Below are 141020 nucleotides of genomic sequence, written 5' to 3'. Positions count from 1 at the left end.
GTCCCAGATAACCACTATTTAGCAGTTAAAAGTTCATTAAAAACAAGGCCAAACATAGACGAAATGCCAACAAAAACATGTCTGACAATACAGATGAATAAAAGGGCAGTGCCAATGGAAACAGGTTTTCTCACAGTATATTTTTAAACATATTTAATGAACATTTTATAAACTTTAAGTATACTCGATGAAATGAACTTTCTACAAAGCAATTCTCCTAAGGATGGGGAATTTAAAACTGTAAATAATACTCTGAAGCAGCCTCCAGTGAGGACACTTTCTGCAAATATCCACATGTATTTCTTTCATGACTGAGAGTTCAGACTTCTCTACTGTTTTGCACACTATGGAAATAAGTTTAAACTATGATGCATAATTAAAATGAAGAAGGGAAAAGCATGTTTGAGTTGCACTCCTTCACCTTTCCACAATTAGGAAGGCAACAGTTCCCCTGGGTTTTCCTTCTTTGGCTGTGAAGGAAAATGGCTGGTTAGTATTTCCAAAACATTTCTGTGTTATTTCACATCAGTTAGCCCAACAAAAGGAGGTCCCTTCTACCACTCTTTTAATCCAAACTCCAATTGAAAAACGCATCATTAGAAAGCATCATTTTAGAGTTTCCCCAATTTTTCTTTTTTCTTTCATTTGAAGTTTTCCACATTGAAAGGATGCCCAGATTATCCCTTCTCTCAGCTTGAACTTTACTAATGAGAAGGTACTCAACTTTTTTTTTTTCTTCCTTAGGGAGGGGTAGAGAAAAAAAACGGTGCTTTTCTTGCTAGCAGAAACACAGGATGGATGAACAGGGCACTAGAACCTCAGATTAGGACAGAGATTCATCACTGACAGATAGGACAAAGGTCAAATAATTTCTTACTAGAAAATATCTAATATAGTGAATCACAAAATCATAGAATAGATAGGGTTTGAAGGGACCTTTAGAGATCATCTAGTCCAACCCCCCTGCAGAAGCAGGGTCGCCTAGATCAGGTTGCTTAGGAACATGTCCAGGCGGGTCTTGAAGACCTCCAAGGAAGGAGACTCCGCCCTCTCCCTGGGCAGCCTGTGCCAGGGCTCCCTCACCTGAACAGTGAAATAGTTTTTTATTACATTTAAATGTAAGATTTTTGTGTTCCAGCTTCATCCCATTGCCCTTTGTCCTGTTGCTAGCTACTATAGAAAAAAAGGGATGTCACAACCTCCTGACACTCATCATTTAGATATTTGTAAATATTAATGAGATCCTCCCTCAGTCTCCTCTTTTCTAGACAAAGCACACTTGGAAGCACAAGTTGCAACCAGAATTCCTGGCCAGGTCATAGCAACAAAATATACCTTCCTTCATTTAAAACTCTAAAAATTTAGACAATTATTAGTAAGCTTTTTGTTTTGTGGCGCTGGTTGAAGAAGCCTTAGAAGCTGTCAGAGTCAGGGCAGGCAAAGAGGCAGCATGGCAGGAGGATAACCTGCACAGGGTAACAAAGGCATGCCTCTGTGTGGGCAGGCAAGCTCCACGGGCCAGGTGTTGGCGGAAACACATACTCACTGCAGCCTGAAATAATTGTTCAGAGTACAAAGTAGGGCAGTTCTAGAAGAGATATGGGCTAAGTGGCCACCACCTCTGCTAGGGTACTGGCTGTCAGGAAGAGGATACAGATAACCAGTGACATGATTATCTGTTATGATGGGAACAAATTTTTATTTGCCACAGGCAGCAAATATCTCCAGGAAAACTGTTGTTCACCCATTCCTAACACTTAACAACATTGTTTGCAGTGTATTCCAACGAGAACCTGATGGCCATTCAGAGAAACAAAATGAACCTCTTTGTTCATGTTATGCTATGGGCTGATAAAAAGAGACAAACATAAAGTTCTTGTTACAGATTAAAAGAAAATCACAATGTTTTCATTAACCCATCAGTGGAACCTGACATTGTACCAAGGACCACTGACTAAATTCACCTTTGTTTTATAGGAAAGTGCTTTGGTGAGAAAAATACCTGGACTTACACTGATTAGTCCTTGTTTATGTTAAAAATATTTTGTATAATAGGGATGGCTAAGAACTGCAGGAAGAAGCAAGCAGGGTACAATGCAAATCTTTAAGGACATGGAAAAATCACTCATACAGTAATTATTTATTATGAAGACGTTCAAAAGCATGCAATCTCTACTAAAAGTGCCAGGAGTCGAGTTTGTAAGTTCCCTGTACCTTCAAAGCTTTTTCTCTCTAGTGTAATGGAAATTTAAATTGTTTCTACATTTTCTTCTTAACTGCTGCTGGACTTGAGGAAAAATGATTCAACTCCAAACTGCTGTGCTCACATGAACCAAAACAGAAAAAGAGAAAAATCTGGGGAATGTGAAATGTCAAACAGAAGAGAAACAAATTCATACAAGTATATGAGGCAAAGAAAATTAGGCCAGAAATTATATCTGGCTATGCGGTCACCTTGATAAGTTAAACAAAGAGCCTTTCAGATTGGTTTTGAGCCAACCTAGTGCTTTTTTTCTTACCAAATAACCTCAGTGATTTGTAGTCCTGTTTGTATGCTATTTCCTCCTATTTTAATCTTCACAGGATCAGTGAAATGTTAGCTCAGGGATACTTTCTCTCTGAAGCACAAGAGGCTTAGTCAACCTGTTCTGCACAAACATCTGAAAATACACAGATCAATTGATTTACCAAAGGCAGTACAGTATCTAACTTGCCCATTCCTTCCTGTCCTGAGATAGTAAAGATTAGAGAGACAAGGTGCATTTATTATGTTTTCCCCATGCTTGAACAATTGTCATAAAAATGCAGTTCTGCTAAGCCTATAGGCTAAAACCCAGGGACACTTTGACTCCCTGTGCTTTGCCATCATGACAGGGCTTTAAGATATGAAAGCTAATTAGGTAAGAGTCAAATCCCACCGGGTTTTCTTCCTGTCATTTCTGAAAGATAGTTAGGTAGATGTGTAATGAAGGACTGAAATAAAAGGGATAGCTCCAAATTTGGTAAAGTGAGACAGTCCTATTCCTTTTCTTGGGCCTGAAATATGCAGAAATAGGAGAGGTAGCTCTTCTTGATATTTCTGTTTGGCACCTTCCACCCAAAAGAATCTTGGGGACAGGTGAATGCTTTCACTCACTGCTGAGACGTTGAAGCTCCCCAGGTAGAGTTCAGGGGTCATGATCTGAGCCAGCCATAAGGGCTAACACAGGCAACTGGAGCTGCAGGGAGCGGCAGCAGAAGTAGGCTGCTCTTAACAAGACTGGAGCTAGCCAAGTACCAAAGATCTATCTCTGATTTAAAACAAGGCCTGTGATGTCTTAAACAACCAGTTTGTTGGGATGACAGGCAAGCAAATGTTTCCAGTGACACTTGTCAATCTGATGCACTTCACGTACCAATTAAAGAACATTCTTTGGGCTCCAGCGTCACAAGCTCTGCGACCCTGATTGATAGTCTCAAAGCTCTACCTGGCTGGGCAAACTGCACATGAAGCACAACCCATTTGAACCCACCATTCAGAATGTGTGTCTTCATCCTCCTTGTGCCTGGTATCCCTGACACCTGATCACCACCATGACCAATACATTTGAACACTCACGGGTGAATCAGACTGAGCAAAGGTCTGATCTCCCACTGGCAGTTTTAATAGCTCTCATTGAAGGAAGAATATATGTCAACATTGATTTAAGCTTCTCTGAGTAACTGAAAAGAGATCTTCTGTCTTCCCATGGTATCTATCCCAAAGCTGAGACAAAACCACTGCAGGCCACAGACACATCTGAAACACACATCTGTATCTCTGCCTGAACGCGACACTGAGCCCCTATTTTTACCCACTGTTACAACTAAGATGGCTAAATTACAAGGTCACGTATTTTGCTGAAGGCCACCTCATGAATCATTTGATTAAAACTCTGCCCTTCCTGGCTCTCAGTCCTTTGCTCTACTCATTAGTACACACAATGTAATGAAATGTTGGAATATCCCCAGAAGGGAGTCTTGCTTAGACCACTTCCTCTGCAGTTCACTACCACAGACCTCAATTCTTGGCTTGGGCAGCTTTCCAGCTGAACTACATGATGCAAAATAACATTTTGAGTTAAATTTCAACCGGGATAATGAGCAGCTACAGAACTTCAACATTGTTCTAAATTTAAACAAAACAGCAAGAGGAATTTTAGAGAGTATTGAAGCAAGTAAACAGAATACAGGCTAAGCAAATACATAGCGGACACTCTTCTCCCTTCCTATTATCCATGCTGACAAGAGTTCTTTGATGCATTTAGTAACTTACGACCTCCCCTCTCTTGCCCTATTTTTTTTCAATTTTTAGCAAAAACCCTTTACCCAATTCTCTAACCCAGGATAATTGAAAATCAAAAAAATGGTAAAATTAACCTTCTCTGCTGGCTAATGAGAAATCATTGATAATTTGAGATACTTTATTACAGATGCATTGAAACTCTTCTATTTAATAACACAGATTAAGGAAGGGTTCATTTTTTAAACTCATAGGGTGTTGGAATGAAAGATGTGATAGTTCCCATGTAACCTCATAAATTCTCTTGCTAGTCAGTCTCGAGCCTATGAGCTCTAATAAAATTCTCATGAGAACACAGTATCCATCCATAAAAACTCCTGAACCTCCCCATGGGAATCAGCTGGTTTAGAAGGGTTCAGAGGTTCAAGCCTGTGGTTTATTTATTAAAATTTTCTCAGTAAATACATTATGGTATAAGAGATAACAACCACACTGTTCTGTGCTAGTAACATCCGTCTTCTATAAAATACATGAACAGTAAGCTTCAAAAATGGGAAGGAACAAGAAGTTACATTTAAATGTGGGTGCACTGAACCTTTTCTCAAAAAAGAGGCTGAAATCATAAACAACAGTAAGACTTTGCTTCCTTATTTTTTCCCCTCACAAAACCACTGTCATCAGAAGCAGCTAAAATGTTGTTCTATGCAGAGCTATAAAAAGGAGATTCAGATCACCTGAGCTTTTAATAGACTGGGCTGAGGCTAGACACTTAAGAGTCCCAAAAGACAATGGTGACTTAGGTGATAACATAGCTGTAGTATTAGAAGTGTGAATCTGATCAGCAACACCATGTCCATGCTGGAAATGTAAGTATTGTGTATAGTGTGTGGCTGAAGGCTCTGAACCAATTTTACCTCCTCCCTCTATAAAACCTTTGAACCAACCCTAAAATAGTGCAAACTCCTTCCCTTGGAGCCAGTGAACAGAAGGAGGAACAAGACAGAAAGTGGAAGCTTGTGTGAGGCAATATTGTACCCAAGAATTGCTCAGATAATCTAGTTGATGAGATTGATAACTAGTTGGTGTCAAACTAATTACTCTAATACAGGATCCACAGAGTCATTTGCACCATTAAAGGCTCCTCAGAAAGGCAAACTATCTTGAAAATTCAGACAGCTGGGTTTTTTTTTTTCTGTTGGAAAGCAAAACAAGTTGGTCTAAATCCTCTGCTGGTGTTTTCTTGAAGAACACTTCCACCCAAAGATGTGGGCCTAAAGTCTTTCATAGATGTTTTATGGCAGGTTATTTCAGGCCTTTAGAGAGAGGCCCTTGGAGTAGCAGGAAAAGGAAGGTGCCATGGATTTGACAGATGGACCACTCAGTGGATATAAAATTGGCTGCATGGTTGCACTCAAAGAGTTGTGGTCAATGGCTTGATGTCCAAGTACAAAGCAGCAATGAGTGACGTTCCTTGGGGTCAGTATTGGGACCAGCAGTGTTTAATATCTTTGTCAGAGACACAGACAGTGAGATTGTGGGTACTCTCAGCAAGTTTGCCAATGACACCAAAATGTGAGGTGCTGTCAACACGCTAGAGGGAGGAGATGCCATCCAAAAGGACCTTGAACGGCTTCAGAGGTGAGCCCACGAGAATCTCATGAAGCTCCATAAGGCCAAGTGTATAGTCCTACACATGGGTTGGGGCAATCCCAAACAAACACAAGCTGTGTGGAGAATGAATTGAGAGCAACCATGAGGAGGACTTGCGGAGTGTTGGTTCATGAGAAGCTCAACATGACTCAGCAATGTGCATTTGCAGCCCAGATCATCAACATGGACCTTGGGCTGCATCAAAAGAAGTGTTGCCAGCAGGTTGAGGGAGGTGATTCTCTCTCCCTCTACTCTGCTCTCGTGAGAACTTACCTGGAGTATAGTGTCCAGCTCTGGGGTCCTCAACACAATGATGACATGGAACTGTTAGAGAGAGTCCAGAGAAAGGACATGAAGATGATCAGAGCATCTCTGGAGCACCTCTTCTATGAAGACATGCTGAGAGAGTTGGGATGGTTCAACCTGGAGAAGAGAAGGCTCTGAGGAGACTTTATAGCAGCCTTCCAGTACCTAAAGAGGCCTACAAGAAAACTGGAGAGGGACTATTACAAAGACATGTAGTGATAGGACAAGGGGAAATAGCTTTAAGCTGAAAGAGAGTAGATTTGGATTAGATATAAGGAAAACATTGTTTACTGTGAGGCACACAAATGGGTTGCCCAGAGACATTGTGGATGCCCCATCCCTGGAAGTGTTCAAGACCAGGTTGGATGAGGCTTTGACCAACTTGGTCTAGTGGAAAGTGTCCCTGCCCATGGCACAGCAGCTGGAACCAGATGATCTTAAAGCTCCCTTCCAACCCAAAATATTCTATGATTCTATGATCATCCCCTTCCCCCCAGAACTACAGCCAGCTGCCAGCTTCCCACTCTGAAAATGAACAGGCAGAGGGTCACAGCCCTCCTGGTCCAAAAGGCATTGCTTCATGCAGGTGGGCACAGCACCATAGGCCAGAACACCGTGGGACCCAGGATTGTTTAAAAAAACACTGGTACTCTAAGGTGCTGGGTCTGAGTATGTCATGGGCAATGCAGTCCCCACTTTCTCTACTCAGCACCTGCCATAGCTCCACTCTTCTCCTCGTAATTTTGTAATAAGAGAAAATGGGAAAAGAAGGAGCTATGTGGAAAGGGTGGAATACCCCTCCATAATCCCTGCCTTTCCTGCCTGGGACACAAACACATAGCTCTCATACTCAGCTTCTCTGCACTCTATATTTCATCCCATACTCCTCTCTCCATTCCCTAACACTGATGTGGTGTTTGCCTATAAAGAGCACAAGGCTGGCCAGCAAACGAGCCATTAGCCTCATCTTTCTGTAGTCTGTGTGTATGTGTGCAGATCCTGCTCAGAAAAATGGACAATGTTCTGATTTCTGCTAACCATCTGCTGAAATGTAAATGTGGTTTACTTTCTATTCTCAGTTTCAAACAACTGCAAGTAACCTCACAGGCTTCCTTCACTTCCCATTACAACAGTATGTTCAAAAAATTTGCTTAAGCTTGGATAATAAAGTTCTGGCTTTGTATTTCAAAGCAGTGTACTTCAAATCCTACTGGGACTGCATTTTTATTAAAAATTCTCTGCATCTTTCCTCTCTCCATGTGAGCTCGGCACATGTACAGTATTCAAATGCCTGGATTAGACAGATAATTAATAAAAATGTTTAAACAATCTTTTTATATACATTTAAATACAAAGGTGTACGTAAAATCGAAATGTTCAACATGTAAAGTAACCATTACAAATCTCTCTTAATTTCTTAATGGAGTGAAGAGTTTGATCCTACAAATAGCATATACAATTACAAACTGTTAATCAGCTATAGCTGTGCTGCATATCCAGGAAGTCTGCAGGCACAGTACCTCTACACATCTATACATCTTTCCTCTGCAATAGAACTGGCATCTGCATTTGCCAAATGTTTTACACCATACAGATAAGAGAAAGCAAGGCAATACAGCATTCGTTGACATTTATAAAGTAAAAATCAGATCTAAATTCCATTTTAGCCCATCCTACAGCCTTAGGGAAAGCTTCTGCTCACATTTTGGCTCCAGGAATAACAGTGACCTCTAATTTACATAGCACATCTTTTGAAAAAACCTCAAACTTACAAAGACCCTTTAAGGTCATCTCAGCCATTAGTAAACTGCAGACATGGGAGCAAATGTTGTAGCTTTTGAATAGGAAGAAAGATGGTACCTAAGTCTGGCTCTGGCAGGGGGGTTCGACTAGATGATCTTTCGAGGTCCCTTCCAGCCCTTGAGATTCTGTGATTCTGTGAAATAAGCTTGTGACATAAAGAGATAGGCCATAGAAGCAAAAGAAAAAAGACCAAGAATACTGTATTCCCTTGAAAAATGTAGAGGATAATATGTAGACACAGTATAACTTATGACACCAGATTATCCTTCAGCTTGTAAAAAATGTCAGGAGGCCTTAAGTACCTACAGATGGCCAGTGCCTCCATTTTCACTTACCTCTTACAGATGGCCCTTTGCTATGGCCCAGCACTGACATGCCAAGAACAGTGATTAGAGGTTGACTCAGAAGCAAGAGTCGTGCCATACTTTTTGGCTGTATTTAGAGTCAGACACAGAGTTTTCCATCTGCAATTCAGAAACATCGTCTGAAGACATATTGAAGTAATAGTAGTCACATAGCTCTATCTCCCCGTCCTGATTTACCACTATAAATCATGCTGTGTTGAGAGAAAAGGCTATTCATCGGTTACATTATGACCCCAGAAGTTCTCTATATCCTTTATGGAATTTAACAGCTCTGCGTACACTTAATGCATTAAAATATCAATGCAACTCTCTTCCATTCCCAGAAGTTGAGGATTCCGTTATAGATTGAATCATCATAGTTAAACGATTGGCCAGTACTCACAGAACCCGAGCCAACTGCTGACAAACCAGATCCATAACTGGCATTTGTACTAAATTAATCATGTAACACGTGGCATTTGTTAGGGCTTTACCACACTCTACAGAGCCTGGTTATTTCCTCACTCCAGCTCCAGTTTCAATCATGGCCCTTCATTTTATGTAAAACATCCAAAAAATAAAATGATCCAAATGTCTTTATCACCTTGGAAGATGTAAACTGTGGGGGTGTGAAATGTAAGTTCTTCACCATTAAAGCACCAGGCCCAGATGGCCTCTCTGCAGAGTTTTCCCAATGATCCAATTTGCAGTTTCCATTGCATTTATGATCCCTTTACTGAGAATCATAATAGGTGTTCAAAAGATATTGAGTATAGCAGCCATTAATTTTTTTTTTTTTGATCTTGCAGCCTGAAGAGAGTCTGGAAATAGATTTGCTTGCCCACTTATCACTACCTTCAGCAGTGTGGGATGCCTCCAGAGGAGCAGTGCCAGCCACATGTCTGCAGGCACAGCTTGGCTGTGCGCTTTGCTCTCCCTACTGCAGTGGCCCACAGGCCTCCCAAGGATGGCTCTCCCTCAGTGCAGATCCAGCAGGGATGCACAGCCCCCCTGCTTGACAAATGGCAGAGATAAGGTCACCTGTGGAGATAAAGAGGTGTCCAAAGTGTTCATGTGTGTGAGCATCTCTGGATTGAATACACTAAACTGCCTGGTCAGCATTTGCCCAAACTGATCATGTTACAGAAGGTGACCACCAACCAGATTAAACAGTTACTGGGGAATTACAGAGAGGCTGGACACAAATCAGGAGTCAGACTGAAAAGAAATGTAAAAGACATAAAAACATAAAATCACAGAATCACAGAATGGTAGCGGTTGGAAGTGACCTCTAGTAATCATCTAGTCCAACCCCCCTGCTCAAGTAGGTGGACCTAAATCAGATCACACAGGAGCGTGTCCAGCCCAGGCCTGGAACCCTCAAGAGAGGGAGACTCCATACCCTCCCTGGGCAGCCTGTGCCAGGGCTCCCTCACCCTCACAGGAAAGAAGTTTTTCCTTATGTTTAAGTGGAACTTTTTGTGTTCCAGCTTTTGGCCATTACCCCTAGCCCTATCACTAGACTCTACAGAAAGAAGTGTTGCCCCATCCCCTTGACATCCATCTTTCAAATACTTGTAAGTATTAATGAGATCCCCCCTCAGTCTCCTTTTCTACAGGCTGAACAGTCCCAGATCCTGCAGCCTTTCTTCATAAGAAAGATGCCCTAGTCCCTGAAAACCCCATGTGAAAACGCTTAACAAGAGGGAGAGACCTTGGACGAGAAACAGCTTTCTCAACGGCTTGTAGTTCAGCCAACAACTTGTAAGGGAGCTGCAGCAGTCTGCATGGAAGTAGAGGACCCACATCTCCTGCAGGAAGCAGGTGTGAACAAGGAGACTTGCACTCTTTGGGAAGGAGGGGGTGTTTTTCTGTAACTCATATTGCCCACAATGCATGTGTTCACGAGTGTGTTCATCTGTTTCTCTGTGCGTACAGGCTTAGACTATTTAGAAATTTCTAATACGGTTTGCCTATCGTATTACTGATCGTGTGTGCATAGTTCACTGATTGCTGGTTAATTACATACTGCCAATAAACTGCTTTGATCCATGTTTACTTTAAACTATGTAAACTCCGCAGTTTTTTCCTATGTCTAACAAATTGCTGAAGTGACTAGAGATCTCTGTAGCACAAGGACTTTATGTTTTCTTCTAGAGCACTGACACTGAATAAATTCATGTAAAGAATAAACTCACATTTAGTGAATCACATCTAAATGCAGGTGAGATCCCTTAAGTGCATTGCAATATTTGTCTCAAAATAAATATTTTTAAGTGAGATATTACACATACAGTTACCTCAGATCTATTTCCCAGGAGTATATATGCAGATGTTATGCAGTTCTCATTTGAAGTTAAACATGCTGTTTTACTTTAATTTGGGGATCAGCGTGCACTGTTTGCACCGCATTTCCCCTTTGAGTTGTCTGTGAAAAGAACAAACCAGTCTGTGGTTAAACCATGACAATCTCAGTTACCAAAATCTGACAGAGAAGAGCCTTGGCTATGCCTCACTAAAGAATCAAAATCGTAACTGTACAAGTGTTTTTTGGATGTCACAGTGTCATTAATCCTATAGGTTTGGGTGGGGGGAGGTTGTAACATCAACTCAGAATTTCCTTTTTCTGTAAGATAGACAGATCTTTTCAATTGTTCCCATTTAATTGGCCTGGCTAGTTCTCCCTCCTCCCATAGCTGTAATAGCATACTCTAGTATTCCCTAAGCACGTTTTGCTGTGCGTGCCTGGATATGCTAGTCAGTGCTAATTTGTTATAACCCTGCTGCCCTGACTTTCCCAGACCACACTGATACAAATGCAGGCAGTTTGGTCCGAAGTGTGGACTTTGTGATGGCCTCACAGCCCTGGGTATTGCCCAGCATGGATGCACTACCAGCGACAGCAAATGTATGTACGGATAGGGCATAAGCAGCAATCAAGAAGGCTCTAACAGTTACCAAACAACCAACTATGAACAACTTGGTAAAAGGAATCAAATAAACAAAAAATCCGTTTCAGGGCTGAGATTGCAGTTGGATATCCCAGCCAAAGATAACTGTATTTCACAAAATTGCAAACCTCACATGAGGGTTTATAGTGGAAAAACACTGACAGGCCATTGTCTGTGGCATTGTATTCACAATGCAGCAATTATAGCTTTACCATAACGAGTGTAACTCTGTGGTCAGAAAAAAATGGCAAGAATATGATATTTTTTCCATGGAATACTTCTTCCTTAATAGATGTTTGGCTTCAAATCTGGAGTTTAAGTTGCTGTGTTATTGACATTATTTTTCTCACCTTTTCACTTTGGGGGTTTGATCTATGCAATCGCTTTAACTTGGCTTCTCCTTTTAGGTTTACAAATAAAAATTGCTTCACTTTTTCCAAGTTTAATTAATTGCACATAGAAGTAGACGTGTAAACACTTTCTATTGTTTGATGCTTATAAACCTCCCCTTGCACCCACAGTGGTACTCCTTCGGGTATTATCAACTACAACAAACAAATATAACTTCTTTCTCTTCTTTCAAATTAGGTCACTGTTGTTATTAGGCACGATCTCTAAGGTCTTACTGAGCCATGTTCCTCCAGGCTGGTTTGGCAGGAGACATATCCTAACCCACGCTGCCTGATGACAACCACCATGAGACATTGGTCTTACACCCTTTTAAGGTGTAAGCTCCAGGTGGGCTTCTTTACCACCTGGTTATGGAAGGTTTCTGGCTCATCTACACTGAAGGAGCAGCAAAAAAACCCTCAGCAGAGACCAACGGTCTGGCTCCATAATCAATCAAGCATGATTGTACTGTCTAATATACTCTAGTGTATCTAAGTATGGGATGAGCTTTGGAAGGGGAAGGAAAACAACATCCAAACTGTTAAAAACGTTACTTCTGATAGGTCTAAAAGATGGGTCTAAAATCATTACTGGAGGCTGCTGAGGAGTGGGTGGTTCTCCTTACGGGATGTTCCAACTCTAATGAGCTCTGAAGCGGAAACAAGGTCAGAATCTCACTGGGAAAGTGCTAGAATGAGAATACTGCTTTGAGGGCCCAAGTCTCTTCACCACTTTTTCTCAGTAGTACTTGTGTAAGCAATACTCCTGATGTTATTGTGATTATCTAAAGGCAGAAGAAATACAAATAAGGGCTGGGATTCATGCCTACTAATCTGTCTAATCTGGCACTCTCTCCTTCAGCTGCACTAGATGTTTTCCAGAAGAAAATTCAAATAATATATCCAAAATAGACTATAATATATCCTGGGGGAAATTTCTGTCATAGCTTACAAAACCTTTCTTGGGACATGAGTATTCATCAACTTCTGTGCAGGCAGAGCAGGAGGATCCCAAGGAAAAAGTGCAACATCAGGAAGACTACAGTTTCATCTAAAAGTCCTTTGCTAAGTGCTAATACTACGTGGCTTGTCCTAAAACTGCGTGTTTCCTCAGTAGGGTACAACACAGTGTTGGTGATAAAAACATCAGGTTTGACTAAGGTAAGAGAACCTTGAAATATCATGTTCAAAAAATAAAATACAAACTTCTACCAACATTACCTTTGTCCTCACATGCCTGTGGACACAAAACCAGGACCCTGAAAATGATGTGAGCGAGAGAACATGCAAGCCAAGCATTTACATTTCCTTTGTTCTCTTCCAGCATCCACAATCATTGTATTAGAGATGTTAGAGAGCACATCCCTATTCATTCCTTTTAGTGCCTCTGTATGAGCCTGTAGCCCATTTCATTGTTTAGTCTCCTTTACTTGACCTACCCAATTCCAAAACTCTGCTGGCAGAAAATTCTGCAAATTCACTATACCTGCTACCTAAAAAAGTATTCTCTTTGTCTCTTCCAAACCAAGTTCCTACTGGTCTCAGTGAGTGTCCCCTAGTTTTAGTGCTGCAGGCTTTGGAGAACCACAGTCTGCATTCACTCAACCCACTGCCTTCATTTCATAAATCCTGATTATATCCACTCTCTCCAAATTGGAGGTTGTGCTGTGGGCAGCCTCACTCTCTTCTATTTGTCTCCTGAGAGTATGGCATGTGGGTCTCAGCGGGACCGTCCCTTCTGCTTTTCACTCTCCTCTTCAATACTTGAGCAAGGATCAGCTCTTCAAGACCGCAGTTCTAGAACAGAAATGTCAACAGCGAGATAAATCTTCTGATGGTTTATCATCATGCATTGGCACAGAGTTCACTGAATACTAGAGGTGGTTCAAGGAAGGGACTGAGAATGAGGAAGTTATTGCAAAATCACAGCTTCAGCCCTTCTCCGTGCACCCCAAAAAAGCGAGGATCTCACAGGCCTACCCCTTCTGGGAGCAATATTGTGTCTTACTTTCTTTTCTGGTGTAAGAATAAGCCAAAGGATGTTTGTGATTTGGACACTCCTTTCCATACTGGATCTGAACAAAGGCCCAGCCAGCTTCTGCTCCCGTGTCAGTCAACGGCCATACATTAGAGACAAACAGAAAGGACAACCAGGTGATCAGGCCCAGTCAGCACGGGTTTATGAAGGGCAAGTCCTGTTTAACAAATCTGATCTCCTTCTACGACAGGGTGATCCACTTGCTGGATGAAGGAAAGGCTGTATATGTTCTACCTTGACTTTAGTAAAGCATTTGACACTGTTTCCCACAGGGTTCTCTTAAAGAAATTGGCTGTTCTGGGCAGACACTTTCCTGGGTGAAAAACTGGTTAGATGATCGAGTCCACTGAGTTGTGGTCAATGGAGTTAAACCCAGTTGGTGGCCGGTCACAAGTGGTGTCCCCCAGGGCTCAGTGCTGGCGTCACTCCTGTTTAACATCTTCATTAATGATCTGGGTGAGGGGATGGAGCGCAACCTTAGTAAGTTTGCAGATGACACCAAGTTGGGTGGAAGTGTCGATCTGCTTGAGGGTAGGAAAGCTCTACAGAGAGATCTACATAGGCTGGGTGGCTGGGCCAAGGCCAATGCCACGAGTTTCAATAAAGCCAAGTGCTGGGTCCAGTATTTGGGCCACAACAACCCCCAGCAGTGCTACAGGCTTGGGGAGGAGTGACTGGAAAGCTGCCAGGCAGAGAGGGACTTGGGAGTGCTGATTGACAGCATCTGAACAGGAGCCAGCAGTGTGCCCAGGTGGCCAAGAAGGCCAATGACATCCTGGCCTGGATCAGGAACAGTGTTGTCAGCAGGAGCAGGGAGGTGATCATTCCCCTGTACTCAGCTTTGGTGAGGCCTCAAGTTGTGCCATGGAAGGTTCAGGCTGGATATGAGGAGGAATTTCTTTCCTGAAAGGGTTGTCAGGCATTGGAACAGACTGCCCAGGGAGGTGGTGGAGTCACCGTCCCTGGAGGTGTCTAAGAGACGGGTGGATGTTGCAGTTTGGGAAATGGTCTAGTGCTTGATAGGGCTGGGACAAAGGCTGGACTTGATGATATTGAAAGTCTCTTCCAGTTGAAATTTTTCTATGATTCTATAACAGTGAGCATGAACTGGTGACCCGGAAAGAGTAAGGACAGAGCATACACATATGAATTTTCACCCTAAAACTTTCCTAGCTTCAAACTATTTTTCAGGCCAGGAAGCTGCCTTGAGGCACATATAAGTTTTAGATATGCTTCAGTGTATCTGCTAGAATTTGGAGAGGGTAAGGGATCTTGTGCCTCTGTCCTTGAGTGAGCTGTTGTCTCCAAATGTCTGGTCTCACAATGTGTGCAGCTGAAAACAGATCCACCTGTACCAAGCACATAGTGGTGAGAGGTTTCAGAGATCTGATGTCTATCATAGGATGACAAACACTAGGAAAAGAGTCTGAAAACATAAACATACACACAAAAACCCCTCCTCCATCCCAAGACACTTTCATCTTCATGAGTTGTTTTCAACCAGCTAAAAACATCACACAATGACAAACAAGCCCCTTCAAATGCCTCTGAAATCCCATGGGGTTTCACTCTGACTTCCTCAAGCACTTTAAACTCCACATACTTTTAAAGAAAGATGGGAAACTTGGGATATCTTAGAAGCAGAGCACAGCTAGTGGTTCTAATCTGCATTTATTTAGACTAAGGATTCCTGACATGCTGAAGAGAAAAATCTCAGTTTCTTCAGGAGATGGAGACTATCAGCTTTTGTGAACTCAGCTAGCATAACCAAATCACCATGCTGATGGGAACCCAAGGCAGTTTAATCACTCACACTTAACATCTGCCACAGCCTTCTGGTTATGTCTGGTGGGCAGAAACAGTTGTACATATGCCCTCCAAAATCACTGCATATCGAAACCACAGTTTTGCATCTTGTCCCCATTAATCTCTCCAATATTAAATGTAGGAAGAACCTAATTTCACTGGAGATCTTGCACTAAAACCATGGATACTGACAGCTTCCAGGGGAGGTTTCTGTGGGCATGTACCTTATTTCAATGTTTCCTAGTGTCCAGAATTACTAGCTTGTTGAATTCAGCATCTGGGAAGATTCCTGAGATACCACTGACCAAACCACAATTCTGTGTTGCATTTCACCGAATGCACCAAGAATTTCAGTCAGTGCCATACCACAATGCTTTCTCACAGGCAAAGTGCCCTGAAAAGTCAGAGGAAATGCGTGGCTTCAGGTTATCCCATCCTTTCTTGCCGATGCCTGCAGAGGATCTCCCCAGCCTCTCACCCAGTCACGCAACTGTTCTTCCTTTGTGCCCTGACATTTGTTAGACCCTCCTGACTTCACTAATTGAAACAAATGCCTGACTGAATTAATTCAGTGGAAAGCCATGTATTTTCCTGACTGATTATGTTTCTGCTGGGCTACTGAGTTGACTCAGCCATGGAGGACTGTGAGAGAAGGAGAAAAACTCATCAATTACTGCACAAAATAAGGGACTGGAAAACAGAATTGGAAATGAAGAGGCCCTTTTGGCAACAGTGAGCTGTTAAATTTGAGCACCATCTCCTGTAAAATCACTGCCCACTGACCCATCTATTTTTCCTTTTGATAGGACAAAAGGAAATGGCCTCAAGTTGTGCCAGGAAAGGTTTAGATTGGACATTAGGACAAACTTTTTCACCAAGAGGCTTGTTAAACACTGGAAGAGGCTGCCCAGGGAAGTGGTAGAGTTGCCATCCCTGGGGATACTTAAAAGACGCATAGATGAGGTGTCGAGGGACGTGGTTTAGTGATGGGCTTGGCAGTGTGAAGTTAGTGGTTGGACTCAATGAACTTAAAGGTCTTTTCCAACCAAAATGATTCTACGATCCTTTAGCCCATGTTCATATACATTTAGTTCATAGAAACAGCCACATTTAGCAACGTGTAGGCTCTGCCAGATTGTCGTGGTTGTTATAAAGAGCAGTATCTCTGCCTTTTACCAGTTGATTGAATTGCCAGGGGTGATTCTGGATCTGAGCTTCCACATCACATTTTCAAGGAAGTGACACCTCGGGACTGAAGGGTAGTGAACCATAAAGGCAGCCCAATAAGGCTGTAGGTCAGTCTCCTCAGCCTTTTAGAACAACTGTTAACACTACTGTCCTCATTGCTTATCTGCATACATGTTTGTATATGAAGGCTGACAGAACTTATTTCCAACACTCACCTTTTTGCACCAGGATGTGATACCTGACCATCCTTATTTAACTACAGATTATTAAACCCAAAGCCTCTGAATCTGTATTTGAAAAACTGTATTTTGCTCCTCTTCCTTTGACACGGTCTCACCCGATGAAGAATCTTTTGCATAAAAATCTTCCAGAACTGCAGCTGTCTCAGGGTGCTTCGCTGCTCCTTTTCTTCCCCACTCAAGACCTTTTCTTCTGCCTCTGGTATTTCAGAGGACATCTTCCATTCTACAGGTCCCTTCTGGCATCACAGTGTGTTCTGGGAAAGCAGTTAGCATTACATCTCACTTGGAGCTTACAACTATGAGTAGCCTTTAGTGTTCATAGAGGAAGATCAACAAAAACCACAAGTCTTTTATGTGATTCATCCTGCCAACAGCCTAACAACAGGTAGCCTGAGCAGAAATGTTCAAAGGCAGGGAAAAGGGCTGCCTTACACAAGCCCCTTAGAAGCATCTTGTTTTATACAGAACACTAGCAAAGCAAGGCAAAAGCTTGGTCTTTCAGATGTGAAAGCAGGTAACAAAAGGTCACGTATGATCAACATGAGTGGAACTTTCTGGGGATTTGTCTTTACAGTTTTAAGAAGCTTCCATTCGGCATTTTTAACCCTTTTACTCTTCAGGTCATATTTTTACAAAGATGGAAAAACAGATGCCTGAAACTAAAGCAATTTATTTGCAAATTTGAAAGCTGTTTTTCCAAAGCAGAGAGATGATAGGAGCTGTGCAGCAAAATGGTTTCTTATGGACAAAACTGTGTATTCTGCCATAAATTCATCCTTCTAGTTGGCTCGACTGTTGCAAATGGAACTTTCCAAAAACAAAGCAAACAAATCATGATACAAAACAAAACAGGCTAAAATAAAACAGCTGGAAGCAGCCACCCGACAGGGGAAACTTCATCTCAGATCAGCACTTAGGAACAATTGAAAACTAGAATAGAAAGTGCTTAGCAACAGCAACACTGGCTTTGCTGCTAGCTCTGTCATACCTGCACATTAGTACTGAGGAGGCTGATTTGTCATGCCACCAACAAACAAATTCAATGAATTCTCTTCCCATTAAAAACCTCCCATAGGAGATAACCCATGCTGTAAAATACAGTAACCATTTCACGCCAGGTAACGATTTAAGTAACACTTTAGGGAAAACAATGCCAAATTCAAAATGGAATGGAACATAACAAGCAGCATGTAATTACAAGAATTCAAAATTAGCCTGGACTTCAGGGTTATCCAGTCTACTCCAGTGAGAAGTATCATTGAATCAGTAACCTCAACTGGTCATTGTCCTAGAAGTGCCAAGACACTGTATTTATTCCACTTTGGAGCCCCCTCAAATGGAATTCCATGGTTTTGCTCTGTTTAATCTAGTGTCTATTTCACTGTGCTTTTCAAGAGCTGTGAGACGCAGAAAGCTTCAAAAAGACATCCAAGATTTCTGGATTTCAGTTTATGAATCTGCTGTTGGTTTCATTTTGAAGCTGTCCTGCCCTCAAGTGTCCTCTGTTTGTTTTCCAAATTTGCTGTACCTTCAGCCTTCCTTCCCACAGACACTGGTGAGATAAGGAAAACAGTTCTGTTTTCCACCGGGCAGACAGACTTGGACAGCTCACATGGAGTGGGTTTGTGTAGGAACTGTTAAACGCTAACAGAAAAAACAAAGACAATGTTAGGAGTGGAAATTAAATACTTTAACCTTAACGAGGATACTGATTTGTTTTCCAGCAAACTCTTTGGAGCGGAAAACTCCCACATCTTTAAGCAAAGAAATCTAAAGGAAAAACAAGATTTTGGCAGGGATTTTCAAATGACCCCTGAAGAAGGCAGGTATCCAAGTCCCATCACATGGCATTGTGTGTCTTTCCCTGTTGTGTCCATGTTAATGCTTCGCCTGTTCAAGGGAACAAGGGAAGCGTGGGGGATGTCACAGGCAGGCACTCCAAATTACCGTTGAAGGACACATCCTGCGCTGGTCAAGAATGGTTCACTTGAGAGAAAGGAAAAGAAATACTGCAGAGGGTGACAAAATATGAACAAAAATAGCTTGTAGTGGAATAGCTCCAGCAAACAGGGCTAGCAGAGAAGAAGCCAAGGTGTTAAAATAACCACATCAAACGGTTTCATAAACTATCTACATGTGTAGGATCCAAGTCTTGGGGTTTGCTCCTGTTCATTTCCCTTGACAAATGGATAACATCAGCATTCAGTCAACGTGTCTGCTCACCTGACTTCATGCAGGCAACCCTCAAAGTTTCAAAGGTGCAAGCAAGAAGGACAGAAAAGCAGAGGGGCAGCGGGTGCCAGATACAGTAATGAGGGCCTGTCCTGGGTCATGAGGTGTCTTTGGGGTGGTGCAGGCAGGAAACTCTCACCCCATCCCCAGTCCCTGCCCAGTTCTCCATGGGATGGGTGCCCTTTGGGGAAAAGACGCTCAGCAGACATGACCCTTTCTTGTCCATTGAATCATTTTGGTTGGAAAAGACCTTTAAGATCATCAAGACCAACCACCAACCTAATACGGCCAAGCCCATTACCAAATCATGTTCCTCAGCATCTCACCTATGCATCTTTTAAATATCTCCAGCGATGGCGACGCCACCACCTCCCTGGGCAGCCCATTCCAATGCTTAATAACACTGAAAATATTCTTCCCCATCTAAACCTCCCCTGGCACAACTTGAGTCAATTTCCTCATATCCTAACATTCATCACCGGAGAAAAGAGACTGACCCCCAACTCAGTACAACCCCCTTTCAAGTAGTTGTAGACAGTAATAACGTCTCCTCTCAGCCTCGTCTTTTCCAAGCTGAACAACCCCAATCTCAGCCGCTCCTATTAAGACTTGTTCTCCAGACTCTTCGTGAGTACTTCAGCCTCTAGCATGGCAGGGCAGGGGTTCTTAAGCTTATAAGGCTAAAACGACTGATCTTCCCGCTGCCTGTGGGACCCTGGCAGACCAGCGGGCAGGACGAGGGGTCTCAAGCGGTGGGAGGCGCTAAGGCCGGCGCTGGGCTGGGCCCCGCCCCGCCGTCGAAGGGCCCGGCAGATGGGCAGAGCCCGCCCGCCCGCCTCGCGTCTCGGCCCAGTGCAGTGCCGCAGCCGCTCCGCCCGCAGGGAGTCCCACACGCAGTGCTGCCGCCGCGCCGCCCTCATGGCGGCACACGCCCGCCTCTCGCCTCGCCTCGGCGCGGGCCGCCCGACGCGCATAAGCCTCGCAGAGGCTGTCGGCGCTGAGGCGGAGCCACGGTGTCCGGGAGGCGCGGCCGGTGGAGGTCGGAGGGCGGCGGGGCGGGCGCGGCGGCACGAGGTACGGCGCGGCGGCGGCGGGTGCAGCGGGGCTGAGCCGCGGCTAGGGGCGGCTGGGGGTGGTGGGCGGTCTGCCATGGCCCGCCCCGGCCACCTCTCTTCTGGCGGGGGCTCCGCCGCGGGGAAGCGAGCGCGGAGCTGCGCGGAGCGGGGTGGGGCAAGGGCGAGAAGGGGAAGCGTGGCGAGAGGCGAGCCGCGGGGTCGAGGCGCGGACTCGCTGAGCTGTCGGCTGGGAGATGGAAGGTCCCAGCCGAGCGGGAGCGGCCGAGCTCGGCCTCGGCCCCGGCCCGCCCGACCAGGCCGCGAAGGCCGGACGGATCAAAGGCCGGGCAGATTAAAGGCCAGGTTTAAGCGTGGCCCCTACCTTGTTTTCCGGGATGCCATGGTCCCCTTAAAGCCGCCTGTCTTCCCGAGGGGGTTACAGCTCACTGTGAGTTGCTCACTTTAATGTTAAAGGCTTGACACGAAATGAGCGTGTGGTCCTTCCTGACACCCCTTTAACGCTGTGATCAAGGATATACCCACCCAGGTAAAAAGAAGGATGTGCTTTATTCAGTATACACATATTGAGAGAAGGAGAGGAAAGATGTATCCCACCGGCTCTAGGAGAGATAGGTCGTAGTGCTGATGGGGCTGTCCCACTGCAAACCATCACCACCTGTGCCCTGGCAGAGTACAGCTGGAGGAGCAGAGAGTGGTGTTGCAAGTAAGTGCGTTTTAGAGGACCAAAGCCTAACCTTGGACAGTGCATCAAACTAAAGGTGAAATAAAAGGCACACAGGGATAGAATGAAGCTTCTGTGTGTATAACTTCCTGAAGATGGCCTAAGTTTCTGTCTGGTTTCAGTGAACTCTGAAAACTGCCAACTTTGGCTGGTGTTTCAGGGCCTGTGACATTTGACTGGAAGCACACCATGTCAGCATGGGTGAAAGGGCATTAAGCTGTGCCTTCAGAAGACTTGTATGTATCCACAGTATATGCCCAGATCAGCCAAATGGCACAAGTGCAACAAAGCTGATGCACTGAGTGGTGTCAAGCTTCTTTCTTACATATGTGTATTTTTGGCTGGGAAGAATGCATGCCACATACATCCCAAAAATACCCATTTCCCCTAATGGAAATATATTATACCTAGATACTGAGGTGTAAGGAAGGACAGCAGTTAGTGAAGACGTAATATGATACCCAATAGATTCAGCTTTACCTTTTGAACATTTTGATGCAATAGTCAAACACGATATAGGAGGCTGTAGAACACTTTTAAGTAACTATTATTTCTTTTTACTAGGAGGAAGGAACTTCTTTGACTTCACTTGCAATGTGTTTTCTTCCCCAGAGCTGGGACCATGGCTATTGACTGGATTGGTTTTGCGTATGCTGCAATGCTGGCTGTTGGAGGTGTGGTAGGATACACTCGTAAAGGTAAATACTGGGACAGTAGGTTTGGAAATGAAGCTATTGATTAATTCAATGAAATGCTGTTCTTTTTTGGGGAAAAAGAAGTGAACATGCCTGCATCTTAAATCCATCCTGCACTGCTGTAAATGAGCTAAGTCTCATGATATTTAGTTGGGTCAGCTTAAGCATTTAAGTGGTTACTTTTTTTCTGTTTGTCAAACTGATGAGTCTGGTTTTGGGGCAAAAAGGGTCTGTCATGTTATCTTTGAACTTCAGTGTATTTTGGGCCTTCTCATCTCCTTCAACCATTACAGAATCACAGAATCTTAAGGATTGGAAGGGACCTTGAAAGATCATCTAGTCCAACTCCCCTGCCAAAGCAGGACCTCCTAGAGTAGGTCACACAAGAACTCATCCAGGTGGATTTTGAAGGAGAAGGAGACTCCACAACCCATCTGGGCAGCCTGTGCCAGTGCTCCCTCACGCTCATACTGAACAATTTTTTCCATATGTTTCTTTGGAACCTCTTGTGTTCCAGCTTGTACCCACTGCCCCTTGTCCTGTCATTGGACATCATTGAGAACAGCCTGGCTGCATCCTCCTGACACCCGCCCTTTACAGATTTGTAAACATTAATGATGTCACTCCTCAGTCTCCTCCAAGCTGAAGAGCCCCAGCTCCCTCAGCCTTTCATCATAAGCAAGATGCTCCACTCCATCATCTTGGTGGCACTGAACTGAACCTCTCCAGAGCTCGCAGTCCTTGAACTGAGGGGCTCAAAACTGGACACAGTGTTCCAGATGAAGTCTCACGAGGGCAGAGTAGAGGAGGAGGAGAACTTCTCTCTACTTACTAACCACAGGCCTTCTAATCTACCCAGGATGCCATTGACCTTCCTGCCCATGAGGGCACATTGCTGGCTCATGGCCATCCTGCTTCCACCAGGACCCCCAGGCCCCTTTCCCGTACACTACTCTCTGAGAGTTCATTCCTCAACCTGTACTGGTACATGGGATTATTCTTTCCCAGATGCAACACTCTACACTTGCCCCTGTTTAATTTCATTAGATTTCTCCCAGCCCAACCCTCCAGCATGTCCTTCTTGTGTGTCAGCCACTCACTCCAGTTTAATATCATCAGAAAACTTGCTGACAGTGCCCTCTGTTCCCTCATTACGGTCATTAATGAGTAGGAAGAACAGTACCAGTCCCAGCACCAAACCCCTGAAGGACTCCACTATTCCTGCTTTGAGCATAGCTGTAGATGAACTTTGGGTAAAGCTTTTCTACAGAGGTGTGCAGGCTTGATTCTGAGATTTCCAGGTGCACATTGGAAAGAAAACCCTTAACTTAGGTATTCTGATTTTGTGATTATCCCATGCTGTTAAAACTCTGCATGTGCTCTGAGATAATCAATCAAGTTTTAGGTTCCCGTGTACTGTAGCTCCTTTTCCGTCTGTCAGTGTTTTTTGCAGCCCTGCCCGAGCCGAGGGGAGCATCCCGGCAGAGGTCGCAGTGGTACCGAGGACGGGCAGGCGGCGCCTCCGGGCTGCTCTCCCCTGACTCTCCCACAGAGCGCTCGGCCCTGTCATTCGCGGTCGCTGTTTCCCCGCCTAGCCTGCGCATGCTTTGCTCTGAGACACGGCTTTCGAAAACACACGCTGTATTTTCTTAGTTTGCATCAGCTGCACTCACTGGCTATCCCATTTGCTTGTTCTCCTCACACTAAGAGTCGGTCACTGCCAACTTCTTTTTTTAATTGGTGACTTCTGTTTTATTTAAAGTCTTGATTAAAGATATTCAGTATAACAGGACTGGGAGCTCAGTGACACCTGACTTTCTGGATTCTTTATTTGCAAACGTTTTTGGGATCAGCTTAATGCAGATAACACTCGATGAGCTGATCTTATGCTTTTACCATTCTGTAGCAAGACAAATGCTTATTCAGAAACTGAAGTATGTTGCTGAACCTACAAACCAGTTCTGTAATAAGCACTGAAAGAAGGTGACGAGTCACTTTTAAAAGCCTCATTTTCATCTTTACTGCATCTAATTGTTTTTTAATTAGTTATTAATTAAATGTGAAATTGGTAATACCATTTCTTTGTCCAGGACTGACATCAGTCAGACTGAAAGGCTTATGATTACATGTGTTGTCTGATTTACCCTTTAAATATATTGACACATTTCTACCATTTTTTGAGACTCCTAAGTACTGTGTGATACAGTTTAAATCAACAGACGGTCCAGAGAAATTATAGGAATGCTTTTTTTGTAGTTTCTGAAGATATGTATGGTAGAGAAAATAGCCAAATTTAGATTTCTGCTTCAGAGGTTGTTTTTCACAAATTGCAGGTCCTGCTCATCTCCCTCAAATTTAGTCAATGTTGCCCCTAATGCGATACAAGAGAATGGCCCAGTGACAGAAGTACTGCCTCTGTGTTCACACTGGCTGAGTTTAGCTGCACTGGAGCAAAATCAGTTCTATGTTTAAAATGTTCTGACAATACTGTGTAGAGAGAGAGCTGCTGAGTAAAGATGGAGCTTAAAGACATTATGTTGAGAAATAACTCTTGGATGGTTTCTTGCAGGTAGTAAAATCTCTTTAGCTGCTGGTCTCACCTTTGGTTCTGTGGCTGGTTACGGAGCTTACTGCATAACACGCGACCCGAAAAATGTGAAGATATCACTGTGTAAGTGTTTTACTGCAGTAATCAAACAAATGAACAACAAAAAACAACTCCCAAATAGCAGTTTCTTCAACTCCTCATAAAATTATCTTTTATTAAATTTGGAGTATTGCTTTGATTTAGTTTTTAAATAGAGTTCAACATTTCAGCTAGGCTTGCAAAATTCAGGAGCTTCACTGTGGAACCATTTGCAAGGTAAGGCAGATCATTTACACAAAGTGGGCATTTGAGTGTCACCACTTCCTTTTATTAGATGGTTCCCTAACATTGCAAATATTGTACAGAGAAACGGGGGAGAGTGCTGAAATAAAATCATTAAGGCTACAGATTAGAATGTATTTTGAGAGGTAAAGAAGGTGTGAGATCCAGTCTTGTGTAATAATGTAACATATCCTCAGCTGCCAACAAAATGTAACAGATTTGCTATTGCTCTCACTCTTGGCTTTTTGTCATCATGACCTTGCTCAAATTAAGTTATCCCATGGTTAAAAAAAAAATGTTTTTTGGAATGAAGACATAGCCTTAAGTATATGTCAATTTGTAATCATTCAGTGTGAGGTACTTTGAAGTAGCATACAGTATTGTACTTTTGTGGGTCAGTTAAATTACGAGTTTATATACAGCATCTGTGGAAGACTAATTAAAACTTAGTAAATGTTGCCTGTTTCCCAGGTCCCTGCTTTTGAAAGGACTAATACAAAAATGTCCCTAATCTGCTTGTGAACATCAGATGTACTAAAACATTGTCAGTGTTATGTATTCCGTGTAACTGTAGGCATATGAGGACATTCTCTCGACTCTCTCAACTGGAAAAATGTGTATTGTGGAGTCTCCTTCTATGGAGGTTTTCAAAACCTATCTGGATGTGTCCTTGTGCAACCTGATCTAGGTGGACCTGCACTGGCAAGGGGATTGGACTGGATTATCTCTAAAGATCCCTTCAAACCCTACCATTCTGTGATTCTATGATTACTCATTTAGTAGCAATTACAGCCATTCACTCACTACATCTGCCTCACTACTTCTTATGTAGGGTAAAAAGAACAAAGACTTTTTAGAGAAGTCTTAGTTTAGAATGTTTACAAAGTAGTGTTCTAATTAATTAAAATCTAAGCATGTGTTTAACTTTGGCTCTGAATGGTGGCCTCTTCGAGTTCCACTGTGCTGAACAAAACAGAGAAGGTAACCTGAACTAACTGTGGTCATTTTTGCCTGAAGCTAGCTAGAAAGTATTCCTACAAAGTACTCTGCCAGAGCCAACATTCAGGCTGGTTTTAATCTCTTCCAGGCTGATGTATCTCAGTCTGAAAGAAGATATCCTCTGCCATCTGTATGCAGAGAAATCCCAAATGAATAAAGAACTCAGTAGGAGGGCTTCAGAGAAAGGGAGAATTAGTCACACTCAGAATCATCTACAGGTCCACACCTTAAAAACATTTGGGGAGCTACTGTATCTGCTACTTTAAGAGTAAGGACTTTCCATGATAAATGTGTGTTGTTTTTGTAGAAAATAAGAACGTTTTGCCTTAGGCCTAGCCTCCCAAAGTACCAAAAACAACTAGAGCACAACAGAAAGAAAGAAATTGAGTGCATGGAAGAAAGTGACTGTTCCAAACTCAGAAACCAGTAAATTGCAATGTGAAATGAAGCAAGTACACAAACCTTTAAAAGGTTAGGATTTTTTGTTTTAGAAGCCCCTCCAAACCCATAATTATAGAATCGTAGAATCACAGAATGGTCAGAGTTGGAGGAAGATGATCTCTCTAGAGGTCATCTAGTCCAACTCACTTGCTCAAGCAGGTCTGCGTAGATCAGGTCACACAGGAACGTGTCCGGGTGGATTTGAAAACCTCCTGGGAAGGAGGCTCCACACCCTCCCTGGGCAGCCTGTGCCAGGGCTCCCTCCCCCTCACACTAAAGTAGTTTTTGCTTATGTTTAAGTCAAACCTTTTGTATTCCAGCTTATGCCCAAATACTATCTATAACATTTATCACCTACACAACAGTCTCTTACAATAATGCAGGTAATATTTTCCTGCAAGACATTGATAGTAGAGTTCTTGCATGCAGCATACAGATACCCTAGGCAAATTTCTTAGTTGTTTTATAAATCATTCTTTCAGGCATTTTCCCACTCCCCTTGAAGTTAGCTCTCCATGTTATATGTTTGGAGTACGTGCAGAAGTTCAGCCTTCAGTATGCAACAGTTAGTGCTATTCAGAGTGTGAGTAGATGCACCTAATTTGATTTTCTGACCTGAATCTGATTTACTGAATTGAATTTTTGCTTGACTTATTGAATTTCTTCAACTGATATAAGGTGAAACTGAGTATCAGGCACTTTTGAAAATCAGTTCTAAAAGCTGAATGTCTTAAAAACTCACTGGCACACGTGAAAAGCCGGATGATAGTAACTGGGGAAAAAAGAACATTACAGAATGAACGTGCTTTGTGGCTTGTAATTAATTGTAAATGTGCTCAGGGCTCTGGCAAGATGTACACTGTGGAACAGACTGTTATTCAGACACTCTTGAGAGGATCAAGGCTATGGGACCAGAAAATGAGAGCAATGGATAGTAGAGCAGAATAGGTTTTTTGCAGGGTGTCTATAATAAGTGTACGTGCATAGCTGGTAGAGATTTGTAAGATGCTTGTAACTGTCAGAACTTGTTTTATAATGCTGCAGTAAGTTCTTGATGCTTGTGAGCACAGGACTGTCCACAGGAGTAGAGAGTGGAGTTGGAAGAGAATTAACCAGATGGTTTAACTGCTCCATATAAAGGGAAGAGGTTTGAGTAACTGCCATTACTTTGGCTGCAAGAGTGATAAAGCCCAGCTGCCCGTGAGAAGTCCTGCCTCTGCCAGCTTCTAGGAAGCATTTTAGGTGACAGTTCTTTAACAAAGCTGTCTTTGCAGAGGTTTATGTGTTCTCATCTGTCTTGTATGTAGTGCCCTGCAGCTGTAGTTGAATATGGGATCTCCATGCCTAATCAGTTCATTGCCAACTCCATTGGTAGGTAAAACTGCTCCAGGAAGAAGATGCAATTCCTTTCATGGTGTTTGTTCTCTGCTTGCACTGCTGCTTGCACTGCACTTGTTGCCCTCTTGGGTTGCCCACCTCTTCTCACAGATTAGGATGATTGCCTTGTAGCAAAAGGAAAGAAGGGAACTTGTAGTCGTGGAGATGTTGATATCCAGATTCTGTAGCAAAAACAAGTGGCAAAGCTTCCAATCCAGTGTTTAAGGCTCAGCAATGAAGTGTTCTCAGAAGAAAATAGATAAAGCTGCACCATTGAGCACCTTGAATAGTTAGAAAACAGCTGCAATGACCAAGGCTGGTGGGAACTAAGAGACAATGTTCCTGTAACTCTTAGTACATGTTACTGTTAGGATAACTAGTCTCCCTACTTTATTTGTATCCCCACAAATGTAGGTACAGGGGAGTAGAATTCACTGTCTGACAAACTTCCTTAGTATCTGTGGAATACTGTTTAGCATTCTATTGCATGTAGAAACCATATTTGTAGCTAAAATAAGTCATAGCAGTATATTTTGGAAAAGCAAGAGTGTATTTATAGACCCCCATCTCTGATCGGATGTTTAATTCTGTTACAGTTCATAGCAAAACATAGCAATGACCTTGATAACTCTCCGTGATCCTGAACCGTCCACTGAGAGAAGTGAGAACATAAATACATTGAATTGTCTTTTACAGTTTCAGCTTTTCTTTTGACCATTATAATGGGAATGAGGTTCAAGAGGTCCAAGAAATTAATGCCAGCCGGACTGGTAGCGTGCCTGAGGTAAACATATATATTCAGGATCTTAATGTAAAGATTTCTGTGATTTCCAAATGGTTGCCATTTGCCATCTGAACCAAGACAGCATCAGTGGAAGTTGCTGTCAGGCAGCAACTGTCTCTTTTAAGTGACATTAGGTCAGAGTTTCCAGGGAACAACTTTTTCATCTCACTGGGCTGATAGGTCTGATAGGGACTGACTTTCTCAGCACAGAAAGGAGAGGCCTGCAATTAAATATTAACACGTGTTGATAAGGCCCTTGGAAGAACCTGAGGTAGGCCTCAGGGTTTTCAAACACATGAGTACAAAGTTGGTAATTTCATTTGATACAACTCAGTCACGTGTAAGAGTTAAAAAAGACCAACCCTTTGGCTTAGAAGTGTTGCATTCACAACTACTGCAAGCTCAGCACCTTGGAAAACCAGGACGTTTTTGACCTAAGAACTTTGGTCAGCGTTACTGCAAAGTAGGGTGTTTCTAATCATTCTGACTGGTTTATTGCTGCTGTTTATTTTGACATCCTGGAAGGGAAAAATCAGACACAAATGATCAAGGTGCAAAATTTAAGACTCAGGACTTAAGCTGTAAAGTGTTATTTTCCATGCTGGATCACTTTTTAGGCCTAGGTTGGACTATGTGGTTCAACAGACACTGAGGCTGTAGGAGTAGATATTTAAAAGATTGCTTACTAGAGGCTCTAGCGGCAGGTATTTATGAACAAGCTGTTATTTAATGATGACTTGAAAAGGTTTTGTTCATGCCCAGCCATATTCAGATTTTTTTGTTCTGTTGTTTGGGTTTTTTTGCAGCCTTTTGATGATTTTGAGGCTTGTTTTTATGATGCTGTAGGAGACTTTATTAAGGACCGAAGGACAACTGCCACAGCCACTGAACAAACAGGCAAGCTCTCCATACTTGATACTTTGAACACAAGTCTTACATTGCATTTCCCTTTTCTGTACAAGATCTGGACCTGTTATTTGATTCCTGACATTTGCTGGTATTTTGCAAGCCTTTTTCAAAAACTACAACAAGTATTTTCTTGATTATGTATTTTGATCTACTTAAACTGTCTGTTAACTCGAGGGATCTTTCTGTGTGTATCTGATCTTTCAGAAGTGCTGAGCCTCCCAAGGAACTGATTTAATCTTTCACGGTAGCCCAGAGGGAATATATATATATAAATACCTGTTAATGCTAAAAAGGTGCAGCCTGTACTGAACCATAATTTTGTAGTTTCTTAGATTAAGTAATCCTGCTGTCGATTACAAATCCATAAAGGCTCATGTATGGACTGTGCTGCACTGGAACTCCCCCTTCCTTTCAATCACATGTTCTTGTTCTGCTGCTTCTAAATGTAAAAAAAAACATTTTCAGTGTTCAAATAAAATGGAAATTATTCAAAGCTTCTCAGTTTTTTGTGCAGACCAGTGAGCCAGTTTGTCAGTGGAAGCGTCTGAGGATCTGCTTTCTACTCAGCACCAGTTTAAAACAGGCTCCATGCTGTAAACTCACACGGGTGTGAACCACAGCTGAGGGAGGTTCACCATCGTGCACAGATGGGCTGTAAGCCCTTATGAGGCCCTCCCCATAAGCCAAGGAGAGTTTGCAGACATGAACTATTCAAGGGCTGAAGTTGCTTTGGTTTGCATAGAAAATAATTAACTATTCCCTGGGTCTCAAAGCTTGGCTGAGTCCATCTGCTGGTACACGGGAATGTGCAGCCAGATCATTAGGAAACTGAATATAGGTGAGTGTGCTGTTGAAGATAAATTCTGCTTTTCCTTTTTTTCATATAGAGTTTGCTTAGAAAGATTATAGATTTTATTTATATATATATATATATATATAAAGACCACTTAAGCCAAGCCCATGATCAGTGTCCCAATACCTAAGAAAGCAGGAAAAGGAGGTAGGAGGCCTCCATGGATGAGCAAGGATCTGCTGGGACAACTCAGGCAGAAAGCAGCCATCTATGAGAGGTGGAAACAGGGGCTGGCTTCTTGGGAAGAGTGTAGGAACATTGCCAGGACATGCAGGGGTGCAACTAGAAGGCTAGAGCCCTTCTAGAATTACATTTAGCCAGGGATGTTAAGGACAGCAGTAAGGCATTTTTCAAGTACATCAGCAGCAGAAGGATGGTGAGGGGGAATGTGGGCCTGTTGCTAAACACTGAGGGTGTCCTGGTGTCTGAGGATGCAGAGAAGGCCGAAGTACTGAATGCCGCCTTTGCTTCAGTCTTTACAGCCAAGGCTGACCCTCGGGAAGCCCAGTCCGGCAAGGATAACAGGATGGGCAGGACAGCAGAGGACTTGCCCTGGGTGGAAGAGGAAGAAGTTAAAGACTTGTTGGCCAAGCTTAAGGCTCATAAGTCAATGGGTCCTGATGGGATGCATCCTAGAGTGCTGAGGGAGCTGGCTTATGTCATTGCTAAGCCTCTCTCTATCATTTTTGAACAATCATGGAGGACAGGTGAGGTGCCTGAGGACTGGAGAAAGGTCAATGTCATTGCAGTCTTCAAAAAGGGCAGGAAGGATGACCCAGGAAACTACAGGCCAATTAGCCTCACCTCCATCCCTGGAAAGGTGATGGAACAACTCATCCTGAATGTTATCACTGAACATATGAAGGATAAGATGGTTATCAGAGGGAGTCAGCATGGCTTCACCGAGGGGAAATCCTGTTTGACCAACCTGATATCCTTCTATGAGTGCATAACCGGCTGGCTGTATGAGGGGAGAGCAGCGGGTATCATCTACCTTGACTTCAGCAAGGCTTTTGACACTGTCTTCCATAACATCCTCATCAGAAAGCTCAGGCAGTGTGGCTTGGATGAGTGGATAGTGAGGTACGTCGAGAGCTGGCTGAATGACAGAGCCCAGAGGGTTGTGATCAATGGCACAGAGTCGAGTTGGAGGCCTGTGGCCAGGAGTTCCACAGGGATCGATTCAGGGGGCCACCAAGATGATCAGGGGACTGGAACATCTTTCATACGAGGAAAGGCTGCGGGAACTGGGGCTGTTTAGTCTGGAGAAGAGGAGATTGAGGGGTGATCTTATTAACATTTATAAATATCTAAATGGTGGGTGTCAGAAGGTTGGGACATCTCTTTTTTTCTATAGTAGCTAGTAACAGGACAAGGGGTAATGGCATGAAGCCGGAACACAAAAATTTAAATTTAAATGTAAGAAAAAACTATTTCACTGTTCAGGTGAGGGAGCCCTGGCACAGGCTGCCCAGAGGGGTTGTGGAGTCTCCTTCCTTGGAGGTCTTCAAGACCCGCCTGGACATGTTCCTATGTGACCTGATCTAGGTGAACCTGCTTCTGCAGGGGCGTTGGACTAGATGATCTCTAAAGGTCCCTTCCAACCCTACCATTCTATGATTATCAGATATCAGATCTCAATGCTGCACAAACGCAATACCAAGCTTATCATTCTTAGCAGAGGCTTTGGTGGTGACAAGATTTTGTGAGCAGCTCAGATTCCTATTGCACAGTTGACCAAAAAAAAAAACCAACCCAAATGCCCCAAAAAACCCACCAACTCCAAATGGTAGCCTCCAGCTCTGGATTCTTCAGAGAATCAAAGAATGGTAGGGGTGTTGGAAGGGACCTTTACAGATCATCTAGTCCAACCCCCCAGCTCAAGCAGGTCCACCTCCATCAGGTCACACAGGAACGTGTCCAGGCAGGTTTGGAAACTTCGAGAGAAAGAGACTCCACACCCTCCCTGGGCAGCCTGTGCCAGGGCTCTCTCACATGAACAGAATTATCTCCTCATGTTCCAGTGGAATTTCCTGTGTTTCAGCTCGTGCCTGTTACCCTTTGTCCTATCACTGGGCACTACAGAAAAAAAGAGTCGCTCCATCCTCTCAACACCCAGCCTTTTGGTATTTATTCAGTTTTGGTGAGGCCGCACCTCAAATACTGTGTCCAGTTTTGGGCACCTCTCTACAAGAAGGACATTGAGGTGCTGGAGAGGATCCAGAGGCAGGCTACCAAGCTAGTAAAGGGTTTGGAGCATGTCTTCTATGAGGAACAGCTGAGGGATCTGGGGCTGTTTAGCCTAGAGAAAAGAAGGCTCGGGAGACCTTATTGCTCTCTACAACTACCTCAAAGGAAGTTGTAGTGAGGTGTGGGTTGGTCTGTTATCCCTAGAGACAAGCAATAGAACAAGAGGAAACGGCCTCAAGTTGCTCCAGGGGAGGTTCAGTCTGGATCTGAGGAGGAATTTCTTTCCTGAAAGGGTTGTCAGGCATTGGAACAGGCTGCCCAGGTTGGTGGTGGAGTCACTGTCCCTGGAGGTGTTTGACACACGATTGGATGTTGCACTTAGGGAAATGGTCTAGTGGTTGATAGGGCTGGGACAAAGGCTGGACTTGATGATATTAAAGGTCTCTTCCAGCTGAAACGAGTCTATGAAATGAATCTATGATTCTGCAAGTGTTGACAAGGTCCCACTCAGTCTCCTCTTCTCCAAGACAAACAGTACCAGGTCTCACAGCCTTTCCTCATCAGTTGGATGTTCTAGTCCCTTGATCTTTTTGGTAGCTCTCCACTGGACTCTCTAGTTCCCTATAACTCTTGAGCTAGGGAACCCATAACTGAACACAGTACTCCAGATGTGGCCTCACTAGGTGTTGTGGTTTAAAACCTAGCTGACAACAACCAAACCACCCACTTGCTCACCACTCCCCACCTTGGCAGGATGGGGAGGAGAATCAGGTAAAGCTTTGTGTGTTGAGATACAGGCAATTTTGTAGAATGACACAAGGAGAGAACTAACAGCCGTAACAACAGCAAGGGAGAACAGACAGCGAGTGGAGCCAGGTGTTGCTGCTCAAGGCTCACACTGCTCACCACCCACAGCCTGACAGAACCACCACAGTTCCCACACACCAATGACTCTGATGGTTTAGCCCTGGCTGAGTGCCAGGTGCCTACCAAGTTGTTCTATCACTTCCCCATTTTCATGGAGTGACTGTTCTGTCCTGCAGTTTCTAAAGGCACTAGGGCTTCCTACAGCTATTGGGAAGCTACAGCTGAAACATTTTACCCTGCCAGGCCCACCCTGCAGTGAAACAAACACAAAGGATCAGCATCTTTTATTTTGTGCAACTCCTCCATGAAATGCTGCTTCCTCAACAGGTCCAAATTAGCCCAGTACTAATTTAAATGCGAGTTTTATTTCAACAGTTATCATGCCACTGGCTACACGGTGCAAGCTACCGAGGGCATCTTTGCGGTTTACGCTTGTAAGGCACAGCTCTGGTAGGAACGCTACAGTTGTCTTATCTTCAGCAGCCACATGACTAAATATTGAATATTTTTCTCACATTGGCAATATATTTCTCATCTGGTGGAGGCTTCCTCTGGCTGCCAGGCTGCAGGAATTTCTTGATTGTAGGAATGTTGCTTATTCTTCCTTTAAAAGCCTGTAAGAAGCGGCAGTAAAGCAAATGGCAGTGAGGAAATTCCAATTCCATCCTTTACACTTAAAAATCAGATGACTTGGATTTTTAATTCTCAGACTTAGGCAGAAAAAGGGAGCACCTGCTTATAGGCAGCTCAGCAAGAGGGGGAAGAGGCAAGGACAGGGAAATCTCAAAGCAAAGCACCATAGAAGACAAAACATAAGAAAGTCATCAGCTGGGAAAAGTACAGCAGGAGAAAGCTGAGCCCTCAGCAGCTCTGAGGCAAGGCAGTGCACCTATGCTCAGGTTGTTATCTACAGAAGGACACTAGAGAACTGTCAGGACTGCAGTAAAACAATTCAAAAGATTTAAACATCAATGAGCCTTTAAAACTGGGCAGTGAAACGTGTGTGTTACATTCCACATGAAGGTGAGATGGTTGCTCACCTGTAGCAGAGGGAATGCAGACAGTGTACCAGGCTTACATTCTTCTACCATTAAAATGGCTTCCAGCAGATGGATGTCTGCCCAGCTTAATTTGTTGCCAACAAGGTAGTCATGCCCCTGTGCTTTTAAGGCCTACAAAAAAAATCAGAGAAAAAAAAAAAAGTCTGATGGGATTTAACAATTTTATGTAGATATTTCATCACAGGCAGATTCCTACAGAAACACTCAGCACAGCAAATCCATGAACTCCCAAGGAGAAAGCTACACCTTGAAAAGCTGCTGTGACAACCTCTGGATAGTACAGCCATACAGTCACAAACAGAAGCAGGAGAGTGAGATGAGGATCACAGCTGGCTCAGTTCAAACAGGAAATGTTAACTCTGAAAAACATTAAATCCCCCAAAGGGAAACAGAAAACAAAACAAGTAAGGAGTTGGTAGAAAATGGGAACTCAGTAACACAGTAACACCCAGGCTATGCTCCAGGGACAACCAAAGAACAACCCGTCCCCTTCCTCCCAACCAATTCTTGCCCAGCCAAGAAAGGCTCTTCATGTGCTCTGTGGGGAGTGACAAGCACACCAATGCTTTACTTCATTAGAAGCCAACTAACTCTTTAGGGTGTGCTAACCAGAAAAGAATTCATTCATGCTTTTCAGCTAGATGCATCCTGTTTGCAGAGCCTCCTTGTGCACACAAGAGGATGCCCAAATAGCAATTCAAAAAGGCTGTAATAGTCTGTAAGTGCAATACATTTAAGCAATGGGTTTAGGAAAGGTCACAGAATTAGGTCCCTAATTTTAAAGAGCAATTGTATTTAAGTTTGAACAGCAAGAGTATATGGAACTCAGGCAATGAGGTCTGAAAGCTGGCACAGGTATTCAAATGGTGCATTTTTGCCAGATGTGAGGAGCCACCAGCCACTACACTAGGTTTAAAATGTAGCGCCTGCTCTTTGAGGAGTCTTAAAGAAGATGGTGAAGATACTCAGCACTGAAACCAGCTGAATATTGTTTTGGGGACTTCTTTTCACAATGTTCAATGGTGGCTCTGTCACACGGTTCCAGACTTGTTCTGTCCCTTGCCTTCTGGAAAGCAGGTGTGTGGGGCCATGGGAGTGGGGCTGGGGAAATCTGTACCCGACTTTACTGACTTTGGAGTGAAACAGTGATGGATCACTCACCTTTTCATAAACAGGAAAGTACCTGGTTGTAGCTCGTTCAATGATTAAGGCAAGATTCTTTTCCTTTGTGTCAGCTGGTTGCAAAGGGTGAGACATGATCATCCCCATCAGGTCTGTTGCTCCCTCCACGTACATATCAATCCTGAAACAAAAGTATTTCTTTCACATTTATCACTGGAACATTCCATTTTAGTTATTTGCTCTGAAATACGATGTTTATTAAGTAAAATGCTTATTAGTGACTGTCCCATAAGACACTGACTTGCTTTCTTGTTCTTCCACTTTGATTCCAGGTCAGATTGCTTCAAAGCACAGATCTTTATCAACAGGCTCACAGTCTCTACAAACAAACTAAGTATGAGTCTGCAACTAATGTATTTGGAGTTCACATAATTTTCCATTGACAACCCATTTGTCACTGAAGTGGGAGAAAAGACCACATGTGCAAAGCACTCTAGAGGAAAAAAATCAATTAAAGGTCTAATCATGAAACGATCCAGGCAACAAATGGCTGCCACTTGCCAGTCATTTTTTTTCAGGCAGCTGGATGTTTTCCTACTGTTTTCCAGTTTAAACAATAATTACAAAAACAAGGCATACGCAGCTTTATTTTTGTATTAAGGTCCTTCCTGCAGTTGTTAGAAACTTAACTGCACTTCTGGTCTCTGGGAAATCAAATAAACCAGGAGGTGGCCATTCTTACTGCATTGGCAATTAACAATCATTTCACAGAATCCCAGAATGGCAGGGGTTGGAAGGACCCTCTAGAGATCATAGCAGTCTGATCATCTGCTCAAGCAGGTCCATCTAGATCAGGTAACACAGAAATGTATCCAGGCAGGGTTTGAAGACCTCCAGAGAAGGAGACTCCACATCCTCTCTGGGCAGCCTGTGCCAGGGCTCCCTCACCCTCAACCTCATAGAGAAGGAAGCTTCTCCTAAGTGGAACTTCCTGTGTTCAATTTATCAGTCACAGAGTCCATTCATCCAGCCCCTGGATCTGAGGAAACAACGACTGACAGATGCATGTGCATCTTCACATGCAGATGTTTCACAGCAATATTCTTCTCATAAATATTATAAACCATGGAAGGCTATCAGGAAGGACAGCATGCAATACACTGTTCCCATACCAGGCTCTCTCCTTCAGGTCTTTCCCATAGAGGTTGTATTTCCCTGCTATGTAGCAGAGGATGGCTCTGGTCTGCACCATCTTCATCCCATCAATCTCCACCATGGGCACTTGCTGGAACAGCAGGACTCCATCTAGGGAAGAAAAAGAAGCAAACTACTCAGCCTGCTGCCACTACTACACTGACTCTGAGAAAGAGACCTGGGAACACATCCAGAGATCTCATTCTGAGTGACGAGAGCATTGGCAAACAAGCTTGTCTCCCAAATCTTCTCCTTCTGGGTTACATCATGTTGCAGGTCTTACAAATGTCCCACCGCTAGACACTTTGTTGTACTGGTGTGAATTAATGTGTAGTGTTTTACAGTTCACAGACTCACCATTGAGCAATTTGTCTAGGTCTCCCTTGGTTTCTATGAATTCTTCCTCAAACTGAAAAGCAAAACCAGGAAACAACACTGCATCACTCCAAAGGCAATGGGAAAGTGGAAAACAGTCTGGAAGCATGGAATCATTAAGATTGGAAAAGACCTTTAATGTCTATGAGTTCAACCACTAACTAACACTGCCAAGCTCATCACTAAACTGAACCTCAGCACCTCATCTGTGCATCTTTTGAATATCTCCAGGGATGGCAACTTCACTGCCTCCTTGGGCAGCCTGTCCCAGTGCTTTAGGCAAAAAAGTTCTCCCTAATGTCCAGGCTAAAACTTCCCTGGTGCAACTTGAGACCATTTCTTCTTGTCTTGTCGCTTGTTACTTGGGAGAAGAGCCTGACCCCCACCTCAGTATAACCTTCTTTCAGGTAGTCTTAGAGAGCAATCATGTCTCCTCTCAGCCTCCTCTTCTCCAGGCTAAACATCCCCAGCTCCCCTAGTCCCTTCTCACAAGACCTGTGCTCCAGGCCCTTCACCAGCTTTGTTGCCCATCTCTGGACATGCTCCAGCACCTCAATGTCCTTTTTGTAGTGAGGGGCCAAGAACTGAACACAATACTCAAGGTGCAGCCTCACCAGTGCCGAGAACAGTGGGACAATCATTTCCCTGGTCCTGCTGGCCACACTAGTTCTGATACAAGCCATTGGGCTTCTTGGTCACCTGGGCACACTGCTGGCTCACATTCAGACAGCTGTGGATTAGCACTCCCAGGCCCTTTTCTATAGAAAAGCTTTCCAAGTTAGTCTCCACCTTTCCACACTACTCCCTCTATTTCTCATTAATGTGTTTCCTACTCCTTCATCTCTTTTCCTGTAAACAACCCAAGACTGTGATGTCCCCATACAAATGTACTGTGCTTTACACTTCAAAAACAGCTTCTTTCATTATAAACACCAGCTTTCTTGCCTGCGCAAGACACCACATCATTCACTTACAAGCCCCTGATGCCATGTGAAATACTGAGAAATTTTTACTAAGTCATGCCCCTGTTACACAGTATTTATCTCCTGCTTTGCCCTTGATGGCTTTTTTGGTTTTGTTAATGAAAAGGGCATTTGAATGAGGGCAAGATCTGTTTCGCTAGCACTCGTGCTCTACAGCTTCTCTGTCATCAGCGTCACATGTGAGCACCATTTGAAAAGGCTTTTCTTTCCAAGGCAGTAGAAATAGTTTCTGAGGAAATAGTTTCAAAGTACCATATTCAAGCAAAAAATGCATGTGGAAATTCAGATGCCTCAGGATGGTTTTCACCTGATGTGAACCTAGACAGCTGCTTCACTGTCTCGGGGCATCTCTGCTGATTTACCCTACTTGGTTCTTGATCCAAAGAACAACAAGCACTTTGTTTGGAGATAATGTTCTATAGTTTTTCATGTGGCACACATAGTCTTTCAGAAGAGAACAATTACGAGACACAAACGGGCAAGGAGCATTCAGAAAAAGCCACAATACACAGTTTTGGTCTGTAGCAATGATCTCACATCTCTTCAGTTGGAGTAGCCTTCAAAATTACACTTAATTCTCTTGCTACTTTAAAATCCTTTTACTGGGCAACTGCTGCTCAAGGAATACATGAAGTTAATACAAGATGAGAGAGTGCATCGCTGAACCCAACTGTTGTGATCACAGCATATGAGGCTGGGCACGTATCTAAGTACAGATGTAATTAAGAAACCTTTCCAAAGAACACTACTTGTTTTCATCACAGATTAATCTGATCAACTTGTATTAAATAAAAAGAGATACAGACCTCAACTCCAGCTGCTGCTAACAGCCATCGGATTGACTCCATCCTCCCTCTTCCCCTGGTGTAGTGCAGCTTGGGTTTCCCTGCCATGATTTCAGAGTTCTCGTCTCCTGATGAATTAAAAAAGATGATCTTACAGGAAACATGCTTTGCATCAGCATTTAAAATGTTCCACCACAAATTATTCAATACAGTAGAAAGAAATTGCGAGTAGACAGGCAATCAGGCCCGAGAGACTCAGTTTTGATATAACCACCTCTCCTGTTCAGTACTGAAAGGAAAAAAAGTAGTACACACTATCCAGAGAACATGCAGCAATGCAAAATGAATCATGACAGAATGTAGGAAGCATTACTAATTGATACACATATCTTAAACAAATATTAGCTCTCATGAGTGTTACAACCCAAATAGTATTGGAAGATATTGCTGAACAAATACACTTGAACCCAACCTTCACTAGGTGTTGGGTCCTGTGAGAACACCCATGTCAAACCAGACCTGAAAATATAATAGGGATGGGGCATCTGCAGCCTCTCTGGGCAACCTGTGCCAGTATTTCACCACCCCCATATATCTACCCTATATATCGTCCTTATATCTACCCTAAATCTACCCTCTTTCAGTTTAAAGCCCTTACGCCTTGTCCTACCACTATGTGCCCTTGTAAAAGGTCCCTCTCCAGCTTTCTTGTAGGCCCCTTTAGGTACTGGAAAGCTGCTCTAAGATCTGCCCAGAGCCTGCTCTTCTCCAGGCTGAACAACCCCAACTCCTTCAGCCTGCTTCACAAGAGAGATGTTCCAGCCCTCCGATCATTAACAGTTTCTGCACAGCCTGTCATCCAGCCCATTCAGAACCAGAAGGGCATGCACAACAGCAGCAAACACAGAGGCAGTGCCTGTTTTAATAGAAAGGGAGAGGAAACATTCCACACTTCTGAGGTCTGTGTTTCTTTTTCTTAAATCTGTGCACCTAGAAGCAGATGATTAGGAATTTAACTTACTTTAGGCTTGGTTTCAAGTACACTCATTCCCTAGGCATGTCCAAAATCCCAAAACCTTACCTTGTACACAGAGTAGCTCACTCCCACCTCTCAGCACCTTTGCTGTGAGATATTAAGGTCTCTTGCCCCTCCTACAAAGAGATCTGCAAACACCAATGGGAAACTCCTATTGCTTATACAAACAAAGAAAAAAAACCAACCCAAACCAATTAGGTGTGTTTAGTCACCTACAGAAAATAAACTGCTGGCTAGTGATGACTGTGTACACAGATGAGTTTCAAGAGAACTCAGGATCAATGCAAATACCTTTGCCAGCAGAAAATTGCAGCCTTTTTCTTCTCATCATTTAGCAGCCTGCTAGTTAAAAAGAATCTGATGTCTGAAAAGCTCACACAGTTTAAAAAAATGCTGTGGCAGCAATCCACATTTTATTTTCATATTTTATGGTCTTTGGACTCTGTTAGTAGATTGACATAAGTCACATCAGCTACTTCAGCCTGAATCCTTCATAAGCTTCCTTCCCTTCCTTACTGATGGAGGTATTCTTTCAGGACATTTGGTTCTGATGACATTAATTCTTGGACATAGAAGGTGTTTTTCTCTTTCTGCCAAAAAAGTTTCTTTGAATCTGACCTGGGGAAAACTCTCAGCAAAGACAATTGTAGGAGACAGTGAATGAAGAGTGGCATCAGAAGACACGCTGCCCTCTGTGCTCCTGGCGGCTTTCTCCTGATAACTCAGTTGACTTTAGCAGTCCATAGAGCATAAACTGCCTTGCACCATCCTGCCTGTGTGATCAGATGGGTTAATGCTGTTGCAGAGTAACCCGCAGGCAAGGTCACTGTGCTGTATCAAAATCTGCTGAATCACTCTGAGGCAACTTACTCCGAGGGACGTTGAAACTTGAGCTGCAAACAAGAGTTCCTGTCCAGGCTCCCTGTTGATCTCTCCAGAACCAGACACAACCTCCCCCCGCCCCCCCGGCGCGGGTCCCTGCTGCGGGGAACGAGCGGCCACTGACGCCCCGACAAACGCTCTGGGGCTGCGCGGCGGGGCCCTGCCGCCCCTTGCTGAGGCGAAAGCCGCTACCACGGCGCTGGCCGCTCGCCGTCCCGCCTGGGCGCGGCGGCTGCGGGCCGCTCCTGCCCTGCCCGGGAGGGGAGGAGAAGGGGAGAGGGAAGGGAAAGGAGAGGGTCGCCCGCCCTGCGCACCTGCCCGCGGCGGGAATCGCGCTCCCGCGGCTCCGCCGGTGCTGGGCGGCAGTAGTGGGGGCCACAGGGCCCCGCGGCCGCGGCGCGGAGCTCCGCCCGGGGACCACCTTCCCGGCAAAAGCCGCACCTTCTCCCGAGCCGGGACCGGCCGACGTCTCCCCTCCCCACCTCCCATCCCCGCGGGGCCGCCGAACGCCGCGACGGCCGCCGGCCCTACCGACTGTACCCTGCGCACGGGCCGCGGCGCCGACAACTCCCGTGGCTCCCTGTGGCGCCCGCTCCTCGCCGCTGCGGCGTTGAGGCTGCCGGCCCCGGCCGCGCCGGACGGCCTGCCCCCTGCCCGCCCACCCTCGGGTCTCACTAGCACCTCATACCAAGCGCATCCCTTCCTCAGACTGGGATCTCCTCTTTACGCTTGGAGACAAGCGCTCATTTCTCGGCTGAGTCTGCAAAGTGCTTGAAGCTGTTACCGTAGAGCTTTTGTTACAAGAAATACTGGGGAAGCCACAGTAACAAGACAATGAGTGTCTGGTTTCAAAAGAGAGGGGCAGTAGGACCTCTGGTCCCAGCATGCTCCAAGTTAAGTTCAGAGGAAAGCTGAACCCAAACCTGTCATCTCCATCAAACTAAAACCTGCAGGATGCCCAGGGTTTGGGCTGAGGTGTCTTCCAGCAACTCTCGGGAAAGCCAGCAAGAGAGAAATAGAGAGCCCTGACATATACAAGCAGCACCAAGAAGTCACTGCAAACTGGTTTTGAGTGCCAATAGCAAGACTTTATTTCAGGTGTTCTCATCCTGTGTTGTCCACAGTGGGCCCTAATTCAGTAAACACCGTCATTTGCTGGGATGCTCATGTTAATTTATCTCTAAAGTGTTTGCACTGGTTAAAACAAGTCCTGTTGCTGAGAAAAGAGAGATCAAAAACCTTCTTGCTCTTTCCATTCATTTCCCTTTGACACTATCAGCAAAAGCAAAGAAATGGAGTTTCTGGGGGTCGTGGTTGCTTCTCAGGAGAAAATTTTCATCACTGCATCAATATTTTTCTCTGCTATTGGTTGTTTCCTCTGGCTGCCAGGCTGCAGGAATTTCTTTATTGTGGGGATATTACTTATTCTTGCTTTAAAACTCTACAAAACAAAACCAAAACAGCACTGTGCTTAAGAACCGTAGTCACTTTCAGACATTTAGATGTCACCCGTGCTCTAAAAGAAGTTTATGGATCGATCCTGCAGCAGAATCTATACGATTCATCCTGTTATACTTTTGTGGCTACAGTGACAGAGGGTGGCAATAACCATCAGTATCTGAGGCCAGCTAAAAGTACTCAGGATATTGGATTTTGCTGTTGTCTTTCACTTCTTTTCTCACCCCCCAATTCTGCCACATTTCTCAGCCCGTTTAAACCAGTGCTCCTGCTTTGATTCCTTGTCCATTAAAACTGTCCATTCCATTACCTGCAGCAGAGGAAATTTGGCAAGTACATCAGGCTTCCCCTCTTCTACCATTAAAATGGCTTCAAGTAACTGCACGTCTGCCCTGCTCAGCTGGTTGCCAACAAGGAAGTCTTGTCCATGGTCTTTCAGAACCTAAAAAACAGGGAACCAGAAGCAGATGGGATGTTTCATTCTCTGTGTGTCTTACGTCTTCAAAGCAAGGGCTTGGAATTACTCCCATAGGAAGGAAATGCACTAAGGAGATCTGTAGTACAAGGGAATGATCCATCCACGCTGTCCACTCACCCCAGCCCTGCCAAGACCATCGTGTTTATATTGAAGTGCTACTTTTGCTTCTCTCTTGTCCTCAATAAAAATTGTTTGTGTAGACCCAGGATGGAGTTTCAGGAAAGCAATGTTCATTGAGCTACTGCATCTTTGCCACGTACCTTCTCAAAGACTGGGAAGTATCTGTTTGTGGCCTTGTCCACAATATTAGCAAACTGTTCTTTCTTTTTATCTCCTGAGAGGATCTCATGCATCATGAATAACTCATTCAAATCTATTATTGCTTCCACGTACATATCAATTCTGAAAGGAACAGATCCAGTTGGTCAAGTCAAGCACAGTAGGCCTAAACAGCACAACAGTTACCAGCGTAACAACGTGGAGATGTTAGGAACTCTGCTGCTTCTACCCAGCATGTTTATCATCCAAACTTGTGTTAAAAATCTAATCAAATGTGCCAAGTTAAACAGTGGGTCTTTACAATTCCTAACAAATATCTTGACCTGTGTTTATCACTGCTAATTAACTTGATGCATTTATAAATACTTCAGGTCAACCCATATGCCCTGGGAGCCCTGTCCTTTAATATCCACTTACTCATTCTACTCCCTGGTTACTAGAGAGAAGGTTTTCTCTTTGCCTTAGAGGCACTTCCCCGAATGTGATGCAGCGAAAGTGCCTGCTGCTGACAGCTGCAGGAGAAAATGAAAAGCAGCAGCAGCAGCAGTGAGAGGGTCAGCCCTGACCCTGCACTCCTGACTGCTTTGCTCTGATGACTGCATTGAGCTCTGATCCTCACAAAGCCCCTTGCACCACACTGCCTGTCTAACTGCCCAGGTGTTACTCTTGTAGACATCACCCACAGCCACACCCAGTGGAAAAACCTGCTGCATCACCCTCAGACTAACTGTGCGCCAGGGCATTCTCCTGTTGCACAGAGGTGGTATGAACAAACAAAGGCTAACAAAGAAAGGTGGCACTGTTACAGTACAGGGCTCTTTCCTTCAGGTCCTTCCCATAGAGGTTGTACTTCGCTGCTATGTAGTTGAGGATAGCTCTGGTCTGCACCATCTTCATCCCATCAATCTCCACCATGGGCACTTGCTGGAACATCAGGGTTCCACCTGGGGAAAAGGGGACAAACAAGCAGACATTTTGTCTCTGGATGAGAACCGTTAGTGGGTGTCTGGTGAAGTAACTATGTGTCTTATTTGCTCTTTAGAATCACAGAATCATTTAGATTGCAAAAGATCATCGAGTCCAGACACAAACAGAACACTGCCAAGTCCACCACTGAATCATGTCCCTAAGCATCACCTCTACCGGTCTTTTAAATGCTTCCAGGGATGGTGACTCAACCGCTTCCCTGGGCAACCCATTCCAACACTTAGCAACCCTTTCAGTGGCAGTCTTCCTCATGCTCACGACAAGGCAGAGGAAATGCTCACCATGAAACCAAGAACCATTGAAGAACCAGCGGCATGTCAACAACGTTATCAGAGCAAGCATCTTCTTGACATATCTTCAGATCTGAGGGAGCACCCAAATGCAGAACTTATCACAGTCCTACAATGAAGCAGACAAGTCTTGCACTGCGTGGCCCTGGCTCACATCATTTTCACAGAGGTTAAATACAAAAGGCCTGAAGGATCTGACCCTGCCAGTTTCTGTCATGCTTTGGCAAGTAGTGTGCAAATCTGGACTGTTTAAGGGTTTGTCAGCATAGACTGTGAATACAAACGCATGCAATATCTTTGTGACTGCTGTACCGACTTTATATGATGGCAACATCTGCACAGGTGTGAACAATGGCCGGGTTTCATGACATTCCTGCAAGAGCCAGTTATCGCTTGGTGTAAGACTCAAGCTGTGTACATCACTTAGTAGGCTGCAGCAGCCTTGTTCTGGCAAGGAAGGAGTCAAAATACCTCAAGGAACCGATCAGAGAAGTGAGTCACAGTATGATCTTATTAACATTTACAAATAGCTAAAGGGTGGGTGTCAGGAGGTTGGGACATCCCTTTTGTCTATAGTAGCCAGCAACAGGACAAGGGGTAATGGGATGAAGATGGAACACAAAAAGTTCCACTTCAATATAAGAAAAAACTATTTCACTGTTCAGGTGACAGAGCACTGGCACAGGCTGCCCAGAGGAGTTGTGGAGTCTCCTTCCTTGGAGGTGTTCAAGACCCACCTGGACATGTTCCTATGCGACCTGATCTAGGAGGACCCGCTTCTGCAGCAGGGGTTGGACTAGATGATCTCTAAAGGTCTCTTCCAACTCCTACCATTCTATGATTCTATCAGTCATATTTTTGACTCAACCGATCAGCTACACCTGCCCTTGTATCCACTGTAAAGGCAATCATGCAGAGAAACTGTCTGCTAATAAGGGCACATTTTCATTTATGCTCCTGCCTCCAAATACTTTTTGACAGCTGGCAGGTGGCAGGGGCTTCTGCCCCATCATCGCTCCTAAGGGAGAGCGGGATGGTGAATGCTAGCCCTAGGTCAGACTTCTTTGAAAGGCCAAGTGAACTGAAAGAGCACAGAGATGCCACTTGGTTTGGAGGAAATGTGACCATCACATTCATCAAGATGGAAGCTGAAGTCAGCAAGGTGAGCGGTTGCCTTGAGAAACGGGAACGCAGCCGAGGTACAGGTTAAACTCGGAAATCTGGGACTCTGCTTTCATACAGATTATAAACCAACCACTTTGCAGGCCACCTAAAAGGCTAATGAATTTCAAGATGGTCTACCATTCTATGCTTCTATGATGACCAAAAAACAGCATTGTTGTAGGAAAGGCTTTTTTATTGTGGGAGTGACCAAACGCAGGCCTGGGTTGTCCAGAGAGACTGGGGAGTCTCCATCCTTGAAGACACTGACCTGAGCAACTGGCTCTAGGTGGCTTGCCTGAGCAGGAGAGGTGGAGGAGACCATCTGGAGAGGTCCCTTCTGACCTCAGCCCTTCTGTGATCCAGTGAAGACCGATGCAACGGGGTGAATGATGTGATCTACCACACTGCAGTGTGCAGCCGTTATACCTCATGTACAATCCAGTCTAGACTTTAGGAGACGGAAGACTTCTGAGGTGTTCTCAGACAAATGATTATCATCTAATTATTAAAAAATGAGAGAAACTTACTCTTCCGCAACTTCATCAGATCATCCTTTGTTTGCAGCAAGCGTTCTTCAAACTGCAGGAAGTGCAGGAGAAAAGTTGTGTTGTCACTGCATGTTTTAGCTTCTGCTTTGCATGAGACAATGAGCGCAAAGAGTTGTGTTTTGGGCAACTGCGTTTTTTACAAAGGCTATCAGATTTGGAAGCAGTATCTTTAAAACTGTATTTTGCCTCAGTCACATCCTCTCCCTTTCCCTCCCACACGTGATTCATGTTGTTGTACAGGTAACGTTTTGGCTAAAGATGAGTGGACCAAGGGGCACAAACACCTGTCTGCTGAGCAAATGGTGACCATGCCACTCCCGTGGTCAGTGCTGGCAAGAGACGGTGCAGGGAGAGAGGAGGACGGCTAAATTCACACTGCAGCAGCACAACTGTGGTGTAGCTCCTTTGCTGTAAGCTGGCAAAAGGAAGGACGAAAAGAAGAGATCGTGTGCCCCGTGCAGCTTTCTGGCACTTTGCCCATCACCATTACAAACACTCACGGCTCTTGAAACACTCAGATCCCCACACTCCCTCTCTGGTTTAGCATCAGAAGCCATTAGAGGTAAATTCACCTGCTCTGTATTTCAGAACATGCAGTACCTTCAGGGGTAAGCTGTATTGCAGTAGGCATAATAGGTTTTTTTCTATTTTCAACATTGGGATTTAACTAAAGGCCTTCAGAATGGAAAGTGCTCAACCCCCATGGTCAGAAGATGCCAAGTTCTGCTGCTGTGGTGTTAAATTCGTTGTTTCACTAGAGTAAGCTACTGGCCATTGTTGGCTTGGTCACCAATGCACTGAAAGAAGAACTTCAAACTCCTAGACAGTCACAATTCTTACAAGGAACAATACAAACACATATTTGCCATACGCTCTTAGTATAAAAAACCAGGCAAACCTCAACTCCCACTGCTGCTAGTAGCCAGCGTATTGATTCCATTCGGCCTCGTGCATCGCAGTAGTGCAGGATGGGCTTCCCAGACATGTTTCCACGTGCCCGAGTTCCTGCTATCTGTAATACAGAAAGAATTTATGCAAAATGAAGATTCAGAATGCTGCTGGTGAGTCTCCAACTGGTTCTAAAGTAGTCTGGTTTGAAACCAAGGACTTGCAGTCTAAGACTATCATCAAATTGGTAAAGAAAGTAGATGACCAGATAGAGAGACTGCACTGTATCATTTCACCTTAAGATGTCATTTCTATGTGCAGAAAAGTTTACTTAACAGGACTAGTTTAGTTAAACAGAACTCTATATGGAGTGCAACTGGCCCATGTCTGAGAACAAAACCCATTTGTATGCCAAAGTGTTCTTTTCTGACCAAAAATTAGAGTGTGCTAGATACACTGCTCAGTTTATTTTTACATTAACAGAGGATTCAGTTTAGCATTTCATCAGGTACACGTTATGAACTCAGCAACTGCTGTGCTTTCTCCAGCAGCTATTATACTCCTTTAAAGCAACAGGGAGGACTTTTTTCTCGACTGAAAGCGTTTGACCTCATTTACAACACTCCACACTCCTCTCCTTTCTTTACGCAAGCGCCTGATGATAAGGGGTTTAGTTTTGCCTCTGGTAGCATTAGATTTGTCTTTACCACAGGCAAAGTGCAATACCTGCTTGGTCCAGTTCCAGCTCTGCTGGAATTTAAAGCAACAACAGTTTCTGCACAGCCTACCATCCACTGCATTCAGAACCAGGGCATGCACAACAGCAGCAGACACAGAGATGGTGCCTGGTTTAGATGAGCCTGACAGTTATTGACATTGTGTCAACAACGGAGCTGAAGCACCAACAGCAGCAAGGAGGAAGCTTAATAGAAAGAAAGGATTGTGAGGAAACATTCCACACTTCTGAGGTCTGTGTTTCTTTTTCTTAAATCTGTGCACCTAGAAGCAGATGATTAGGAATTTAACTTACTTTAGGCTTAGTTTCAAGTACACTCATTCCCTAGGCATGTCCAAAATCCCAAAAGCTTACCTTGTACACAGAGTAGCTCACTCCCACCTCTCAGCACCTTTGCTGTGAGATATTAAGGTCTCTTGCCCCTCCTACAAAGAGATCTGCAAACACCAATGGGAAACTCCTATTGCTTATACAAACAAAGAAAAAAAAACCAACCCAAACCAATTAGGTGTGTTTAGTCACCTACAGAAAATAAACTGCTGGCTAGTGATGACTGTGTACACAGATGAGTTTCAAGAGAACTCAGGATCAATGCAAATACCTTTGCCAGCAGAAAATTGCAGGCTTTTTCTTCTCATCATTTAGCAGCCTGCTAGTTAAAAAGAATCTGATGTCTGAAAAGCTCACACAGTTTAAAAAAATGCTGTGGCAGCAATCCACATTTTATTTTCATATTTTATGGTCTTTGGACTCTGTTAGTAGATTGACATAAGTCACATCAGCTACTTCAGCCTGAATCCTTCATAAGCCTCCTTCCCTTCCTTACTGATGGAGATATTCTTTCAGGACATTTGGTTCTGATGACATTAATTCTTGGACATAGAAGGTGTTTTTCTCTTTCTGCCAAAAAAGTTTCTTTGAATCTGACCTGGGGAAAACTCTCAGCAAAGACAATTGTAGGAGACAGTGAATGAAGAGTGGCATCAGAAGACACGCTGCCCTCTGTGCTCCTGGTGGCTTTCTCCTGATAACTCAGTTGACTTTAGCAGTCCATAGAGCATAAACTGCCTTGCACCATCCTGCCTGTGTGATCAGATGGGTTAATGCTGTTGCAGAGTAACCCGCAGGCAAGGTCACTGTGCTGTACCAAAATCTGCTGAATCACTCTGAGGCAACTTACTCCGAGGGACGTTGAAACTTGAGCTGCAAAGAAGAGTTCCTCTCCAGGCTCCCTGTTGATCTCTCCAGAACCAGACACAACCTCCCCCCGCCCCCCCGGCGCGGGTCCCTGCTGCGGGGAACGAGCGGCCACTGACGCCCCGACAAACGCTCTGGGGCTGCGCGGCGGGGCCCTGCCGCCCCTTGCTGAGGCGAAAGCCGCTACCACGGCGCTGGCCGCTCGCCCTCCCGCCTGGGCGCGGCGGCTGCGGGCCGCTCCTGCCCTGCCCGGGAGGGGAGGAGAAGGGGAGAGGGAAGGGAAAGGAGAGGGTCGCCCGCCCTGCGCAGCTGCCCGCGGCGGGAATCGCGCTCCCGCGGCTCCGCCGGTGCTGGGCGGCAGCAGTGGGGGGCACAGGGCCCCGCGGCCTCGGCGCGGAGCTCCGCCCGGGGACCACCTTCCCGGCAAAAGCCGCACCTTCTCCCGAGCCGGGACCGGCCGACGTCTGCCCTCCCCACCTCCCATCCCCGCGGGGCCGCCGAACGCCGCGACGGCCGCCGGCCCTACCGACTGCACCCTGCGCACGGGCCGCGGCGCCGACAACTCCCGTGGCCCCCGCCCTGTGGCGCACGCTCCTCGCCGCTGCGGCGTTGAGGCTGCCGGCCCCGGCCGCGCCGGACGGCCTGCCCCCTGCCCGCCCACCCTCGGGTCTCACTAGCACCTGATACCAAACGCATCCCTTCCTCAGACTGGGATTTCCTCTTTACGCTTGGAGACAAGCGCTCATTTCTCGGCTGAGTCTGCAAAGTGCTTGAAGCTGTTACCGTAGAGCTTTTGTTACAAGAAATACTGGGGAAGCCACAGTAACAAGACTATGAGTGTCTGGTTTCAAAAGAGAGGGGCAGTAGGACCTCTGGTCCCAGCATGCTCCAAGTTAAGTTCAGAGGAAAGCTGAACCCAAACCTGTCATCTCCATCAAACTAAAACCTGCAGGATGCCCAGGGTCTGGGCTGAGGTGTCTTCCAGCAACTCTCGGGAAAGCCAGCAAGAGAGAAACTGTTTCTAAAGCACCATCCAAAGTTGTCTGGATTGAAACCAATGACTTGCAGTCTAAGACTATCATCAAATTGGTAAAGAAAGCAGATGATTAGGAATTTAACTTAGTTTAGGCTTAGTTTCAAGTACACTCATTCCCTAGTCGTGTCCAAAATCCCAAAACCTTACCTTGTACACAGAGTAGCTCACTCCCACCTCTCAGCACCTTTGCTGTGAGATATTAAGGTCTCTTACCCTCCTACAAAGAGATCTGCAAAAACTTCTCCACCAATGGGAAACTCCCATTGCTCACACAAATTAAAAAACAAAACCCAATTGATTTGGTCTGTTTAGTCACCTACAGAAAATAAACTGCTGGCTAGTGATGACTGTGTACACAGATAAGTTTCAAGAGAACTCAGGATCATTGCAAATACCTTTGCCAGCAGAAAATTGCAGCCTTTCTCTTCTCATTCATTAGCAACCTGCTAGTTAAAAAGAATCTGATGTCTGAAAAGCTCACACAGTTTAAAAAAATGCTGTGGCAGCAATCCACATTTTATTTTCATATTTTATGGTCTTTGGACTCTGTTAGTAGATTGACACTTGACATAAGTCACATCAGCTACTTCAGCCTGAATCCTTCATAAGCCTCCTTCCCTTCCTTACTGATGGAGATATTCTTTCAGGACATTTGGTTCTGATGACATTAATTCTTGGACATAGAAGGTGTTTTTCTCTTTCTGCCAAAAAAGTTTCTTTGAATCTGACCTGGGGAAAACTCTCAGCAAAGACAATTGTAGGAGACAGTGAATGAAGAGTGGCATCAGAAGACACGCTGCCCTCTGTGCTCCTGGCTGCTTTCTCCTGATAACTCAGTTTGTTTTAGCAGTCCATAGAGCATAAACTGCCTTGCACCATCCTGCCTGTGTAATCAAACTGGTCAATGCTGTTGCAGAGTAACCTGCAGGCAAGGTCACTGTTCTGTATCAAAATCTACTGAATCACCCCGAACATGGCTGGGACAATGTTCTTGTATTATACAGGGAGATTGTATGAACTGCATTCTGTGAAACACAAAATGAGAACTGGGGGTTCCTCCTTCAGGTCCTTCCTGTAGATGGACTTTGACACTACACATGCAGCTGGGAATGATCTTCATCCCATCACTCTCCAGCACCGGTGCCTGTTACACCACTGTGGTCCGTGCCTGACAACAAAATCTCTATTCAGAGCTACAGCCACAGAAAGCCATCAAAAAGGTCCTCACTGCAACAGCTTGTCTTTTCGGAAGTGTCTCGTCCCCAGATGGAACACTCTAACCTGTACGGCACGTGAGTAGAGCCAGGCTTCACTGAAGGTGCCTCCTCACTGCCTGCACAGCCTGTGGCCTCTGCCTTCTGATTCGGGCTCTTTTCTGCCTTACTTCCTGCTGTCCCCTTCTGCCATTCTGGGAGGTTCTTGTCTCCAGCCTCTGACAGCCTGTGGCAGAGCTCAGGCGCCTACACAGAGGTGTATGTGCTGCTGGGTATGCTCCAGGGCAGCTGCCGGCCCTTGCTGACCCTGACTGTGTGGTGTGTGCCCTGCCAGCATGGCCAGCCCTGCAGCGGTACTACACACAGCCCCAGGCCTCGGGCCAGGGCCAGCAGAAGCCCACTCTTGGTGGTATTGTAGAGCCACAAGCTGCGCACCTTCTGGTTTCTGATGATGAAACAGAATGCTGCCTAAGAATGTTCTAATTGCTTGCTTCAGAGATGACTGCTTTCCCCTCTGGCTTTCTGGCTGTGCTGACTTTTGCTGACAGCATAGGTTTTTCTAAATATCAAACCATGCTGCTGGAAATGGTGTTTCCAGCATTGTTGGATAGACACTATTTATGATCCAAAATCCAGGATACTGCAGAGGATTGAAGCTTTCCCTGCACAGACATGAGCACCAAGGTGTGCCTGGTAGTGTTTCACAAAAGCAGACTCACTCTTGCATAGTGTGACTGGATTATTCATTACTTGGTTTGGCCAAAATAAACTCTAGGAGAGTCTAGCTGTCTCTAGATGTCTCTAGCTGTCTCTAGCTGTCTCTTCTCTAATTTTCTTCCCCTATTCTTCTCTCTAGTTCTCCTCTGCCCTGGTGTTCTCATCTGGAGTCCTGTGTCCAGTTCTGGGCTCCCCAGCTCAAGAGGCACAGGGAACTTCTGGAGAGAGTCCAGCGCAGGGCCATCAAGACAATCAGAGGGATCTTCCTTATGAGGAAAGGCTGTGGTAACTGAGGAGTGAATCTCATTAACACTTGTAAGTAGTTAAAAGGAATCCCTCACCATATACCGAGTTACAGATGATATCCAGTCACTCAAAAGAATGCTGCTTCAACTTGAGGCAGTTACAAGTTCCGAAGAAGCCAGTTCTTTCATCTTTCCCTTATGGGTAGGGGAAAGAAGTACAAGTCTTCAGAGGGCAATTTATGCCAATGCTGACATTTCTTACCCTATCTGTGATTTCCATCATAATTTTGGGCAAGTTCTCTTCAACACAGTTACAAGCTTAAGTGAAAAATACCATACAGTCTTTCTCCTAACTTAAGTGGACTTTCAGGAAGGTCACTTCGCTGAGCTTGTAAAGCACTTAGGAAAATCCCACAGTGTGGAGAAAAAATGAGGGAGCATGGACATGGATCCCAGGGTATAATGCTAGGCCTGTTGGGGCAAGGCAGCCTGAGCTCTAGTTATATGAATTTAATGCACAATCAAGACCAGAGTCAGAGCCATGGTTAAAGCAGTAGCTGCCGTGTAGACAGCAGGCCGCTTTCTTTTTCTTCAAGGTCGGGCTGTTTTCAGCTAACGAGCTAACAGCTCAAGGTGGAAAATAACTTCAGAGAAAAATAAGATGGGAAAATGTGAGGGAGCTTGCTTATCGCAGAAACCGCAAGTAGGATGAACAAGAAAATGTAATCTGTTAGCTGCTGTTGCTGAGCTAGCTTTGAAGCTGCAGTGTATATAAGTTAGAGCCTGCTCTCAATAAAGAGAAGATTTCTGCTGTCACTCACATTGAGTAGGACTGATTTCTTCCCACCCAGCTGAGAATCGGACCCTGGGTTGATCGCCGCATGAAGTAGGCTTAGAGCTGGTTTTTCAGGCTTCGAGCCTGGGTTTCAGACTTCGAGTCTGGTTTTATTTTTCAGGCTTCGAGCCTGGTTTCAGGCTTTGAGCCTGGTTTTCAGACTTCGAGTCTGGTTCATTTTTCAGGCTTCAAGCCTGATTTTCAGACTTCGAGTCTGGTTTTTAGTCCAAGAGCCGAAAACTTCACGGCAGCACAGAAGTGTCAGTTGTATCCTGCATGCCTGAGGGCTCTTGATCTCTGAAAAACGTCTAGGATTGGCCATTCAGGAGTTAAATCTGGAGGAAATGTCAATGATGTCCTAATCACTCAGAGTGAATATTCACCTCAGCTGTTGCCCACCAGCTTCTTTCCATCAACCTCTTCCTTTAAAACAAGAAAGTATAAATATTTTATTTTGTAAAACTGTGATTGTTTCAGACATGACACTGATTTCTTGGCAAAGTATTCACAAATGTTTTGTCATCAGACTTTTTAAATTTTCCCTCCTATATAAACATATCTAGAACCATGGTAATTGGGAGCCAATATTTAAAATGTACGTGCAAGGGAAACTAGTGCCCACACAAACTGTTCTGTCTTAGTGCATTAGCAGAGAGGGAGCAGAAAAAGCTCAGTACACTTGAAAAGTGTCGCTGACACTAATCAGTTTATGGACTGGGAAAAAAAAGAATCACAAACTAAATTCAGGTACAAGCCTTTGAGTGATAAACAAGTCAGTGACTTTAACAACAAGCCCATAATCTGCTGCAAGCTCTTGAACTTTCTTCCTAACTAGATGTGGGCCCCAAAGCTGATCCCCTCAGGACTCTCTTCCTCCAACACAGCTCGAATAGGGTGGCTCAAGAAGAGTGCCCCTACAGCACTGGCTTTTGACTGCACCGAGCTGAGCTGAGTCTTGAGCCTGTCTCAGGGCTGGAATTGCTCAACAGCGTGCGGTTTCCACTGGGACTCCGACCAAGCTTGGATTAAAGAAGTGCTCCTTCCACCATCCAAGCTGAGACGAGAGTATGAACGAGCTGAGAGCAACTTACTCTGAGGGACTTTGAAACTTGAGCTGCAAACAGCAGCTCCAGGCTCCCTGCTGATCCCTCCAGAGCCAGACACAACCTTTCCCTTGCAGGGAACAAGTGGCCACTGACGCCCCAACAAACGCTCTGGGGCTGCGCGGCGGGGCCCTGACGCTCCTTGCTGAGGCGAAAGCCGCTGCCACGGCACTGGCCGCTCACCCTCCTGCTTGGGCTCATCATCTCACCTAACTTTGTAGACACCTATATCTAGTCTAGTTCTCCACTCTAGTTCTGTTTCCCCTCTGTCCTAGTGAGGCCTCATCTGGAGTCCTGTGTCCAGTTCTGGGCTCCTCAGCTCAAGAGGGACAGGGAAGTGCTGGAGAGAGTCCAGTGCAGGGCCACCAAGATGATCAGGGGACTGGAATGTCTGTCTTATGAGGAAAAGGTGTGGGAACTGGGGCTGGCCAGCCTGGAGAAGAGGAGACTGAGAGTCTCATTAACACTTAAAAGTAATTAAAAGGAATCCCTCACCACACCCTTGAGCTACAGCTGATGCACAGTCTACAACTGAGGCAGGTACAAGTTCCAATGACGCCAGTCCCTTCAACCTTCCCTTAGGAGTAGGTATCTGGGGTAAAATTCTCTAGGATGTTCTCCTGGTCTGGTATGGACTTGAAGGGCAATTGTATTAGCCAAAACACAAAAGACTTTCACTTTTAGGCAGCTATCCCCGCTCCATCGGTTATTCAATTGATAGATGGCATCTATCAATTTTGCAAGTTGCAAATGAGGTTTTGTGAAATGCTTAAGGAATTCATTGATGTATTTGACAATGCTGTTAGCCTGAGGATAATAATGAGTGTGGAATACCCACCAAATTCCTTACTCTTTGTCTCATACTTGTACTCCTGTAGCTGTAAAGTGTGAGCCATTATCACTTTGAATTTCCTCCAGAAGGGAAAGTGTACTGAACTATCTTTTAAGACTTTCAACTATGTTTCCCCCAGTGGCTGATGTAAAACCAAAAACTAGTGTACTGGATCCCCTTCCATGTAAAAATGAAGCCTCCTCACCAGCAGCTTTAATATGGTCTTGAGTATCTGCTAGGAATGTCTTGAAGCAGTCAGGGAGACTGTGAATGAGAGAGGTTAATTGTGCCAAGTGAATAGGTGCCAGCATCAGAGGCTACCTTAACTCATTCCTCTCCTGCACAGCTTGTGTACAGGCAACTTTCTGAACTGCTGCAGCCATATCAGAGTAGCCTCAGGCTTTAATCTCTAGTGGTTCCCCTCTCTCCTGAGGATCAATACCACCAGCCCAAAATGCAACTTGGGCAGTTAGAGATCACCATCCATCCCAGTGGGTGATTCTGGATTCTGTAAAAATGTCTGCAAAAAGCACGTGCAAAATATATCTATGTGAATGACAGAGTGTGCAAAGTTATAGACAAGCCAGCCCGGCCATACAGGTTAAAGAGTAACTCTCCAGGGAGATTTCTAAGTTTCCCACAGAAGTGCTTAGTTTAAGTCTCACCGAAGACCTCCCAAATGGGGAGAAGAAAGGCTCAGACCATTGGCTGATCCCTGGAGTCAATTCCCCTTGACTTGTTCATGATGGTGTCTTCCCCAATATCCCTCCTTTCTCTAGCTGTTTTTATACCTCTTTTACCTTCAAGGTGGCATTTGAGTGACTTTAGCCATAAATACCTTTATTACAATTGGTGTGAAATTCTCTCGCCTCGCATTTAAAGGTAAAGCTTACAAACAATTCAGAGCGCAGACTCAAGGAGGACTGGTGGCCCCTTGGAGGTGGGGAGCCTTTGGGATGGAAGTGTGTTTTGGTATTTTGCCACACAAGGTGGCAGGATGTACCACAGCTCTGCGGCTACATGGGCATCTCCCGTATACCATTGCAGACAGTTAAGAAATGAGTTCAGGTACTTGTCATGTAAAATCCAGCCTTCCTTACACAGGGCTGAGCCCTTGTGTGGCCTGGGAAAGCTGAGGCAGGCCAGCACAGATCCTTCCTCCTCTTTCCTAGAGAAACATCTTCAGAGGAGAGCTTTCCAAGACCTTCTGTGACTCCTAGAAGGTTTGGTAGCCACCACCAAACAGGAATTACAGTCTTGTGGAGCAACATGGCACTACCAGCCACAATGGCTGACACAGTGCCCAGAGGCTCAGTATTTGGAGCAGGAATCCAGGGTGAAAGCAATGCAGGTCTATTTCTCCCTCCAGGCTGAGTTGACTCTGACATCAGACCTGGGTGTCTTTTGGACGGCACATTCTTCATTGCTTAAATTGGTCCAAAGTCACTTTACAAGAAACCTTAAATAGCTTTTTAGATTAGATATAACGATCACAGCTCATTAAATGATTACTGAACTTATCTGCACAAGGAGAGATTGATAAGAGAAATTTAGACTTTGTTACACCTTTAATGCACGTGAGCTGTCATAGCCATGAAACCTGTGCTGCTCTGTGACCCCACGCCAAGTGGGGCAAAGTGGCAGCTGCGGCTCAGTTTCCACCCTGCAGAGTTCTCCAAAGACAACCCCAAACAGGAAGCAGTGCCAGGGCACAGGCGCTGGAAGATGTCGTCTGCATTGGTCTGTGGCCACTGCTCTCTCCCAGATGGCTCCCACCCACAGTCAGTCCACACCAGGGCCCAGATGCAGCAGGCCTTTCGGATGTGGTGCCACAGTTTTGGGCAATAAGAGAGAGTTGAATAGTTTGTATGTGGATGTATACGTGTGTGGCTCTCGTCTCTCCATCCTTTGACAACATTCATCATGTGAAGAGGTGCACAAATTCCAATGCACCGGGAGCAGTGAACTCAAGAGGGAAGGCTGTGGAATCTGGGGCCTGGAGGAAACTGAGGGGTCCTCATTAATACTTACAAGCATTTTAAAGGTGTCTGTCAAGAGGATGGGGCAGCACTTTTTTCTGTAGTGTCCAGTGACAGGACAAGGGGTAATGGACAAAAGCTGAAACACAAGAAGTTCCACTTAAGGAAAAACTTCTTTACTGTTCAGGTGAGGGAGCCCTGGCACAGGCTGCCCAGGGAGGGTGTGGAGTCTCCTTCTCTGGAGATTTTCAAAACCTGCCTGGAAGTGTTCCTGTGAGATTTTATCTAAGTGGATCTGCTTGAGCAGGGGAGTTGGACTAGATGATCCCTAGAGGTCTCTTCCAATCCCTACCATTCTGTGATTATGTGATTCTGAAGGCACCTGGAAGAATCACATTTAAAAGGTAGAGGAAGAAAATAATGGAATATTGTAAGAGCTGGTTCCTAGGCAAGAGCTGGGAAATCAAGTCCAGCCTTTGTCCCAGCCCTATCAACCACTATTTCCCTAAGTGCAACATCTACTCATCTCTTAAACACCTCCAGAGATGGTGACTCCAGCACCTCCCTGGGCAGCCTGTTCTCGGCCTTGGCCTGACAACCCTTTCAGGAAAGAAATTCCACCTCATATCCAGCCTGAACCTTCCCTGGTACAACTTGAGGCCATTCCTCCTTGTTCTATTGAGAACAGGCCGACCCACATCTCACTACAACTTCCTTTCAAGTAGTTGTAGAGAGTGATAAGGTCTCCCCTGAGCCGCCTTTTCTCCAGACTAAACAGCCCCAGATCCCTCAGCTGTTCCTCATAGGAGACATGTCTCCACATTGAGGTGGTAGCCCAGCTCTGGAACCTCTCCAGCACCTCAATGTCCTTCTTGTAGAGAGGGGCCCAAAACTGGACACAATATTCAAGGTGCAGCCTCACTAAACCTGAGTACAGGGGAATGATCACCTCCCTGCTCCTGCTGACAACACTGTTCCTGATCCAGGCCAGGATGCCATTGTCCTTCTTGGCCACCTGAGCCCAAGGCTGGCTCCTGTTCAGCTGCTGTCAATCAGCATTACCAGGGAGCAGCCTGGCAGCTTCATCCACTCTTCCCCAAGCCTGTAGCACTGCTGGGGGTTGTTGTGGCCCAAGTGCAGGACCTGGCACTTGGTCTTATCGAAACTAATGGCACTGGCCTTGGCCCAGCCATCCAACCTATTTAGATCTCTCTGTAGATCAACACTTCCACCCAGCTTGGTGTCATCTGCAAACTTACTAAAGGTGCACTCCATCCCCTCATCCAGATCATTAATTAAGATGTTAAACAGGAGTGGCCCCAGCACTGAGCCCTGGGGAACACCACTCGTGACTGGCTATTTTCATGTTTTGCCAAGCATTTTATATCAATAAAGACATCTGCTGTCACATTGCCATAGTAATCAGACTGCTTTATTTCAGTTTTCTTTTATTGATTTTGCGTTTTTCACCATTAGCTGTAACTACAATGATACTAATTTGCTGCGCTTCCTACTTCCTTTGGTTTGGGGCTTGGGTTTGCTTTTTTCTCCCCAGTATTTTGGGTCTCACTGAAGGTAGCAAGGCATTCATTTCATAAAAATCTTCAACACAGTTTCTACATAATGTTTATCTGCCGGGGGTTTCCTTGGGCTGCCAGGCTGCAGGAACTTCTTAATTGTAGGCATATTACTCATTTTTGTTTTAAAAGCCTAAAAAAATAAAAGCAACAGAGTAAGAGAGAAATTCCAGCTACTCCAGTAGCTAACAGTGCTCCTTGCATAGAATGACTGCTTTCCCCTGCTGCTAGAAGAGATCCTAACATTCATTCAGGTCTTGTGCCATTTACAGTCTCCTTCTGTCCAACAGAAGGACCCAGCTGCTGCAAAAAGCCTGTTCTTACCAATGAAGGCAGCGCTGGATCGGACAACATCTAAATCTCTGCTGCCTGAAAGAAACTGAAGGCAAAACATTCACTATCTGCGAGCACAACGGGACAATTTTTGAGGTTATAAATACACTAACCTGGCTCATGACCTTTTTCTTTTTGTTGCTGGTTCTGATGGTGCAAACTATCACATGAGCAAACTGAGATATATGTTAACATGCTTTTCATTTTTACTACATCCTATAAGCATCTGAGCTCTGTTTGTATCTGCATGGCCACTCTTGTCCCTCTGTCCCAGCTTTTCCAGGATTGTAGAGGTGAAATAGCTGGAGGCATCCTTGGCACCAACTCACTTGTCCAGTAGATGCTTCTCATGCTGTGTTGTAGCCTACGGTGGCCAAAATATCTACACAGGGCTGGCAAATATATCACAGCCCCTTGAGGAGACCTGTTACCTTCTGGAGCAGTGGCTGGAGTTAGGGAAGGACTAGGACTAGGATTAGGGAAGAGCTGGGCATCTCAAGTGACAAGAGATGCCTGTGTTAAGGCTTCCAAGTCAAGGATCCTGAGACATCTCGTTGTACAGACAGAAAGGACTCACTGATGCAGATTGCAAGCAGCTAGAGACCCCCACAGTTAGCTGAGCAACCTTGGATACACAAGAACTTTTTCTAACAATGGGACCAAGGGAGAGGAGCTTCACAGAGTGACAGCTATTTCTTACTGGCAGGTATATGAACATAATTTCCTGTTCCTTATAGGCACTGGAAGGATAAGAGAGAAATACAAGGAGGAGCAAGAAAAGTAAAAACTCTTAAATAAGTAAATACCAGTTAATAAACTTTTCCCCTTCTGGCAGTGAAGCAATCTGTCCATAACTCAAGGCATGGCTTCAATAGAACTGTGCCCATGCCTAGAGGGTGTCTAGGTAACTTGCTAGAAGATGAGAACTAGAGGCAAGATTTACCTGAGGCTGCAAAATTGCATATGGGATAAAGCCTCACACACATTACTGCCCATTTTGTGGCTGAAGTACTTTGTTCTATTGCAGTAGATTTGGGCTTAAACTATCGGGGCTGAGATTTAAAAATTAAAAAGGGATTTTAAAAAATAATCAAAACTCCTTTCCTCATCAGTTCCAAGTAGAAAAGCTAGGATACTTTGATGCTGAACTGTTTCTTTTGTTAATGGGAATAAAGTGCACCCCTTGAACACGCACCTCCAATTAACAGTTGCTAAGTACAAAACAGCATGACTTGAAGCCTTGCATCCTCAGCTCGTTTTTAGTGCCTACATTGCTTTATTACCATGATTACAGGCATATGGGAGAATTACTGAACACTATCTGCTTTTTTCCAGTCACAGAATACTTGGGTCCACTGTGACTGCTGCAGGTCATGCCCCAGCATTGCCCATGTACTGCCCTCTGTAGCATTCTGCATGCCTGGAGGCTTCAGATTTCTGGTCAAGTCTCACAGTAAAGTATTTCACTTGTGCTTTGTTTCAGACTTTGTACTTGGCACAAAACCAGAGAATTCATCCTCAGTTGTGTAGAGTTGATTACTTGAAGAAAACTGACTTAATGCTAAGGCTTGAGTTTCTAATACTATAGAAGACATAAGTGGTTACTGAGATCCTAAAACTGTAATACTAGCCAGTACAACTAGTATAAGCTGTACCTTATTCTAGCATGTCAACCTGTAAAACAGACTTCATTTGCTATCTGTTATTAGATAGCATCTACTGTCAGGAATCAGGAAAATAATAACAGGGCAGCTTATATCGGTGATTCCCTTGGGATGACATTTGTTTCTGTTGAGGACGCATATACCAGTCAAAGAGGGACTTGCATATCTGAATGGGGTTAATCAGAAGCACAGTGTCTTACAACAAATCAACTAAATCAGTTCCCTCTTGTGCTTGATGTTAAAAAGCAAAAATAGGACAGTGACAGTTCCTGGAAGAGCCCACAGTCCTGATTTACATAGCTTGGAGAGACAGTCACTTCAGGATGTCTCTGAATAGCTCCATGCATAGCTCATCCTATCAGCAGCTTTGCAGATCTCCTGGATAGCTCCTGAACACAGGTGTGCTCAGTAACAAAGTTACCTGCAACTGAGGAAACCCCGAGAGAACATCAGGTATTTTCTCCTCCACTTCTAAAATGCCTTGCATTAGTTGAACATCTGCCCAGCTGAATTTGTCGCCCACAAGAAAGTCTTGGCCATGTTGTTTCAAAGCCTGTAGAATAGAAGAGAATGTAGGCTGCAGATGAGAATGGGACATTTGATGCCTGGCAGCTAAACCTCACAGCACAGCTGTAGAGCTGAATAGCAATTGTGTCTGAAATTGCAGGGTGGAGTTTTCAGCTGGAAGCTGTGAGCCTCAGCCACTTACTGTTGGGGAAAAGAAAAAAAAAAATATCTGAGCTCCTGTAGTACGCAGACTACAAACTTTGGTCACTCAGTAATGGTGACTGATGATAGGCACTGAGAACAGGGACAAAAAACATGTGCTTTAAGTAGACTATTAACAGTCCTAGAATTAGAAATAGGGATAATGGAGGAACTAAAAAACAACCTGGAGAATTTACAAGTTTACTATTTAGCTATTTAAAGTTATGTCCAATGCTGATACCAGGAAGCAAACTTAGGAATGCAAAATTACAATATCTGACCAAAGAAAATCCCTGCCTTTGGGAATAAGTTATCGCAGTCATGAGAATTTCTAGGGTCTTTAGCTTTTAGCAAAACTTGATTAGTGTTGCAAAAGTGAGAAGAGTTGACAGATGCCTGAGTCATATGGGTTTGGTTTGTTGTTTTCAAAAGTGAGATGTGACTATTCTTCTACCAAAGTACTGTGCTCCACCTGATTTCTTTGCAAGAGATTTTTGCATTCTTCAACAAAAATGTTCCCACTAAAGTTAAGTATAGCAGAGAGATGTGCTCTAAACAAATATAAGTGTGGAACTATCCTCTCAAGGGAAAAAGAAATCATATGTGCTTGCTTTTACTTCAGTGAAAATGTTTGGTCATAGCTGAGGACATACTGCTCTGTAGATGTTTAAATACCACAGCCAATTTTTTGTATTTACCCTTCTTTGAGAGAGCAAAGAAAGCTGAGGATCTGGGAGTGACCTGCACTACAAATATGTTCGTATTTTGGGGAAACATTTTGATAATTTTAACTACAAGTTTTATAGCCACATCCCCATCGTCACTTACCTTTTCAAAGACTGGGAAGTACCTCCTAGTTGCCTTCTCTTTCATTGATTCAAGATTTTTCTCCTTTTCTTCGGGTGGAGAGAAAGGAAACATCAAGACCATTTGCAGCAGATCAAATATTCCTTCCACATACATGTCAATCCTATTAGTGTTGGGAAGAGAGGATAAAAGAGCACAGAAGTTATTTCATCTGTTTTCCAATTAAATAAGGCAACTTATAGAAATTTTGTGTCATCACCATAGCACTTGTTTTCACAGCAAAAACTAAACCTAAATAGTTTTTAAAAGGACTATAAGCCTGTTTCTGTTCAGCAGCAGTTCAGAAGCAGGGGTTAAAATCTAAGCAAAGGCTGGAATCATTGCTTTTTATTGTGTTAGCCTTTCTCATGCCTTTCTACTGAATTTACAGGATCGAATTTGCTACGTGTAACGTGGTGCTATCAAACAACAGATTGCTCATTAAGTGAAAGGAGGTGTTACAGTACAGGGCTCTCTCCTTCAGGTCTTTCCCATAGAGATTGTATTTCCCTGCTATGTAGCTGAGGATGGCTCTGGTCTGCACCATCTTCATCCCATCGATCTCAACCAGGGGCACTTGCTGGAACAGCAGGGATCCACCTAGGGTGGAAAGATGAGGGAAAGCTTGTTAGTTTCTTGTAGGCTGCTAGCTTTACAGAGAGCAAGAGACTGAAAACATTTTTTTTTTTGCAAAGTAGGAGACCATTATGTCTTGCCCTAATTGTAAAACTCCATGCAGTAAACTAACATTGTGGGAAAGCTCAAATATTGACTTGGCTGCATTATACTTTTGTAGCCAGGTCATCAGAGTGCAGCAGGGCCTCTTGCTTCACAGAATTGCCAGAATTTCCCTGGCTGATGGGAGCTGGCACTGCCTGCTCCTCTGCACTTCTGAACCCTCCCTCACGCTGGCAGGAAAAGCCTGTACCAGCACTTCCAACCCAGGGATGGGAGGAGAGTAAAGAACTGTGTTAAATCTGAACTTAAACAAACAAATCAATTATGTTGAATGCAGGTCTGTTCCCTGCCAGGGTCACATACATGTGAGCAGGAAGAACAGGACAGGTAGTGCTGCAGCAAGACTGAGCTGCTAGGATAAAGGAAGAGGTCAGGCTTCTTTAAACGTGAAGCTACAGAGTGAAAGGCAGAGACTATGATGTTTAAACAAGTTTTACACAGTCACTCCACAAACAAAGAGTTTGAGAGTCCCTGTAAATTGTCATTACAGGCCTATCCTCTGTGTCATTACATAACAATTAAGATAAATCTTTGTATCTTTTGATTTCTTTTTCCCTTGAGGGGATAGATCCACATTTGTATTTGTTTAGAGCACATCTCTCTGCTCCACTTCAGTGGGAACATTTTTGTTAGAAGAATGATACATCTTTGCAGTCACATTTTCTCCTGGTGCTGGTAGGAGCATTTGTCTAAGACTTCAGTTGGACAACTCTGGGAGCTGACACAGAGATTCAGCATAGCAAAGTCAGTCTTTTCTAGACCAGTTTTCTGCTGGACTAATTCACTGTCTTTGGAGATACTCCTTCCTCCATTTGCACATTAAGGGCATCCGGAGAAAAATCCTTCCTTGTTAAAATCAGGGCAAAACTCCAAATCCAACTAGGCAGCTGCCACTTTGCATTGCTCAAAGTCATTAATTTGGTTTAATTGCTCAGTTTTAATCTGTTCAGTGCATGCTTCTTTCAGGCATAAGGATTTGTTTTAATGGGCACATCTGTTTATTTGCATGGCGCTGTGGAGGAAAAAAGCACTTTGCTAGACTGGAATTAATGAACATTCTTCACTCATTCTATTTTGTCAATTTACAGTTTAAATTCGAAGTGTAGTTCTCTCCACAACAACAAATACCGTATGTTTGTTGCTTGTAAATAAATATTCACAGAAAGATCCTGCCCCTGTCTTCATGTCTTTCCAGAACACACCTTTGCAGCTTAAGGGAGAAACAGAAGAAACACAGAAACTCAGTAGCAGAAACACAGTAGAATGGGAAAACAGAGAGCTCTGCAAGGATATTTTTAAGCAGAGAGATGTGAAGTGAAAACTAAACCCCGATTTTCTGGCCCTTGACAAAAAGCAATGCAGTGAATGTGAGTAAACTAAATGCATAGTTTGCTGCTTATCTACAGAAAAGAGGGATTTCTCCCTTATGACCACTGGCAGACTGCTTCTCCTCATTTTGCAGAGAAGAACAACTTGACATATGAATTATGCTGTCAGAAGGTATGTGGAGCACATCTTAAAAACCAATCACAAATGAAAACTGGCTTTCCTGGAGATTTTGATGCCATGCTGGCATTTAGATGTTTCTCTCATTGAGGTTCAGAGTCACACACATGCACATCTATACTAGTCAGCTCAACAACAGCTCAGGCCTGCTGATACAGATGGGTTTCATACATTCTATTCAGCTCACTTTGCCTACAGAGTGCAGTGGTGACATCTAAATGATATCTTGGAAGTGGCCCTTGCCCTGGAACAACTGTCAGATGATGCCTGGGAATTGTTTCAGTGGGTGCTGTTTGCCTTGGACCAAAAATGTGCCAGAAACCATGCTAACAGTTCAACAGCACAGGTAATTAAGTAGCATTGAATAGGAATTTTTTGCTATCCCAGTTTAATGTACTACAATAAACACAGTCATAGAAGCTATGGCTTTTAGCTTATAGGAGTTGTTTAGCACTAGAAAACACAGGTTACTTATAACTAGTATTTCAGTATTTTAGGTGTGCACCTAGAACTTGCACTGGTTTAAATAATTCAACTTTAAACCACATAAACTGGAGCAATTTTTTGAGGGACTAAGCCTCAGGTGTCAGGATTCTTACCTTTGACTAACTTCTCATATTGCTCTTCTGTGTCAAAAAAAACTTCTTCAAACTGGGAAAGGAAAGAGAGTAGTGTCACATTGCTGTATTTGATCGGTTTTGTTCTGAAAATGACTGCACAAAACCAGGCACAGAATGACTGAACTAAGCAAAAGATAATGGACTGGGGCCACAGATGTCCTGAGGAGCCTCCATGCACCCTCACAGATGGAGAGAAGCAGAAGGGCCTAGACACTTCTGTCTCAGGGCACTGATTCAGAAATAACTCAAGTGCCTGTAGAAACAGAGTACAGACATCTACAGGAGGAAGATATGTTGTAGCCAGTGCCAAGGGCAGCACAAGGTAAATCAACTATTTCTAACCCCACCCAAGGGCAGGTAAGTCAACAACGTTCTTTTGTTTCTACACACTCTACCTGCAAACTAAATAAGAGTGAGTTAAGGTGGTTTTGTACAGCTGGAAAACTCAGATTAAGGGCCTTTAAATAAATTCCCATTTTGACCCACTATGATTAATTACTTCAGGGGACTGATGCTAGCTTTAATAATAGTTCTAAGTATTCAGTGCCACTGGCCAAATGAATTTAGCCTGCCTCTTGCAGCCATTTAGTCTCCATGTGCATGTTAAATTGTGCTTTACTGAGGCCAGCTGAAAACCCCAGGCTGAAACACTGTACCAGGTACCAACCTCCACACCAGCTGCTGCCAACAGCCATCGGATGGCCTCCATTCGCCCCCTCCCATTAAGGTAGGTAAGCCTGGGCTTCCCCGACATGATTCTGGGCTCTTGGTTCCCTGAAAAATATTAAGCAAAAATCAGTGTCTCCTAAAACTGGTTTAAGTACCCTTATTTTAAGGGGGGAGAAAGCCTGTTATTCTCACTATGCATGTTGAAGTTTAAGCTTTGATTGGTTTAAAACGTAAAGTGAGAGATGGACCAGTGACACCACACAGCTTGTGCTAGGAAAGGCAGCATGTGCAGACCTGTAAAGCCTTTCCTAATGCTACTATGGAGGTTTGTTATTACTATCAGCACATACAGACATGTTTGAACGAGCAGTACGAGTCCCAAGCTACAGGGGAAACCTTGCTGTATTTTAAGATGGTTATACAAAGCCACTGAAAGCCCTATGACATCCTCAAGGAAGTTACTTACCCTCATTGCCATTATCCTTATTGAAAAGATTAAAAGGAAGATGTGTTTTACCAGTGGGCTGAAATGTCTCTGGCTTTGTTTGCCAGACACCAGAGTGCATTTTGCAGCTTCAACTGCCAGTCACTTCTTTCCTCATGTAGGGGTAAATGAATTGTTATTCTTTGCTTTGTTCCATGAAACAGGCTGAGCTTCCTTCATTCCTACTGAATGGCTACTGCCTGTTTCCTTGCTGCTTATAGCAGCCGTGAGGTGTCCCTCTTAGCCAGAGCTGGAACCCAGCTGCATTGGCTTTAGATGCCCCTAAAAGTCAGCGAGAAAACTGTGTGCCCACGGGACTGGCAGATGTGAGGCTGGCCGAAGCTCACCAAGACAGCACCTCTCTCTGCACCATGAGCAGCAGTGTGTGGCAGAGATAGTGTGTCTGTATTGAGCTGTTTCATACGTGGGGACAACCAGATGAACTATATGTGCTGACACTTCAGTGTAAGAGTTTGAAAATCCAGGACTTAATTTCTCTGTGCTTCATTTCCCTAATTACTAAAAAAACCCACAAACAATGGGACTAGCATCTCCCCCTTCACAAAGATGTTAGTATCATACACTAATGATTGGGAGAAAAAACCTTAAAAAGGGGTGTCCTAATTGTGCCCTAATGGCTCAAACCACAGTGGAGTGCCTGATTTAACAAAAAAAAAAAAAACCAACCCAACCAAACAAAAAATGATTTACAGACAGCTCCAGTTTTCTCAGAGCTAAAAACCAAGGCTACAGCATTATGTCTGTCACACTTTGCATCCACATGACACTTCCTATTTTAATCTGGTTCAGTACACTCGAGCAATGTGTTTTCTTCAAGCCATGGTGCTTTGTAAGTGTACTGAAAATAAAGCACATTCAGAACATATTTTGCCAAAACTTGATTTTAAAGAACAACTAGATTGAGAGTTCTCCCTTTAGCAATTTTGTTACAAACCAAGTCACGTTACTGTAATTAACACAGGTATTTTGGGTCATTTAGGCAAATATACACAGAGGAAAAAACTGTCTACCTCAAGTTCTAAAGTGCAGATACTGTTGCTAATTACAATGTTTTTCATCTAAGATAGTAGTTTTACCATTTTCTGCCTGTTGTTTCACTCTACAGCAGTGCAGCTTGTCTATGTAGTTCACAACAGCTAACTAATGCCTCTTTCATTATCATACTTCTCAGATACATTGCATCCATATCATTTCAACACATATTGCCCCTAACTTGTAGCTAATAAGATGATTCCTTTAACTAAAAAAACCAAAGACTGCAATATCAAGAGTATGAAACTTCATGCTCTTGGAAAAATTAATCTATTGTTTGCAGAACAAAAGCAGGGGGAGTGAAAAGCCTTAGGTATCATTTTGTCATTTTACATGAACAAGAAATCCTATATATTAAATTATGTGAGGAAAAAAACCAATGACAAACAGAGAACAAAAACCTGCCAGCTTCATTTTCTTTTTTTAAATTAAGAATAACCCTGCCAGCTGTAAGTGGATTTTAATTGTCCTAACCTTCTGACATGAAGAAGAACCCTGATTTTTGGTAAATGCAATTTTTAGATATATTTGTATGTATCTCCATTGACTCTGCAAGGAGCTGACACTTACAGGCAGCCATATTTTGGAGCCTGGATTTAGACCTGAGTCTTGCCCCAAGGGCTCAGATTGGTTGCTCATTCCCGTGTATCTACTGACACACAAGGTTCCCCAAAGATACAACAGATATAACTCTCGACTTACTGGAGACAGAGCAACTTTCTCTACCTTAAATCAGTAGACCTGGTCATCCAGACTCTCAGTGTCTTATTGCATTTATTTGGGGAAAGGCACAACTCCCTCTGGGCTTCAGCCTCACTAAAATTTTACAGAAACAGTGGAGAAGATTTGCAGGATGTTGTGTTTACAAAAATTAGAACAGTTTTTGATACAATGTGTTGACAAAGTAATAGTAGCCAAAAAATCTTGTATAGCTGACACCCATTCCTTACTGTTTGCCTTAGCTGAAAAGGGGCTTTGGGCCTCTCCACAGAAGTTACAATTGTTATAGAAATGTAGAATGTCTGGGTTACATTCTCCAACAAAAGAAGTGATGTTTATCTGAAAGCTGTATGAAAACCATTCCAAATCTTCCCTGACCAGTTACTAAAATCAAACACAAGCCTTTTCAGGAGCTGTAGGATCCTGCCAGCCCTGGATAGCTGCTTTAGAAGAAATAGCAAAACCCCTGATGTCAATCATTGCTTGCAATAAGGCCCTGAGGGTATGGATGACTAGGCATATACTGATTTAAGGTAGAGGAAGTTACTCTGTCTCCAGTAAGTCAAAGGTTATATCTGTTGTATCTTTAGAGAATCGTGTGTGTCAATAGACACGTAGGAATGGGTAACCAGATTGAGTCATTCATTGCTTGCAATAAAGCCCTGAGGGTATGGATGACTAGGCATATACTGATTTAAGGTAGAGAAAGTTACTTTGTCTCCAGTAAGTCAAAGGTTATATCTGTTGTATCTTTAGGGAATCCTGTGTGTCAGTAGACATATAGGAATGGGTAACCAGATTGAGCCCCTGGGACAAGACTCAGGTCCAGATCCAGGCTCCAAAGATGCCGGAGAACCCATTCACTGAATAACTGACAAGGTAAAGACGTTCAAGCTTTTGAAGCAAGCTGCACCTGCTTCAAAAGGACTGGGGAAGGAAATCCACATCATGACTGCATAGTAACCACTTGTGAAACCAAAAAGACTCAAAGATTTAACATGATGTGCCATTTCCAAATCCCAGTCTGGAACTCTTTGTTGATGGGTTCTCATATTATCTGAGCAAGCAACTGAATTATGGTTATTCAATAACCACCGTGAATGAAGCAGCAGAGGCTCCACCACCCAGACCAAAGCTGGGTGCACAAGCAGCCAAATTATTGCGTTAAGAAAGGCCTATCAGCTACCAAAGAAAAGACTGCACATTTTCCTGCCAGTTCTCAATCTGCATTTGGAGTATGCCATGCTACTGGGCAGTTTATGGAAGCTGTGTGGGTTTATAACTTCCGGTGGAAGTAAAATATCAAACACTTCACAAATTACTGAACTGTTAAAAGATACACAAATGCCAAAGAATCTTGCTATCATCCACCAGCCAGCTCATACCAGTGGGAAGGCAAAAGAGGAGATAAAAAATAGTCTGACAAATATTGCTGCTAAAGCCACAGCATGACAGCTGTGTAAACCACCTGGCTTACAAGTAATCCAGGGGTCTGCCCTGGCATTGCTCGCTCCTGAGAAGGAAATGTTTGATTCTTGCAGAAGATACAAGCAACCAAAGACTGCCAGGGAATATGGAGAGCAGATGTGCAAAAGCCTTTCTATTTTACCTAAGCAACGCCTGATTCCCATAGTGAGACTGCATCACCACTCAGGGCATTTTGGGACTGCTACACTAGCCTAGATGTGCTGAATAATTGCTTCACACCACAGATTTATGCTGCGGCCAAGTAAGTAACCGCATCTTGCATGCACTACCTTAATTAATTAATGCCTTAATTAATATTCAGCAAATACTTCAACACAAAATTTGTCTGTATATGGCTGGTTTTAATCCATAATTCCATGCTGTTTCCTAGTCAGCCTTAATGACTTGGCTGTCTCAAATTTCTCTGAGGATGCTTCTCAGTGATGTCAGAACTGTTTAAAAGGGGGGGTTTTCAGAGACAGCATTATGTATATTCAGCGTGTAGTGCCCTTTAGCCCTGAAGCTGGGAGCAGAGTCCAGCCTACCAAATGGGACAGTTTTCCTTCTCAAACCCAGAAGAAACTGCCACAGTCCCAGAGACTTGCACTCTGTTCTCCCACCCACCTTTTCCTTCCCATCAGCAGTTTCCCAGCTCCTTGCTCAGCTCTGAGCTGCACAGCAGGATTCATTTCCTGGTCTAAAACTCCGACTTTTCTCTTGCTTTCTCTCTCCTGCAGCTTACAGCTAGTGGGTAACTATTGAGCCATGCTTAATCTCCTGGCACATGAACTAAGGAGAGCAGAGAATGTACACTACCCCAGCAGATGCCCTAATAAATCTGGAAGGACTATAAACTGTTGCTCAAACTCTTTACAGAAAATCAATTAGTAAATTAGTACTTACCTCCTAACCTTAACTCAGCCTCCACCCAGCAGAGGCAGGTAACCTCTGGGTGTTTAAACTTTGGAGCTCAGTGGGAGTTTCCAGCTATGCCCAATTGGAGAGAAAATCTCCCATTACTATCAAGCTGGCCCTACCCATTTAAAGACGTATGCCTCTGAAAATCGCCATCCACAGCAGGAACTGCCTTTTAGTTTGTTAATTTGACTATACCTTGTGGGTAGCGTCATACTTTCTAAAGTAGCCTTCTATTCAAACTGCTGGCATTTTACCCAAATACAAGGGCAAAACATTTTAAAACACTGAGAAAATGATAGATTTTTCAGGGCCATATTTAGGGTAGTGGTAACCATTTAACCACTGAAGTTTCTAGGCTTATTCCAGTATTTAACAGTAACACTGGTTTTTATTTTCAGTACTACATGGAACAGAAAAGATACTTAAAGTATGGGATAACAATGCTTAATTACTTTGAAATAGAGATTACCAATATCAAACTTAGGTAGTGATAAAAAAGTAGTGATACAAAAAGGTCAATGAGGTGTTCATGTCACAGCTCACCCTGTGTCTTAAGGCAATAGTATTACTTTTTGGAAACTGGAATTTGGAAATACTCAATTAGAAAAGAAATAAATGATGATTTTCCTACCCTGTTTCCATGAAAAGTAACCGCTTCAGCTTTGCTATCTACATTTCAGGTGAAAACACCAGAACTGAAAGTGTATGTGTACAGACACAAGGATGGCATAGCCGATGGGAAACAGGATTTAGGTGCCAAAGATCAGGTTCTCATCTCTAGCGTAGACCCACTCATGATATTGGGCAGCACTTTACGCCTCTGTAGCAGATGCCAGTACAGCTCATCTGAAGATCTGTTCCCAGATTCACACTGTTACCAAAATTGTATTTATCAGTCTAAAGCCGTGGTTGCACTGACACAGCACCTCGGGATGTGGAATCTCAGGACAAAAATCTCTAGATAACTCTTTTGAGAAAATGCCCCCAAAGCTGCTGCTTTCTTCTTTTGTTATGGTTTCTCTGCCTGGCAATTGCTGTCAGTCTCTCCAAAGGATGCATTTCCACTAGAGGCTTCTTGTAAATTTGTAATTTCTGTGCTTCAAAGGCTGATGATGTCAGCAAAAAAGAACTGTATGGTGCTCCTTCACTCTTGGCCTAATTTTATCTCTCTCTCAGGTTCATCATTCAGTGAATAAAGCACAGCATGCTTCTGTGCTGCTTCTATGTCAAACCTGGTTATGACCCCACAGAAAACTCCCAAGTATGGGTCAGAAGTCCAGAATAGGCCCAGAAGTGATCCCAGCAGGCAGCATGGGTACAACACCCTGTTTTGGAAGCTAAGAGTGTGGTGTAGATGCATGCTGTAACACCAGCTGGCAGCAGTGCCAGCCAATGGTCTCTGTACTCCTAAACTACAGATGTAGATGTGGCCACAGCAGGACAGCAGCACATGGAGAAGGAATAGCTGAGTGAGAAAGGAGCATGTGTTTGTACCTGTCCATGATGGCAGCATTAAATCAAGATTAATCTATTCCTGCTTTTGAGGTCTTTGATATTATGTACCTGATATCAAAATGTACCTGAGCGCAAGAGTTGGCTCAGGAACAGTGATGACAGAAGAGCATTTGAGTAACTATTGTCTCTGTGGCCTTTCTTCAGTCTCAAATGCTGCTGGTGGCAGCAATAGGCTTGATGGCAGAGGAAGGGGAGGAAGTGGCCTCTGATTTGAGGCTCAGGGGCGAGCAGTCAAGCAAAGCATTCTGATGCTTTTTGGATTTGCCAATCATGGCCACATCCAACTTTGGCTGTTGTTCCACTTCCACACATTCCTGTTTGCCAGAAAGGCTTTCCCTCTCATTCTCTTTTTTATTTTGCTTCCAGCACAACCTTTCATAATGTAATTATAAAGCTCCTTTGACATTAAAGGTATTGTATCAACGAGGTTACTGTTATCTATAACCTGAATATATAATATTGAATACTCTGTAAACCTCCAGAGTAGAAAAGAAAATAAGTTTCTTTTATAACTAATTTAAGCCACAACCATGGAGCAGCTGGCATGGAGCTCAGGTACCATTGAAGTGATCTTGGGTTGGGCATAGGCAGATTTTAAATAGTGCACATACCATGCCCTGGCATGTCAAGTTCCCACTGTGCTCTGTGGACACACTTCATTGTGCTGTAAGTTAGACAAGTCCAAAGTCTTCTCAAAACGTACCTGCCTGCAATCCCCACAAACCACTAAGCAATGTCCTCTCAGAGGTGGGGACAAGGTGTGTATCTAACTGCCATATGACAACTCAATGAGGGGAGTTAGGAGGATTCTTCCCATGCTGCTTATTTAGCTCCTAAACTGAAGCACATCACCACTGTGGTAAAAAATTAGTCCACATGAATACTTAGAACAAGTCACGCATCACTCAAGCCTAGACTTGCTGCAAGCCTTCAGGGACTGCTCTCTTTCTGTCCTGGAAGTTTTATTGGCTGCCCGAGGAGAAAGTTAACCAAGCCTGTATTTACCCTCACCCATGTCTCTGTAAGCCATTTGTCACTATCCAGCCCATTGGCACAGAAAAGTCTGAAAGCAGTAATCCTCTTCCTGGTTTACACCCGTTGTGCTGCTGGTGAGGAAAGCTTAAATGGAGAGCCAGTTTATAAAATATTAGTTGGATCATTTAGCCTTTATTGATTTAAGTGTCTCAATGTGGTCAACAGGCTGATTTATATCTTAATCTTAAGCAAGATTAAGGCTTCAAAGCCAGCGGAAAAACAGCCTTAGTAGTACAAATTTCACTGTAAGGTATTTATCTTAAGTAACTTATGTATTATAACCACTTCATATTTGACAGAGACTTGTGTATGTTTCCCACATTTGATCACTGGTGGTCTTGTGGTTTAAGCCCAGCTGGGAACAAAGCACCACGCAGGCTCTCACTCACTCCTCCCCACCATGGTGAGATAGGGAAGAGGAAAGGTAACACAGGATCCCATGAGTCGAGACAAGGACAGGCAGGGATCACTCACTGATTATTGGCATGAGCAAAATGCTTGACTTGGGGAAGAAAATAACAATTTCATCTGCCACCTATCAAAAACTAAACAAAGTAAGATGATGATAAATATAATAAGATCTTAAAAGCACCTTTCCCCTACCCCTCCCAGGCTCAGGTCCCTGCTCCTGATACCTCTACCTGCTCCCTCTCAGCAGCACAGAGGGGCAGGGAATGGGGGTTGTGGTCAGTCCCTCACAGATGGTCTGTGCCGCTCCTTCCTCCTCAGGGGTGGAGGACTCACACACTTGCCCTGCTCCAGTGCCAGCATAAAAAGATTTAGTGAAACAAGATTAGTGACACATTAGTTATACAACCTGGAACTATCCCACAGTTAAGATCCTCTTTGTTCCTTGTTTGGCAGCATGTGCTGATTTTAATGGCGTTTATCAGTAACTTTCTAACTCTGCATTTACCTCACTTGCAGATAACATGCAACAATCCAGGAAATGTAACTTGGCTTGCTCTCTGATGGTGATTTCGTGTGGCGTGTGCAAGATTGTACAAATCTAAAAGAGATTTTTGTGGACAATTTCCACAAATTGTCTTCCTCAAGATTTTAAGTGAATATGGATGTGTTATTTGATTTAATTGCCTGCAGAAAAGGAAACTCTGAGAGAATGGAGTGCACTTTCTCTTCTGCCATCAGGGTAGTTTCAATCTGCTGCTGGACTTCTGAGTTTGACAGGCATGAATGACTGCAGCTAGCTTGATTCAAGAAGAAAGAGGTTTACAAGAATTAGAAAAACCTAATGACTTTTCTTAGTTTTGCTCCAGTAGGCAGTTGATGATATTCATGACCCAAACCTACATTTCAAGTTTATTTCTGTGTTCCTGGACAGTTTTATACACTGCACAGATACAACAGTTGCTACATCTCTATAAAAACAACAAATTAAAAAGTGATCGGAAGAAACTGTGGGTACGGTATAAGATATTTTAACACTTGAGGACAAGATAGATGGTTCTGTGCATATGTGCACTGGGTCAGATATGAATTTCCACTTGCCTTTGTTCCCTTGTTCTCAAGGAGAAGTTTTCAATGCAAGTTTGATATTGGAATAGGAATCTGGCTCACCTCGCTTGAGTAGTTAAAAGCGCTGTAGATCTCAGTGCTCACTTCACAAAGGCAACACACATCCACTTACACATAAGCCTGTTTTCATCAGCCTGCACAGTGGGAGGTTAAACTGAATGGATGTATATACATCTATAGAAGCAAACTGCCCTTGCCAGAGCAGGAACATTGGAAGAAGGCTTTGGTGTGCTTGAGAACCAGGCTGAAACCCTGTATGGCCTTTACATAGAAGATAATAACTAAGTGGAATATAGCAAATACACTCACATTAGAAAAGTGTTGATGAGGTTATGTTTCACTGTGGAATATGGAGATTCCCAATTTTCTACACAAAAATGAGCAGAAAAGTTAGCTCAATCTTTGGGGTCCAAATAGTCTGGATTGAAGAGGCAACTCTCTTGCTTCAAGGAGAACCAGGATGCTACGCAACTAGTGAAGTCTTTGTCCTTTTTGTAAAGCAAAAATGACCCCTACACCCTGAAGATACACTTTCTCCAGCCTCAACCCTGCACTGCTTCATATTAGCTCCTGTTACTATTAGCAAGAAAGTACCATGGTACTGAAAAAACAAACGGTGTGCTTGTTTATTTAAGGTTTAAGATACATATATTCTTATTACACCTTTGTTTTGTTGTGTGGACATCCTTTGTGACCACTTAAACAATGAGATACTCTGCAAAGTGTGAGAGTTATATTGTTCATTTCAAAGCTGTCTCTGTGCAATCCCTCCTTAGAGAAGTGATTTCCCTCTAATTGGCAGTTATAGGGCAAGCAACACAAACAAATTGCAGCATAAGCAAGACATCGTCCCTATTTCTGCACTAAGATAACAAAGTGATACCTGCAGCTAGGAAGTTCCTGGGTCAATGTTAGAGTTGGATATGAGGTTGTGCAATCATGCTATTTGGAAATTTCCACCATACACCAAGTTCACTGTAGCTTTTTTGGCTGCAAGTGCCGTGTTGGGAACCGGTATACGGCTGATTACCTACCATGTCCTTCAGCTGCTCTTCCTATGAGTTCCTGCTTGTCACACCTGTGGGGATTTAGGTAAACTAAATTTAGTTTCACCAACTCCAAAACTGGGAGGCTGATTGCAGCCTCCTGTGAGGCCACTGAGGACTCATGTGAACCTGCAGTGCCCAGGCAGGGATCAAGTGTCCAGCTCCTACATACCTCCTCCAAAATGCAAATGTCCCCCAGTGAACCTCAAGCAGTGGCCAACGCACATAAGCACCATCTCCAAGGCCACCAGCAGGTCCCAGTAGTGCCCATCACTAATTTGAGAACCAGACAAAGGACATCGGGTCTGCACTGCATCAAACACCTGAAGTGTAGGTGGGGGTACCCAGGCGCTGTTAGTGGGGGCTGCAGGGCCTGTGCGAGGAGAGACTGGGACTGCCCTGAGCTGGACACAGTCGGTCCCAGCCGGCTCCAGCCCACCCACCACAGGGCACCACTGAGCCCTGCAGCCTGGGGAAGGGGCACCTCAGGGAGATGGATTTAACAAAGGACAAAGCTGCCCAGCAGGGTGCGAGGGAAAAAGAGCACTGATAAATAGCCTTGTGAATAGCAGGCGGAAAAGGAAGGGAGGAGGTAGAGGAGTCTTGGATATAAGCACTCTGTGTTGAGTAAAGAACTAGCTGAAGCAGTGGTGAATGGAGTTAAATCCAGTTGGCGGCCAGTCACCAGTGGTGTTCCCCAGCACTCAGTGCTGAGGCCTCTTCTGTTTAACATCTTTATCAGTAACTTGGATGAGGGGATTGATTGTACCCTCAATGACTTTGCTGATGACATCAAGCTGGGTGGGTGCTTAGACCTGCTTGAGGGTAGGACAGCTCTTCAGAGGGACCTGGCCAGGCTGGATTGATGGTCTGAGGCCAATTTTATGAGGTTTAACAAGACCAAGTACTGCGTCCTGCACTTGGGCCACAACAACCCCATGCAATGATACAAGCTCGGGGATGTATGGCTGGAGAGGTGACTTGTGGAAAAGAACCTTGCAGTGTTGGTCAACAGTCTGCTCAATGTGAGCCAGCAGTATGCCCATATGGCCAAGAAGGCAAATGACATCCTGGCTTATACCAGGAACACTGTGACCACCAGGACCAGGGAAGTGATCGGCCCCTGTACTTGGTGCTGGTGAGGCTGCACCTAGAGTACTGTGTTCAGTTCTAGGCCCCTCACTGCAAGAGCGGTATTGAGGTGCTGGACAATGTCCAAAGATGGGCAACAAAGCTGGTGAAGGGACTGGAGAACAAGTCTGATGAGGAGCAGCTGAGGAAACAGCCTGGAGAAAAGGAGGCTGAGGGGAGACATGATCACTCTCTACAGATACCTAAAGGGGGTTGGGGATCAATCTCTTCTCCCAAGTTACAACTGAAAGGAGAAGAGGAAATGGCCTCAAGTTGCACGAGGGGAGGTTTAAGTTGGATATTACGAAGAAGTTTTTCACTGAGGAGGTAGTTAACAGGCTGCCCAGGGGAGTGGTGGAGTCACCATCCCTGAAGATACTTGAAGAATGAGTAGATGAGGTGCTGAGGGACAAGGTTTACTGGTGAATGTGGCATTGTGAGGTTTGTGGTTGGACTTGATCTTAAAGGTCTTTTCCAACCAAAATAGTTCTGTGATTCTATGATTTTGAATTGGGAATGAAGGAGAGAAGTTGAGTCTGGGAAGGAATGAGAGGAAGGTGTTCAAGTTTTTGTCTTTGTTCCCAACCATCCAACTCTACATTAATTGTCAATAACTTAAAATTATTTTTCCCCAAACTAAGTGTATTTTGCCTGTGATAGTAATTGGAGAGTGATCTCTGTGTCACACTGCAAAGTAATCTACGAAGATCTCATTCAGTCACCAGAAACCATAACTTGCGCTAAATCCTATTTTCTGGCCTCACTATTAAATCAATGAGAATTTTCCCAGTGCTTTCGATGGGAATGAACTTGCAATGGCAAAACCAAAACAGGTTGTGTCACACACAATCCTTACTCCCACCAAGCATAACTTTTGCCTGGCTATCAGAATGATGCTGCAGACTGATTTGTACACAACTAAGCCTTACCAGAACAAGGGTTGAAGACTTTTTTGGAAAATACATCAAAACTGTCTGTCTAACACCGAAGTGCTTGGGGACAGCTGAGTGAAACAATTCTTGAAGTTGTCAAACATTGTTAACTGATTTTGATCCAGGAATTATTGATGACCTTCAACCTTTGTTCTGGGGACCAGTTACTGGGCCAGTAACACCAAGAGACTTAGGAGAAATGGCAATAAATGTTTGTGTATCTTCTTTACTTACTTTGTCTTGAAGGCTGGTAACACAACTGAAGTGCTTATGGCTTAAAAGCATTGCCAAAGTAATCTAAACACCTAAATAATTACTACTGGAGAGATGTACCAGGACTTAAGGATACTCAGTATGGGGATCTTTTTGTGAAAGACTTCAAGCCAAGCTGATTTCCTCTCTGGTTTGCCCAGAATTTGGAAAACTGCGATAATAGATCATAGACCTGCCACTTTGTACAGACTAGAAACTAAACTGACAAACCTCTGTGGAAATAACCAAATAAGAAATGCTACATCCTTAGACAGGGTTATGTCACACCATATAGCCCTGAGATGACAGCATCAGCGGGAATGGGTGTAGTGGTTGTATGGAGAAGTACACACTAGCTCATACATAAATAGAGTTAGGTGTTTTCATCTCAAACCAAATCAAGAATACAAATAAAATACAACCAAACAGAATACAAGTTCTCATCAAGGATTTAGTGAAATAGCAGGAAATGACCCACCAGTTGGGCCAGGCCTGGGGCATCACAGGCTATGTTGACATCAGTGGCCTCAATTTCATTTCTTAACCGTGCTTTGGCTCCCATCACAGTGTGAGCTTGCAGTGTGCAAATGAGATTCCTTCTGGATACTCCAAGAGTGCACCAAATGCAGTTTAAACATCATTCACTCCACACAACCACTCTTGAACTAGGCTGAAGTAACCCTCAAACACATACAGTGCTGATGACAAGGTTTCAGTACCAACTGTTCTTGCTGTTCTGCCACCCTGTTTACTAAGAGGCATGACCATCATCTACTTGGCTACCACTGACAAGTACTGGCAGAGAGTCCCCTCCTATATCTTCTGCATCTTTGCTTGTGGAACATATATTCAAACAGCATTGCACTACAGCTATCCTCATATTCTGGAGAAAAAGATCACTTAGCAAAGGAATCAATAACTGCAGGGGTTTCCAAACCTTCATATAAATCAACTTGAGATTAAACCAAGGACCAAACTGTACTTGTAATTGTTATTCAGGAAGACAGGTGACAGATAAGCCAGTGTAGGTCAGTAAAAAAACTCACATTCTTGGCAATGAGGGAAAAGTATTTGTAGTGCTGAAAACTTCATTTGTGCTGAAGCTGAGGAGATGGATGGGCTCTCATTCAGCAAATATCAGATGAGTGTACTCACTGCATTCCAAGCAGCATCTTAGTTCTCAACCCATAGCTAACACAGGAATTAAACAATGCCATTAGGGACTGAGCACAAGTCTTTTCTAGTAAATTACATTATTAATACAGAACTATTCCAGATAAGAAAGCCCAAGATAACATCCTACATATAATAACAGATAAGAAACCCCAAGACAACCTACAGAGCAGCTTTTCAAAGCTTAAGGGCCATTTATCAAAGTAATTAAAAACATTCAAAATTCCTTTGTCATCTGCTGAAACCATGGATTAAAAAAACAAACAAACCAAGAGAGAAATAACATTCTGACTTTGGTAGGTATTAGGCCTTAGATAGGAACTATACTAGGTTTATGTGACAGCTTCCTACCTCTCCTTTACATCCAACTTCTCTGGTTTATACACGCAAATGAAATGCCTTTGCAAGACGTGTATAGGTTAACAAGGATCCCCTTCATATCAAGTATAAAGAATTTATCCTCCAAGAAAAGTAAAAATCATAGAATCATAGAATCACGGAATGGTAGGGGTTGGAAGGGACCTTAAGAGATCAGCTAGTCCAACCCCCCTGCAGAAGCAGGTTCACCTAGATTGTCACACATCCAGCGGGGTCTTCAAGACCTCCAAGGAAGGAGACTCCACACTCTCCCTGGACAGCCTGTGCCAGGGCTCCCTCACCTGAACAATGAAATATTTTTTTCTTGTCTAAATGGAACTTTTTGTGTTCCAGCGTCATCCCATTACCCCTTGTCCTGTTGCTAGATGAAGTTTGCAAGCCCCAGCTTTCACTCATGACACATGACAACACTATCACGTAAAGTTTATTTGATTAGAACAAATCCTCTAGATACAGCAGTTACACTAAAAATGCCGTTTAGTGATCAATTTGTTTCCTAATTCAGTAATAAAAGTGCAGCTTAGTTATTAAGGCACAGTGCTGACATTTCAGACAAGTCACTGATGTCCAACGGAACTGACACAAGAAACAAATTCCCCCTACTTTCTTTAAAAAAAACTCGTTTCATTTACTTTCAATGATACCAAAACCACAAAAAACCAGAATTCTAAGCAACCATCATACAAAAGTCTGACCTAGATCTCAGAAGAAAGTCCATAGAAGTAGCAGAATGTGCTGGAACTGTCAGTCATCAACTCACATTTGTTCCTTTGTCACTCTTCTGAGCAGTCTCCAAGGTGACAGCATGTTTGCTGCCATTTCACTCGCTTAAAACTACCAGAAAAATCCCTGCAAGAAGGAAGGGAAAAAAACTAGGCTAGCAGCAAAGTGTTCTACAAGCGTCCTCCCTACGGCATTCTGGATGAGAGAACAGGACATACTGCCCTTTGACACTCCTTTCCGTTCCTTCTGCAGTGTAATTGTAGAAGAGCAGCATGGCAGTTGTGTCAACCGCAGCCCAGGGGCTGCTTTAGCCAGGCATGCTAATTCGCCTTCACGTCGTAATACATGCAGAGAACTCTCCTCACAGTCTCCACGTACTTATCATCAGGAACAGGTTTTCTCTGGCTTCCTGGCTCTAGAAATTTCTTGATTGTGGGGATGCTGCTTATCCTTGCTTTAAATGCCTAAAAAGGTAAACAGGAAGCACATGCTCTTTAAGGAACAGAAAAGTAACAAAAGAAAAAACCAGTTTTACTGATTTGTGTAACATCCTTTCACTGTTCAGGTGAGGGAGCCACGAGCAAATTTTACTCCAACTCCAGCCTTGTTATTTTAAACAAAAATAAAACAGCCCGATCTTATTGATGTGGGATGGAGTGGAAACAGTTAGTCAACTGTGATTTCAGATGTGTACTTAAATCACCTCGTGTCATACAGAAGTATCTTCTGATTAAAGGTATCACAGAACTGGTAAGGGGAGGTGGGAAAATAAAGGGGTGGGGTGGGGGGGATTTCTTCAGACCTGTACAGGGATTACTCCAGAAAATAATAGATTCTCTAGATGAAACATATTACAAGGTTCTTCCTAAAGCAAGAAGAGCAAGGCTACAATCAAAGAGGAGTCACAGATGTTCTCATTTTGTGGACTTATCTACACACATAAGACTTTGAAGTATAATTTATCCCATTTCCAGCCATGTGAATGTATTGTTAGTGTAAGGCACCTGTAACTGAGGAAAGCCTGAGAGCACATCGGACTTCTTCTCTTCCACCATTAAAATGGCCTCAAGAAGATGAACATCTGCCCAGCTAAAATTGTTGCCGACAAGAAAGTCCTGCCCGTGGTCTTTCAGAACCTGGAAGTGTCATAAATGAAAACATTCAGATGTGGATAGCCAGCTGGGGTTGATGTTTTCAGAATGCACAGGCACACCTTCTCTGACGAAACTTCCGGCCTCCTTGTCACCTTTCCCTCCCATGCAGCCAGGGATACAAGCTGGTGTGAGGGATGTGGGCCCAGGGCCTTCAGTCACTGATCATTTCATGGGCTATCTATGAGCAATCCTCACAGTGCTGATCTAGAATGCCAGGGTTTCTCTTACCCATCCTTCCTTCCTATAGCCCTAGGTAACCCCATGTACAGGGTTAGACACCTACTTTGTACTCACATCTCTCCAGTCAAATAAACCTTGAGTTTTTCTGTATGTAGTTACAGCTTCAATGGGAAAATACAGAATGTAAAGAGGGGTGATCAGCCCAAAGTACTGGAGCTAGGAAGCAACAAGGGGAAACTAGGACAGAATGAAATCTGGCAGCCACCTAGAGGGGAGCTAGTATTTAAGTGGGAAACTGTCATCCTTCTAGTCTTTCCAACAGAAAAAAGATCTATTTCTGCCAGATCATCCTCTCTGTGTATATTAATTTCCACTGAGAGCACCTCTTGGGTCCCATCTCTCAAAGGATCAGTTAGGTTCCAGAATGGCTTTAGCAGCAGACCAGTCTGACTAGAAGGCAGCAGTGATAGCTGCATATTATTGTAGTTAAAATACCCCAACATGTAGATGTATCTGAAATGTTAAACAAAGCTGACAATTAGCTATTCCAAAACAATGCAAGTTACTGTGGTGGGTTGACTCTGACTCTATGTCAGGTGCCCATCAATGCCAGTCTATTACTCCCCTCTTCAGCTGGACAGGGGAGAGAAAATATAACAAAAGGTTTACTAAGCTGAGCTAAAGACAGGGGAATCACTCAGCAATTGCCATCACAGGCAAAACAGACTCGACCTGGGGAATGAATTTATTACCAATCAACTATCCTACTACCAGAGAGGGATACTGAGAAATAAAAACTAAACCTTAAAACACCTTCACCCCTACCTCTCCTTTCCTCCTGGGCTCAACTTTACTCCTGAAGTCTCTACCTCCTCCATGCCAGCTGCACATGGGGGTTACGGTCCGTTCATCACACGTTACTCCTGCTACTCCTTCCTCCTCAGGGGGAGAACTCCTCACACTTCCCCTGCTCCAGTGTGGGGTCCCTCTGACAGTAGACAGTATTCCACAAACTTCTCCAATGTGAGACCTTCCCCCAGGGTGCAGTTCCATACGAACTGTTCCAGCATGGGCCCCTCCCATGGGGAGAACTTCTTCAGAAACAGACTGTACTTTTAGCAGCTTCTTACAGAAGCCACTCCTGTGGCCTCCCATTCTTCCCACACAGATCCAATAAAGTTACATTGTTTAATTTCTCCTAAAACCAGGAAGCTGCTGTTTTAAACACATTTAGACATTCATTGGATCCTACCAGTTTTGAGACAAAGGGGATGTTGATGCTGCCCAGACTATGTAATTGTACTTAGGAATTTCTGCATTTAACCCACCTCAACTTGTCTCATAGTGCTTTGACCTCCCTGCCATCTCTCCAGCCTGCAGACAGTATGATGCCCTGGTTTCAATTCTTGCACTGATACCTTTCTGTTTCTTCTGCTTTTGCTAACATACCCAGTGTTCCCATTGTTATCCTTTCAGAAAAATGGAGGAAATAAATCTCCTACGTACCTTTTCATATGCTGGGAAATACCTGCTTGTTGCCTTTTGAACTATAACAGCATGTTGTTTCTCTTTATCCTCAGACGATAAAAAGGGGAACATCAAAATGAAGCCCATAAGGTCCTCAGTTCCTCCAACATACATATCAATCCTTAAAGCCAAAGCAAACAAAAACCTTAAATAAGTTCATAACCTTAAATGATAACAATTTAAATACAATCATTTTAAAATAATAATTTAAATAACCTTAAATAATAACACTTAACCTAAAAAACCTTAGAACACCTTCATAAGCAGAGGTTTCTTAGATTTGTGTGGTGAGAGCAAAAGTTGGATTCCTCCTCCCCACACTGAAAATTATTTTTGTGGATAAAAATCAAGAAAAAAAATCAAGAATCATAGACTGGTAGGGCTTAGAAGGGACCTTTAGAGATCATGTAGTCCAACCTCCCTGCAGAAGCAGGTTCACCTAGATCAGGTCGCAAAAAATGGCCCAGTGTCAGTCTCACTCTTATTGTAGGGTTGTTGGCACTTTGCTTGCTCATTGTGCAGGATTAAACAGGATGGCACAGAGGTTAAAAAATTTAACTTTGGTGTTACAGATCACTTCAGAGTCATCAAAGAAACACACGACACCACAAGAAGTCACCCCCAACTGGCTTAGTCATTCTGATTTATCTCACTCTCAGGGTTTCATCCAAAGTCCAAGTGATATCAAGCAGATTAATAGTGGGATTAGAAAGCTGATGCGTATCATGTTCTGCACCTAAATTATTTGTAGAGCAGTTCTTCAGAAAGTCTCTTTTACCCATTTTTCCAGAGCAAACTCAAATTTAAATTAAGTCCTTGTGAATATGAATAAACTGTTTAGTAAAATAGTCTAACAAAGTATCTAACGTCCTAGTGCATTCTTATTGAGATTTGAGTCCCTGCAACAGCTAACTGCAGTTTCTGTTGGCAGGCAACAGCTTCTCATGAAAGCCTCTCTAAGGATTAAACATGTTACGTGCAATACGAAGCTACCAGATATTCCTGCAAGGCTCAATATCTGCCAGTTGCCTGCATCTATCTCATCTTCCCAAACTGCACTCCCACACTATACAAGACCAGCCATCCAAAGTACTTAAACCTGGAGTTCATCACAGCAAGCCCTTCTCCAAACATTGATGCATCCTCTCCCCTGCCCAAGAACAAATCAACGAATGTATTTCATTTATCTCTGCTGGTAAGGCAGCAGGAATAGGGTCCAAGTGAAACATAAAACTTCAAAAAAGAGCATTCTGTTTGAAGGCAGAGGTATGCAAGGAATGTCAGCTACAGGAAAGGATGGCTTCTGAACAAGGCAAAGAAGCTGGTAAGCCAGACTGCGGCTCCTGTATGAACATTCATTCTTTTTCTTACTTCCCTGGACCTGCTTCAGCCAATTCTTCCACCTATTTACTCCATATAATAGCAGTTTATTGTAAAGCAGCTGTAAAGTTTATTGTAAAGTAGAGACTTCACTAGCTGACCTTTAGTCTTCCTTCTTTTGAAAAACAATAGGAGATGGACATTCAAAGGCTACATATTGATATAGCACAATTACTTTTTTTTTCCCCTTCACACAACATCAAGACCTGGATTTATTTTTACTTGAAGCCAGTTGTTTTTCAACAGCTTTTAGCCATTCTTTCCCTATCTCCCAAACACTTAAACCTTGCACTTTTTACACTGTTGTGGAACACAATGCAATCACAGATAACATCAATGACATCTTACTTTGCAGCTGAAAGTTAAAAACTATTGCTTTCCAGAAAGTGTTCTGCTTACACAAGCAGTTCAATGACAAGCAGTCACCTCTTGAATACCTGTGCCAAGATGTATTAATCTTTCACTAAAGCACAATACACCCCTGCCTCAAATGTCTTTATGTTTAAATAATCAAATTAGAACAAATCAGTTGGCTTGCATCTAGCTGTGGCCTGTCAGGCTCACTGCAACTTGTGTGTCACTGTGGCACACAGCTGATTCCCTGCGTGTGCAAATATGTAATTAATTCTAGATGTCCTTAAGCTACTATTATAAATTCAAGAAGGGTAGAACTGTTACAGTACAGGGCTCTCTCCTTCAGGTCCTTCCCATAGAGGTTGTACTTTGCTGCTATGTAGTTGAGGATGGCTCTGGTCTGCACCATCTTCATCCCATCGATCTCCACCATGGGCACTTGCTGGAACATCAGAGATCCTCCTAAAGGGAAAACCACACAGTATACTCCTGGATCAAGTAACTCCAGATCAGGCTTCTTGCTGTCTTCAGAAGATCATGACTTTTATAGGGATCTTGCTGTGGGTTCATTATATTAAAGTGAAGTTCTTCCATGTAAACAATACATTACACTATAGCAGGCAAATTAAACTGCATAACTCAATTATTAACATCCTTGCTTCAAAAGAAATACACTGAAGTTGCATTCAGGACTGTGTACAGCACCTTTTCTGCTGAAATGGAAATATAGTGGTGACAATCACAGTAAATATATCAACTGGGTAAAAAATGTCTCATTCTAAAAACATTTCTAGAGTTTTTTTTCCATTTTTTCCCTCATTTTAAACTACAGTTGAAGCAAATGTCAGGTTCCCAAATTCCTCTCTTATAACCAGTACCTTAGGCTAAATTGAGACATTTAATGAAGTTTTACAGATCTTTTTTCAAGTTACCGAAGGCCAGGGTAAGTTTGGGGGACCAGGTGGAACACTTAGACAAACGGAGAACAGAACAACTCAGAGACCTAGGAGACTTTCCAGTTCCGAAAGACATTCAATTTTCAATTGCATCTGTCCTCATATGTGAAAAAAACCAGCCTCTGCAGCTGTTCACAGCTCTCAGTTTTACTCTTCTGTCTGCTCTGCGGAAGGTAAGTCCTGCACAGTCTTCATATGTCTGCTCTGAGACTAAGCAAAGTCTTGAGGTTTCATGAGGACTCACCTTTCAGGAGCTTCTCATACTGCTCTTTGGTTTCCAAAAACTCTTCTTCAAACTGACAAAGAGAATGAGGAAAAAGGGTAAATGAGCATCTTTTCACCTTTCTACTTAGCTAAACTTTTAAAGCACCATAAAAGGCAAAGGATATAGATCACAGTTCCTTCCATTCCAGATATGGCTCTAAGGGAGAGAAAAATACCAAACCAAGAGCAGAGGCACATGCAAAATCTCTTGGACTGTCACGTTTTAACAAATGCTGCTAAAGGGGCCACGAAGATGATGGAGTGGAGCATTTCCCTTATGATGAAAGGCTGAGGAAGCTGATGCTCTTTAGATTTGAGGAGACTGAGGGGTGACATCATTAATGTTCACAAATACATAAAGGGCAGGTGTCAGGAGGATGGAGCCAGACTGTTCTCAGTGATGTCCAATGATAGGACAGGGAGCATTGGTTACAAGCTGGAACACAAGAGGTTCCAAAGAAACATATGGAAAAAATTGTTCAGTATGAGCGTGAGGGAGCACTGGCACAGGCTGCCCAGATGGGTTGTGGAGTCTCCTTCTCCTTCAAAATCCACCTGGATGAGTTCTTGTGTGACCTACTCTAGGAGGTCCTGCTTTGGCAGGGGAGTTGGACTAGATGATCTTTCAAAGTCCCTTCCAACCCTTAACATTGTGTTTTCTGTGATTCTGCAAACCCTAGCAGAAAAGCAGGCAGTACAAACTGGAGTGAGGATGGTTTGTTTGGTACTCTTTGTTACTGAACGGGCAGTTTAATGTGACAAAGTCGACACCACATACTAGGCTGTCCTTAAAATACTTTCTGGTATATGAGGTATATAAGGGGTGGGTATTGTCTGGGGTTTGGCAGGGATAGGGTTAACCTTGCCCACACGCCGAGAGCGGCCGTGGCCCGGCCACTGGGCGCCGCGATGACGCCACACTCCGTAAGTAACGGCAGCAGCCGGGGCACAACTGCGGCTGCGGCGGCCAGAGCCAGCGGCGGGAGCTGCGAGCACTGAGCACAGCAGCGGCGAGCAGCGAGCACTGCAAGCAGTGAGCAACGAGCAGTGAGCTGAGATGCGGGGCAGCACTTGCTGTTTTCCTTTGCTGCTGTTATGGCTTTTTTTTTCTCTCCATGTTCTATGAAATTGTCCATATCTCAGCCCACAAAGCTTTACGTTTTCCCTGGTTCTCCTCCCCAATTTGCAGAGGTGGGGAGCGGTGAGCAACTGCGTGGTTCAGTTGTTGTCAGTTGGGTTTAAACCGCAACATCAATGTAGACCATGGAGACTAGAAAAATGATGGACTTTACCAATCCCTGAATGCCCTGCTATGGACTCCCAAGGACCCTTCCTCAGCATATCTCTCTCAGAACATCTGTGCAACTTATGTTAATTTATTAAGACTTGCTATACAAGGGAAACCCCAGCAGATTAGGCATACACAGTGCCAACGTTCAACCACTGTGTTACCACAGAGTCTAAAATGCAGAACCCAAGGTTCTGCTGATGAAAAGCTGGGAGCATGTACCTGTCTACAGGGTTGCATTTTAAATTTAAAAAAAAAAAAAAAAGGGGGGGGGGAGGGAGGAAGGAGAGAAATAAACAACACAGGGAAACATCCAGTTATGTCTTCTGTAAGGCCTTCAGATAGACTGATAGTCTTTTGAAAAACTCATATTCTTCGGCTCAGTACATGGGTAACTGGACGAAATGTAAGAGCCTGCTGAGGACACTTGGAACAACTACTAGTCCTTTCTGTCCTCAAACTGATTATTAGTTTATCACCAAGACAGATATCAAACAAATATATATGTTATATCTCACCCAAAGAAATTAAAGTGGTGACATGCTTCTCTGCTTTACCCAGATATTTTTCTTCCTACTCTGAGATTTCTAATTTCCCTACACATGTAGGTCAGTTTGTTTACTTTGCCTTGTTAAGTCTCACTTCAATGATGCAGGTAAGACAGAATATATTTTGTGCTACAGCATATTGTGAAGGATGCATCCAGTGGAGTGAAAAACAACACAGAATCTGAGTGTGAGCCTCCAACTGAAACCAGAAAGACTAGAGAAAGTAAATCTGCTGCCGTTTTACTAGGTACAGATAATACTTGTTACATATCTGTCATTCAGCTCAATAGCACTGAGTCAGTAATCAAATGCTTAATTAAGCATTACACATTCTTGCATTAGGCAAGAAACTCGTTTATAGTGTCATTGCTCAGAAGACATGTAACTTGTAGCCATACTTTTGTGTGCCTAAAGTAAACATGTTTAGTTATACCAAAGAGCCAATGCTCATTTACTACTATATCTTGTCATCCCATTTCTGTTTTGGTTAATAATCTGTGGTCTGCCTCAAAGACAAGTTTACCAATGTTTATCTTAAAACCACTAAAACAAACCTCGACCCCAGCTGCAGCCAACAACCAGCGAATTGACTCCATCTTGCCTCTTCCATCAAAGTAGTAAAGTCTCGGTTTTGCAGCCATGACTTCAAACTTCCAGCTTCCTAAAATAATTATACAGGATAAGAAGTTAATAACGATACAGAAAGCTGATGGCAGCTGGAATAATGGTTCACAGGTCACTCCCATGACAAAACATTTCAGTAAAGTTTTAGTCTAAACTGATTTGGTTTTACTGCTGCACAGAAAAGTCACACACAGTATTTCATAGACTTTTCATTGGGCTGAAGCTCAGGAAAAGTAAACATCAAGTTCCCAAGCGGGAGATAACAGAAAAGAGTAAAGCTATCACTAAGGAAATCCTTACAACTTTGAGGAAATGTAAGTTTCAGCACTAGAGTTACTCAGTCACCACTGAAAGTCAAGTTTTGACCACAGAAGAGGCAATAGACAGGTTTTTCAAATCTGTCAGTCCTTATATCAAAGAATGGCAAAAACATCAAAACATTCATTCTACACATACTTAGGTGAAGTACGGGAATGTATTTTCAAAGCTTCTTATTTTCCTTTTTAGCTGGGGTGGTCCAGAGTCAGTATGTTATCTGGAATCAGCAGAAACTTCAAAACAATGACCAGTTTCTTGTGTAATAATCCAGACTCAAATCCATAGATTCAGACTGTTGCACTACTTATCTATTAATAAACTGTTGCTCATCAAAACTTTATAGACTTTTCAGCAGAACAAACATCCCATGCTTTGCAAACAGCATTTTGGTTCACTAATGGCTTTGCAAATGAGGCTATTAATTGTCCTTTTTTGAATAGACTAGTGTTTAGGGACTCAGCAGGAACTGGATTCCACTGTAGAGCCATCAGCCAAAGAAGCATCAAATTTCATTCTACTGGCACTTCACATGTAGAACTCCATAACAGTAACTCCTTGCTGCAACTGAGAGCTGTTTTCCCTCTGTAGGGAGATTACTTGTCGTTCCAATCCACAGCTCAAATAATTCCACAAAAGAGGCTGTTGGAATACAAACAATAACCTTCAGTGTTGCAGGACCTCCTTTGTAAGCAGAGGGAAAAATGTGACCTTTGAAAGACCCTGAACATACATGAGGCAAGCGATCTGCTTGTTAGCCAACAGCCATGAAAATAGAACACAAAATACAAGACTGCATCTGACCACGGGAATTCAAATGAGCCCAGCTATTAGGCAACCACTGGGAACTAAAAATTTGCTGAGTAGTAACACTACTGCTAATAAATATAAGAGTGCATAAGAAACAGAAAAAGACGAAAGTATCAGGATCAGAACTCCATGAAAAAACAGGAGCTGCGGGTAATACAGTTAAACTCACACAAGAAGAAAAAAGTGCCAAATATTATTTATACGTGTAAAAAATTACAGAAAGAGTCCCTTATCTTCAGTGCACCTCCCCAAGACATGCTTTTAGCAGGCCAACTGACATGTCACAGGAGATAAACCACTCACTGTTGCCAAGCTCACATCAGCTCAGCAAAGGCAAATGGAAGGTACAGATACTTGTCTTGTAAACACGACCAATGAGCTTTGCAGCTAGCTGTCACAGCCCAGTTTCTCAAATTGAGCCTGCTAAGCAATATTGGAAGATAACATCCAACCTGTGAATGGAAATCTGATGGGATGAGAGCACCTTGGGGATGGACAAAGAGCTTCCTTCCCTGTTCCTCTCACCAGATGGAAAGGAAAATGTCAATTTGTATCCAGGAGCTGCAATTGTTGGCAGGTTGCTGCCCCTTCCCTTCAGCCTGGTATCTCAACAGCAGCAGGGTCTTTGGGAAAAAAAGGATCCAGATTGAATCCCCTGTTGTAATTTGTGGAGGCCACCTGAGCTAACAGAGGCAAGAGAGAACATAAGCATCTGTACAAGAAGTCATTGCTCCTATGCCAGCCACAAATGCCAGAAGATCAGTGAAGAGGGCCAAGAGCCCAGCAGTACCTGGCATATCCTGCAGATCCAAAACTTCAGCACTCAATTCCCACTGCTTGCAGTCAGAGACTCAGCCTGACAGCAGCTGCTCGTTTCTGCACCACAATATGTAGTGCCAGTCTGCGGGGAAAGTCTCTGATGGAGTCTCCTGGGCCATCAGCTCCAATCCCTTCTGCTCCTCACATGTTGGCAGTTAGCGAGGAGAGAGCTTGCGGGTGAACAGAACAGAGCAAGCTCTCCCAGAAGAGATAAGAAACGCTAGAGCAGGTACTACTTGTACAAGTGGTCACTGAGTCCCGGGCGAGTGACTAGGGAGGAGACCCCCTGGTCAGGCACCTAAAGCCCACCTGAGGCAGCCACAGCCCCCGCCTCCACACTACGAGAGCCAGGCGAGCCAGAGGCCACTGGGCTGGTGTTGGGGAACGAGAAATCACAGAAACCCACGTTATCACACAGACAATTAAACAACCCAAGCCAAAAAACACGGTTTTTAATCACCGAGACGGCGGCGCGACACCCACCGCGTGAGGAGCCGAGCCGCGAGGAGCCGAGCCGAGGCGAGGCGAAGGGCCGCACGCAGATAAACCCCCTGAAGCAGGCGCAGGCTGAGGCAGTTAGAGCGGAGCGGCAGCCAATGGGAAAGCAGCGCTCTGCATATATCGCAAAGGACTGTGGGAGGAAAGCGCAACCCAAAATACCGTAACGGCTGGGAGCTGTTTTGGCCCGAGACGTTTTACCGTTACGGGAGGATGTGTTTTAACAAGTCACACAACTGGGCACCCGGCCCCAGCAGATCGCCATAACCCTAAAGTGTTCGAGTTTTCCGATCCATATATACATTCGCAGGCGGAGTTGTTTTCTGGATGTGAGGGCGATCTGGCTGCGACATCTGTCACCCCATTGATCGCCAGGGTTGATTCGGCTGATCTGGCTGGCTAGGCGGGTGTCCCCTTCCTCCCTCACGGCTCCATGTGCGTCCCTCCCGAAGCTGCGCGCTCGGTCGAAGAGGACGACCTTCGCCGATAGAGACGTACCGTTCATCGGTCAAGGGTATACGGTAGCTGCGCTCCCCTGCTAGAACCTCCAAACAAGCTCAAGGTCAAGTTGTAGGAGAACGTAGGGTAGTCAAGCTTCCAAGGCTGCAGACACATCCAAGTGAGGCGCTGCATGGGGCAGTCTGCCATTCTTTTCTCACCCCTCCACAGTAACCACCATTTTCCAACCTCCTCACAGCCTCTATCGTGTGTGTTCTTTAGCTGTACCTGCACACTGGGGTATTAAGTATTGCTCATTTCCACCCTTGTAGATGGAAATCTTGTTTATTCACTTATCGGACCTCAGTGACCTACAACCCCATGTACACACACCACTTACAATCCAGCATGACATCAATTATTTCGCCGCTTTCATCATCTGCACGATTCATTTCCAGCCCACTTGAACACTTTGCAAAAGGGCTGGGCCTATAAGTGATCAACTGCCTTCAGCTTCCACTGCCTTGAAAGCAGAAGGCCAGGGTGACACAAGGTACTGAGAACAGAACACATTTTCAGTTGGAAGAGACCTACAGTGATCATCTAAGTCCAAGTGCCTGTCCTTCCTCTGAGGTGTTACATATCTTCCGCTTCGATCTAGCAGTGCTACAGCTTGTTCCAGAGAAGTTGCCATCCGAGGACTGAACAATCAGCTTGACCAAGAGCTCACAGTACACTGTGCAAACTACACATTTAGACTCAAATCATGCAGCCAGTCAGCTTGCAGAAGAGCACAGGCAGTACCCCTCCAAGACGGCACCAAATGCATGGCTTATTTAAAAACAAATCCCAAACCTACCCACCACTGAACAAAAGAATAATCAGAAAGCCAAAGTAAAAGGGAATAAGAGATCCATAGTCCAGTCAGTCAATGTTTCTTCAAGAGTAGCTTTATTCAAGGCAGGAGACTTGACACAGAAGGAATGAAACATTCATAACGGTTTTAAACACAACTGCTGAACAAACAGGAACCATTATTTCTTGTCTCACTGACAATTCCACCCTCTCCTTCCACATAAGCTCAAAGAAACATTCTCTCAACATATGTTTTCCTCCCCACATTACAGAACAGCCTACTCCTATCAACAGCCTTACTAGATACAGAAATACCATGGAGTTGGCTTTTCTGGCTTGGGTTTGGGGATTTTGCTAACCTTATGGCACCTACACAATATTTGTAGGAAAATCTGGATTACAGAGGTGAATGAGTCCCCTGCAAGGCTCCTTTATTTCCAACAGTCGTCGTTATGTGGAATGCATAAGCCTTAGGAAACGTAAACAGCGGAACTCTAAAAACATTTTGCATCAAGATGCTGCTAAATATTAAAACACAAAGTAGTAGGTTACGTACAATAAATTGTCAGATATGCTGCTTGTCCAAATTTCAGTATAATAAAGACCTGCATCTTCTCCACACCTGTATTGCACACTGAGACAGCACAGTAACACCCATGGGGCAGTCTGCTCAATCCTTACACAAAAAACTCTTTCTCCGCCTTCAGGAGGAATCTGCTTGAGTAAGGATGACAAGTGTTGCTGTTGTACTTTGCTAACCTTCTGTCCCACTAGTTAAAGCTGGCAAAAATAATTCTGAATATCAAGATTATTAGCTTCTTTCCAAAATAAAGGCTTTGATTTGGGAAAGGAGAAGAGATGCCAAGGAAAGTACTATTTCTTTTTTCCATTCTTTTTGCTGAACTGACCCAACCCTGAACACTATAGTCAAGAAAATCACCGCAAGGCTGATCAAGACCTAGAGTTATGGGCCAGGTTCAGACTGCTCCTGTGTAACTTTAAACCTATGCAGCAGTCCCAGTCCTTAGTTGAGAGACCCAGTCATCTCCAGAGGGCCACTAAGGCCTCCCTTGAGCCGAATTTCAGCAATGACTGTCATTCATTCCTGGTTTCAAGAGTCAGCTCCTAACAAAGGAACTCAGGCTTAGGTGTCTGCAGTTACGGCAGCTGAATCCAAGCCTCCTCACTTGTTTGTCTCCTGCTTCCACCAGGAATTAAGCCTATGGAACAGACTAGTTAAATTGACTACTTAGGTCTAGGAATACTTCAGATAGGTTCAGGGTGTTACCTGAACCAACTGAGACCAATTATTCAGCGATGAAATAAAGGATATCTGGATATCAGGTATTTATTTTCACTGAGTAGAACAACCAAAGACAGCAGCAGCATATGCTTCAGAATTGGGATGGCTGCTGTCCCTTGGCCTCACTGCTCCAGAAGCAGTGAAGGATGGTCTGGAGTTAGTACTTGCTCTGAACAAGTATGGGAGTAGCTGGACACACAACATGTCCTTGGCATGTCTAACTCTTACATGCACAGTCTTAATGCATAGATTATTTTGCTCCCTGTTTGCTTTGCTCTGCTCTGTCTCTCTGTGGGCTGAATCCACACAAAGAGGTAAGCAGTGCGCCTCAGGTTCCCCCCGTGGAACTGAGCCAGCAGCCCACTCCAGGGTCCCATTGGCCCCAAGCCCAGAGGGCTCCCCTGGCAGTACTGTCGAGGCCAGGGCACGTTATCAGCCCCCAGCAGCCACTGGCGCAGCCCACAGAGCGTCCCACTGACACACCAGCCAGGCAGCTCCTTTCCGGGCTGGGTGCTGAGAACCACACCTGCCCTCAGCCCCTGAGACTGATTTTCAGTCTCATATTCTGGACAGATCAGGTATTTATAAGCATTTCTGTACAATTCTACAGGAAGAGGCAATGTCACAGCACACTCCAGCTTGGGTAGTGCTGTTCCAAAACACAACTATAAAAGATGTGCTCCTGCAGCACTGTCCTGTTTCATCTTCCTCTGTGAAAGGAGGTGCAGGAACAGCCAAATGCTGGCTGTCACCTAAATGAACCTTGTAGTGACAGCCACACTCCAGCACTCCCTTCAAGGGCAGAATTAAACCAGACCATGGGGCTATTTTCTTTTCTCTGTAACCTGAGAACTCACTTTGTCTCATAAACTGAATTAAACTGTTCTTCAAAGAGCTGTATCCACTTCTGTGAAATCAACCACAACTTCAGAATGTTTACTAGCAGGACTAGGTAAGGTCCCATTTTTCCCTGTAGAGACTGGGGACTTAATTTAGGGAAAGTGACATATTCCTACATTTAAGTGAAGACTTACTGAAACGAAGCAGAACTGAAGTAAGCTTAAACTGACCATTTCCTCTGGACATTTCCCCCTCCTCCCCCAAAGTGATTTTAAACAGTTGCGAAAATTAAAGTCAGCTGCATAGATACTGTCACTTCCTTAAACTCTGCTGCTGGCATATTACCAATCCTTTGTTACTTCGAAATCAGGGTTGTAGCTGTTAATGTTGTCTTAAATGTGTCTTCAGATCTTATATTCACAACAACAACAAAGAAGGAGAAACAGAATCTGGGGTTTTTTTTCTCCTTAGAAATCATTAGAACATTTAAATTAAGAGGTAGGTCCACGTTCTACTTTACAGTGAACGATGCCAAGAAGCAACTTTGAAGCAGGACATGAGAGTGCTGAGTCAGAAAACAGATCTACAGAAGGGTGTTTGCCCTTTACCAAACACAAAGATTCCCCCGGTTTGGTAAAAGCAAAAGAATGAAGCTGGAAAGCTGGACAGTGGTCCAACAAAAACCTCTCAATGGCAAAAGTCAATTAAAAAAAACAAAAGCAGCCTTCCACTGACTTTCAGCAATCCCTCAGCGACTGTAAAGGAGGGGCTGGACTGTCAGCCACTCACTGCTCTGACATCAGTACAGAGCAGGTGAGCACAGCAAAAATGTGGCATCGAGATGTGGCACCGCCGAAGCTGCACAGTCTCGGTTAGCACAAGCTTCGGAAAGTGTGTGCTGAATGCCCTTTACTCAGCACTTCTCTGTCATATTGCACCACTTCACCTTTTTTATCTACTTTTATTAAAAAGTTGATTCTAATAAAGAAAAGCTTTTTCTTTTAGAAGTTCATTATTAAAAATTTCTGGTATAAAAATGCCCAAGCCCCTAAAGCCATATATACAAAATGTGCCAGAGCTATGAAAAAACTGCACCCAATTCTGTAACAAAACAAACCGATTTTATACAAAAAGGTACAAGGTTGTGTTAAAATTAATAAAAAGTAAATTAAAAAACACCTTTCAAAAGGTCTCTTTCATAGAAGACCTGTTCCTTTGAAATGTACACGTGTATAAAACAGCATCAGATTGTCTCGTGTCAGCAAACTGTTTCTTGCCATGGGTCACCGGGGAGCACCGTACTTTGCAGACCAGTCAACACGCCCGTGGATGGGCTGAGCTGCTGGTGGGAGAGGCAGTAACCTTGGTGTGCTTCTGGTAGGTGAACTGAAGGATGGTTGGCCAAGAGGGGGTCTTACTGACTTCAGAGGAGTGTAATCTAAGGGACACAAGAAAATGCCATGAGTGAAACCTTCAGCGAGAAGCTGTCCACGTTAAACAGAGAACAGATGCCAGTCCAGACCCTTATTTCCTCAAGATGCAAACCTTTTCTAACTGAATTTGCTGATGTGGAACAATAGTGGATCTAATTCCTAAAGTCTTATTGGACAAGGAATATTTGTATCACTGATTTGACAAGTGTGCCAGCTCTCACATCACTCTCTAAGTCCCACTGAAATATGCTGTGGATACACCCACACATTTCATAAGCAAGGTAAAAAGAGACCAAACACCACTCCATAGGACGTTCTGCAGGGTTACAAACCACAGTAAAGCAAAGATCCATAGGTCAGTGCTGCACACAAACAGCATTACCAGAGTAAGGAGCAAGCAAATTGGTAGCATGCTTACTAGAAGCCGGATCCACAACTGGTGCTAACTGAACCCTCTGCCCAGCAGAGCCGACTTCCTTCTTCAGTAATGAAGGGATATAACCACCAGTCAGACCGCTTGATCCTGTGGGCCCCAAAAAGAAACAGCAAGGAACACGTGAGCTCAACACAGCGGATCTCCCACCCCATCAACAGATGACAAAGGTGTGCACTGACAGGTCATAGCCAACATCAAGCCCAGTGATGGACCAAGGAAAATAGGAACTTCAGGGAAGACCTTAGAAACCCACAGATCCTATCTATACCTGCATTCAGGAGAGACTGTCGGCATCAGACTGAATTAAAGAGGAACAGAAAATGGGTCCAAATTGTACTCTCACAGGGCAATTTCTGCTTCTCCCTGACACTGTGAATTTTTCAATGTTTCTCAAAGCTTTCCAAACTTAGCATTTTGACGGGAATTATTTTGGCTTTCAGCAACTGGGTCCTATGACTATACTCACTCTCGATTTCTGTGCAGTGAGTCTGGGGCTCTGGTGCTACACAAAGCTCTTACTGAAGCCAGTAACAGCATAACTTTATGAATTGGGATAGATTCACAAGCCAGATTTGGGAGGTCAGCTACAAAGTCCCTAAGATGAGCTGAAACAGACCTGACTGACCTGTAGGATAAGCTTGAGAAATTGGAACGACAACAGTTGTAAACAGAACAGTTAAGAGGTGTAGTGCAGGTGGACACTGAATGAGTCAGCATGCACAGAGCATATCCACCACACACGTCTACAACAGTGTGGAGCAGCAGAGCAGTGGCCGAGCACACTGTAGGAAACAGCAGTAAGAAGTAAACCAGGAAAAAATGTCACCATGTCCTATGCAGCTACAGAAGCAGCAAAAACTCATAGAAGAGCCAAGAAGGAGACACGTGCTACATATATAAAGGTTCTCATGCAGTTTGGCCATTTACAACATCCTCCCAACTTGAATCTTTTAAGGGACAAATTCTGATTAAATTACACCCACAATTTGAAGTCTTTTGCTTTTTAAACCAGAGTTTCTAAAGGCTCAAAATGTTTCCTTGGGCCAAGATTCAACAGATTTTCTCAAACATTTTCATAACAACAAATGCAAAACAAGTACTGCACTGTAGAACTGCAACATCACATGAAAACCTGAAGGCAAGAAAGATTTAGAGAGGAAATACATAGATACAATCAAGAAACATCAACATGATTAAATGCATTTGGTAAGATCTAATGTAAAAATCCACAAAGTAATTACTTCAAATCAAATAATAGGGATTAAATACCTGAAATACCAAATGCCCCAAACCTGAAGAAGAAAAATTGAAGAGTTTTGCTTTTTGTCTGTATTTTTTAAAAGCTACAATTACTTTACTATTTTAAAAAGCATCATTTAAAAGACATGGTCACAGCCGATAGATTTTATTTGCCTTATTCACATAACACGAGTGATGTGTATGTCTAGTCCAATTTAGACCAGCTCTCTGTCAGTCATTTAAAAAAAGGGCTAAAATAACTTGGAAACTTGAAAATACGACTTGCAAAAACTGATAAGGGAAACTGAAGGCAGGGTGAAGTATTTCAGGTTGAACAGAGCAAAGCTGTCCAACCTTCTATGCACACGGTACTTCAAACCAGACTTTGGGGATTCGTTGTGATTGCTATGTTTCTGTTTAAAGTGGTCTCCAAAGCCAAGGAATTGTAGGACCATCACCTATTCTCTTTCATCAGAGTGTAAAAGACAGCTGCTTACCTGAATTCATCCTGTTGATATTTCCTCCCAAAGCAGAAGCTTTCCCAGGCAAGCCAGAAGTGGGCCAGGGATTAGCTGGAACAGGCTCTTTGTCTGAAGTGGAGACTATGCTGTTCCTTGTGCTTATCCCTATGGCAGCATAAATGCCAAAATTACTACACTGAAATCTCTGCAGTTACATAGGCTTGCATTCATTCCATCTGATGCACAATCTTAGAGCACACGTGCAGTCCACATTTTCACTCTTAACATGCCTCTGGGTTACTTCCCATCCTCTCAAATAGGAATGCCATGACTAGCCATAGGCTCTAACTCTAAAAACATAATAGGACAAGTCGCTCCACTAGTACCCATGGCTGCTTATGTCAAGGGACAAGATCAAGGCTACAAATATTCTCCAGTCACAGCCAATGAACCCCGTCACGTAAATGAACTCCATGCTTTGTATCACACACAGCATTTTAGCCTAACAGTACCAAGATAATCTGAGGGTAAGTAACGGTAGATTATGTTTCTTGTAGTACTATACTCTTCTTTGGGATATCTACTGAAACCACAGACTGTGCAAACAGTCTGCAGTCACAGAATCATAGAATGGTTGGGTTGGAAGGAACCTTTATAGATCCTCCAGTCCAACCCCCCTGCAGAAGCAGGTCCACCTAGATCAGGTTGCATAGGAACATGTCCAGGCGGGTCTTGAAGACCTCCAAGGAAGGAGACTCCACAATCCCTCTGGGCAGCCTGTGCCAGGGCTCCCTCATCCTCACAGTGAAATAGTTTTTTCTTATGTTTAAGTGGAACTTTTTGTGTTCCAGCTTCATCCCATTACCCCTTGTCCTGTTGCTAGCTACTATAGAAAAAATGAGATGTCCCAACCTCCTGACACTCACCCTTTAGATATTTGTAAATATTAGTGAGATCCCCCCCTCAGTCTCCTCTTCTCCAGACTAAACAGCCCTAGTTCCCGCAGTCTTTCCTCGGATGAAAGATGTTCCAGTCCCCTGATCATCTTGATGGCCCTGTGCTGGACTCTCTCCAGCACTTCCCTGTCCCTCTTGAGCTGAGGAGCCCAGAGCTGCACACAGGACTCTAGATGAGGCCTCACCAGGGCACAGTAGAGTCATATGTCATGTACATATGTCATATGTCATATGTCATGTATTACATGTAAACACCCCATATTTAAGCAGATTACCCAATGTACAAGGATTTGGTCATCATTTACAGTAAAGCAAAAGCAGGCTTGGGATCAATGTGTTTTACAACCTCCTCTAGCAATACAACCTCCAGCTCTCAAGAGTCTACTTAAATGATCCAATTTGAAAGGCATTGAAATTAATTGTTTAAGGGAAAAAGACTGAGTTTACCACTACAATACCTTCTTGTTTACTTAAGTAATTGGTAAGTTTTAGTACTACAGGTAAATGAACAGGTAACATGGTCTTTATAAACAGAAGTTGTGAAAAGATACATTTAGATCCATCTCATTTTAAATACAGGCAGACATGCTGTCCACCTCCTGTACCTCATCCTGTCCCAGTGCTGGTCTCAGTGCAGCAGAGTTAATGAGAAGATAGGCATGCAAGTCTTCTATAGAGACAGGGATTTGCATTGTATTTAACTCCAAGCTACAGTAAAGCATACTCCCACTATTAGTTAGCTTCTATTGCTTGCGGTAGATTATACAACCACAAGGTAAATATGGGACACTGTTGTTTTCCAGTCTAGAAGACCAGTCTAGACATTAACACACGGGCACATTAACAGACATTTTCTAACACACCTCAAAGCATGAAGGAGTATCCATGAGGAAGGAGAAATACCAACAATTCTCTCCCCTTCTTGTAAGCAGGACTTCTCTCAGCTGACAGACTGACAGCACATAGTTCATATCATAGTGATCTATACTAGCAAACTTCTCCTAGTTTTCTTGAAGCATTTGCACCCTCCAAAAGCTCCAAGAGTAAAGCCTAACATACCAATGACTACCTCCTACTGTTGTTGGAATTACAGGAAGAAAAAGAAGTACTTTTTACTAACCAGGCAGATATCTAGAATGTCTCAAGTAGTGTTGCTTTGCTGCAGAAACTTGCAGTGTGGGAGTGTCCTGACGTGGAAAGGTCACGTGAGAAGGTGCACTGCTACCAGAGCCTACAGCATCCAAAGGCTTCAGGTCCAAAATGCTTTCAAATCTATAATCCCAAAATTGATACACTTAGTTCAATTCTTATAGCATACGTTCATCCACAACTGGCCTTTTCATCTCCATCCCAATGCCAGGAATCATTTCCTCATACCGTGTTTGCTACAGCATAAACACGCAGACAACGGAACATTTTCAGCCTGGAGCCACATGAACACCCTGAAAAATCAGACTGTGCTTCTAGTTCCCTTAACATACTGTGTTTGAAGTTTTTATGGATCACTCAGTAAGTCTTTCTCTAACGTGTATAATCCATATAAGCTGCTGCTTAGAGTCACCAAAACAGTGTGTATGTATGGGATAGGTCAAAACAGTTCAGATGTGAAACAAAGTACATGTTCAAAGACGAACTTGGGAAGATTTAAGCTATGCATCATTTTCAGTGGGGAAAAATGAACAATAAATTATACAGAAGGGTGCACTGTCCATCAAAAAGTGAGTTGCAATTCAAAGATCAACAAGCAGTCAAGGCCAAGAAGGAGAGAGACAAGCTGTGTGTCCTTTACCCACCTGGATATATGTTTCTACATCTACAGAAAGCATAAAGAGTAACATTATGAAAAAAGAGGCAAAACCTAAGGAAATAAGACTGAAGAGCAAATGGACACAAGAGAAACCCACTTACCTACAAAGAGTTTCATCACTCTGCCTCTTCTTGTTTTTCAAGTCAATCCGTGTGATGGAAGAGCTGAAATCAAGGTCTTCCAAGTCATCCCAGTCCTCAGAAGTCTTCACTGGCCTAGCAAGATGTCCCCATCTTCGCCTAGTTTTTGGCTTAAGTTCACTATTTATATTCTCAGTCCCAGCAGGTGCTTTCTGTTATAAAGATTGAAAGAAACAAATCCACACACTTAGACCGTAAACCAGGTGATGAGAATAAAGAGGACTTTTTTCCCCCATCTCAAAAAGGTAACAGTGGTAGTAGAGTTGTGACAACAGAATCCTAATCTATCATTAAACATGCCAAGCACACAAGCCTGCAGACACTATTACATATCCTCTGCACTTTACCCTGTAATACAGTGTCTTCCACTGACAGAAGCATAATTTCTTAGGTCTCAATTCCAACTCTATTTCTATTTCACTATATCCCTCCCAAACAATTAACTTGCACCCAATTCTTATTTCTTGACCCATCTTGGAAGTAGAAAACTGCACGCATGTTCCTGTTCCCACGAGCCTGTGCCTAGACATTTTCAAAATATACCGTTCCTGCAGGACATCACAGGCACAAACTTGTGTCTCTTCAGCCATTTAAGCTCATCTTTTCAACCCTGTGTGACCCTGTACGTTGCCAGTAAAGACCCTACTTCAGGGCAGTCTCAGGCAGCAGCATTCACGCTGTCTGTTCTCAGCATCTGTCTTATGAATCCAGTCTCCTTGTATAATCAACAGAAATGGCAGGTTCTTCTGCTGAAAGAATCTCTTGTTTTCCATAGCTAGTTTTCCATGCCCAAAGAGTATTACTCCCAGTCACACAAACTGGAGGCCTTAACTGAAGAAGGTAACATCCCTCCCTCCTCGCATTTCAATACTATTTAATACTTAATACTTTTCTCTCTGGCATCAGTCCCATTAATATGCTGACTACTGTACATCCTTTTTACTCATACAAAGTGTCACCCTTTAAGTGATGCTTTACAACAAAAGCAAGTATAAAGTAGCTTTGAAGTGAAAAATCAGCTTGTTTGATTTATAGCAATTGGATCTAAATTTCAAGATTGTAACTTCAGCTTCTAGCTGAAAGTTGTAACAATTCTTTATACCTATTTCCTTTCCTTTTGGCAAAGTGTAAGAACCTTGAGAATGAGAAACACAGTTACAAGAAAAAAAAATGAGGAAGTGTTTCTTACACTAGAAGGACCTTTACCTGCTGAGGAACCTTATTGTGAATTGCAGGCAGAACCACCTGGCCGGACTTGTCCTCCTGTAAGTAGTTACTGTGCTCAGCCCCTGAGTTGTCTGTCTTATAGGGGTACACCAAGTGCTGAGAACACTGGCTTTGCTGAAAAGGCCTTGATGAAACGCGGGCGTGAAGTTTTGGAGGGGGTTGTGCTGGAGGGACAGGCTTAATGTGCAGAGATGATTTATTATGCAGTTCCTTTTGCTTCACCAGATCCTGAATCCCCAGGGCGTGCCCAACCTGGAAGTATGGATATCGAAGTGCCTAAAACATAACCAAGATGTTAGGAGCCAACATAGGAAACCCAAGTTTTTTACTTACCCAAGCCCTGTGTGATGGCACAAATTTAGTTTCCCTTTTTTTCTGGGGTAGGGAAACAACAGAAGACCCATCTCTCAACACTAGATTCAAGTGAACGCAATCCACTTCAGAATAACGCTGCCATAATAGAAAACTTTTCACAGGCACCAAGTTACCAAATCATTCTCGACTTGTGTAAAAGAGAAAGGTTCTGCAGGATTAAGGTACTGAAGGAGGTACATGTGGTCCAGAGGTGTATTTGATTAAGTCCTGCCTCTTCACGTGCATATGCATGTGCAGACACACGCACCCATGTCATCACAGATTCAGCCATCCAGTCTTGAGTGACTGCAGAGATCTTACATCTCTTCCATTCTGCAGCTCCAAGACTGAATCAGTGAAAGAAATATAACCCTTATAAAAATTAGCCCCCTCTTTTTTTTTTTTAAGACATAGTAAAAATATCTTTATCCTGCCTTACAAGTAATTAAGGAGCTGTCAGTAAAGGAAATTCATCTCTGCCCATTTTGCTGTTTCAGTTACACTAATCTTCCCCTCTCAATAACATTTGTTTGTATCTCTTAATATAATGTTCTGGTCAGTACTTTTTGCTTTTCATTACCTCTGATAAGTTTTCATCTATTTTACTTTTGACCCGCTTCCATTAGATTTAAAGCTTTTTATTACAAATCATACTGAAGGTCTGATAAAATCACAAAAGTTCAGCTATGGTCCTACTGAAGTCAAGTCACATTTGGACCCAGAATTGCACCTGTTTTTTAAAAGATGTGCTGTTTACTTCATTCATTAAGTACTACTGCTGTGGTGTTGATATCTGAAATCAGTAGCTACCATCAACAACATCAGCTGGCCATTATATGTGCAATACTGATAACTTTAGCTATGCTTACGGTCAGAATGCTAGGACAGATCTAAAGTGCAATCAAGCCAAGTCTGCCCTGCAAACCGCCTTCTGTAAGCCAGCTTGATCCAGGCTGTGTCAGGCTGGATGAGAAGTGAGGTGGCCTGAAAGCTGTCTGAATGGCTAGGCCCAGAGCGTGGTGGTCAGTGGAACAACATCTGTCTGGAGGCCAGTAGGTGTCAGTGTACTCTAGGGATTGATACTGGGATAAATAGTGTTCACTATCTCCATGAATGATGTTGATGTTGGTGCAGAGGGGATCCTCAGTAAGCTTGCTGACAATGCAAAACTGGAAGGAGCACCTGATATACAAGAGGGTCATGCTGCTATCCAGAGAGACCTTGACAGGCTGGAGAAATGAGCTGAAGGGAACTTCATCAAGTTCAACAAGGGGAAAGCTAAAAGTCCTGCACCGAGAGAGGAACAATCCCATGCTGAATTCAACCACATGGAAAGTAGCTTTGCAGCAAAGTACTTGGTAGACAAGTTGAACCTGAGCTAACAATAGCCCATCGCTGCAAATAAAGCTAACGGTATCCCGGGCTGCAGGAGTGTGGCAGCAGGTTGAGGGTGGTGATCCTTTCCCTCTGCTGTGGTGAGGCCACACCTGGAGTGCTGTGTCCAGCTCTGGGCTCCCCAGCAGAAGAGAGATGGACATAATGGAGAGAGTCCAGCTAAGGGCACGAAAAGTGATTAAGGGGTCACAGCATCTCACCTATGGGGAAAGACTAAGAGAGTTGAGACTGTTCAGTCTGGAGAAGAGAAGGCTCAGGAGGATCTTATGCATAAATACTCAAAGGGAACAAGTGCAAAGAAGATGGAGTGAGGCTCTTTTCAGTGGTGCCCAGTGACAGGACCAAAGGCAATGGGCACAATCTGACACACAGGAGGTTCCCTCTGAACATCAGAAAACGCTTTTATACTGTGAGGGTGACTGAGCACTGATGCGTATTTCCTGGGTCAGATGGGGTTGGACTAGACCTCCAGAGGCCCCTTCTAACCTCATCCACACTGTGATTCTATGACACACATCAGTTGCAATGGAAGAATAGCATCAAAGCCTGCAGCCATTCATCTTGCTTTCACTCTGCTGCAGTGACTGGATTATACTCAATTCCGGTGTAATTACACCACAGTCACTCACACTTTTGACCAGTGAGCAAACACCCCATGCAGTTGATGTTGCATGCAAAAGATTGGTTATTCTCTTTCAACTACTCCCCTTTGGCTTGCATATTTTTCCTGTCTTCTGCTCTTCTCCCTTCTAAGAACTGCACCCTTGAGCAACTACTAAGTCACTTTATATAAAAGGTATCTTGCAGACAAAGCAAGCATCATACACAGATGTGAAGAAAAAAAAAGCAAACCCAAACCTGGCTTGCTGTTGGTCGCTTTTTGGGGTCCCACTGCAGCATGTCTCTCATGAGCTGCACTGCTTCACTGCTAGCATTAGGTATGAGGGTTTTTAGGTTGTTAGGTACACACTGAGGCCAGCGAAAACTCATGGAGGCTGAAAGTTGGTAGCCTTCGGGCCAGTCGTTCTGGAAGAATGAGATTTCCAACCACAAAGAAAGTTCAGTTGTAAAACATCATAGTGCCCAAGTGCACTAGCATAGACTCTCCTATCAGTATCAAACTGTGTCAAGATTCCTCTAGACTATAGTGAAGATTTCACTACAAATTTTCTGCTCAAACCACTGGTGAGAGGTAAGTCTTACTTCACATCTGACTAAGTAAAAGGCACAAATGGAATCAGGAGATAGGAGTCTTGCCATGATTTCAATTTCTAGGTTCTTATACCACTTGTTTTACTAGCAAGACTTTAAATCAAAGTCTAATGACTCTGCTGTTCAGAGGTCTGTTCTTCCTTTAAATGTCAGGGATTATAATTTAATTACATAATGCTTACTTCACAGAAATTAAGTTTTAATCTCATTTACTATATCTGAGATGAATATCATACAATAGCAGTAAGCACAAAACTATTTTATCTTTATGTTTACTGCTGTTGTGCCATTCTGTATGGTAAAACACCTCTTATATTACTGCAGTGTGGAGTATCACTTTAGTTACCTTCTTTGGCGTCCCCAAGACCTGGCAAATTTTGAATATAGTATCAATTTCACTGGCACCTGGAAAGAGAGGCCTCAGTGTATAAACTTCTGCCATTATGCAACCAACAGCCCAAATGTCTATTGGGGAACTATAGTTGGTGGATCTAAGAAGGACTTCAGGAGCTCTGTACCTGTAAGAGAAAGAAAAAAAGGGAAAAAAACCCCCACATATATGAAACCATTCAACTATTCTTCTTTGCTGTTAAGAGCAAATATCCCTTAAAAATCTCCTATCCTATATTTAAGACTTCATTTTTTTTTTCATATACAAGCTCTGTAATCTCTTATGCCTTTGTGATGTGCAGCAGTCCCAGCATTCCCCACTTGCCTTATCAGGATCCCTCTTTGCTCCTGTGCTGCTGCCACCTGTAAACTGCCTTGTACTAACTGAAGCTTTCTAAATTATGACAAGCTTGAATAAAAGTTTCATAAATAGGAAGGCATCAAAAGTCATAGATTCATAGAATGGTAGGGGTTGGAAGGGACCTTTAGAGATCATCTAGTACAATCCCCCTGCAGAAGCAGGGTCACCTAGATCAGGTCACATAGGAACATGTCCAGGTGGGTCTTGAAGACCTCCAAGGAAGGAGACTCCACAACCCCTCTGGGCAGCCCGTTCCACTGCTCTGTCACCCTCACAGTGAAAAAGCTTTTTCTTATGTTTAAGTGGAACTTTTTGTGCTCCAGCTTCATCCCACTGCCCCTCGTCCTGTTGCTAGCTACTGTAGAAAAAAGGGATGTCCCAACCTCATGACACCCACCCTTTAGATATTTGTGAATGTTAATAAGTGGTATTACATTCAGCACAACTTCAACACTTCTTTAAAGGCTTGGCTCTAAGTTTCAGATCACGTAGGTGTATACTGGTACTTACCATCTTGTGGATACATAATCAGTGTAAGGAGGTCTAGATCGGATTTCTCGGGCCAAGCCAAAGTCTGCTATTTTCACTAGTTCTGGCCCCATGCAAAGGAGGTTTTCAGGTTTCAAATCTCTGTGAAAGAACCCTAAAATTGAAATGAAATATTGATGTGCTTTGCAATGCCATCCCCAGCTGTCATCTTTATTATCCATTTGGATTGGTTTGCTTTAGTTCTTCCTGCTAAAGATTGATCAACAGAGTTAGTCATTATACTTCAGGCTGTGAAGAACAGCATACGTAACCTGACTATCTATCTTATAACAAGTCAGAGCATTCAGTCACATAGCTCCCTTCCAAGGGACACTTCTTTCAGATAGAAAGATTTACACTATTTTAATGTGAGTTTCATTCTAATTGTGGTAACTGCACTGAAGAACAGTAAAAAATTATTTCAAAAGTTCTTTTAAACAGAATACAAATTAAAACATAAGGTAATTATTTTGTACTGTGAACCTTTTTAAATCTAAGAATAGAATCTACAAGCACTCAGTTACTCATCACCTTCTTAGAGAATCTCACTGTATTCTTTTAGTGATCAGTGTATTCAGCAAAACTTGGTCACAAATGAGAGAAGGAGGATGGAATATTACTGACTGCTATCTCTGAAATGTGCTTCCACCTTTAGTCTGGAGAAGTTGTCCTTACACTATCCAAGATAACTGTTTCCTCTATACAGCTCTCTCATATCTTACTGGAGCTCCATGACCTCCTTTTCAGAGATCTTCCAACACACTTTGTTTTTACCATGGCCTCAAATATGCTCCCAGAAAGAATAAATATTTGCATAGGATATGTGAATATATGAAACTTTATTTGGTAGATCAATGCATGACAGCACTGAAGACAGAAAGCTGTAGTTTTCTACCAATCAGCAGACTACATTCTTCCTATAATCACAGAATGGCTGGGGCTGGAAGAGACCTCCAGAGATCATCCAGCCCAACCCCCCGCTAAAGTAGGTTCACCTTGAGCAGGATGCACAGGAACGAATCCAGGCAGGTTTTGAAAATTAATTTTGCTGCACAAACATGCAATCTATCAACAGAAGGCTTCTGAGGCAATTTAGTTAATGGTAAGAAGAGCAACTGATTGCATATTCAAATATGAAAACATGCTTAGAGTTTGGATGGACAAAGAATGTAGGTTTACTTGACAAGCACTTCTATGCCATTTTTGAGAAAGCAGAAATCTACAAAAAAGCAACTGAGCAAACCTCCAGACTAGAATATCAGGCAACTACAAAATATGGATATTTCCAGTAAAGTCATCACTCTTCTACTAAACTAAGTAATCTAATTGTTCGTGTCCTCATTTAGACACTATCTTGTTCTAATTCAAAATGTTTACAGCTAAAACGTAACCTACCATGCTTATGGATAAATGCAAGCCCTTGCAGGATCTGATACATAATATTCCTAACCGTAGATTCAGGAAACAGTTTGTTTCTGTGGATAAAAGAAAAAAAGAAATATAAATTGAATTCATACATTAGCTTATGCTATCCAATGAACTACAGATAAAAGGTAACAATGACAATAAAACTGCTAGATATATCTTAAGTACTCTCATGTAATTTATTTCTCCAGTAAAAGGTACATAAAGGCAGAACTGCCACATCACATTATGTTAAGACTATGTGACACCATATTAAGACTATATGAGACAGTGAAAAGAGAAAAAAGGGAGAAGAAAAAAGGAAAATTGGCCAAACTAAACGAAGCTTAACATGTAGTGATCATGAAGCATACTCCTCAAGACTGCTCATGTTAATTTAGTGCTTTTCACATCCAGTTTCTTCTGGCCTCTCTCTCTTCTAGAGCATATACAAGCCATACATTTGACTTTCCCTTGTCATTATCTAACTGTGGGTGTGCTACTTCTTTCTCTCATTATCTGAAAAAGCAGTCTTATCTGCTACTCCTGAAAACAAGAGGCTCTTCTGCTTATAATGTTCAGGTGAGCAGATCAGCCATTGTAGGTGGTTTAATGGTGATCCCTCTCCCCAAGGGAGGATTCTGATCAAACAGCTCTGCAGCAGCTGCCTCTGCACATGTCAAAACACAGTAACTATCTGTGGGGTGGAAGTAACTAACAACTTGACTCAGACAAACAGTGAATAAAGATGTCCTGAGCCTTATTCAATTCAAAAAACCTCACCATCACGTATTTCAGAAGAGAGATCAGCTACTAGAGACAGCCTTTCCTATTCACTTATTTTTTTTTTAATTATAGCAGAAAGAGTCACATTTCTTCTACACTTCCTTCCAGCAAGACTGTCAATTTTACCTAAGCAAATTCTACTCTTATAGGTTTGATTTATACAATCAATCCAAGGCCTAGCTAAACCATGGAGAATGTGATGTGTAGTGAGTGCACTTCTACAGACACCTGTCCTTTTTGTTCTCATAAGCAGGTAGGATATATCAAGCATTTCTAATAAATCTGTTTTAATAAAAGATAACTGGTTTGTAGGTTATGCACTTGAACCATTTTCTCAAAGTTCATCACTTTGCATCATTAAAAAGTCAGCATCCACATGTATGTGTCCAAGTCAGGTAAAGTTAGTTAGTTCTATACCTATACACAAGTAAGTCTTTTTATGCTTAAAAAGGTACTTTCTGTAGTACTATCAACCAAGTAAGATTGCTATCATCTCCCAGGATGATTCTGTGGTCCATAGAGACAAAATAGCCTCCTCAGAAAATGTAAGGTGTGGAGCTGTTTTGCTCCAAATTATCCTCTTCAGGATGCTACCATGACCCAAAGGGTAAAATTAAGACTTTATAGGTGCTCCAGAAAACAGCAAAAAGCTAGATTTTATGGAGAATTATGACAAATAAAAAGGCAGTTTTTGGACATGTCAGTTTAAACTGCAAAGAAAAAGATATTTCTTAGAAGCAGGCCAGAATCTGACCCTCCCATTTTAACTATTTTTCATTTATTCATTTATCTGAGGAAGCTGTAACAGAAGAGGTGGTGATACCATCCTCTAACAGAAAAAGCATTGCTGGCTGGAGTTCTTACCTAGAAACCAAAAGTGCTAGGTTCAATGCCTTCTCAGCATGAGGGCAGTTGAAAGTCCACAGTTCCTAACAAAAGACTGCCCTTCTTATCTGCCAGGCTAATCTGCAAAGAGACTCTAGAAACTCACTACACTGTTTGGGATATGTTCAAAGGTGACAGCCACAGCTCCCATTGCAGCACACAGCTTTAAGCAATCGTGATCTAAGCCTAAACAAACAATCCAAAAACCTTTGAAAAGTAACAGGGATGTTACATCACATTACACAAGTCATTAATATATATCAGGAACAGGTGATGCTGTTACATACCTTTCTTTCATTAACTGATACAGATTTTCCTTCATGTATTCAAACACGAAGTACAGATGATCATTTTCCCTGATAACTTCTTTCAGCTTTACTACATTGGCATGGTTTAGTTTCTTCAAAGACTAGAAACAGAAAATGCAAACAGGATTTTACAAAGGTGTTAGTCTAATGAAAAAGAAAAAAATCTATTTCATTGATGCAGAAGAATTTGCTTCAAAAACTCCTCAATATTAAGCAATCAGACAGCTCTGAGAACAAAGACCAGATCTCAAGTACTACCAGATGCATATACAGTACATGTATCAATTTAATGTGCTGGTCATTCAAAAGACAGTTATCTGTCATCACAGCAGGCACCAAACAACTGTATTTTCTCTAGAAGTAACTTGCTACTGGCAGAATTCACACTCTTCTTGTACTTGCACTGGCAATACTCAGGTTAGACACAGGACTAAACAGAACCCTTGAAATTTTTCCTTGGTATTGAGGATTAACCCCATTGAGCAGCTGAGCTCCCTCATCCCCCTCAGTGGGATTGGGGAGAGAATCAGAAGGATAGAAAGTGAGAAAATTCATGTGTTTAGATAAAGACAGTTAAATAGATAAAGCAAAAGCTGTGCACACAAACAAAGCAGAATAAGGAATCCAGTCACTGCTTCCCACGGGCAGGCAGGTGCTCAGCCATCTCTAGGACAGCAAGCCTCCATCACGTCTAACAGTACTCGGGAAGATAAAATGCCATAATTCTGAATGTCCCTGCTTCCTCCTCCTTCCCCCAGCTTTTACTGCTGAGCACAATGTCATATTATACAGAATATCAGTTGGGATCAGCTGTCCTGCCTGTGCCCCTCCCAGTCTTTTGCCCAGCCCCAGTCTACTCACTATTGGGGAAATGTGAAAAACACACAGCCTGTGGCTGAGAAAGCACTGCTCAGCTGTAACTTCAAACATCCCTGTGTTACCAACACTGTTCTGGACACAAATCCAAAACATAGACCCGTACAAGCTGCTATGAAGAAAATTAACTCTATCCCAGCTAGAACCAGCACACTTCAGTTTTCGTTCTTCCTTCTTTTTAAATTTTCAGTGTATTCTACATTCATTCTTGCTGTGGCAACACAGTCGGAATGTGTTGCACTGTAAGAAAAGTGACCTAGGTTTTCTGCATGTTTGTAACAGTGACAGCAGCAGGACAAGGGGTAATGGGATGAAGCTGGAACACAAAAAGTTCCATTTAAATATAATGAAAAAACTATTTTACTGTTCAGGTGAGGGAGCCCTGGCACAGGCTGCCCAGAGGGGTTGTGGAGTCTCCTTCCTTGGAGATCTTCAAGACCCACCTGGACATGTTCCTATGCAACCTGATCTAGGTGAACCTGCTTCTGCAGGGGGGTTGGACGAGATGATCTCTAAAGTCCCTTCCAACCCCTACCATTCTATGATTCTATGCCACAGCTCATGCTGAGAGGAAACAATTTGATGTTACTCTAAACCGTGAGCAGGATCATCTAATTTAAACTCGATCATTGAATGAAATAAGTACCTTAACCTCTCGAAGGTTCATGCATTCCTCCCACGAATAAAACTTTCTCTTCATTCTACAACAGTAGAGGGGAAAAAACCCCAATTAATAAGTGGTCAGCATCAGCTGGTCTTAGACCAGTATGTCTCATTACATCTGAACAATTCAGTTCTTGAATCAAAACACAATGTATTATCTCTTTTGTCAAAAAACTTTACATCTCTACACAAGGCACGCTCTGATAGAATTTAAAGGCATTACTATTACACAAGATTGTCTTTTTTCTTGCTGTAAAAATTTCAGAGCCTTCAATAAGTCAGGGCATGCCAGTTTTCTTTCCAGTATACATGGTGGTGGATCAGAGGCTAACTGTAGGAAGAACAAGGGTTATGACAGTTATGAAGCACTCAGATTAAGTTTTGAAACAAATCTAATGAAGACTAAATTATATCACTTCACTGGGTCTCAAATTTTATCATATTCTTCTTGCTCACCTTCTCTGTATTTTTATTTCTCTGTAATTTCAGTATCTTTCCCCTCTACGTTGCATTCTCCATTGTTCAGTGTCCACCACTCCCTATGTTTCTCTCTTGCTTGTGAGTTGCACCTATTCCACCAACTGCTTTTCCTTCATGCCTGTAAACAACTCTGCTCTAACAGAAACCAACTGTGGGGCAGATCTGCTTTCTCCTACTACAGAATATAACTGAATATAGTATTTGTGTATAATGTATGGTCTTATTTATCCATATTCAGTTTGATTATGCCTCAGATCTTTCACAAGTCATTCTATGCTTTAGGACACGTACACACACATTAAACCTACAAAAATACCCAATTGCTTAGAGTCTGGATTTCGGAGGAAGTTAGGCACCCTTTGAAGATCTGAATCTTCATCAGACCTTAATAGTGCAGCAAGTTTCCAGTTTGAAATTGACTCTTAGAATTAGAATAGTTTAAGACCTACAAGACCTTAATTTCATGAAGAGCTCTGGATTAATTTTTCTTTCATTTAAGCAATGTTTTTGCAATTACTGTCTTGTACTTTCAGCCACCAGGCTGTTTCTGTTCTTAATAACAGACTGGTGTTAACATGTAAGCTAAGAACGTACCATCTTCTGTTTTGCTCTGAGATGTTTGATCATGTTGCAAAATGAAAATCAAAGGTAGCTCTGGCAAGAACACCCTTGGCGCAGGGGACCTAGAAAATTGTTAAAGCCAACTGTTGATCATCCATACAAAACAGCACTGTACTGAAAGCTCTTTTGACAAGTATGGCCCTGGGTAATGGTCAGTATTTCAGGAAGGCATCTCTTAGCACAACCAGGACAAACAGACCATTTACAAACTGCTGAAGCAGCCTTGAGAAAAATCAAGTTGATTTCTCAAGGAATGTAAAGAAAATTTTAAGCTGAAAAGACCAATATGTAACAGCATACAAAAATACAGATAATGGACAATGAAATCCATAGTGCTAACTATGACCACAGTTTTAACATTACACTGGAAAGTAGACCATGAAAGGTATGTTTCATGTAAGCAGCAGGGAAGGGGCTGCAGATTCCAAAGCAGCATTGCAGAATCATCTGAATAATACACATAATATGTGTTTGACTGTATGTAGTAGGGAAGCACTGTTACAATAAGCCTATCTTTCCCACCCTCTTCATCTTCTGCTGAGGCTGTGGAGAAAGCAATGAACTTGACCTTTGCATTCTGCCCCAACACAACTCCAAATACAAATGCTGTGTGGCATGTGAAGGACTCAACCCAGCACAACCAAGTGACGTGGCCCAAAAAATGGAAAAACCTGGACTGTCCACTGTTAAGTAACAAATGAAAATACTTACTTTTTAATGGCTATTAGCTCTCCAGATTCAATGCTTCTCCCTAGGAGGACAGAGCCGTAGGTCCCGTCACCAAGCTGTCTGATAGTTGTGTACCTATTCATGATGAGGATACTTTAGCTGCAAGCGCATTTCAGTCTTTAGTGTTTCTCCTCCGAGTGTAACCAGTCCTTTCTGTGGCAGCATAAATATAGAGCACTCAGGACAGTGTGAACAGTTGCAGGAATCATGTTTTCAAGACTTAGCCTTTGGTCTGAAAGCACAGAACATAATCAGTTTGATCTCTGCACCCTTTTGAGGTTCCTTGCTTGCAGATTCCTTTCTCCTCAGAGAAATATTCCTTGTAAGCTATGCTCAGACACTTCCCCTGGTCTCTCACCAGAAAGTGACAGCCTTCATCTGGACATAGCTGGGTACGTTCCCCAAACCCAATCTTAATGCTAAAGCTAGATGTATTTTACAGCAAGCTTGCAGCTCTGATGGGAGAAACTATTACTAAAAGCAGGGGATAAAGTCTCATAACTTAGAAAAAATAGTTTGGCATCAGAAAAGCAAAGCATTACAGTAAAACAGGAGGGAATTTGTTCTAACTAAATTATCAGACATGCAAATCACCATCTCACAAGTCATATTGCCATCAGTTAAAGTGATTTCTTGACTTTCCATAAGGTCCTATGCTAGAGACAAAGCCATATTTACTCCTGGTAAGCAGAATCTTCAGAAGAATACGATATTCACGTCAAGTAAGACCACATGTGTTACACCACAGTAGCCTTAAGCATTAATCAGTTTCTAGAAGTAGTGGCTACATCTGATTTTCTATCTGATTTTTGCCCTGACACTGGATGAAGTTGAATAATAATAAAGAAAAGATAATAATAAAAAAGTTCTTTTCCCCTTATTTGATCTGACTGTTGCTAGTGTTTCCTACACTTTAGAACAAACATGGTCTACTCTATGTAAATTAATCATATATTTGGAACAAAACAGAATTCCCCTGCAATGAGGGTTTGGTGTCTGTAGTCTCTTTTCCTCCAGCTCTAAGAGGACAGCAATATTCACGGTCATTGACTTTTGCCTTCTGTAACCCACACTGAAACTACATTTCCACTTGTTTTTTTGGTAGCAGCCTTAAATCTCTCTTCCATCCTGCCTTATTTCATAAAGACAAACAATGATTTTAAAAGTAATGGGATTACGTTGCTTGAACTCTGAACTCGCATCAGTACAGAATCACAATCCTGTAGACGAAAGATGTTGTGAAGATCCTTTGTTTCACTCTTCTAAGCCAATCAGCTCCACTAATATTGATACAGGAACAAACAAAAATATGACGTCAACACACTTTTTGACAATTTCACACATCATGTATGAAAAAGAAATGGCAGAGTTCTGAAACTGTAATGTCATTGTGACGGGTCCCAATTCATGGCCCATTATGCTGCTCACCCACATATGCCTTTCCAGGGGACTGTGAGTGCAGGGTAGAGGAGCAACTTTGCCTCATGTTTGATAACCACAGCAAACCAAACAATGCATAACACTACTAGCACATGACATTGCTAGTAATAACCACAAATTACTATCATGCATAGATGGTTTGTCTGATGTCTCTTGAATAGACAAAGTGGCAAACAGAAGCACCTAGTCCTTACTAAGGATACTAATTTATGTCCTCTTTTCCACAGCCACCAATTTTCACAAAATTTGTAAGAAATCACCTTTGTGATTCTAGCTCTGCTGTCAAACGTGACCAAGAAAGACAAATGAACTGAAACATTTTTGAGGCACAAAGGGGGAGGTAAAGAACACAGATAGGAACAAACTGTTCAGAATGTTCAGATTTCAGTGAAGAATGCATGTTAAAAAACATATTACAATGAACAGAAGTTAATATGGCTCCTATGCAAACACAAATCCATCTGTATAAAAATGCACTGAATAAAACCTAAGTAAAGCCTTCTTTGATTAGTTAAATCAGTACCACTTCTTGAGCTCATTGGTGGTATTTTTAAAAATGTATTTTACTTTACAAGGTTTATGTTCTGTCCTTACCACCTTCAGCTATGGGAATAAACTAAACCTTAGCCTGCGTGCTGTTTCATTTAAGTAGAGTCTCACTGAAGTCACTGAAAGAGCACAAGTCTCTGACAAGCAGTTTGAAGAGCTACAACATGTATAACCTTGCCTAGATTCTACCCTAGAACTACAATCTGGGCAAATTCACATCGTTTGAGGATGTAAACACAAATCGCAAAACTGTCTCAGAGTAAGAGTGTACTAAACAGGAAAACGTAAAACCCTTGTTTTAACCATACCGTAACACCATAATGAGACTCTACTTCACCTATAAACACTTTTTTTTCCAACAGAAATCAAACAGCAAAGCCCTTTTAAAAAGCAATTCAATTTAATGCATCAATACTACTTTCTGACTAACTCAAACTTACTATTTCGCTTTTGAACGCTTTAAAAAAAGTCTCCCCTCACGTTCCACGGGCTGCGGAGCTAAGAACTGAAAGCGAAACTGGCCCACCCTCTGCCACGGCTGAGGAACGCAAACAGTAAACAATCATCAGGGGCCTTTTAATGCTCGTCCCGTGCTCTGGCAACAACCCGAAGGTGTTACTGGCGGGATGCACCCGGAAAGGCGTGGTTTAAGGCCGCCGGTTTCCATCGATGCTATCCTGGCAGCCGGTGCTCGTGATCGTTAGTGCTGGCTCTGGGAGTGCCCCATGAGCTGCAAACCGAGGCCAGAGCAGCGGGAGGACGCGGCGCGTCTGCCACATGGCAGGGTGGCGAGCCGCTGGCCCCTTCGCCACGACAGGCCAGCTCGGGGCTCCAGCCTGGCCTTCACGCCGAGGCGGCCATCGATTTTCAGCCGCGGCCCCGACACATGCGAGTCACCCCACTCCAGTCATCTGTGTTACCGCTCTCCCCCCCGTCTCCGGCGCGTCGGCGGGCAGGCGCGGGTGCCGCCGTGCGCGGCCATGGCCGTGCCTAGCGGTACTCACGGCGTGCGGGCGTTCCCTCCTGCGGCCCGGCCCTGACCCGCGGCAGCCGCGCGGGACGCCCCTAATGGCGGCGCAGCGGATCCGCCGCCCCCGGCGGCCGCATCCGCCGCCCTCTGGCGCAAGCTACGCCGCCTAGGACAAGTTGTGGCCCACAGAGGCCGCCGCCGGCCGCCGAGCCCATGGCACCCTGGCCCCTGGTGCTCCCCGCCTGGCGGCGGCGGCAGGGCGCCCCGCGGGGGGATAACGCCACACGACAGCGGCCGGCCGCGCAGCTACCCGGGCGGTGGGGAGAGCCCACGGGCCTCTCCGCCGCGGCCTCAGGGGAGGGGTTTAGGGGTCCCCCCCAAAGCGGGCGGCTGTCGGGGGTTTGGCAAAGCGGCGCGGCGTGACCACCCCCACCACCCCGAAAGAGGGGATCATTATGACCGAGCTGGGGTTTAGCGTAATGTAAAAAGTACCCGATTACTGGCCCTGCTCGCATCCCCGAGGAGTCTTAAGTAGCAACGCCAGAAGGCAGAAATACCAATTTATGAACACAGGGCCAGAATATCGACGTTTGAACCATTGCCCGGGGCACCCGAGCCTTCCTCACCAAGGCACCGGCAGCGCCGCCGGGCTCTGGCAGGGTCGAGCTAAGGAGGCGTGGGGGGGCAAACAGAAAAAAGGGAAACGCGGAACAAAAGATATTGGCCTCAAGCAACTGTTCATCAGATCCGACTGTAGGAGTAAGGCTGAATTGCCTTAGCTGGTGTCTACACTTCTTCATTTAGATTTTAAACGTAAAGCATAGAGTTACTTGCCAGCGTTCGTGAGGCAGGGTGAGCTGGTGGTGTAACTCAGGAGCACGCACCCAGCTCCTCCCCTCTGCCAGGGGGGTTTTTACAGCAGTGAATCTTACACTGAAGTACACTTCCTTAATAAGGTGTTTTTTCACTAAAACACATGTGAGGGAACTCCAAAAAGCCCTGGATGCTTCGGCCCTCCACACATAAATAGAGACTGGTCTTTGGAACATTTACATTTGTTAAGAGAGCTAAGCTCCCTTCTGGGGACACAGGTGACTCTTAGTGAAGGCTGTTCGAGCAGCAGACATTCAGAAGAGCCTGCTCCTTTAAGCTATCCCTGTTACATCTCAAGGGCAGCAAACACGTATGAGTAACCAGCCCCGTGACAGCCGTAGCACACTCTTTCTGCTGCTAGAGGCAGGGCTTCCTCATTCCCAAAAGAATAATGCACGCCCAGGCAGGAGAAAAGCCCGTCATCTTTGGCTCAAACCCCCAAAAAGAAGCAGCATTAAAGATAAGTAGCTGTATTCACGATCACTCCATCTCAAAACCTCAGCTGCGCTGCCGTCATCTCAGCTGCTCACGCAGAGCCCACCAGCACACTGGCACTCGGGCTGCTCTGGTTTTCCCCCCGCCTTCAACCACCCAGCCAGGCATTGGCACTGGAGCCGGCAGGCAGCCCCCTCAGATCTCATACTCCACGCAGCAGCTCTAGAGTCACACGGACTTTAAATTCCATAGCCCGTGCCAGCTCCCACACCTTCCGCAGCCCCTCTGGCTGCAGCCCCTTCCCCATCACCCGCTCCTGCTGTCAGGCACTAGCTCTTGCTGCCCGGCTCCGGAATGGCCGCACACCTCCTCCTGCCCTTAAAAGCAGTGGAGGCTGTGCTTCACGGGTCACATGTAAAGGCCCACACACGTGGCTTCCTCAGGGATTTCTGTATGAAATATAGATTAATAAAAATGGATTTAGTCCTATTTCCTAACACCCGATGAGGTGCACTGACAGCACGTAACGAACGTCCTCGGACCCGGATGGGCAGAGGACAGGAGACCATGAGACATGATTTCAGCAACATTTTAATCCACATGGGCCAGTACTAACCACTCCTGGTTGCCCGGGTTTTCTCATTTGCCTGGAACGAGGCCCAGATCTGGCCACCGCCACAGCAGCTGCCAAGCCACAGCGAGCCCTGCGCCTGCTGACACCGAGCCGAGGGGCAGCACCGAGGGGGCGGGCTGCCGCTGCGGGGGCCCGGACATCGCCGCCTTCCTTCGGTTCCCATACCTGAGCGGCGGCGAGCGGTGTAGTCTGCGGGACTACACTTCCCGGCAGCCTCAGCTCCGCCGTGGGTGGGAATGGCCCGGGAAAGTGCCGCTTCCAGGCGTCGCGGCTGCGGCCGCAGGAGTTGTCGCCCGCGGACTGCGTTTCCCAGCAGGCATCGCAGCGCGCCGCTGCAGGCGGGAGAGCTGCTGCGGGGCCGCGGTGCGCGCTGGGACTAGTAGTCCGGGCGGCCGGTGGCCGCGCCCCAGAGCGGCCCGTGCGTCAGGCGGCGCTCTGACCTTGCGGGTTTGCCTGGTCGTGTGTCTCCGCTGCTCCCGGCCCGCCTGCCCCTCACTCGCCGGGAAGATGGCTGCCGTACGCAGGGCCCGCAGTTACTCCCGCTGCGTGGTGCGCTTCTCCGACCGAGAACTCTGCTAATTCCCCCCCACGCCACGGGGAGGACGCACGGACCGAGCAGGGAGGGGGGGCAGAGACCCCCGGGACGGGGCAGCGCCACCCGAGCGCTGGCAGCATGGTGAGCGGGTCCGGGCCCGGGCCGTCGGGTTCTGCTCCCCGCCGCACTGCGGTCTGGGGCGGGGTGGGGGCGAGGCGCGGGGAGCCGGTGGAGGTGGGGGCCCGGCCGCCGCGGCAGGTGTGGGCAGAGGACGGCCTGGCCCCGCCCCACTCCACTCCGCCGCTGGGGCACTGTAGGGGGCCTTGGCGAGGAGGCTGTGCCCAGGGGTGGCAGGAGCGGCTCCCCAGTAGCCCCTGCCCCCGGGGATGCCCAGCAGTTCCTGCCCCCCAGCAGCCCTGCCCAGCAATCCCTGCCCCCGGGGATGCCTAGCAGTCCCTGCCCCCCAGCAGCCCTGCCCAGCAATCCCTGCCCCCGGGGATGCCCAGCAGTCCCTGCCCCTCAGCAGCCCTGCCCAGCAGTCCCTGCCCCTCAGCAACCCTGCCTAGCAGTCACTGCTCCCGGGGGATGCTTCTGAGAACTGTGCTGGGATCCTGGCCGTGGTCCCACCCCGCATGACTCTGCCCAAATGAGGCACGGCTGCCTTCCGCAGAGGATTTTAGTCTAATGAGCCGGACTGCTGGATCCAGCACCGATCTAGCTATCCGCAGAAACACCTGAACAAGTTGCTGTGTCATTACAGATGAGTATGCCCAGCCTCTCTCTTTCATCCCTAAAAAAGCAGATGGCATAAAATCAGTCAGTGATGTAAATGGCACCGTGAGCCAGGCACTTATTTGAGTTTGTGATGTCACGTCATAAATATTGCTTGGTTCAATATTGCTTTTCTGGCCACACCTCAAGTATCCATGATGAGAACTTGGTCCTTCAAAGTTTAATATTATTTAGGAGCTCTTAAAACATCTTACCACCATGATTAAAACTCCTAGTTTTGAACAGTGTTGCTTCTACTACATTGACAAGTTACAAGAGATGGGAAGAGAAAACAGCCTCAAGTTGCACCAGGGAAGGTTTAGATTAGATATTGGGGAAAAAGTTTTACCAAAAGGATTGCAAGCATTAGAACAGGCTGCCCAGGGAAGTGATAGAGTCACCATCCCTAGATGAATTGGAAAAATGTGTAGATTCAGTGCTTAGGGACATGATTTAGTGGTAGACATGTCAGTGCTAGGTTAACAATTGGACTTAATGGTTTTTTAAAAGTCTTTTTCAACCTAAGAGATTCTGAGACAGAAAAATGGAGTGACTTCCTCGTTTCCTTGTAAGACCAAGAAGAATGTTAAGCCTTGGTCTGTTTTGCTGTGTGGTATTTGCTTCTCCTTTAGTTCTGTGTGGTTCACATGTAGCCCCGTTCAATTGTTGACAGTCAACATCAGACTGTTCCTGGTTTTGGCTTTATTTTGTTGAAGCAAAGATCTGAGCTATTAACTTACTTGACAGTTACAGACAGTTTAGTAAGTGATCGTTGTACTCTGTGGAAATCAGCATGCAATCAGTGATTGCAAAACAATTAAAACCAGGCTGTGCAAATGAACTAGTTTTGCATTTGGCAAATTATTTGTAAAGCTTTGCAAACAAATTAGATTCAAATCTAGTGAGCTGACTTCTTGCAGGTTATAGGCTAATTCAGATGTTTGCTTTTGACATATTGACCTTTTAGTGGCTTTTACTGGTTACTGCTTACTCATGGAAAATTATTTGAGCCAGTCAATACGCACTAAGAATGTCTCACTTTCAGGCAGGATAAAGTCACTGTTCCCCATGACAGCTGACCTGCAGGAGGATGAAGATAAGCAGGCTAGATTTATCCATTAAATAGGAGATACAGTATAATATTCTAAAGTTCCACTTCAACATAAGAAAAAACTATTTCACTGTGAGGGTGACGGAGCCCTGGCACAGGCTGCCCAGAGGGGTTGTGGAGTCTCCTTCCTTGGAGGTCTCCAAGACCCACCTGGACATGTTCCTATGCGATCTGATCTAGGTGAACCTGCTTCTGCAGGGGGGTTGGACTAGATGATCTCTAAAGGTCCCTTCCAACCCTACCATTCTATGATTCTGTGAACTGCAGAAATGATAACTACAATTTAAATAGTGTCAGAGTAGGGGCAAGGAGACAGTTTTTACAAGTTATAACCTGCTTTAGATATGGTCTCACGGGCTGTCTACAGATGAAGACCATTGCTTCAGCGAGACGTGTGCTTACTTGTTAGTTCTGTCAAATTCACAGGGTTTCAGCAGAAAGAGTGGAAAGTGATCAGTTTCCCAGCCCAATTAGCCATGTGGTAACAATATGAATGAATTGCTTTACTGGTGAATTGAGAGGTATGGTCACTTACGCTGCCACTGCTGCCAGTCTCTGATAGGAGAGACTTCAGAGCACACACACACACAGTATATAGAGGAGGGAATGATGGAAGTAAAAACTTTGGTTGTTACCAAGTTGATGATGTTTTTTGACAGCTTATAGCATGTGGCACCTAGGGACATGATTTAGTGGTGGACTGGGCAGTGCTGGGTTAATGGTTGGATTTTATGATCTTAAGAGTCTTTCCAAACCTAAGCAATTCTATGGATGAGATCTTCATAGTATGGTGTATTTTTTGTTTGGATTGAGAGCACATTTTAAGTTTTAAAGAGCATTGAAAGGTGTTTTGGAAGCAGTTAGTCCAGAACCATCACTGACCAAGACTCAGAAATGAAGAAGCAGGGCAGTTGAACAGAGACGGGGGGAGGAAAACCAAGGCTTTTGAAGAGATTAATGAAACAAAAAGTTTCTGAACATGAAATAAACTTCAGCCATCCTCATAACTTTCTAAATAATTTTGACTCTTAAATTAGTTTATTTACAGACTTCATGAGTTAAAGGCCTTAATGGGCGTGCCTTTTTGCACAAGAAGATAATGTGTTGATCTAGTTTAGAAATTGCTAATTCCTGCATTTTGCAGATAAACCTAGAGCTAACTGGACATAACTCAGCTGTAAACCAGAAGCCTTGCACTCTGGACAGGCAGAGGCAGGCCTTGTTTATATCAGGCCACTGCCATAATAATGCACTTATAGACATCCATTTCAGTGCCAACTCGTTTATAGGCTATCTCAGTTTGGAAAGCATAGACGTTATTCCTGGATGCTACAATAATGTGGTAGGACTGCTGTAGCTCATTAAGAGTGTGCAATGAAATTCTGGAATCCAAAAGCAGGACATTTCTCTGTTTACTCCTTGCTCAGATTTAACACCACCAGTGCTCTAGAGCATTCTGTCTTACCTGTTTTTAGTAAGAAGTTAAAAACATACAGCTTTAGAATCAGAGTGTAGAAACAGATGTGCTGTCTGTGTACTTTAACCAAGCAATGCTGTCTACATTATCAATTGCCTGAGACATCAGTGAAAACACATTTACAGATGACAAACCAGTAAGTTGGTGGGGAGACAAGTGCTACAGGTCAGCTCCAGGGAGGTGCTTGTCACCAAGACAGAGATTTAAATGTTGTCTTCTCATCAGGTTTACCAGTATTTTGTAGTTTGATAATGAACTTCCAGATGCTATAAAAAGTCTGTAATTTTTCTGAATACAAGAATGCTTTGATTTCTGCACTTTGATTGTGCAGGAGATAGAGATTTCTTTATGGGAAGTCAGAAGAATCTTGCTGAGAGATGTCACTTGAAGTCTCTGAACACTGTCTACAATAGGAAAGAGTGGGAAACAAAACTTCTGTAAGTAGTTAGGGTACTCTTAATGCCAGGTTTGCCTTCTTACAATGCCAGTTTGTGTTATGTACTTTCAGAAGATTTGAATTTCAGTGCAAAATGGTAGAAAAACTGAGATGATAAAGCTGCAGGAAAAACTTTAAACAAATGTCTTAGTCTTTGTTGAGTTGGAGGGGGTTTTTTTTCTCTTATTGGTGTTTTACTGCTTTTGTCATTGTAGTGACTTGTTACTGATGCTCAGAATTAGTTTTCCTTTGGTTTTGTGTAGATTCCATAAATCTCGATATATTTCACAATGAGACTTTATTTGCATCTTTTAAATTTTTTCTGTTAAACAAGCTGTCTAGCTCCTTTGTAGAGCCCTGTTGAGTTTAGTTAAAGGTCTTATTTAAGATCTTGTTTATTTAACTTGTCTCACAGCAGTACTGTAAATAAAACCAGCTGTTAAGCTCTCATGCTAGCTTTCTATTTTCTTCTACAATACGCTTCTTGTTTAGTTTCACGTGTCGTTTTTGAGATTGCCTGTATTGTCCTGGAATTTTGGTAAGATATTGTTACTCAGAACAGGAATCTTTGTGCTTTTGTAAATATTAAACAAATCAAAACTACTCATCTTTACAATGAGGAGGTAGTGATTAAATCTTAATTAATTGTATAAAGCACACCACTGTTTAACACCAAAGCTTTCGTTCCGTGCTTTGACTTCAACACTGAGTGTGTTTATTCAAGTGTTCTGGTTGTGTACCGATGCACGTAAGCCTTCCAGTGATACATAACTGACCTCTGTTGGACTGATGTGACAGAGATGCAAACCCCAACTTCACTGGGTTAATAGGAAGTGCAAACAATACCAGTAATTTTAAGGTTATTTTTTATCACCAGTTAAGATTGGTCTGTGGGTAGGTGGGCAGATGGGGGAAAAGGAAGTATGCTTCAATTTTTTGTCATGTGTCCATGACAGTTGTCCTGTGTGAATATGCTGTATGGACTTACACAGACTCTATAATCATGTCTGACTACTCTCCACTAGGCAGAAGCTGAAGAAGATTGTCACTCTGATTTGGTAAGAACCGATGACAGTGAAAGAGCTGGTGAAGCAAACCTTCGGGTATGTCTCTCATGCGAGTGGTTTTTTACATAGTACTGCTGTAATTTAAGCTGCATTACTTATGCTCATTTTGTTACCACACATTTGTCGATCTGACGAATATTTATGCTGCCTGTCCCTCCAGAAGTGCAATAGATAAGTTTTGCATTGTGTTCCAAATGTCAAATTCAGTTATTTGTGTAGAGGAAAATAAAGTTTGTCGCAGATTTGGTATTTCTTTAAAGAACTGTAGAACTGGGACAGCAGTTCCTGTACTGAACTAATTCCAATTTCAATTGTCACTGTCTTGTGGAGCAGAAAGTTGATAAAAGCAGTCTAATAGAAAAGTGCGTTGTCCTATGGTACCAGATTTCTGTGTAGTTGCTTCCCAGAAGTTGTGGTGATTGAACAAGTGTTTGTGCACTTTAAAAAAAGAAGACAACTATAAACCAGTTGCTAACTCTCCAGATCTAAACTCACTGAAATAATGTAAGACTTGGAATTGTAAAGCATAGTTTTGAAATTGGTTTTTGTGCTTGTACTTTATAATCTCTCCTCAGAAATTGCTGTGTCTGAAATATGATACTAAATCAGAATTAATGAAATTTTTTAGGCAGAGCTCCAGATGTTCAGAGCTCAGTGGATGTTTGAGCTTGCCCCAGGTGTCAGTTCTAGTGGTCTGGAACCTCAGCCATGCAGAGCATCTTCCAGAGGACCTGTCGTGAAGTCTGGAGATGCCAGAGGGAAGCAGGAGATAGCAAAAGAGGAAAAGGTATAAAAAAAGAGGATGTATCATTTTGTGTGTGTGTGTATGTTAGTATTGCAGTATAACTATCCTGAAAGCTACTGCTGAGTTAAATCTAGAGAAACAACAGAGGTGATTAACCTATTTCCTCTGTATTAATGTTTTTCCATAATCCTACACTGATTTTTCTGTTGTTTTATGCTTGACTTTGCATCACCTTCCCCATGTGCTTTCTGAAAGCCCGTAGGTAAGGGGCAGCTAGCAAGGACGGGGATAGTTTGGGAATTTCAGTTATGCTTGTAGCACATGAATATGTCTTCTCACTTTTATTTATGAAATTATTTTATTCATCTCCTTCATAGGATACAACAGGTAAGATGAAAAATAATTCAAAGTCAACTGGCCATGCGCTTGTATTTGTAAGGAATTTAAGCAGTGTTCTGTGTAATTTGTTGTGCAGGCAAAAGAACTTTTCCTGAAGGCAGTGGAAGAAGAGCAAAATGGGGCCCTTTATGAAGGTAATGTGTAAGTCTACAATGAACGCCCTTATTGCAGAGCAATCTAACACTCCTTGATTTATGTGCAAGGCTGCATGGTTCCAGAGAACTTAAACTGCAGGCTAATACTAATTTGAGAGCACAATTATTTGGATAAGCAAACAAACTTGCTATGAAAGGGACCATCGCATCAGAGTTCTAAGGTTGAGGTGAAGCTGAAGTGAAATCATGGGAAGAATTTTGAGCTTTCAGACAAACAAGCAATGTGTTGAAATCCAGCATTTTAGCGAAGCACTGGATTGCTTCTTCACGTAGCATGCTTCTGTATACTTCTGTAACATGAAATAAGCAAAGGAATTAAACAAGGCAATATGTTCTATTTTCTATGCTCAGTCTTTGTCGTTCCACTTGGAACAGAACTACTGGACCTGTGGAATGTTTGGATTTTTGGTTTTGGGGTTTTTTTTAAGTTTAGGCAGCATGCTGAGACAGCTTGTGTAAGAATTCCTAAGGTGAATGTTTAAATCTGGTAATCTTATTTTAGCAGATTTGCCATAAATATTTAAGATCCTTAGCTTGCTTGCTTGCTTTCTCTAAGCACCAGTAAAAATGGAACTATAAAGTTTTCTGCCTTATATTTAGTTTCCAGAATATACAGAGTAAGAAGCTCATCCAGCTTTAAGTGCTGCAGGTCAATAGTGGAGATACCAGTTTTCCATTTCTTTAATGAAAAAAAAGAAGGAACACAGAGATGGGTGCCATCCTTCTCACCCACTGGAGGTTTTGGTCACCTTGGTTAAAGGACAGGTGCAAAATATGTCAAGATGTGCAAACTAAGAGCACTCTGGAAGCTCCTGAACTCAGCCACCTGTTGAATACAAAATTTCCTCTCCACCATGGGAGTTTTTCCCACACAAGGGATTTCTAGTTGTTGTTCCAGATCTCAAATGAACTGAGCGAAATATGAGTCCCCAGTACGATATAAAAATAGTTGGTTCAGGGTCTATTTTATTACATGCTTTTACAGATGAAAATTACTTTAGGCTAAGGTACTTAGGCTAAGTGTTGGGTGTAGGATTAAATGTGCAGTAAAAAAAGACGTCAAACTAAATTTGATACGTAATCTGCTGTTTAGGAAATCATGCAGTAGATCATGAAGGTTCTTTCAAACCAACAGTTTCCAAGTAAATAAAAAAAGTGAGGAAAGCAGTCTATTTAAGCATTTTTTATATTAAATCAAATCTATAGCTTCATCTGCTTCAGTGCACTCATATGTTAAACATAGCAGCAGAGGGACAGTAACATCTAACAGTTGCATTCATAAAGGTGTTTTAGAGATCTGGATTGCATGAATATGAATCTGTTGTTTCTTAGTTGAATTTTATTTAAGGCTTAAAGAAACAAAACTAAATTGTTTCTACATCTACATCACTATGAGATGTTAGAGACAGGGTCCTACATCCGACACAGATACATTACTGTTGGGACATGTGTTTTCAGACCACACTTTTATCTGCTGACCTGGCCCATGTCACCAGAATCCAAATGGCATTTCAGACTGCTTCTAAAATCTGCTGACACTTGACATTTGTGAGACGGTTACATGCAGCAGCTTGTTCATATTTAAGTACAGTACAGGACTCGCTGTGAGATTAAATGCTAAAGTTGAGACTGATCTCTTTAGCTGGCTGCTGGTGTATTCCTCATCCTCACCAGCCAAAGGATATTACCTGACTTGAACTCAAGGAAATATGAACACTTACTTGTCCCAAACTGAGGCTTTTCATACTCATTAGTATGTCAAATTTTGAGCTCCACACTCAGCGATGTTTTAGTTTGGGGGTTATTTTTAAGAGTCTATTCTGAGGGAGAGTTGGCCCGTGATCTTGGTATCTCCATGTGGGAATATATAAATGCATGTATGTTCTTAATCCTGATATTGAAAGAGACTGAAAGTACATACAGTGAACTCAAATTACAAAAGATCTGCAGATTTAACTCAGAAGAAAGGCATTCTGTGGCTTAAAATAACAGTTTGTTCCCACCAGGTGATATTGTTACTGGGACTATGTAGCTACTCCGTGTTTGTAGCATCTTTGGCGTGTTAAAGGGAAAAAGTACTTCCTCTGTATAGGAGAAACCCGATCTATTAGTTTTTTCTTTGCATCTCATGCTCTTGTGCTTTCTACATGCAGCCTTATGAAAAGGCTGTGACTTATTAATACAATGCCTTAATCTTCATGGCTTGTTGAGAAAGCTTTATAAGTTCTGGGCAAACAATGAAATCAGAACTCAGTAACCTTTTAATGTAAAATTTAGTACTCCATAACCGAATTTGTAGTTTTTAAGGTAAATCTGTAAAAGCTGAAACACACCAGAGCGAGCTCTTTATTATACATGAAGTTTTTTGGTTTGAAAATAGGTGCTTAATATGTCTCTCTTCTCTATTGAATTTAAACGTAATCGATTTAGACTAAATAAGATTTATTGGGCAAAGGCATTTCCTACCTTATTACTACCTTAGTGCTTTTAGCTGAAGCCATTTCTCTGAAAAAAATCTTTGCTTTGTTAAGCCAGTATTGACATCAAACAGGTTTAAACATTAAACCTTTCTTTTTCAGCCATCAAGTTTTATCGTCTAGCCATGCAGCTTGTACCTGACATAGAGTTTAAGGTCACCTATACACGGTCCCCAGAGAGCGATGGAGTTGGAAAGAGGTGGTAAGTATGAACATCTGCTTAGTGCATAGGAGTGCAGAAACTTGAAATTTTGCTTCTGAAGCTTACGAGTGCTCTACTGTGATATGCAGTTGTAAGTCTCTTCACATTGGAAAGCTATCAGCTTTTGTTTGAATAGACTGCTTCATGGGCAGTTTACAAATTCGTTAGTTCAAGGAGGACTTCCGTACTGTAGCTCAAAGAAGGTGACAGGCTTGTCTGGAGCTAGTTAAATTCATGTGGAAGGATTACAGATACTTATGCTGTTACTTAAAATTTGAAAAAAAGCATCAATCACTTTATTGGTTTTGACTTCTGATTTTCAGATGTGAGTTACACAGTTAGGATCAGCTGCAAAATTGTAGATGGCATACATAACAATTAGTAAAAACTTCCTACCACACAATAAGCATTTGTAATTAAACAAGGTAATATACTGCTGTTCTTTTGCTGATTAACACAGCCAAGTGGGAGCATTTCCAAGAAGCAGAGCAATACATTTAGAAGCTCACAGATTATAATAGGAGTAGTCTAGTCTGTCATTATTACAAGCATCAGAATACTTGCAGCCTCGACATACCAGATACGTAGCAGCTTAAGGTTTGCCTTGAGCCTGAGATGTTTGAGGACAGGATTCAGGTTAGGGCCAAAACAGCTCAGATTGGATGGTGAAGAGAAGCTTATGAAACAGAGCTTCCTTAATCCACTGCTTACTGGTAGCAGCCATAGGTGCTGCTGATAGTATAAGAAATCAAGTTTTAAAACTGAAAATAGAAGAGGAAAGTACAGCCATGTCTGTGTGGTATTGCTAGCTCAGTCTTGTTGCCCAAGGGCAGTACAGCTTCAATGAGTACTCTCTTCAAAGAAAGTAAGATGGGCTAAATGTTTTATTTACATCAGTTACTTCAGTTTCTGAATACACTGTAGTCTTCACTGTGCATTTGTGTACTAGGAAAAATATTGGGGATAAACTGCAATAACATAAAATCTTGGTTTTCTTAAGATTATTTACTTACTTTAGCATAATTTTCTCTACTCCTTCCATTAAGCCTCTCTGACAACAAGTTGAATGTGAGTGTTGGTCTACTTGAGGATAGGAAAGCTCTTCAGAGGGACATAGACAGGCTGGATTGATGTGCCAAGGCCAGTTGTATGAGGTTCAACAAGGCCAAGTGCTAAGTCCTGCACCTGAGGCACAACAACCCTGTGCAATGCTACAGGTTTGGGGCAGTGGCTGGAAAACTGTCTGTCAGTAAAGAACCGGGGGGTGTTAATCGACAGCTGTCTGAAGATGAGCCAGCAGTGTGCCCAGGTGGCCAAGAAGGCCAATGGCATCCTGGCTTGCATCAGAAACAGTGTGACCAGCAGGACCTGGAAGTGATTGTCTCCCTGTACTTGGCACTGGTGAGGTTGCACCTCGAGCACTGTGTTGAGTTTTATACCTCTCACTACAAGAAAGGCACTGAGGTGTAGAAGTATGTCCAGAGATGGGCAACAAAGCTGGTGAAGGACCTGGAGCACAGCTCTTGTGAGGAATGGCTGAGGGAGCTGGGGATGTTTAGCCTGGAGGAGAGACATGATCACTTGACAACTACCTGAAAGGAAGTTGTAGCAAGGTGTGGATCAGTCTCTTCTCCCAGGCAACAAGTGACAGGACAAGAGGAAATGGGCTGTTAAGCATTGCAGGGAAGTAAGTGGTGGAGTCACCATTCCTGGAGGTATTTAAAAGATGTGTAGATGTGGCACTTGCAGACATGGTTCAGTGGTGGATATTGTCTTTTTTTACCTTAGTGTTTCTATGAATTTTCATGCAGTTTCATGAATGTTGCTGCACTGTCTCCAGCACTATGTGACAATGACAGTCAGTATTCTTAATTGTTGTTTAAAAGCAATATTTCATAGAATCACAGAATCTTAACGGTTGGAAGAGACCTTGAAAGGTCATCTAGTCCAACCCCCCTGCCAGAGCAGGACCTCCTAGATTAGGTCACAGAGGAACCTGGCCAAGTGGGTTTTGAATATCCCCAAAGAAGGAGATTCAACAACCCATCCAGGCAGCCCATTCCAGTGCTCCCTCACCCTCACAGTGAAGACATTTTTCCTTGAATTTCTTTGGAACCTCTTGGGTTCCAGTTTATACCCATTACCCCATGTCCTATCACTGGCCATCATTCAGAAGAGCCTGGTTCCATCCTCCTGACACTCACCCTTTACATATTTGTAAACATTAATGAGATCACCCCTCAGTCTCCTCCAAGCTGAAGAGCCCCAGCTCCCTCAGCCTTTCATCAGACGAGAGATGCTCCACTCCCTGCATCATCTTTTTGGCCCTGCACTGAACTCTCTCCAGCAGCTCCCTGTCCTTCTTGAACCGAGGGGCCGAGAACTGGACACAGTATTCCAGATGCGGTCTCAAAAGGGCAGAGTAGAGGGGGAGGAGAATCTCTCTCGACCTACTGCCCACAGCCCTTCTAATACACCCCAGGATGGCATTGGTTTTCTTGGCCACGAGGGCACATTGCTGGCTCATGCTCATCCTGGTGTACACCAAGACCCCCAGGTCCCTTTCCCCTACACTGCTCTCTAAGCATTCATTCCCCAGCTTGTACTGGTACATGGGGTTATTCTTTCCCAGATACAAGACTCTACTCTTGCCCTTGTTGAATTTCATTAGATTTCTCCCCTCCCAACTCTCCAGCCTGTCCAGGTCTCCCTGAATGGCAGCACAGCTTCTGGTGTGTCAGCCACTCCCCCCAGCCTAGTATTGTCAGCAAACTTGCTGACAGTGCCCTCTATTTGTAGAAGTGTGGTTTTGTCAAGAAATTCTAGTTGTGGTTTTGCTTTCTGAATTACCATTGTATTGCATTTCATAAAATCGTGGTGATAAAAAACAAATTGTACAATTACATTTGAGAATTCAATTTACTGTTTGGCCTATAGTCATCATACTCATCAAAATGAAGGAAGGTATATTCACTGTGTTATCTTGTTAAAAATACTCTTAGTTATGAGAGGCTCAGACGTGATTGTCTTCTCTATAAAGCTTTAAAACCCATTGATGGGTCTACTAGTTGCTCACTTTGTATTCTCAGCTCATTCTGTTAATCTTGTTTAGAGTAGAACTGCATAATATGAAAAGGTGATTGGAAGATATCTTGACTAGCTTGTATACCAAATCAGGGGAAGGAAAGTGCTTTGTGATGAGATCAAGGGGAGTTGAGTAATTTGTGGTTACTTGGTGCAAGCAAGCGTGCACCTCTTAAAGGAGCATGTGATGACATACAACTTAAATTGAGGAGTTTTTTTTTGATGTGGTAATGTTCTTTTGTCAGTTAGCAATCTTTCTTGTTTACTGAAAAGTAACAAGCCTTCTGTTTCTGTTCTGTTATCTTGTTCTTCCTCCTGAAATGTTTTATGTCTGCCTATTTACAGAGTTGGTAAAAAGTAGTCTCCCTAAAAGAAATTTTTCTATGTTATTAATTAGTAAATCTACTGAGAAACACTCTACAGTGAATAATGCAAGAGTGATAGAAATTCCTGAATTGTTTTCAGTATTTTACATCATGACAAAGATTACAAAATACAACCTTCTGTCAGTGATAGTTTGTTTCCCCTGCATATGGCTTACCTTAGACAAAGTAAAATGTGAGATTTCTCTTTTCATGGAGTCAAGCAGTTCTTCAGTGAGTTCACTAAAAACAATGAACTCTCAAATCCAAAAAGAAACTGGAATTGGAATTAAATGAAAAAAAAAAGTTGTTACTGACAGGTGGATCGCAGCAAAATCGGAGTAAGATTGGAATAGCTGTTCTACTGTATGACCAACTGAGATTGCTTTAAAGCATAGAGTGAACAGCCAGATTGGATGAGGGTAAGACAGCAGGTCGATGCCAAAACAGGGACATCTGTTGGTGTATTTTGTCCAATATCATGGTGTTTGCATTCCCTCTTTTCTAGTGTTGAGGATAACACAGAGGATGACAAAATGACTGATCTCTTGACGGATTTCCAGCAGCAGTTAACTCTTCAGGAATCTTCAGTCAAACTTTGTCAGCCTGAGGTTGATGTCAGCCAGACCCATATCTCAGGTACGAGATACACTGTGAGAGTTCAGAGGCAGAATTTATAGAGATGATTTACTCTGATAAAACATTTATCTCCTGCATTCTAAAGCTGCCTTTAAAGACATATACACCTTATTAGTTTTGTCATTAGGTGTAAAGGAAAAAAGCTCTTCAACTAACAGGTCTTTTTCTTATATATTATTTTTGTCTTCATTGCACAAGGTTTTTCCTTGTACCACTACTTACTAAGTAGAATTTCTTGGGATCAGAGTCACACTTAAAAATAGCAACTTCTAAGATCAGGTTTGCTGAAGTGAGCATGTTCTAGTTTTCCTTCCAGTTAATGTCTGAAAAGTGAAATGTGGGTTTTTTTGTTGCTTTGCAAATACATGTTACAATTCTTAAGTGTGAATAACAGACGATTGTTCTGTGAAGGGAATGTATTCTTTACCAAAAATACTATCATTCCTACAGACTGTGCCCAGTATCGGGAGCAAAATGTCTTAACAATCCCTAGTTTACTAGAAATGTAGAAACATGGATGATAAGACAGATAAAGGCTTTGGCTGACTGGTGACTGTCAGAATGGAAGATGTGTACCTGTTAGCACTAGTAAGAGACTTTTATATCTCCTGTTCTGAGTTGCCAGAGACTGTTTTGTACCTTGTAGCAATCATCTACACAACTTTTGTTTATACTGGAGAATTAATTTAATGGCTGCAATTGCAGGCAATGTAGCAAATTTATGGCTTTTCAATAATAAAACACAGAAATAAGTCAGATTCATGGAACGAAATATGTGTTAAATGAAAACAGAAACTAGTGCCTAATGAGGTATATGTAGCTTTTATAATATTAGTATTCCGAAATGTGAAACTTGAGTTTCAGAGAATCACAGAATGGTAGGGGTTGGAAGGGATCTTTAGAGATCATCTAGTCCAACTCCCCTGTTCAAGCAGGTCCACTTTTCATCAGATTTTATAGCAAAAGTGTAATTGGGTTTATGGGTGCAACAACACAGATATTTTTAGAAGCCTATATTTTCACTAAAAATCAGAATTCAGTTAAATTGCAATCTCCACCACAGTATTTACAGCTAGTTACTGTTTAATGTACCTTTGTGCCACTCAGCTGTTTGCTTCATTTGATTTCAAAGCAGTTAAACTGAGTAAAATCATCAAGTCTTAAGTGCAGTGTGATGATATAGTTCAAGCCATAGTCTCTGGAAAGCAGCAGTAGCTGAAAATAAATGAAGAGTAATTCCTGACGGTATAAGATCAGTAAACAAGCTTATATCCAACTGAGACAACGGAAAATTTAGGGAGGCAGAAATTAATTAGAATTTTGACTTAATTTCCCTGGGCTTTCTCACTGGACTTTCAATGCTAGGAAAATTATTTTATCATCTTGTAGTGCTCCGATGAGAGTTCTGTCGTTGTCTTGTATTACATTAGAAAAAGTCTTTCAACAGAGTAATGCCAATGTCATAATGGATAGGTTGTACTGAGGGCCTCCAATCCAATCCTGAACCTGACCTGAGATGATTTAGCGTGTTATGCCAAAGCAATATGTTAGAGGTGATTGTTGCACACTAGGTCAGTTTGAAGAAAACACTGCTTTGCAGGGACTGCGGATGTGCAATGTGTATCTGTCATTTTTTGTATATCACCTTACAGTTATGGATATTTATAGTTTAGAACTATGTTTTACCCTGTCTTCTTACCTTAATGCATTTTCAGTTCTTGATTTTCATTCTTTTGTTGTGTGACTTTTTTCTAATGTATAGTGACTTTTTCAATTAAAGTGGGGGTTTCTTTATTCCCTGGCATCTGACTGCAATGTGAAAATGTAGGGTTTTTTTATGGAAAGTCAGAGCTTCAGTAATGATCACACCTGGAATTACAGATAAGCTTTTAATTTACAGGTTACCATCTAACAAGGATTTCTTGTCTCTGTGCAGTGTTGCCTATGGAAGTATTAATGTACATTTTCCGATGGGTGGTTTCGAGTGACTTGGACCTAAGATCATTAGAGCAATTATCCCTCGTTTGTCGAGGATTTTACATCTGTGCCAGGTATTGTAAATAAGTTATCTAGAGTGAAGCTTCCCTCTGCTTTAAGGAAGGAAAAAAGAGCTTTTTTTATCCTCAAGCATATATAAATAGTATGTAGAGATGGATAATGAATACATAAAGTTGGCTGTGTTGGAAAGATGGGATATTCGGATGCTTTTGCTTTTAGGATGTTAAATCATACATGTAGGATTATATTCTGCTTTTTCTTCCTGTAGCAGTTATCATGTTAATGCTCCTCACAGTGCATATCAGCTTTTGAATACTTCGTTAAATAGTATGTTAGATAGATGATTTCACTGTAATAAAAAAATGTCGCTGGAAGTCTTATTTGCTCTGCCTTGTTTGAAAGTCAGAGTTGTGAGGTTGCAAAAATAAAGACTATTGTGTTGTCATGCTCATATGGCCACACAGAGGAGTGTCAGGTTGCTGCAATGCTGGTGTTTTTGTACTTGGCTGAAAATGACATTGTGTTCTTGAATTTCACTGGGAGAAGGCAGTGGCTTTCAAACACTCCAGGATTAAGTAAATTAGTCAATGATTTTAAACGATGAGCTATTCTTGTTCAAGAAGGTTTCCTTCAATTGCATCCAAACTAAATAATGAAGCTTGTTACTTTCATATATAAAAGCTAAACAAGGTTTTCAGGGCAGTTATGGGATTTGCTTTTTTCTTGTTTTCACTAGAGATCCTGAAATCTGGCATCAAGTCTGTTTGAAAATATGGGGCAGGAGCTGCAATAAACTTGTTCCATATAGTTCTTGGAGGGAAATGTTTTTGGAGAGGCCTCGTGTTCGATTTGATGGTAAGGTGTGCTTTTAGAAATAGTTGGGGTGTTTTTTACTGCATGAAACCATGACAGAAGCAATCTGGTGGGTTTGATGACATTGTTGTTAGACTTAATCTGAATTTGTAGAAGATCTGTAAAGAGAAGGGAAGGAAAGGAGATTTCTTCTCTGTAAAGAGAAGGAATGAAAATAAAAGCTTTCATGTATTTAAAGAACAAAAGTAAATGCAAAAGTTTTAATTATTGTGGTTTTTTCATCTGAAATATTTTATGTGCTTAATTTTTGTTCATGTATTTCTGTCTTCCTTTTCTGTAGGTGTATATATCAGCAAGACAAAGTACATACGTCAAGGAGAACAATCTCTTGATGGTTTCTATAGAGCGTGGCACCAAGTGGAATATTACAGGTAGAACTGTAGTACAATGAGTGAGTGAAATGTTTCTCTCTCTTAAGTTCTTTAAATCCAACCCTTGACATCCCAAACATTAATCATTCTGTAAAATTCAGTGGAACTACTACAGCACATAAAGCTATGTGTATTTTTTTTTTGAGCACAGGTCTTAAGAAATAGGATTTATTATGGTAGTTAGAGATGGACTTAGAAGCACATTTCATCCTCAGTTGTACCATGTCATGTGGATAAAACAAACAGTAACAACAATGGTACTCGGTCACAGATTTCTTTCCCCAAATCACTTCTGCTTTACCTTTCTGATGTAATAATTGTTTTCAGTGAAGTGAAAACAAGTGATTATACAAGAATTGTCTGTTAACTTATTTGTAACCAAGTGTAAATACTGAAGAGACTGAGCTATCTCAACTTGCTCTAAATATCTTGCCATATTTTTATATTTTTCCTCAGACTGTTTTTATGCTGCTCTTCACCTTGCAGTTCCCAGCATGCAGTTCCCACCATATTCTTCCACTTTCTTCTGAGGCTGGAAACTGTTAGTAGAAATCATTGAATATCATGGCTACTTCTGTAGTCTCACAAACATCAGTACAGTATTTGAGTACTGTAAAAATTGATTAGATGCCAGAACCTGAAAAAGTCCATATGATATTGTCCATTCTATATTGATACTGTAATTAAGATTTTGTTGCATTTGTCTCGGTCAATGCTAGGAATGGAGAAACTACTCAAGGTCAGTTTTGATACCAGGGTAGCCTTGTTGCTTTGATTAGAGGTAACAAACCTCCTGAACTTCTGCCCTCTTTCATAACTCCTTGTAACTCAGATCTTTTAGTCCTCAAAACTCTTGTTTTCTGTAATATCCTTTGTGAAGAAATGTGTTTTAAAATCCCATTACCTGTTAAGTTCTATATCCTTCTAGGAAACATCCTGTGATTTATAAAATCACACAAAACCCCCACAAAAGGGCAACAGAAGAAAGATGTTTTCAAGGTTTGGACTGTGTAATTATATTTTTGCAGGTATTTGAGATTCTTTCCAGATGGTCAAGTTATGATGCTAACAACTCCTGAAGATCCTCCATCTATAGTTCCTCGCTTACGGACTAAAAATACAAGGTTATTGACATAAGATACTTGTCTCTTGCAGTTTTTATCTTGCTTTTACTTGGCAATTTCTGTTTACTTTTGTCTCAGATTCTAGATTCTGGTTTAGCAAAACAAGATTTAAAAAACCAGCATTATTTATACTGTGCTGCAGATGTCTCTAGTTGTTCTCTGAGAACTACAAATAACTTTATGCAAAGTTGTCTTTCATTCTGCTTCTGCAGGGGGATTGGACTAGATGACCTCTAAAGGTCCCTTCCAACCCCTACCATTCTATGATTGTATGATTTTAAAGTCCTGTTACTTTAATTAGATTTTCTTTGTAGGTTATGTGATTTTAAACTTTTAAAGGAGGCAGATGGAAGAATGCATGCTGTTAGCTTGGTAGTTTTAGAATCTTTTTAAAGATACTGTTTTGCTGTTGAGTGCATTCTCACACTTCCTTGACTGTTTGAAGAAAAGTGAAGATCTTGGTGTGATACAACTAAGTCATTGATTGGTTTCTTTTTGATATTTGCAAAACTTGTTAAAAACATAGAAGATAGTTTGCAGCTTCAGAACTGTTGAGCTGTTCACCAAAAGTCTGAATATATTTAGCAAGAGGCTACGTTAAACTGACTAGCTTACCCTTCCTGTCCTGCCTGCGAAAATTAAAAGCAGCTTTCCAAAGTGTCTTCATCATTTTGTATCATCAACGGGCCTGGTACTTTACTAAATGGAAATAAAAAATCATTTCCTTGATGGTGATACGCAGTCAGTCTTCACTGCTGATATTTATAAGTACATGGCTCTTTTGAGACCGAGAAGATTTTTATGTCCTTGACACTGTCCTCTTAACTTCCCAGAACGGATGCAATCTTGCTTGGCCATTATCGCCTTTCCCAAGAAACAGACAATCAAACCAAAGTATTTGCTGTAATAACAAAGAAAAAGGAAGAGGTATGTAGCAAAACATTTTCCTCTATAGGAAAATGCTTTAAGAAGGTGTTTTTAATTATTTTTTTCTCCAAATGACTTGCTTTAAGGCATCTGAGGCTTTGTATTATGCCAGAGGATTCAAAAATTAATGTCATTGTTTAAAAAGTTTAAAAATAAAATATAAGTAATCATGATGATTTATCTGGCTTTTTTTTTCACAAATCTGTAATAATGTTATTAATATGAATAAATATCTGGCTCACATTTGAGCAGTGGTTCTCTCCCTTAGGCTTAATTTCCATCTGTGGTGCTTTTAGGTAGTTGGTACAAAACAGAAGGGGAAGAGGTCGTTTTCTGACACCTATTTTGTCTGTTTGCAGTTATGTTCCACAGCATTAAATAAATCCACAGCATTCATTCATTCATTCATTGAAATCTGGGCTGTTTGATTGGTGCATCACAACATTTTCTGATTAACAAAGTGTCTGTCAAGAGAAACTTGTAAAGTGTTAGAAGTGTTACATTATTTTACAGTGAGCTTGCCTAGTTCAGGAGGTGTCCTCCACATGTACCTTGCTTTCTGTGCAAGCTTCTTCCATACTTAAGATCTAAATTGGTATACTTTCAAGGAAATACTTGCTTTTAAGTGTATGAGTTTACAGTCTGTCCTCGCAGTTTCTTAAGCCTCAGGATAAGTAGTTGCACAGTGTGTTCTTTGGAAGTCATGAAATTTCTTTTCTCTTTGTACAGAAACCAATTGACTACAAATACAGGTATTTCCGCCGTGTTCCTGCCCAAGAGACAGATCACAGTTTCCATGTAGGACTGCAGTTGTGCTCCAGTGGGCGCCAGAGGTTCAACAAACTTGTCTGGATACATCATTCTTGTCACATAACTTACAAGTGAGTAAATGGAGAGTAACGTCAAAGAGGGATGTTTAACTACAGAAACACAGATATCGTTAATATATCCTGAGATCAGTAATAGTTCTGATTTGATATGCTGTAATGAGGTTTTATTTTAAGTAATCTCAAGGTTTTGGTAGCTCTTTATAAGGGTTTGGGAAGTTTCTTAAGTAGTAGAACTGCAGTATTTTAACCATCTAAAGGATTTATGGACAATGTTTGAATGATTTCAGAACTGAATCAATGTTGAAGGACTTAGTGTGGTGCTAGCAAAGGGGTGTGGAAAACCTATATTCGTTAAGGTATATTTATCTTCCTCTGTGGGTGTGCAAATTAGAAATGTCTGCACCCATCATGTGAGAACTGTAATGCTTAGAAGCAGCATGGCCTCTCTTCTTGTACCCGGCACTCTAAATTACTGGCAAGTTGTCTGTCCAGACATTTTATTTTGGCATTTAGGATGGATTTAGGCCTTGTCTTCCAGTCTTCTTAATCTCTATATTCAGTGTTCTCATAGTGACATAGCTCAGCTGTTGAGCTGTAAGTATATGAAATCTAGGAAGTAAACTGCTGGTGGTTGGAAGTGTAGGTAGCTTCCCTAAACAGAAGAATTGCTTTTCTAAAACCTAGTATTTTTGTACCTACTTTCTGAAGAAGTACCAATATTAGAGATACTCTATTCAGCACCAAGTTTCTGTACTGCTCAGGTTCTGCTGTGCCTTTCAGTATGATGTCCTTTTGAAATAAGAAGAAAGATGAGTGTAAAACACAGCTAGGAGGATGTATGGTTTTTGTCACTGGTGTTCAGAAATACACAGGTTTCTTATCTTCAAAGTTTGGTAAACATACAAGTGGTTGCTGTCACTGTGTTCTGAATCCAGGCCTCTACAGGGTTCTAATGCAACAGAGTTTTTCTACTTCAATACTATTATAGTGACTTCAGTAACATCCTTTGCTGTTTGGAGTCTTGGAGCTAATAATAATGGAAAGGGGAAGTGTTTTCTTTGATATTAAAATAGCAGCTTGTTGTGTATAGTGTGCTTTGGCCAAGATTGCGATACTCTCGGAACAGGGCAGTACAAACGATGTTTGCATTCCAGCTGTAGTTCGGTGCACACTACTGTGGAATATGATTACATTGTTGAGGGACCTGTAAAGCAACTTGTGTCTAATTTACTTTTGCAATGCTCTTTGCAGATCGACTGGTGAGACAGCTGTTACTACTTTCGACATTGACAAAATGTACACCCCTTTGTTCTTTGCACGAGTGAAGAGTTTTACCGCATTTTCAGAAAAGCCGCTCTAAGAAACAGCTTTTCCGCTCACAACTCTTGCATGAATAAAAGGTTGTAGCTCATGAGCACTTAAGTTATAAATGTGTGTATATTTGGAACATTTTAAAGTTCCCGGGAATTTTTTGAAGACAGTATGTTCTATTTGGTTTTATGAACGGCTGGGGTTTCGTTTTGAGATCAAGCTTCTTATGAGTACTGAACACCTTATTTTGTGACAAGAGTTTGATAACAAAGTTTCGTGGTCTGGGTTTTTTTAACAGATTTTATAATTCAGTCTGCTTAAAATGTGAGTCTTCATCTGCTTGGACACTGGTTTGTCCAAAAGGAATTGTTATAGGAAAATCTCCCTGTCCATGGGATGGTGTGTGTGGTCTCTGGTGAAGGCTTGAAATGTGAAGGGGAAAAAGTTGTCTTACATCTGTTAAACTGTGTGACTTAAAAGAACTTCAAATAAATGTTTTCTTTAAATGAAACATATTTATTTCCTTTGCCTTTAAGATCTGGCATCTTGTGAACATCAACCTTAAAAGAAAACTCTCAAGGGCAAGCACAAAGTGTAAAGTTTAACCACAGAGGTACATCCCCACCAATGCAGTGATGTCACTTGGTCAGAAATGTAATCCGACCTTGGTAGAAGTTCAGTGGAGCCTGCCTTCCCCACAGGATGGGCACAAAGGGGAGAGGGACACAGGCTTGTTGTCTTGCACTATAGGACGAGTTTTCAGGGCACGTGGCTCTGCTTGGGGGGTGTTGCAGTGTGGTGGTGAAGTGCTGGCTTGTGCCGCCTGTGCGTGGGCTGGGCCTGAGTGCACAGGTAAGTAGGGCTCCCTTGGACGTGGCTTTAACCTGCTATAACCCCTCACCTAACCTTGCTACAGATGCTGTAAACCCTATGAGCGTTCGTTGTACTAAGATAAATGTTGAGGCTGCTGTAGATGTTCAGGTGCTGTGTGTTGCTCTTCATGAAGTGTACCTTGAGGTTTGGTGCAGGTGCTGTACGCTGCTTCTCCCACATATGTCACTTGGGGGTGTAAGTGCAGACACTGTAACGCCGCTTATTATATGTGTATCTTGGATTCTGGAAGAACTGAAGCTTTTTAGTGTAGTTTTTTAAAAGGCATTTTGCATCATAATTTACCTTTGAACATCTCGTTTCAAAATAGTGACCTGGACATGAGGACTAAAATGTGAAAGCTGTGGAAAGAACTGTACTTGTTACATAATTTATAAATTGTATCTTTGCGAGGAGCAACGTGATTAAAAATACATCAATAAAACATGATTTTGAACATGCAGTCCCTTGGAATTTCTTATTTTGCCAAGAAATCACTATTTTCATACAGTTAAAGATGATTAGTTAGGAGCTACCATACATAAAAGTACAAGCTAGACAAGATTGACAGAATCAATCTCTTAATGACTTTTTATTATACTTACAAGTCATCTGAGAAAAGTAGAGAAGCTTTCAGGTTCCAAATAAGGATGTTTGTGTCTGAAACTGCTTTTTCTAGCTAGTCTGGTAAGACTCTGCCTGCAGCCCATTTGTGGCCTATGTCCTTAGACCACAGTTGCACTATTACTTCATGCAACAGAATGTTTAATAAAGAGTGTATTGTGTTCTCATTGCTGAAGGGGAAAAGGATTGCTTCGAATCTCAGCTTCATGTTTTGGCATATTGCCAAGTTTGTACGTGGGGAAAGATGTTGGTTACCTACATTTTTGTTGAGGGTGAAAAAGGTCTGATTCTGCCTGCTGAGAAGTGTCAAAAGTTTCTGTCACAGAATCAGAGGATGGTACTAATTATTTTTCTAGGTATAGTATTGTCCAGTAACCAAGTTGTAATAGAGGAGTCTTTTCACACCATAATTGAAAGCTCTTTTCATACTGACACTTGCGTGCTTCTTCTACTCTTCCATTTTTCCTTGCCTTGGCCAGCGTGTGAAATACGCTCTGGGTGTAAAGGTGGTGTCCTGGTGTAGACCGAGGTGTTGATTCAACACAGGTTGCAGGCAATGATTATTTTAAGATTATATGAAATATTCCTTCACCAGAAAAATGATGTGAGCCTTCTATCTGTGAGGCTGAGCTGTAATTAGTATGCTTGCCGCTCTGCGTTTAGTGATACAAGTAAACTGAGCTAATTTGGTCCTTTGCAATGGTTTGTCAGCACATACTATCTGTTCACATGCAGCTATTAAAATAATACTTGTTTCAGCAAAGAAATGAGTGACTTGTTGCTCTTCCTTTGTTCTATCTAGTGATTGCCAATAGTCCAAGGCTTTAATTGCTAGAGGCTCTATGTTCTTATAATTTAGTTTTATTGTCCTTTTGATTGCCACGTAGAGACATTAGTTGGTATAACTAGTTTACTGCTGGGACATTGTCCTTTACTAATTACGTTAGCAACTTGAATGAAGGAATAAGATATTTGCCTATGCAGTCCTTTTTCCCAAGAGTTTGTTGTATGAGTTGAGACAAGTTCACTTATAAAAAGGAATGAATCATAGAATCACAGAATGGTAGGTGTTGGAAGGGACCTCTAGAGATCATCTAGTCCAACCCCCCTGCAGAAGCAGGGTCATGTAGATCAGGTCACATAGGAGCGTGCCCAGGCAGGTTTGGGAAACCTCAAGAGAAGGAGACTCCACACCCTCCCTGGGCAGCCTGCGCCAGGGCTCCCTCACCTGAACAATAAAAGAAGGGCTACAAGAGGTGACAGAAACATGGCTCTCAGAGCTGTTTATCTCTTTCATGCATCAGCTTAAAGGCAGCAGTGGACAGTTTTTTGGAGAGAAGGTGCTGAGATGATTGAATGTTATGTTAATTAGGCTCAGTGTAATTGGAGGTTAGCACCAGTTGGACCTTTGTGTGTAAGGCTGGGCTTTTTGAGGGGAGAGGAAGTAG

At 43.1% G+C, this 141020-nt stretch overlaps 6 protein-coding genes across 41 annotated transcripts; 2 read left to right on the top strand and 4 right to left on the bottom strand.

Annotated features, from left to right (window-relative positions):
* The first annotated feature begins 20120 nt into the window (after positions 1-20120).
* TMEM14A (transmembrane protein 14A) lies at positions 20121-29574 on the top strand. Of its 2 annotated transcripts, none has more exons than XM_061990205.1 (5): positions 20121-20284; positions 21620-21705; positions 24272-24373; positions 28085-28172; positions 28979-29574. In XM_061990205.1, the coding sequence occupies exons 2-5, from the start codon at positions 21630-21632 to the stop codon at positions 29016-29018; spliced, it is 306 nt and encodes a 101-aa protein (XP_061846189.1). In that variant the 5' UTR covers positions 20121-20284; positions 21620-21629; the 3' UTR covers positions 29019-29574. The 2 variants fall into 2 exon arrangements, with proteins under 2 accessions (XP_061846189.1, XP_061846190.1); XM_061990206.1 differs by having other exon boundaries at positions 20249-20284; positions 21572-21705.
* Positions 29575-33260: 3686 nt separating this feature from the next.
* On the bottom strand, positions 33261-41068 carry LOC104551357 (glutathione S-transferase). 7 transcript variants are annotated; one of them, XM_061990051.1, is made up of 8 exons: positions 40970-41068; positions 39839-40440; positions 38533-38639; positions 36726-36777; positions 36347-36479; positions 35214-35355; positions 34032-34163; positions 33261-33605 (listed from the first exon to the last, which is right to left on the bottom strand). In XM_061990051.1, exons 2-8 carry the CDS (start codon positions 39876-39878, stop codon positions 33483-33485), a joined length of 729 nt encoding a protein of 242 aa, XP_061846035.1. In that variant the 5' UTR covers positions 39879-40440; positions 40970-41068; the 3' UTR covers positions 33261-33482. The 7 variants fall into 7 exon arrangements, with proteins under 7 accessions (XP_061846035.1, XP_061846039.1, XP_061846037.1 ...); XM_061990055.1 differs by lacking the exon at positions 39839-40440 and adding an exon at positions 39593-39698; XM_061990053.1 differs by lacking the exon at positions 39839-40440 and adding an exon at positions 39593-39675.
* Positions 41069-41495: 427 nt separating this feature from the next.
* LOC104552909 (glutathione S-transferase) lies at positions 41496-79039 on the bottom strand. 15 transcript variants are annotated; one of them, XM_061989680.1, is made up of 12 exons: positions 78212-78333; positions 65075-65181; positions 64387-64438; positions 62011-62143; positions 61526-61667; positions 60411-60542; positions 46532-46645; positions 45613-45664; positions 43456-43588; positions 42626-42767; positions 42198-42329; positions 41496-41870 (listed from the first exon to the last, which is right to left on the bottom strand). In XM_061989680.1, exons 1-12 carry the CDS (start codon positions 78255-78257, stop codon positions 41751-41753), a joined length of 1305 nt encoding a protein of 434 aa, XP_061845664.1. In that variant the 5' UTR covers positions 78258-78333; the 3' UTR covers positions 41496-41750. The 15 variants fall into 15 exon arrangements, with proteins under 15 accessions (XP_061845664.1, XP_061845665.1, XP_061845669.1 ...); XM_061989681.1 differs by lacking the exon at positions 78212-78333 and adding an exon at positions 69704-69899; XM_061989685.1 differs by lacking the exons at positions 60411-60542; positions 61526-61667; positions 62011-62143; ... (1 more) ...; positions 65075-65181; positions 78212-78333 and adding exons at positions 47612-47694; positions 48981-49055.
* Positions 79040-79319: 280 nt separating this feature from the next.
* On the bottom strand, positions 79320-94847 carry LOC133624875 (glutathione S-transferase 3). Of its 5 annotated transcripts, XM_061989698.1 has the most exons (9): positions 89630-90116; positions 89292-89522; positions 88171-88671; positions 87645-87751; positions 85235-85286; positions 84364-84496; positions 82280-82421; positions 80444-80575; positions 79320-79903 (listed from the first exon to the last, which is right to left on the bottom strand). In XM_061989698.1, exons 4-9 carry the CDS (start codon positions 87729-87731, stop codon positions 79760-79762), a joined length of 690 nt encoding a protein of 229 aa, XP_061845682.1. In that variant the 5' UTR covers positions 87732-87751; positions 88171-88671; positions 89292-89522; positions 89630-90116; the 3' UTR covers positions 79320-79759. The 5 variants fall into 5 exon arrangements, with proteins under 5 accessions (XP_061845682.1, XP_061845684.1, XP_061845680.1 ...); XM_061989700.1 differs by lacking the exons at positions 88171-88671; positions 89292-89522; positions 89630-90116 and adding an exon at positions 94772-94847; XM_061989696.1 differs by lacking the exons at positions 88171-88671; positions 89292-89522; positions 89630-90116 and adding an exon at positions 90142-90221.
* Positions 91529-117964, bottom strand: CILK1 (ciliogenesis associated kinase 1). Of its 8 annotated transcripts, XM_061989669.1 has the most exons (15): positions 115277-115505; positions 113462-113563; positions 112266-112515; positions 110437-110491; positions 108894-109015; positions 106927-107006; positions 105514-105646; positions 104599-104770; positions 103899-104066; positions 101271-101567; positions 100026-100216; positions 99238-99389; positions 97198-97326; positions 95444-95548; positions 91529-95030 (listed from the first exon to the last, which is right to left on the bottom strand). In XM_061989669.1, exons 3-15 carry the CDS (start codon positions 112364-112366, stop codon positions 94876-94878), a joined length of 1860 nt encoding a protein of 619 aa, XP_061845653.1. In that variant the 5' UTR covers positions 112367-112515; positions 113462-113563; positions 115277-115505; the 3' UTR covers positions 91529-94875. The 8 variants fall into 8 exon arrangements, with proteins under 8 accessions (XP_061845653.1, XP_061845655.1, XP_061845652.1 ...); XM_061989671.1 differs by lacking the exons at positions 113462-113563; positions 115277-115505 and adding an exon at positions 117350-117964; XM_061989668.1 differs by lacking the exon at positions 113462-113563 and having other exon boundaries at positions 114713-115505.
* Positions 117579-139405, top strand: FBXO9 (F-box protein 9). Of its 4 annotated transcripts, XM_061989677.1 has the most exons (14): positions 117579-117860; positions 122540-122617; positions 123210-123368; positions 123802-123859; positions 126460-126559; positions 130514-130644; positions 132545-132695; positions 133379-133497; positions 133796-133886; positions 134915-135010; positions 135844-135937; positions 136667-136818; positions 138019-138167; positions 138615-139405. In XM_061989677.1, exons 1-13 carry the CDS (start codon positions 117858-117860, stop codon positions 138125-138127), a joined length of 1341 nt encoding a protein of 446 aa, XP_061845661.1. In that variant the 5' UTR covers positions 117579-117857; the 3' UTR covers positions 138128-138167; positions 138615-139405. The 4 variants fall into 4 exon arrangements, with proteins under 4 accessions (XP_061845661.1, XP_061845663.1, XP_061845660.1 ...); XM_061989679.1 differs by having other exon boundaries at positions 117580-117860; positions 122544-122617; positions 138019-139405; XM_061989676.1 differs by having other exon boundaries at positions 117580-117860; positions 138019-139405.
* The last annotated feature ends 1615 nt before the right edge of the window (positions 139406-141020 follow it).

This window comes from Colius striatus, chromosome 2 (genome assembly GCF_028858725.1).
Source record: "Colius striatus isolate bColStr4 chromosome 2, bColStr4.1.hap1, whole genome shotgun sequence".
Taxonomy (NCBI): domain Eukaryota; kingdom Metazoa; phylum Chordata; class Aves; order Coliiformes; family Coliidae; genus Colius; species Colius striatus.
This window is presented reverse-complemented; position numbering and strand designations above follow the sequence as displayed.

Bases quoted from the DNA above. Each gene is read 5' to 3' on its own strand.
- FBXO9 (XM_061989677.1), top strand. The intron at 126,560-130,513 runs GTAAGTATGAAC...CCTCTTTTCTAG, and splicing joins GATGGAGTTGGAAAGAGGTG to TGTTGAGGATAACACAGAGG. The intron at 130,645-132,544 runs GTACGAGATACA...TTTAATTTACAG, and splicing joins CAGCCAGACCCATATCTCAG to GTTACCATCTAACAAGGATT.
- TMEM14A (XM_061990205.1), top strand. From the start codon at position 21,630: ATGGCTATTGACTGGATTGGTTTTGCGTATGCTGCAATGCTGGCTGTT. The intron at 21,706-24,271 runs GTAAATACTGGG...GGTTTCTTGCAG, and splicing joins GGTAGGATACACTCGTAAAG to GTAGTAAAATCTCTTTAGCT. The intron at 28,173-28,978 runs GTAAACATATAT...GTTTTTTTGCAG, and splicing joins GGACTGGTAGCGTGCCTGAG to CCTTTTGATGATTTTGAGGC.
- LOC104552909 (XM_061989680.1), bottom strand. From the start codon at position 78,257: ATGAAGTTTTCAGCACTACAAATACTTTTCCCTCATTGCCAAGAAT. The intron at 60,543-61,525 runs GTAAGTGACGAT...TCTATTCTACAG, and splicing joins ACTTCCCAGTCTTTGAAAAG to GCTTTGAAACAACATGGCCA. The intron at 42,330-42,625 runs GTACGTGGCAAA...CCTGTTTTTTAG, and splicing joins ACTTCCCAGTCTTTGAGAAG to GTTCTGAAAGACCATGGACA.
- LOC133624875 (XM_061989695.1), bottom strand. The intron at 84,497-85,234 runs GTGAGTCCTCAT...TTTTCCCTTTAG, and splicing joins GTATGAGAAGCTCCTGAAAG to GAGGATCTCTGATGTTCCAG. The intron at 79,904-80,443 runs GTGCCTTACACT...TTACCTTTTTAG, and splicing joins CAGGCTTTCCTCAGTTACAG to GCATTTAAAGCAAGGATAAG.
- LOC104551357 (XM_061990051.1), bottom strand. From the start codon at position 39,878: ATGATGAGAAGAAAAAGGCTGCAATTTTCTGCTGGCAAAG. The intron at 36,480-36,725 runs GTGAGTCTGTGA...TTTCTTCCCTAG, and splicing joins CCTAGACAAATTGCTCAATG to ATGGAGTCCTGCTGTTCCAG. The intron at 35,356-36,346 runs GTATGGGAACAG...CTTTTGTTTCAG, and splicing joins GACCTGAAGGAGAGAGCCTG to GATTGATATGTACGTGGAGG.
- CILK1 (XM_061989671.1), bottom strand. From the start codon at position 112,366: ATGAATAGGTACACAACTATCAGACAGCTTGGTGACGGGACCTACGGC. The intron at 110,492-112,265 runs GTAAGTATTTTC...CTACTGTTGTAG, and splicing joins GAGCTAATAGCCATTAAAAA to AATGAAGAGAAAGTTTTATT. The intron at 95,031-95,443 runs GTAAGCATGCTA...TGTGTCCCTTAG, and splicing joins AGTTGTGGATCCGGCTTCTA to ATTACACTCCTCTGAAGTCA.